This window comes from Silurus meridionalis, chromosome 2, assembly GCF_014805685.1.
Source record: "Silurus meridionalis isolate SWU-2019-XX chromosome 2, ASM1480568v1, whole genome shotgun sequence".
NCBI classification, from domain to species: Eukaryota; Metazoa; Chordata; class Actinopteri; order Siluriformes; family Siluridae; genus Silurus; species Silurus meridionalis.
In genome coordinates this window covers 25,087,784-25,231,962 of record NC_060885.1, presented here as the reverse complement: position 1 = coordinate 25,231,962, position 144,179 = coordinate 25,087,784, and the positions used below count along the sequence as shown (strand labels likewise).

Here is a 144,179-nt window from a genome sequence, read left to right as displayed (position 1 = left end):
CATTTTACTAGTTTGATGTTGATTCACTGAAGTACTTTGTCACCAGACCATTTTACTAGTTTGATGTTGATTCACTGAAGTACTTTGTCACCAGACCATTTTACTAGTTTGATGTTGATTCACTGAAGTACTTTGTCACCAGACCATTTTACTAGTTTGATGTTGATTCACTGAAGTACTTTGTCACCAGACCATTTTACCATTCTGCAGTTATCTTAGCATGTAATCAGTCTTGTGTTTCTCAAAGATACAAAGTAGATAAAAGAATGAAGAAAGATAATACAGTGTATGCCAAAAGTCCATATGAATAGGGAGAATCAAGATCTTTAAGGAAAATGTATTCTAAAATTTCATAATTATTCTATATTATATAACTTTGAAAAAGACTGGAATTGCTGTAGGGCAAGCAAAGGAAGGCATAACAAACATTCTACTATAATGTCCAGTGTATGGAATCATTTGGGACATTCTGCAGTACAAAATACATATTATGTAAAAAAAATAATTCTGGGGCATTCAGTTATATGTTTTGTAACTATATAGCACATTATGTTCATTGCTTGGAGAACATGAGCCATCATACCTCCAAAAAAGCATGTGGCCTGGGGATTGTTTGTTCTTGTTACTCTGGGTGGCATTTCACTGGTTAATGAAAGCTTAGGGTCGAGGGGACCCGGCCGGAGCCGCTGCGGAGCCAGGAACAGCCAGGAAGGGTCAGAGGTGGCGAGACCATCCCTGCGGAGAGCCGGAATAGGACAACGACCCCAGCAGGGTCCCGGAACGGAGCACAGCCCAACTTGAAACCCAGGAGCAGGCGAAGGCCTCAGCGCCGACCGGGCGGAAAGACGACCCCTGGAGACCTGGAGCGGAGCGACGCCTCAGCGGAGACAGGAGGCGGAGAGACGACCCCTGGAGACCTGGAGCGGAGCGACGCCCTCGGCGGAGACAGGAGGCGGAGAGACGACCCCTGGAGACCTGGAGCGGAGCGACGCCTCAGCGGAGACTGGAGGCGGCTTGAGGTCCTCGGCGGAGACCTGGAGCGGAGCGACGCCTCGGCGGAGACAGGAGGCGGAGAGACGACCCCTGGAGACCTGGAGCGGAGCGACGCCTCAGCGGAGACTGGAGGCGGCTTGAGGTCCTCGGCGGAGACAGGAGGCGGAGAGACGACCCCTGGAGACCTGGAGCGGAGCGACGCCTCAACTGACACCAAAGGCGGAGTGCTGCCTCAGTGGAGACCTGGCGGGCGGCGCCCTCAGCGGCGACTGGCGACTGGGCGACGACGTCGGAGGAGGCCGGAGGCGTAGCGATGCTTCCAGCAAACGATCGGAACCCGGCAGCGCCCCTCGTGAGTCCAGAGGCCGAGTGCCTTCTACAGCAGAGAGCAGAGGCCGAGACGCCTCACGGAGACTTGAAGCGGAGCGACGCCTCAACTGACACCAAAGGCGGAGTGCTGCCTCAGCGGAGACTGGCAGCTGAGCGACCTCCCCTGCGGTGGTCTGGAGCTGAGAGGCGGTCCTGGCGATGACCCGAGGCTGGGCGGAGTCCTCAGTGGAGACCCGGACTGGCAAGGCGACCCTGGTGATGACCGGAGGCTGAGCGTTGACCACCCCAGCGGCCTGTAACGGATCGACTTCACCCAGGAAGGTCTGGAATGGAGCACCTTCCCCATGGGGACCTGGAGTGGAGAGACAACCCTGGTCACTACCGAAGGCAGGGCAGAGCGCTCAACGGGCTTACCGGCTGGAAGACCCTCCGGATGGAGACCGGAGATGGAGCGATGCCCCTGACCGAGGACAGCGGTTGAGTGGGGACCCTGTCAGGGTTTGTTGGTGCAACGTCACCCTCCAGGGAGCTCAGGGGCGACTTGTCACCGTCCAGCGAGCTTGGAGGCAGGATGTCGCCGTGAGAGGGGTCCTGAGGTGAGCCGTCACCTCTAGAGAGACTGTGGGGCGGCCTTTGGGTGAAGCCAGGGGCAGCAGTTCGACATCCCTTTCGCAGTCCTGGAGCTGAGGTGAGTGCTCTGGGGAACCCTTCGGTGAAGCGGAGCTCTGAGAGGTGGAGTCGCCTTCAGGAGACTGTGGGCGAACCGTCGCCTTTGGTGGAGCCCGGGGCAACGGGATGACTTCCTTCGCAGTCTCGAGGTGAGTAGTATGCTCCGGGATCCCAGTGGACGAAGAGGTGGTCTCGGGGATGCGTTGACGCGGAACCGAGCTCTTCTTGAGACCCGGGAGCGGAGCTGATCTTTCCCAGAGAGAAGCTCTCATGGAGGTCCTGGGGCCGAACGGAGCTCTCCCTAGGACCCTGAAGCGGAACGGAGCTCTCTTCGGAGACCTGGAGCGGAATGTGGCTCTCCTTGGAGACCTGGAGCGAGGTGGAGATCTCCGGGAAATCCTGGAACGGAGCCAAGCATTCACGGAGGTCCTGGGCTGGAGCCGAGCACTCACGGAGGTCCTGGGGCCGAACGGAGCTCTCCTCGGGACACGGGAACGGGGAGGAGCTCTCGGGGCCGTTCTGGAACGGAGAGGAGCTCTCGGGGCCACTCTGAAACGGAGAGGAGCACTCTGTAGACACCTGGTGCGGAAAGGAGCTCTCCACAGGACCCTGGAGCAGAATGGAGTCATCCCGGAGATTCTGGAGCAGAAGGGAGAGTTCGGAGTACGCCGGAGATCCCCTGGAGAACCTGAGGAGGAGCGGACCTCTCCTGGAGGGCCTGAAGCAGGGCGGAGATCTCCTGGAAGCTCTGGCGCGGAACGGCGTTCTCGGGGCCAGGGGAGAGGAGATGGAGATCAGCCGTGGTCATCCCGAGTTCCTTGGTGAGCAGCTGCAGAAACCGGGCGCATGAGCGGAACTCACCTCCAGTCGCATCCCACAACTCACTGGCAAGAGAGAGTGCTTCCCCAGTCAGTAGAGAGATGTGGAACGTGATCTTAGCTCTCTCCGTAAGGAAGCTGGATGGATACGCCTCCATATAACCTTCTACGCTCTGTAAAAACACGCTCCACTCAGCCCTGTTGCCGGAGAAGCGAGCCGGGAGTCCTATGACGTCATCGAGGGGGTGTGGCGCTGCCGAGCAACAGCTGCGATCTTCCGGGTTTTCCCGGCTTGGCTGCCGTGAGATCGCGGCCGAGCAAACCCGACCTCCGAAGTTCGGTTCGCGCTGTGTCCACGGCGGTAATCCGATCATTTCCCTTTGGTTTTTTTTTTGGTTTTTTTTTTCTTCCCTTTTTTTTTTGTTTTTTTTTTTCCCTTTTTTTTTGTGTCCGTATATTCCTCTTCGGAGGTCGGTTATTCTGTTATGCGGAGAAATGGAGGCGGAAGCCGAAATGCCAGCAAACAGAGTTTTAATTCAAAGAAAAGGCAAAGCCAACTCAAAACACTCACACCGGATACGGAGAGTCACAAACCGAAAGTATATATATCCGCTCGGGACGAGTAATCCACAGATGCGCGTGGGAAAGCGCGGAGCTGGGCAGGAACATAGAAGCTGAATCCAAACTGAGAACGCAAATGCAGCCGTACCGGGAGGATCAGGGTAATCCAGGGTGCGCTCTGGAAGAGCAAGCGCAGCCGTGGAGAGAGAGGAGTCCGAGAACATGGGTACGTAGCGGAAACACATATACGCCGAATAAACACGCACATGAACGTACTATAACCGACCCGGAGTGTGGGTGAATGTGGGGTCTTTAAAGGAGCTGGGAATGAGTGAGTGAAATGAGCCCCAGCTGTTCCCCATGAAGCCTGATTGCGAGCAGATCCGTGTGGGCGGGGCACACACGGAAGAAGGAGCGAGGTGCTTAGGGGAAACCCGAGGTTTGACAGCCGCAGAAGGGGGCGTGGTAGGGGGATTCCTGACAGCAACAGCAACCTGTCTTTGGAAGATTGTGCTGCCTATGACCCCAGAAGGTTTCCAATGTGCCCACTTATTATATATATATTTTTTTATAATATTACAAATATTATTATTTTTAATAATACTATTACTTATATTATTATTAATATTTGCAAATTACACCTATTAAAATTTCATTACTGGCACATAAACTATGCAAAATGCCAGAAGAGGAGTAATCTGGAACCATTTATTACCACTGACTAGTATCTTGTAATCTACATCAGATGTGTAAATTGCATTTACACTGTAACATCATCATAGCATAAGGTTCCAATTGGCTAACAGCTGGTTTGACACTGCTTTAAGGACTCAAAAGGCTCCACACTTGCCTGGGCGACCGTGTCATAAATGGACCACCATTATTGTGAATTTGGAAAAGTGAATGTTAGTTTAACCAGTCTGTTTTATTCTTCTATATGCTGGTAGTGGCTGCTAAAGGAAAACTTCTTACCAGACCATTTTACTAGTTTGATGTTGATTCACTGAAGTACTTTGTCACCAGACCATTTTACCATTCTGCAGTTATCTTAGCATGTAATCAGTCTTGTGTTTCTCAAAGATACAAAGTAGATAAAAGAATGAAGAAAGATAATACAGTGTATGCCAAAAGTCCATATGAATAGGGAGAATCAAGATCTTTAAGGAAAATGTATTCTAAAATTTCATAATTATTCTATATTATATAACTTTGAAAAAAGACTGGAATTGCTGTAGGGCAAGCAAAAGGGAAGGCATAACAAACATTCTACTATAATGTCCAGTGTATGGAATCATTTGGGACATTCTGCAGTACAAAATACATATTATGTAAAAAAAATAATTCTGGGGCATTCAGTTATATGTTTTGTAACTATATAGCACATTATGTTCATTGCTTGGAGAACATGAGCCATCATACCTCCAAAAAAAGCATGTGGCCTGGGGATTGTTTGTTCTTGTTACTCTGGGTGGCATTTCACTGGTTAATGAAAGCTTAAAATTTTGGTTATATCCTCCTGTTTTTTGGGTAGGAAAAATAAAAATACACAGTAAGTAAATAGTTTATTCACAAACAAGTTTTATTCATACACTTTAAATATCCAGTACTGAAAAAAAATGCATGTATCATTTTTATGTTAATAACATACAGCATTTGATTTATCAATTGATTTAATTGTTATATGTTAAAATGAAGAAAATTTTACATACTGAATAATTCTATGCATTGCCTGCTTATCTTCAAAAAAAATGCAAAAGTTTGTGCCTCTATAAGCATAAAATTGAATAAAAGAGGGAGAGAAGGTTACGATAAAGCTGCAACTGTGTGTTTTTGGCCTAGGGGGTACTCTCTTTGGGACTGTAGGTGTAGATAAATGGCAACATTAACAGAGTGGATAGTGTGTTAATACACATCACACTGTATATTTTGCAAAAGTATCTGGCTCAGTGTGTAGCATTTGAGTGAACAAATGTAAAGTCAGGTAGTAGTCAAGACTCGACTACTGCAACTCTCTGCTGGCAGGTCTTCCCCTGAACACTATTCGTCCACTGCAAATGATCCAAAACGCAGCTGCACGACTTGTGTTCAATCAGCCCAAGTTTTCCCATACCACCCCACTGCTGCACTCCCTTCACTGGCTTCCAGTAGTTGCACGTATCAGATTCAAAACACTGATGCATGCATACAAGGCCAAAAATGGACCAGCACCATCTTACCTCAGTGACCTCATCACATCTCGCACTGAGATCCTCCAGCACTGCTCGACTGGTACCACCTTCTCTCAAAATGAGAGGTAAGTACACTTCAAGGCTCTTCTCTGTTCTGGCACCGAGGTGGTGGAATGAACTTCCCCTAGATGTCCGTACAGCAGAGTCCCTGACTATCTTCAAGCAACAACTAAAGACCTACCTCTTCCTGAAATACCTAATTTAGCACTTTTCAAGTTTGTAGAATTCGAGTTATATTTATATTAAGTTTGTAATCTTGCGTACCAGTGTAGATTTATTCATTACTAGAGATTTAAAGCACTTTTGTACGTCGCTTCTGATCACTTAGCATCTCCCTGCAGGTTTAATATAACACTGGTCCTTAATTTAAAGCTTTAAAAAAACACATGCATGTATAATATTAGAGATTCTTTGCAGTTCTGACCTATATGAACAACCAAAAAAACAGCAAGTGCTATTTGTATTTGTAGAAGCCTATATGTAGGGGCTGCCCTTCCAGTAAACAAGGATGATGATTCACCACGTCAGGCTTTTGTAAGGAAAAACCTCTTGTCAGAAGAGATAAGGAGCTTAATTGCAGATATCAATACTTTATACTATTTTTCGCTTCCTCTCTCTTGTATTGAGTAGATGTAAACTCATCAGCAACTGGTTCACATGAATTATGGCTCACTCTGGATCTGGGCTTTATCTCATGCATGCAAGCCTTGTTTTTCAATGCAACTTATTTCTGAATGACAATAGAGGACCTGCAGTGTTATACACCACATTCTGGTCTTGCTTTCGGGATGCTGCAGATTACGTCTCCTTTAATAATTTATGGCCGCCATCAAGCGAGACTTGTGGGGACACTAATGTTTGACTCTACAAACCTCTGCCTGCACAGACATTAGCTCCTGTAAAAGATGGAGGTGGTGGTGTTTGAAGCAGAGGTTTGATGTTTGAATAAAAAAATAAAAAACTCAAGCAGTAATTTGCTAATCTGTACATTTAATGAAAGACATAAAAATATAAGCTAAATTAGGAGCAAAGGGGTTTATACTAAAATCATATTAATCACTGTTTTTTTCTCCCTGCCTATAATTGAATCATTGCCATCTGTATCTCTAGAGAAAAGATATGTTATTTGGGAGACTTATTTAACTTTAAGAAATGTGCTAGCAAATGTAATTAAGCTAAAATGATCACAGCTGCACTGCCTTTTTGGAAAGTCTAATTATGTAATCTAACACATTAAATTATGAAAATTGAGCATCACACTAATAGTGTATCCTCAAACATGCTCTTTCATCTTGTCTAAGCCAGCTGCTTCTGTTTTTTTGTGTGCCATTAATGCAATTTAGAAGCTTAGCACAACATTTAGTGTATCATTCATATAAATTCTGAGCTAAATGTTTGATCAGTCACATTTGTTTTGATTCACCTTGAATTGATTAAACAACTACATTGCTGGAATTGATTTAGAATGATTCTTTTGTATAAACAACAGTCATTTCTCCAAAAAATAAGAGAAGACATTTAAAATCATGTTGAATTCTTAATTATGACATTTTGTATTATACAGTTTATTAGCACCTGAATAAATTGTTCAGAATCTGGATGATGAGTTTGAAAGGGATTTTCACTTTTATCTAGACACTACAAGGGTTGTTATTTAAACTCTTTAAAACCACCCCCTTTCTGTTCAGGCACTGTTTATTTGTAATGTGATGAACATATAGTCAAGTTGCACAAGTTCAGCATTCCCCACTGTTACACTCCCTAGATTTCATGCTAAGTGTGGACCAATCTACTACTCCTCACTGATCTCAGATGTGCTGTGAATGTGTGTGTGTGTGTGTGTGTGTGTGTGTGTGTGTGTGTGTGTGTGTGTGTGTGTGTGTGTGTGTGTGTGTGATTGGGTGGCTGCCCATTCCATGCCGGCTGTGTGTCGATCCCCTGATTCAAGAACTCACCCACAACCGCCGCATGTCCTGGATGGCAGCCGAGACAGTGTCATGGATCCTCATGTCAAATTATAGCAACGTTTGATGCCAGCAACAATAATAACAAAAGCAACAATAATAACAACAACATATGGCCCATATAACAGCTCAGAGAGGGGGTGGAGCAACCCAGAGGGGAAGTAGATAACAGAAGACAAGTGGCTTGTGCCTTGGCAGCTTGGGCCAGCGGAAACAGTAGGAGTATATCACAGGATTAGGGATTGAGTGAACATGGATTAGCCGCCATGAACAAAACAGTGTCCGGAGTGCTAATGTTGCACATGCACACACGTAAGCAGCAACCTGTGGGGACCAAGCAGTAAACCACACCACAGGTGGTTAGTTTTCACTAATTGAACATACATATTAATCAACATAAATATAAACAGTTTTTACAAAAATATAAACCTCTCACAGATTGACAGTGAAAAAAAGTGCAGCACAACTGGTTTTATCTCAAATAAACTAAAATCTAGTCCCACCCATATTAGAAACTGTAGGATGCATTGTGTTTCTTATGCAATCATACTGTTGTGGATGTGCATCATGAGACCATCAAACATATGCAGGACAGGCATGATGACAGTGATTGCAACACTACAGGGATATACCCACAATAGACATCTTATAGTAAATTCCGTCTTAAGTACAAACATGTCCATATACTCCAATTAACTTTTAACACACACACACACACACACACACACACAGTTGATATGATATTTAAATATGCAAAAGTGTTCAAGTGTTTGTTACAAACTCTCTTTTTTTATACTTTTATTCTTAGATATTTTTTTGCTTATTACTAGCATAGGGTTAGTCGGAAATAATAGTCTTTCCTTAAAATTATCAGTCAAGATGTCAAACCACTTATATTTATATAAAAAAAAAGCAGGATGACTCAGGAATATAGCAACAATTTACTCTATTCCCTCTAGTTCTGAGTAGGGGGTGGGTTGTTGATGGGAATGTTTCAGTGATAACCTTATCTAATAACTATTTGAACAATTTAGGTTCTGCTTTATAAGAAAGGTGCTATCTGCTCTGGTGAAAATAATAAATCACAATGCACGATTCCACTCGCAGTCATGTGGTCTGGTTACAATCACTACATGGTTGGTCTCTTAGTAAACATTAATATTTAAAAGTGCAGTATTTCTGATCATTCCTAAACCATGTGATGTAGATTTTAACAATGAGCAATCTGATTATTTTTTTGTAAGAATGATTTGTCAAATGTCACAACAAGAGACAGAAGTAGGACACTGAAATAATGTTACGTTGGCGAAACTATTCTGCTGCTATTTCATTATATGGTGTCAGAATTGTTGTCCTCGGGAAGGAACAAAAGATTGTTAAAAAGTAAAAAAAAGTGGGCAATGATGAAAAGATACACAAGTACATTTGCACAGTTTAATGAAGTAGAATTACACAAAATGTTATACTAGATATTTCATGTGTTTTTGTCTAGTCAATGATGTTGAATAGTCAATGAATGTTCATTGCATTGCATTGCATGTTCATTTGATTTTGTAATTTTTTTGCATATATGTTTTAATACACCAGGTATTTTTTCCCTTGTTTTCTTTATATCTTGTTTAAATTGCCTTTCCTGATTTGTGTCTGAATAGGAAAGATATCATGTCACAAACTCACTGTTTTAAAAGAAAAAATATATAAAAGGGAAGTTGTCCCAAATGAAGATGTCGTCAGTCTCTCTTCTTCAATTAATTTTGATAGCCCTAATTAATATATTAGTACAAAAGAATAAAAAAAATTGGACGTAATGAATGTATCCATGCTAAAAAACACCAAATAGAACACAAGCAGAGAAAAGATGATGACCAGGTGATCAGGAATGAGCTTGTTTTGAAAATGTAAGAAGTAGAAAGTACAGATATTTGTGTAAAAAATGTAATGAGTGAAAGTAAAAAGTTGTCCGAAAAATAAATGGTGAAGTAAAGTACTGATACCAGAAAAGTATTTGTATTTCGTTACTTCCCACCTCTGCTTAGATGTGATGCAATTTACAAAAATGTATGCTAGCACATATTTGCTCAAAAAATTTTATTTAAGTGTTAATTTGATAATTATATATTCATATATACACATAATTAATAATAATAATGATAATATTTTCAGAATCTGAACTGACATAGCAGAAAATCAGACTCAGATTGTTTGCCTGTGCAAACCTATCAAATAGCAGTAGTCCCTTGAAATAAAAAGTCAGACTCTGCTTTGATTTAATGAGACTGAAAGAAGCAATGAGAAGGAAGACATATTTTAACTACTTTAGAAAACGTGTTCAGAGGCCAGTGAAAAGGACACTTTAACTTGGAGTAGATTAAGCCTTACAGCATGACTTGCAGAGTCCTCTTTCCTTTACTATCGAAAGTAGAAGAAGAGCTGCATAAATGCAGTCCCTAGGGATCATTGAGGAGGTCTCAGAGAATGGTGCCAATGTATGAATCTGTGAGGATTTACAATAGAGAGCTTTATCATCCTGTCCCTATTTTGAAAGACATAGCACTGGAGCTGTCAGAGGCCACTGCTTTTGTCAACTCTTGATGCCTCTAGTGGATTTTGGCAAATTCCCCTCCTGCTAGAAACCGCATTCATTACTCCAGCAAGGCAATTTTGTTTTCAGAGATCACATTTTGGAATCACTTCTGCCACAGAAATTTTCTAGAAGAAAATGATCATGCGGTAGAGAGATTACAAAGGCAAAGCAAGCAAATTAGATGATGTGCTCATCTCTGGAATATCAAAAGAGGTATATGGCCATGTCTGAATAAAGGCTGAATTGATGCAGTGTAATACAAAAACAGGCAGAGGCCAAGTGATCAACAAATTTGAATAATTGAGTGAAATTCAAAATCACTCAATTATTCAAAAACACTATGTTTTCCCACATTGTTCATCTGGTTTTGACACTGTTTGATAGCAGTGTCAAAACAAGATGAACAATGTGGGAAAACATAGTGTTTTTCAACTTTGTCAACAACTAGGGATGGTGAACAGCTCTGCTTACCTTAATTATCCCGAGTGTTGAACCCAATCATGTAGCTGCTGAGAAAAGGAGAATGGACATGTGTTGTACTCAAAGGGTGATACTTTGACCAGTTGCTCTGACACTGACACTGGGTTGCAGACAATCCAAAACTGAAAAATCAATGCCTAGCAGATTAAAGATAAATCAGATAAAATATCATTGTTATCTACAGACAATGAAACTGTTCACAAGACTCTGGTATTCTTAATCAAGCTGTAAGACCTGTATAAAACATCACTAAGATTTTAACATTTAAACAAAATCTAAAACAATTCAACAGCAAAGCATCACATGTTCCTGTGAAACAATGTATGTTCCCTTTCAGGAACTTGAGCTGCGTCAAAAATGCTTTGGGAATGCCTTGCGTTGTTCACGCTCTGAATCACGTGTAAAATCTGGCCAATAGGCAGTCGTGACATCATTGGTGGGCGACGTCGCGCAAACCAGGAAGCTACAAAATGAGTGGAGCATGCTCATTCGGCTCTCGAGAGAAACGATTGTCCATGTTGTAGCTACATGGCTATCTGCACTCTTCACTACTCTTCAAGGAGAGTGATCTCCAGCGCGGCTCTAGCCGAGGTGAAGCGGTGCCGAAGGTCGTAGGGCTCGCAGGCCAACCTAGCAGAAGGCCTGGAGAAGGATGAGTCCTCTCCAGCCTCTTCTGCTAGGCCAAGCTCCCGTTCCCCAGGGAAAGCACTCACTTTGGCAGTCCTTTCTTCCGGCGCATGTGACGAGGAGCTCAGAGACAGAGGGTTCTCCCAAAAGAGCAATACATTACATACTATCAAGGTCTCGTGGCAAGCCCTGCGGGCCTTAGAAGTATGGAGAGAACCTACTTTCCTGTCTCAAGGCCCCATCCTGGGAGCTCCTTCTCATCGCGTAACGCTAACAACTGACATATCCCTCACGGGATGGGGAGCAATCATGAGTGGCTGCTCCACCCATGGTCGGTGGGACAAGTCACATCTTTCATGGCACATAAACTGCCTGGAGATGATGGCCGTGTTATGGCACTGGAACACTTCCACCGAGACCTGAGAGGTCACCATGTGTTGGTCCGTATGGACAAAATGTTGGTGGTCTCGTACCCAGATGGGTCTCCGGTCTCACCCCCTGTACAGGCTGGCGCGGCCGATCCTCCTGTGGTCCCTGGAAAAAACTCCTCTCATTAAAAGCAGTTTACATCCTGGGCCGGTTAAACTGAAGAGCAGATGCCCTTTTGAGGCTCCACCCCGAGGTGGTGGAGAAGATATGGCAGAGATATTACAGAGCTCAGGTGGATCTGTTTGCGACTCGGGAGACTTTGCACTGTCCCCTCTGGTTCTCTCTCTCTCACCCAGCCCCATTGGGGCTGGACACCATGGTGCAGATGTGGCCGAGGCTATGACTGTACGCCTTTCCCTCTATCATGCTGCTCTCGGGAGTTCTGGAGAGAATCTGCCAGGAAGGAGCTCATCTCCTCCTGGTGGCACCTCGTTGGCCATGGTTTACAGACCTGCTGTCCCTCCTTGAGAAATTCCTCCGAGGCATCTCCTCTCACAGGCAGGGGAACCCTGGTTCACCCCTGCCCAGAGTTATGGAAGCTGTGGCCCCTGAGGGGGGGCAGTTCCTAGCAGCTGGTCTCTCTACTGAGGTAGTAGAGACCCTTCTCCATTCCAGAGCTTCCTCCACGAGGAGGTTGTATGCCACTAAATGGCATCTGTTCACCACGTGGTGTGAGCACCACCAGTTGGACCCAGTGCGGGCATTGGACACATACCTCAACAGGACGAGTTCGTGGAGGAAGTCGAAGCAGCTGTTTGTCTTCTATAGCCCTCACAGGAAAGGTTCCTGGCTAATAAGCAGACGCTCAGTAGATGGATTGTGGATGCCATTTGTCTGTGTTATGAGTCCTCTGGTCTTTTCACTTCTTTCAGAGTTAAGGCTCATTCCTTATTCCATCAGAATGTGGAATTTGCAACCAGAGGAGAAAACATGCTGGATGAGTATTTACACAAACATCCATGTCAGGCGAAGCCCTGCCCCCACCTCGGTTACTCAGACTACATCTCTGTTATGCTGACCCCAGCAAACAGACCACTTTGCAGGCGTACAAGACCAGCTCAAAAGCAGTTGAGAACCTGGCCAGCAGGATCCATGTCTGCTCTCCAGGACTGCTTTGAATGCACTGACTGGAACATGTTCAGGAAAGCTACAACCAACAGCGATTTCATCAACTTGGAGGAGTAACAGTGACCAGCTACATTGGCAAGTGCATTGATGACGTGACCATCTCCAAGACCATCACTACACGCTCCAACCAGAAGTCGTGGATGACCACCAAGGTGTTTGCGCTGATAAAAACAAGAGACTCCGCCTTCAGAGCAAGGGACAAGATGGCCTTAAAGACAGCAAGGGCCAAACTGTTCCGTGCCATCAGAGAATTCACGGCCACTTCCAGGACGGTGGAGACACCCGGCGCATGTGGAGGGCATCCAGGCGATCAGGAACTACAAGATGACATCACCTGTTTTTGATCGTGACGCCTTCCTCCCAGATACACTGAACAACTTCTATGCCCAGTTCGAGGTGCAGAATAACATGGTGGCGAGGAAGACTATCCCTCCTCCCAGTGACCAGGTGCTCTGTCTAACCACAGCTGAAGTGAGGAAAATTCTATGCAGAGTTAACCCATGGAAGTCTGCTGGACCAGACAACATTCCTGGCAGAGTGCTCAGGGAATGTGCACAACAGCTAGCGGATGTCTTCAACATGCCCCTAAGCAGCGCCATTGTTTCCACGTGCCTCAAGACGACGACCATCGTTCCCATGCCAAAGAAGTCTACTGTCTCCTGCCTCAATGACTATCGTCCCATCACGCTCACACCCATTGTGATGAAGTGCTTCGAGAGGCTCGTCAAGAGGCACATCAAGACACAGCTTCCACCTGCACTGGACCCCATGCAGTTCACGTATCGTCCAAACTGCTCCACGGACCATGCCATCTCCATGACCCTTCATCTGGCCCTCACCCACCTAGACAACAAGGACTCTTATGTACGGATGCTGTTCATAGACTTCAGTTCAGCATTCAACATAATCATCCCTCAGCACCTGATTGAGAAGCTGAGCCTACTGGGCCTGAACACCTCCCTTTGTAACTGGATCCTGGACTTCCTGACTGGGAGACCTCAGTCAGTCCGGATCAGAAACAGTATCTCCAGCATCACCACACTGAGCACTGGGGCACTTTAGGGCTGTGTTCTCAGTCCACTGCTGTTCACTCTGCTGACTTGCGACTGTGTAGCAATGCACAGCTCAAATCACATCATCAAGTTCGCCGATGACACCACTGTGGTGGGTCTCATCAGCAAGCACAATGAGTCAGCATACAAAGAGGAGGTGCATTGGTTAACAGCCTGGTGTGGAGCCAACAACCTGTCTTTGAACGTCGACAAAACTAAAGAGATGGTTGTTGACTTCAGGAGAACACAGAGTGACCATTCTCCACTGATCATCGATGGATCCTCAGTGGAGATCGTCAAGAGCACCAAATTCCTTTGTGTTCACTTGGCGGATAACCTCACCTGGTCACTCAACACCAGCTCCATCACCAAAACAAAGCCAGCAGCATCTCTACTTCCTGAGGAAAGCCCATCTCCCTTCCCCCATCCTGACCATGTTCTACAGAGGGACCATTGAGAGCATCTTGAGCAGCTGCATCACTGCCTGGTTTGGGAACTGCACCGTCTCGGATCGCAAAACCCTGTAGAGGATAGTGAGGACAGCTGAGAAGATCATTGGAGTCTCTCACATTTACAGCACACACTGCATCCACAAAGCCAACAACATTGTGGACGACCCCACACACCCACGACACACACTCTTCACCCTCCTGCCATCAGGAATGCGGTTCCGAAGCATTCGGGCCACCACATCCAGACTGTGCAACAGTTTCTTCCCTCAAGCCATCAGGCTTCTCAACATAGAACTGAACCAAACTCACACACACACACACACACACACACACACACACACACACACACACACACACACACACACACATGCTCTTTTGCACAATATTTTGTTTACAATATTTTGTTTACATTTTTGCTACTGTTCCCTGTCTCGTTACAACATGTTTACTGGCAGAGCTATTTTGTGTTCTGTGTATTGTCTTGCACTGTTTGCACAAGGTTGCACACATGCACTTTATGTGGCGAGGACACTTACTAGTCCTTGGCCCTGTGTTTTTCTGTTTCTGTGATTGTTGTTTTATGTTGTTTTATGTAGCATCAGGGTTCTGGAAGAACGTTGTTTCATTTCACTGTGTACTGCGTCAGATATATATGGTTAAAATGAAAATAAAAGACTTGACTTGACTTGACTCATTACACCTGGGGTATGGCGGCCTGTATAGCCTGGTCCACTGGAGTGTTGCTCCAGGACATTTGTACAGTAAGGCTGGTCCACCCCTTTGACCTTTTATCAGGTTCTATGACCTCAACCTCAGAGCCATCCCGGCTCCTCTGTCCTGCATGCAGGTTGTGCTCAGACACACTAGGCAGGGACTGGTCAGTATGGTGTGATTGGACACTCGTTCCCAAAGCGTTTTCGACGCAGCACCTTTTCCTGGATTGTTGTTTTATTTAACAATGTACTTTACCACTGCATATGGTGGAAACAGTTACAGTTTTTCTCAGTTGCTTTGGAGCATTTCTTAAATCAGAATTGAAATTCTCAAAACTGCTTGTTCAACCTCCACATCATGGAGTCACTTGTGCACATCATAAAAGCATTTCTCATTGCTTTGATCAAATTGTGAATGCATTTGTACATTCATTGATTCTGTATAATTGTCTGCTGTTTCCTTCATTATTAATTGTTTGTCATGTTGATCAAAATATATTATACTGGTTTCACCTGAATAGTTTTAACCTCCAAAACATCTAGGCATCAGTTTATTGAATAAATCATTGTATGCAAAATTGTTAAACCAGTTGTCGTCATCTTTTAAGCTTAAATTTCTACTACAGTTTTTCTCTATTGCCTTGGAGCATTTCTTTATGTCACTATTGAAGGTGAGTGAACGACATCAGATCAACCAATAATCAACTAGTTCTCTATAATAGGTCAAAGGTGAATCTCGTGAACCTTCAATTGGCAACAGAGCAAAACACAAAATTATAATTTCTATAAATGGATGACAACCAAGAAATGAACGAACATTTGTACAGTACAGTAAAAGTGTGAATCCTGTCCAGTTTAAGCAATCAATATGAATTAAATATGCAATCAAATGAATACATTTGTGCTGGTGAAATTCATATATAACATACAGAAGAAATTTAGCCTTGTGCATTTTCAATCATTGTAATCCAAATCATAGTTTACATCAGGAAATACTGAAACTATGCTCCATCATACTGACAACATGACAAAACATTTTGACAATCTTGTATGTAAACAATGAGGAAAGGACTTCTTATTCTGGTGGCAATGAGATGTTCATTGACACAAATACTTACTTTTGAAAGATGAACGATTGCATGATTGTGAATGATGAAGTGAATGATTGCATTCACTAACTAATTTTTCTCAGTTTCTTTGGAGCATGTCTCAGATCAGAAATCAAAATTCTTGTTCAACCTCCACGTCATTTAGTCACTTGTGCACATCATAAAAGCAATTTTTGTTGCTTTGCTCAAATTGCAAATTCTTTGGTACATTCATTTAATTGATTGTGTACAATTGTCTGCTGTTTCCTCCATTATCAGTTGTTTATGTCATGTTGATCAAAATATATTATACTAGTTTCACCTGAATAGTCTTAACCCCCAAAACACTTCGGCATCAGTTCATTGCATGTCAATTAATGCAAAATGGTTATACCAGTTGTTAGAATCTGCCAAGCTTAAACTTCTTTTACAGTTTTGCTCAGTTTCTTTGGAGCATTTCTCAGATCAAAAATGTTATTCTCAAAACTTCTTGTTCAACTTCCATGTCATTAGTCACTTGTGCACATAAAACAATACAATTTTCAAAAACAAAACAATCCAGTCAATCAAACCAGTACTTGCATTGTCAAAACAATTTGTACAAACAGAATAAAACATTGAATTTCTTGAAAAAGCCTGTACTTTTCTCAAAATCCTTAATTAATGTCTCAAAATTAAGTATTTGTGTCAATTAACATGTCATTTCCATCAGAATGTAAAGTCCCTTTGTCATTGATCACAAACAAAATCATCAAAATGTTTAGTCATGTTGTCAGTATGATGCGCACAGTTTCAGGATTTCTTGATATAAACTATGGTTTGGATCACAGTGAATAAAAATTATTCACTGTGAATAATTATTGTTTCTTAGTTGTTCATCAGTAGTTTTGAGAATTTAATTTCTGATCTAAAAAATGCTCCAAAGCAAGTAAGAAAAGCTGTAATATGCTCTCTAGTTTAAAGTCCTTAGAATATTTTTAATATTGATGCTACTTCTAATAAAATAACTATAATTAAACCTACTGCAAAATATTAAGATAATTTACACACAATCCACCTGGAAATGAAGAACAATCATATAGTGATGAGGAAGTTTCTATGGTTTGCATCAGTTGCCACATTTTAGATGATGTCTAGGGCATTCTGTTCTATGTAGTAAAGCAAAACATACAACCTTTATGAGGCTTGTTAGACTGTTTTTACATCGGATTTATAACTTTCAACAAAAGATTCCAGTAGCCATGAAGTTTAATTCAGTTCAGAATTCAAATCAGAAAGAAGACAAATAAGCCCTTAACCCTCAACTGTTCACTTGTAAGTCTCTCTAGATAAGGGCATTTGCCAAATGGCATACATGTAAATGGTTCCAGAATCTAGAACTAATCAGCGAACAGTTTAAGATCTTTTTCACAGCCTAGGATTTTATACATGTGAACACCCGGCCAGAGTATTCCTAAACAAATGTATTAGCAGAATGTGCTCTACTCAGTGCAAAATAAGTGATGGAGAAATCTAAGAGAGATAGAGCAGCTGATTTACTCCAACCTAAATTTCCCCTTTAATGGAACTTCACCATCTCTTCCAATCAATATAATATTGATGAATTCATTTTCTGTATCATACAAATTTTTTTATTTTTATTTCTAAGCTATGTGGATATAACCCTGTTATGTGTAACACAACTTCACAATTGGGGTTGACAAGTACTGCATGTCCTGGCTACTTCCTTCAATTATCTATCAATTCCAGGCCACCATACAAAGCTATGTGTCCAAGATCTTTCATTTTCACCATACCTTGGTGGATGTGGGCGAGTGGCTGGCAAGGACTCAACAACAATAAATCTTGATCTGTCCCAAGTTTCAGCACTGGTGTTGAGAGTTTGATAGTTGGAAACTGAAGGCAGCTGTCAAAATAACAAAAAGGCTTTATTGTTTCCAGAATTTTTAGTTTTCTTTTTTTTTTTTTTTATTTTTCAGTTTTAAGTAGATATATGAAACACACACACACACACACACACACACACACACACACACACACACACACACAAGCATGCATGCACACACACATGCACACACATATACACACAAACACAATGACAAATCTCTGCAGTGTGAATGGTCGCAGCTAGCTCGAAGGACTAAGGGGCAAGGAGTGGCACTGAGGTCAAGGTGTGGACCAGCCCTTAGCATTGCAAATGTCCTAGACACCTAGAACCCGATATTAATAAGCTTCGCCCCTGAAAGCAAACCTCAGGAACCTCAGGAAGGATGGGTATATAGAAGTACACATCTTTCAGATGTATTATGATGAGTCCTAATTTTAGACACAACTTGTTTCAGCGTGAGCATCTTGAACCTGAGCTTTATGAATGAGTGGTTCAGCTGAAGCAGATCTCAAATGGGACGCAGTCCCCCATCCTTCTTGGGAACTATGAAGTAGCTGTAGAACTGGTCTGTAGAACCGGACTTTCTGTTGGGGAGGGACCACCTCAATGCCCTTTTGTCTCAAGAGTTCACTTCTTGTTCCATGACCAGAGCCTGCTCAGGACCCACCAGAGTCGGAAACCTGAACTGAATCTAAGTTTGTTTTGAGGACGCAATTCCTGCTTTTCAGCTGGCCCAGCAATGTTAAGCTTAGCAACAGCTCGAGTCACTACTTCCAAAAGTTTCTCAAACTGGGCTGGCTGTGGAGGCACAGGTTCATCCAGTATGGCGCCCCCCTCATCCCCCTCCTCGGAGGAAGAGAGGTGGAGTGCCGCATCCTCTCTGCAGGGGAGGGGGAAAACGCTAAAGAGTGGGCTTCCGAACCCTGAGAGAAAATGCTGGATCTGGCAGGTGAGGAAGGAGAAAGGGACATGCATGTCTCCATTCCCTCTGCCAGATCTATTTGCGTACCCTACGAACTTAACCGCTGCTTTGACTAGGCAGAAGCGGAGCCAGAACCACAAGGAAGAGTGCTCTCTGGGAGCAGAGCGTATGCATAGACATGCATACACAATGTGGACAGTCAGCTTCCTCGAGAGCTGACCAAGCATGCCCGACCCTTAGTCACATGACACACAAACTGTATGTTCAGCTCATTCTCCTCTTTCAACCATTCTCCTGCTCACTGAAACAGAGAACACTAATTAGTCAGAGTAGATACAGAAGAATCCACACACTTCTCCTTGCTCACCTCTATTTGTCAACTAGCACTTCCGGTTCTTCCACTTCCACTGCCATCTTTCCACTGCATAAATGGATGCGGATTCCTCACGTTCACTGCCAGATCGTCTCTTCAGCTTCCTGTTCCTTTTCAGACTTTCCTGCCACTTGTTTTGCTTCCTTTGGTTTCAGTTTTCGATTTTCCAGTTTTCTCAGATTTGCGATTTGCCCCCGGTCGCGGTTTGTTTTTTATCAAGTCAAGTCAAGTCAAGTCAAGTTTATTTGTATAGCGCTTTTCACAACAGACATTGTCTCAAAGCAGCTTTACAGAAATCAACAGTGAAGGTGAATGGTGTGTATTTATCCCTGATGAGCAAGCCATGGCGACTGTGGCAAGGAAAAACTCCCTTTAGATGTAATGAGGAAGAAACCTTGAGAGGAACCAGACTCAAAAGGGGAACCCATCCTCATTTGGGTGACATCAAGAGTTTGATCATAAATCTTTCAACACTACAGAATACTGGAGAGTGAGAACTAACATGAGCACTGGAGTATAAGATTATAAGTAAATGTTCTTTCAACAGTCTTTGGTATAAATGTAGGAGCTACTGAGCTCAACACTTGTGATCATCACAGATCCAGGACCAGCTTCTCCATGCCAAAGCCTTTAAACACTTCAGGAGGTCCAATGTCAAACTCCACACATGCAGTGGGATCCAATTGGCACTGGTACGTCTCTAGATGGTTCAGGATGTTTGCGAGTTTGGCATCTACTTCTTTAAAGTCCATAATCTTTATGAGGTGGGGCATGACTGGAGCTGGCCAAACCTCAGGAAGCCTCAGGATGGGGAGAGAAAGAGAAGCAGTGGAGAGGAATTAGCGTAGCTGCTGTTCATAATATGAACAGGACAAGTTGATAATGTGCATGTGATCAGATGTTCTGGAGCACAAGGTTATGATGTGATGTGTGTTATGTGTAGGCTTTGCTAAAAAGATATGTTTTTAATCTACACTTAAACTGGGTGAGTGTGTCTGAGCCCCGAACACTGTCAGGAAGACTATTCCAGAGTTTAGGAGCTAAATGTGAAAATGAACTACCACCTTTAGTGGACTTTGCTATTCTAGGAACTACTAGAATCCCAGAGTTTTGAGATCTCAGGGAGCGTGACGGATTGTAGCGTGTTAAAACACTGGAGAGATACATGGGAGCCAATCCATTTAGTGCTTTATAAGTGAGTAGCAGTAGTTTGTAGTCTATTCGAAACTTAACCGGAAGCCAATGTAGGGACGATAAGATTGGGGTTATGTGGTCATATTTTCTTGACCTAGTAAGAACTCTTGCTGCCGCATTCTGGACTAACTGAAGCTTGTTTATTAATGACGCAGGACATCCACCTAGTAACGCATTACAGTAGTCTAATCTGGAGCTCATGAACGCATGGACGAGCTTCTCTGCATCGGATATAGACAACATATTTCTTAGCTTAGAAATATTTCTAAGGTGAAAAAAGTCTGTTTTTATAACTTGGTTGATATGATTTTTAAAAGATAAGTTGCTGTCTAAAATAACTCCCAGGTCTTTTACTGTTAAACTAGTGGTTACAGAACATCCGTCTAAATGCAGGTTGAGATGCTGGTGCTTCTGTATACTAGTTTTTGGGCCGATGAGCAAAATCTCCGTCTTATCAGAATTTAAAAGTAGAAAGTTATGGGTCATCCAATCTCTTATTTCCTTAACACACTCAGTTATCCGGGTTAATTGAGCTATATCGCCTGGTTTAGATGAGACATATAGTTGGGTATCATCAGCATGACAATGGAAGCTAATTCCATGCCTTCTAATAATATTTCCTAAGGAAAGCATGTACATTGTGAAGAGCAGGGGTCACAGAACTGAACCTTGTGGCACGCCATAGTTCACTAGCATTAGCCTGGATAGCTCTCTATTTAAATCTACGAAATGGTAACGATCAGACAGGTAGGATTTAAACCAGCTTAATGCCTGTCCCTGAATGCCAATGTAATTCTGTAAGCGATCTAGAAGAAGATCATGATCTATAGTGTCGAACGCAGCACTAAGATCTAGTAAAACTAACAGCGAGATGAAGCCCTGGTCTGAAGCTAAAAACAGGTCATTTATGATTTAACTAGGGCAGTTTCTGTACTATGATGGGGCCTAAAACCTGACTGAAACTCCTCAAAGATATTGTTCTCTTGCAAGTGGAAACATAACTGGGCAGCGACAATTTTTTCTAAAATCTTAGACATAAATGGCAGATTTGAAATTGGTCTGTAATTCGATAGTGTGTTTGGATCCAGATTAGGTTTTTTAATGAGGGGCTTAATAACTGCTAACTTGAGGGATTTAGGGACGTGACCTAACGATAGTGAGGAGTTAATAATATTCAGAGGAGACTCACCAGCTGTATATAACACTTCCTTTAGTAGATTTGTTGGAATTGGATCTAACTGACATGTTGATTTAGCTTTGAAAATAACATCATACAGCTCTTCCTGTCCTATACATGTAAAATAGTGGAGTTGTGGAGTTGAAGGTAACACTGTCTCAAGAGATGGTCTCAGAGGTTGAACTGCCACAATTGTTTTTCTAATGTTATCTATTTTTTCAGTGAAGAAATTCATAAAGTCCTCACTACTAAACTGTGATGGAACACATTTTTCAGATCCCTGATTTGTAGTTAGTTTAGCTACTGTAGAAAATAGGAACCTGGGATTGTTTTTGTTGTTTTCTATGAGTTCGCTCAGATGTTCAGCTCTAGCAGCTTTTAGCGCCTGTCTGTAGCTGAGCATACTGTCTTTATACACAATTCTAAATACCTTCAATTTAGTTTTCCTTCATTTTCTCTCCAGATTACGGGCTGTTCTATTGAGGGCATGCGTATGACTATTATACCAAGGTGCAGGTGCTTGTTCTCTAACCTTTTTTAACCGGATGGGGGCAACGGTGTCTAATGTGCTAGTGAGGATAAGGTCTATGTTGTTAGCCATTTTATCAAGATCATTAGTAGTTATGGGTTTAGTGTGAAATTAAATCAGACAGGTTATTTATGAATCTGTCCTTAGTGGTCGGAACAATAGTCCTACCAGGTCGATAGCGTGGTGCAGCACGGCTAATCTGCTCTACCAGTAGTGTGTACAATATAAGATAATCGTCTGTGATGTCATCACTTTGAGGTAAAATATCTATATCAGTGACGTCTGCGCCGTGGGATATTATTAAGTCTAATGTGTGGTTAAAGCGATGAGTTGGTCTGGTGACGTTTTGTTTAACCCCAAAAGAATTTAATAAATCGACAAATGATAATCCTAAAGCATTGTTTACATCATCTACATGAATATTAAAATCTCCTACAAGCAGCACTTTATCAAAATTGATCAAGAGGTCTAAAAGAAAACAAGCAAACTCTTGAAGAAAATCAGTGTAGGGTCCTGGGGGTCTGTACACAGTGACCAGAGCGAGTTTTCTATGTATGTCTGAAAGTACAATTTTAAGAACAAGCACTTCAAATCATTTAAAGCTGAATCCTAATATCTGACTAACATTAAGAGAGGCACTATAAATGGTTCCTACACCCGACCACGACCAGTCTGACGGGGCTCATGCTTATAAACATATCCTGACGGTGTCGACACTGGTTTAATCCAGGTCTCAGTGAGACAGAGTGCTGAGAGATTATTCTCTGTGATCATCTCATTTATAATCAGTGCTTTGGGTGCAAGTGATCTAATGTTTAATAGACCAAACTTTAGAACTTTGTTGTGTTTGTTTATCTGGCATTTTTCAGTTTTAACTGTAATAAGATTATTTCTGGATCTTGTGTATTTAATTCTTGGTTTTACTACACGAGGAGAAGATATGGTTTCTATAAACTGGGCTGTGTGTGAACTTGTAACTATTTGGTCTGTTGTATACATGTTCTCATAGTTGAAGATTTCCTGATGTCTTACCAGTCAGATGGTGTGAAGTATCCTAGAGATGTTATCTGATAGCACTGCTGCTCCAACTCTGCTGGGGTGCAGGCCATCAGGGCAGAAGAACCTAGAAAGCTCCCAGAAACAGTTCCAGTTATTAATAAAGAGAAGTTTGTGCTCTCAACACCATGACTGTAACCATTCATTTAGTGCAAGGAGTCTACTAAACTTCTCAGCCCCTCGCTGGTAAGTGGGAAGAAGTCCTGACACTATGATCTTCATTGTGGGTGATGTGCTGCGTACCATCTCCGCCAGGATCCTAAAATCCCTCTTTAAGATCTCCGTTTGCCTCAGCCTGGTGTCGTTCGTTCCGGCATGGAGAACAACAGCTCCGAAGTTCTCGTTCAGGATCGCGGGTACCTGTGCAGCGACATCGAGAACACGGGCACCAGGAAAACAGAGAGTGTGCACCTTACCTTTAGCTCCGGTAGCGCGGACATGCTGGACGATGGAATCTCCAAGAATCACGGTATCGCATTTCGTCTCGCGGAGAGGGGCGATGCGGTTCTCGGTCAAGATCTTGAAGGCCGGTGGTGGCGGGGGAGACGTCCTCGACCAGGGCTTGGCTCGCGGCTTCCGCTGCTGCCGCATCCAAGGTCCGTGGTGCACTGGTGCCGGAGTGAACGATACCTGGGTGGGCTGCGTTGTAGGTGCGCAGTTGGCCGGATTACACACGTGATTCAGAGCATGGACAACATGGATGCGTTCCCAAAGCGTTGTTGACACAGCTCGAGTTCCTGAAAGGGAACTGACATTAACACATTGTGCCATAATACAAAACTGATGGATGTCACAAGCTAATGAACCTGAAAGCTTTACACATGAACCTTTAATTGTTTTCTGATATTTTATGTATTTTAAGACTTGCGTTGTCTTCTTTTGGGTCTTTCAAAAACAGTAGTTTTAAAAAGTGTTTTTTTTTTTTTTTACGTTGTTACTGGTATAAGTAGTAAAAAATGTCACTAGGTTACATATGTGACCCTAATTCCCTGAGGAAACAAGACGCTGTGTCGAAACGATTTGGGAATGCCTCGCTCTGAATCACGCTCTGACTCACGTGTGAAATCTGGCCAATAGGCAAGTCGTGATGTTATCATTGGGCGATGTCACGTAAACCAGGAAGCTACAACATGGGTGAACCATAGCAGCGACATTAGCTTCTGTAAAAGGAGAAGGTAAGCGCTGCAGGGATGCAGGGACAATGGCCTGTTGACCTAGTGACGTTCCCTTTCGGGAACTCAAGCTGCATCAAAACGCTTTGGGAATGAGTGTCCAATCACGCCATACTGACCAATCCCTGCCTAGTGTGTCTGAGCACAACCAGCATATTGGCCAATATCTGCTTATTGGCCAGAAAACCTTTCTTATGAAGGCCATAGCAGACAAACAGCTGCTCCAACTTCCTCCATGTACTCATCCTGTGGAGATATGTGTCCAGTGCTCGCAGTTTATGTGCCATGAGAGATGTCGCTTGTCCCACCGACCTTGGGCGGAGTGGCCACTCATGCCCACCCGTGAGGGATGTGTCCATCATTAGCGTTACCCGGCAAATAGGAGCTCCCGGATGGGGCCTTGAGACAGGAAAGTAGGTTCTTTCCATATTTCTAAGGCTCGAAGGGCTTGCCGTGAGACCTTGAATATACGGAGTGGATTGCCCTTCCGGGTGAATCCTTTGCCTCTGAGCTACCACGGGAGGGGTCTCAAATGGAGGAGGCCAAGTGGGATCACGTTGGATGCTGCTGCCATGAGACCTAGCAGCCTCTGGAACTGCTTCACATTAAGTGACTGGCCTTCTTTTACTCTATTGACTGCCATGAGGATGACATCGATCCGGGCAGGAGATAATTGTGTCCGCAACATGGTTGAGTCCCACACTACGCCCAAGAACGTGGTTTTCTGCAAAGGAGAAAGCACACTCTTCTTTGCGTTTAGTTGTAACCCGAAATCTTTCATATGGGCGAGAACGACATCTCGATGCCGGACCACCTGAAGCTCTGATCGAGCTAATATCAACCAATTGTCGATATAATTTAGAATGCGGATTTACCTGAAGCCGTAGTGGGGCTAAAACCGCATTCATGCACTTGGTGAAGGTGCGGGATGAGAGTGCTAGGCCGAATGGAAGGACCCGATATTGATAAGCTTCGCCCCGAAAGCAAACGACAGGGACCTTCTGTGAGTGGGAAGGATAGCTATGTGGAAATACGAGTTCCTTAGATCTATCGTGACAAACCAGTCCTCGGACTTGATCTGAGACACAACCTCCTTAAGAGTGATAATTCTGAACCGGAGCTGTTCAAGGAGTGCGGATCTAGGATCAATTCAATTCACTTCAATTCATTTTTATTTGTATAGCACTTTTAACAATAAACATTGTTTTAAAGCAGCTTTACACAGATAATGTGGTGATTAAAAGTGAATATGTTCTTCATAAGTAAGTTTGTCCCTGATGAGCAAGCCGGTGGCGACTGTGGCAAGGAAAACCTCCCCGAGATGGCGATAGGAAGAAAGAGGAACCAGACTCAAGAGGGAACCCATCCTCATCTGGGTTGCACCATTGTCCATTTGTAGCAGATATACAATGTTGCGGGGTACAGTGATGATGATCAGAAGCGAAAAGTAGTCCTGAGTCAGTGTAGGAGACTCACATGCTGTCGTCCCCTCACATTCACACATTCACTAAGGTTCGTTAATGGTGGTGTGGTGGGTCGTCTCTTATCCCAGAGATCCCTCATGTCTGTGTTACCTTCTGGTTCTCCCTTGTAGTTATGCTGCCATAGTGAGTCTTGCCAGAGTCCAAACTGCACAGTGATATTGACAACAAGGACACTTAATAATCCATATCCTTCTCTTCCTGTCACCCTCTTCTCTCTCTCTCTCTCTCTCTCTCTCTCTCTCTCTCTCTCTCTCTCTCTCTCTCTCTCTCTCTCGGTCGAGTTAAACATGCTCCTGAGGCTCCAGTGACCACTGTTCCTGCCCCTCTCCCCTCCGTGGATCTTCCCACTTCGTCCAGGCCTGCCTCTGGATAGTGTTCTCTTCGACTGGAGGCCACTCTGTGCAGCTTGGACTCGGGCAAAGCTCGCTATGGCAGCATAACTACAAGGGAGAACCAGAAGGTAACACAACCATGAGGGATCTCTCGGATAAGGGACGACCCACCACACCATCGTCAACAAACCTGAGTGAACGTGTGAATGTGAGGGGACGACAGCATACAAATATCCCAGTTCACCAAACATTCTATATTCATGTTCCCTCCAGATCTGCGCCTTTGCCTAAGAAAAAATCTACTGATCAAAGGCTTGACTAAATAAATGTGTTTTCAGCCTCGACTTGAACACTGAGACTGTGTCTGAGTCCCGAACACTGATTGGATCAGGGATCCTTCTTCGGAACAACGAAGTACTAGCTGTAGTAGCCTGATTCTCCTACTAAGGGAGGAACCACTTCGATGGCCCCTTTCCTTAGGAGGGTGCGCACTTCCTGTTCCAGGACCAGAGCCTGCTTGGGTCCCACCAGGGTGGGACACAACCCATTAAACCAGGGAGTAGAGGACCCGAACTAAATCAAGTAGCCCTCTCTATTGTGTGCAGGACCCACAGAGATACGCCTGGCAGGCCTTCCCAACCTGCCAGGAAATCTCTTAGGGGAATCAGCCTCTCAAGGCTGGTCTCTGACCCTCCCAGAGCGGCTGGAGCGATGTCCTGCAGCTGTTGGGGCCTCCTGAGATGCGGCGGGTCTCCTCCATCCTCAGCAATCTCTCGGGCGGAAATGGAGGGAAAACAGCTGGGGCGATTCCCTGCAGCCGTGAATTCTCCCCAGTGGAGATGAAAGGAGTCACCCGGTGGATGGAGACTGCGCTCTGAAGCACATCCTGCTGGGGATGCAACCACTGAGCAGACCCCAGAGAGCTGAAATGCTGCTGACTGCATTTTCAACTCCTGAAACCTGTCGACTACCGCCCCTACTGCATCGCCGAATAGGCCAGAAGTAGCTATCAGTGCATTTAGCAGGAAAACTCTGTCCCTGTCAGTAATCTTTGACAGGGTGAGCCACAGATGCCTTTCTGTGGCTACTAAAGCTGACAAAGAGCAACCAACTGCCCGCGCCATTTCCTTGGTGGCTCTAAGGGATACCCTACCCTACTATATTTGCATATAGCGAGTGCAGGGCAAAGGTACAGGCGTATTTGGGGTCTCCCAGGACCTGGACACCTCAGTGTGCAGGTCAGAAAAAAACGGTAGACCCCAGGGCGGAGGCTGTGCCACAGGGCGCTGGAAACGCTTATCCAGCTTGATGCATTGCTTCCGCTTCTCATCGGGAAGATCTATCTTTAGCTTGGCAAAGGCCCAAGTCACTACCTCCAGGAGCTCCTCGAACAGCACAGGCTGTGAGCAGTCCGTGGGCTCGATAGCATCCAAAAATTGTCCCTCCTCGGAGGAAGAAATATGGAGCCCTGTGTTGCACGTGCCGGAAAAAGGAACCGCTGAAGCGAGTGGAGGCTGGAGGGTGTGTGTGTGTGTGTGTGTGTGAAACCTGAAACCTCAGCACAGGTACCTTGTGAAATACACATAAAAAAAATAAATAAAGGCTTTTACCATATTTAATATTGTATACTAGAATTTCTAGAAATGAAATAAAACTAAAAGCAATGATTTTCCAAAGATAACAAAAAAATTTAAATAAAACTAAAATTTTAAATCAAAATACAAAATGACTTAAAATACAAATAGTAATATTTTTAAAACTATAATAACTGTGTACATTGCATGCAATGTAAAATATGTGTGACAATGTATAATAAATGTACATGGCATATAATGTATCTAGGTCTAATTTCTCTCGGGTGTATTTGAGAATCTGGTTGCGAATGCAATAGGGCACTCCAGCCCATCTGGACATGCATGGGACAATACTACACTGATCCCAAAAGACCATACATTACACGCAGGCTTGAGAAGTAAGTTAGGGTCATAGGGTGTAGAAGCATTGTCTGAGGTCATCAATCTTTTTGCTTCTTGGAAAAGTCTTTCATACTCTTTGGACAAATGCCACATCCTTCCAGTCTGTTGATAAAAATATTGGATACAAAAGATTGGAAAAAAATTTGTGGAGATTATAAGATACCAGACACAAGAAAGAACATAATTGGGAGATATTCTGGAGATTTACTGACCACAGTATTAAAATGTGTTCTGAGTCCTGAAGGAATGCAAATGTGTCATTCTCTGTTCTTGATCCCAAATCTGGGGATTTTCCTAGGCCAAAAATCTAAGAACAACCCTGACAATTTGTCAGATTGCATTTGTCATAATTCTTTAAGGTAATTTATAGCTTCAATGTGTGGTAATGTAATGTATAAACAGGTTTCTCTGTTACTTTGAAGTCTCTGTATATGCATACAGCACCATTCCCTTTTCATAACTGTACCAATGGGGGTAAACCAATTTTAACCTGCATTCTTATGCTGACAATGCACATTTGTATGTTTCAACTAAGCCAGATGAGAGATGCTTCCTTAATAATGTTGAAGAATGTGCAAAGAACATTAGATAGATGATGATTAACTTTCTTCTACTAAAGTCTGATAAGATATAAGTATTTTTACTAGGACCTCATGCAGCTAGAAATATGGTTTCTAATTACAGAGTATTTCTGGACTGTCTTTCAGTCTTATTATGTGTCGCAATAAAATACCTTGTTGTGATTATTGACTATGGTTTTTGCTTTAAAGCTCATGTAGATAATATTACTAGGGTAGTCTTCTTTCATCTAAAAATATTTCTAAAATAAGAAATATGATGGTGTTCCATAAAGGAAAAAAACCTAGTTCTGATTTTGTTACATCTAGATTAGACTGTAATGCCTTATTGTCTGGATGTTCTAAAAAGTTTATAAACAAGCTCTAGTTGTGCTGCTCCAGAATGCAGCAGCAAGAGTTCTTACCAGAATCTGATGATATCAAAACTGTTTTATCCACTTTGCATTGGTAGACAATATAAAATACTACTTCTGAAGTATTAAACATTAAATGGTCTCATGCAACAGCACCTGAACAATCTTTTGGTAGAGCATTACTATTTTTTATTTTATTTACTAATTATCAAAGTTATAAGCTATAAGCACATGGAGTGAAGCCGGCACTGTGGCAAGAAGATGCAGCGTCTCGTTCCCTCAGGGAACTAGGGTTACAAACGTAACCTAGAGACGTTCTGTTTTAGAACCTTGAGCTGCGTCGCAAAGCTTTAGGAACAAGAGTCCAATACTGACAAGTCCCTGATTAGTCAGCTATGTCGAAGGACAGAGGAGCCAGGAGTGGCACAGAGGTCAAGGTTATAGAACCTGACAAAGATCAGTGGGGTGGACCAGCCAGCAGGGTCGCAGAGGTCTTGGAGGAACACTACAGAGGACTAAGTCTTAGAGGCTGCCACACTCCTGGTCGAGTGCGCTCTGACCCCGAACGGAACGAGGAGACCAAAGGACTCGTAGGAGGATGTGATAGCATCGATAGTCCATCTGCTGAGAGTCTGCTTATTAGCAAGGAGGCCTCTCCTTAGAGAGCCGTAGCAGATGAACAGTTGTTCCGACTTCCTCTAAGGACTTGCCCTATGGACTTAAGTGTCCAGTGCTTGCACCGGACACAGCTGGTTCAGCTTCTCCTGGTCCTGGTCTCCCGGGCCTGAAATGGAGGAGGACAGAATGCCTGGCGCCTAACAGGTTGTGGGACGACCAAGGGCACCTTGGAGACATAACCCGCTCTAGAGTGCAGAAAGGCACTGGCCTGGAGTAAACTTCAGAAAAGAGGGGGCCACATAGAGGGCCTGTATATCACTCACTCTTGTAAGAAAAAATGATGAGGACAACGAAGATTGTAATGAAGAAGTTTATAACAGCATAGCAGTGACAAAATACACTTTGAAGTCATCAGAGTCAGAAAGAACCCAGAGCAAACTCCACCCAGATATTTTATATTGTTCTTCCCTGTGAAGTATAGACCGGAGTTATCCTTTAAATGTAAATCAAATTTAGGATATGCATCAAAGAACAAAAGGCTGGGTGATACAAATCTCGAGGTGGAGGTCAGCAGGTGGTAATCACCGGCATTTACACCTTTGCTGGTGCCGGCCCCCAAGCAGGTCAGGATAGAGTATTGTTTAAATGATAATCATGGTCTCAGATACCTTTTGGTTAGAGATGGTCCTTGATGGCTTGCTGTCTCTCCCAGACTGATTCAATTATGACTATGATTAGGATTGATACAACTGAAATTCTATGTCAAACTACATAACTACTTTTGTGAAATTTAGGCTGTTTTGCGGATGAGCTTAATTTGATATAGCTTGGAGTGGAATCTGGATTGAGGCAGTCTGTAATTCTTACACTCTCCTCAGAGAGCAGATAGCCAGCAGAAGCACAGTCTCGACTGTGAGAAGCCTCCATAAAGCCTCAGACAGGGGCTCGAAGGGGGGCTCGGATAGAGCCTCCAGCACAATGGTCAGGTCCCACCCAGGCACTCTAGGTCACACTGGAGGCCTCAGCCTCTGGGTGCCATCATCAGAAGCGAGTCTCTGCCCAAAGATTGACCTGCTGTGGGGGAATGATATACAGCATATGACCTCCTCATAGAGGGAGCTCTGGAAGGTAGAATGGCCTGACCCTTCAGGGGGCACAGCCACAACCTCCATAACTCTGGGAGGGGGTGGACAATCCAGGTCCATGAACCACGGTCTGCCCGGTCACCTTGGGGCCATCATGAGGAGATGGACTCCATCCCGGCAAACTCTCTCAGAGGGAAAGGCATACAAGCTGTGCCTGTGCATACAGGCCTCGCCTGTGCATGCCATCCAGTCCTGTAGATCTTTCGAGCAGCCCAGCTAACCCGGGATTTCTCCAAAAATCTAAAGCATTTAGGCATCGCCGTGTGACCTTCATAGTATAGAGGGGATTCCCCTTTGTGAGAACCCTTGGGTCCTGAGCCACCACTGAAGGGGTCTCATGTGCAGGAGGCCAAGTGGAATCACATTGGACGCTGCTGCCATAAGTTCTCTGGATTGCTTGACAGTGAGTGACTGCCCTTCTCTAAACTTCCTGATGGCAGTAAGGATGCAATGCGGGCAGGAGAAAGCTGTGCACGCATAGCAGTCGAATTCCATATTAAACCTAGATAAGTGGTTCTTTGTGATGGAGAAAGCACACAGAACTACATGCTCCTGTCGCTCCTGTTTCCGAAGCCTGCAAACTTTTGTTTAATTATGATCCACCATACCTACTCCTATCAAAAGGTGCAGGCTATTTGTTGGTACCTCAAATAATGAAGACTACAGCAGGTGCAGAGCTTTCTTTTACAAAGCCACACAGCTTTGGAACAGCCTTCTACTTAGTGATTGGAAAATGTTTGTTTAGTCAAGCCTTTTGTCAGTAGATTATTTATTAGTTGAAGGAGCAGATCATGAGGGATCATAGATACAGAGTGTTTTGGTGAACTGGGATATCTGGATGCTGTCATCCCCTCACTCTCATGCGTTCACTCCGGTTTGTTAACAGTGGTGTGGAGGTCCATCTCTTTTCCCAGAGATCCCTCATGTGTGTATTAGCCTCTGGCTTTTTCCTTTGGTTATGCTGCCAGAGCTAGTATTGCCGGAGTACCTACTTACACCCTGAGCACACTGTACAGTGTCTTTAATTTTTACATAACAATAATGAAATTTAATAATCCTTATTTCTCCATCCCTTTCTGTCACTTTTCTTCTCTCCCTCGACTACGGTGCTTTGGTGAACTGCTTGTATGCTTTTGTTCTTCCACTTTTATGCATTTATCTTAGTTTGTTGATAGTCCCTCCCTCTTACATGTGTTACATTTTGGCTTTTGATTTTATAGTTTTGCTGTCATATCTAGTTTTGCTGGAATCCCTAGTTACACTCTAATAACAAACACAGTGTCTTTATTTTTATATGCAACAGTAAGGGTGCCTAATAATCCACTTTTCTCTATCTCACTGTCTCCCCCCTCTGTCCCTTTGTGTTTCTCTGTTGAGTTACATTTACATTTACATTTGCGGCATTTAGTAGACGCCGTTATCCAGAGCGACGTACAAAAGTGCTTTGAGTCTCTAGCAATGAATAAATCTACACTGGTACGCCAGATTACAAACTTAATCTAAATATAACTCTTGAATTCTACAAAGTAAACTTGGAAAGTGCAAATTTAAGGGTTTCAGGAAGAGGTAGGTCTTCAATCGTCGCTTGAAGATAGTCAGGGATACTGTACATACATCTAGGGGAAGTTCATTCCACCACCTCGGTGCCAGAAAAGAGAAGAGCCTTGAGGTATACTTACCTCTCATTCTGAGAGAAGGTGGTACCAGTCGAGCAGTGCTGGAGGATCTCAGACAGATTGGTGCAGTGCGAGGTAGAGGTCTATGAGGTAAGATGGTGCTCATCCATTTTTGGCCTTGTAGGTAAGCATCAGTGTTTTGAATCTGATACGTGCAGCTACTGGAAGCCAGTGAAGGGAGCGCAGCAGTGGGGTGGTGTGGGAGAACTTGGGCAGATTGAACACAAGTCGTGCAGCTGCGTTTTGGATCATTTGCAGTGGATGAATAGTGTTCAGGGAAGACCTGCCAGCAGAGAGCTGCAGTCTCATTGTCCAGTCTCGAAATGACAAGAGACTTAACAAGCACCTGGGCAGCCTGTGGATGCAGAAATGGTTGAATCCTTTCAGATATTGTAGAGACGAAATCAACAAGAATGAGCCACATTAGCAACATGTGAGGAGAAGGACAGTTGATTGTCTATAGTTACCCCAAGGTTACGAGCAGTGGCTGAAAGGGGAGCAGAAAGTCAAGAAGTGTTATTTGGAGATCTTGACCTGGAGATGAATCACCTGGGATGACCAGCAGTTCTGTTTTGCTGGGGTTGAGTTTTAATTGATGAGCACTCATCCATGAAGATATGTCTGTCAAGCATGCAGAGATATGAGCAGAAGCTGTGGTATCTGAGGGAGGGAAAGAAAAGATAAGTTGAGTGTCATCAGCATAGCAGTGGTAAGAAAACCCATGTAAGTATATGACCTCACCAATGGAGTGGGTATAGAGGAGAAAGGAGGGACCAAGTACCGAGCCTTGTGAGACACCAGTGGTGAGTCTTCATGGGGCAAATGTGGATCCTCCATGTTACCTGGTATGAGTGACCTTCCAAAGCAAACCATTTCCATGCTGTTCCGCTGATGGTAGACAAGAGAGTCTTGGGGTTGACTGTGTCAAATGCTGCTGAAAGGTCCAGGAAGATAAGTACAGATGACAGCTTGGATGACTGAGCAGCATGCAGTTTCTCACAAACAGCCAAAAGGGCCGTCTCTGTGGAATGTGCCGATTTGAACCCAGACTGGTTCGGATCATTGAGGTTGTTCTGTGAAAGATAGACAGACAGTTGGTTAAAACAGTGCGTTCCACAGTTTTAGAAAGAAAGGAGTGAAGTGATACTGGTTGTATGCTTTTGTTCTTCCACTTTTATGCATTTATCTTAGTTTGTTGATAGTCCCTCCCTCTTACATGTGTTACATTTTGGCTTTTGATTTTATAGTTTTGCTGTCATATCTAGTTTTGCTGGAATCCCTAGTTACACTCTAATAACAAACACAGTGTCTTTATTTTTATATGCAACAGTAAGGGTGCCTAATAATCCACTTTTCTCTATCTCACTGTCTCCCCCCTCTGTCCCTTTGTGTTTCTCTGTTGAGTTACATTTACATTTACATTTGCGGCATTTAGTAGACGCCGTTATCCAGAGCGACGTACAAAAGTGCTTTGAGTCTCTAGCAATGAATAAATCTACACTGGTACGCCAGATTACAAACTTAATCTAAATATAACTCTTGAATTCTACAAAGTAAACTTGGAAAGTGCAAATTTAAGGGTTTCAGGAAGAGGTAGGTCTTCAATCGTCGCTTGAAGATAGTCAGGGATACTGTACATACATCTAGGGGAAGTTCATTCCACCACCTCGGTGCCAGAAAAGAGAAGAGCCTTGAGGTATACTTACCTCTCATTCTGAGAGAAGGTGGTACCAGTCGAGCAGTGCTGGAGGATCTCAGACAGATTGGTGCAGTGCGAGGTAGAGGTCTATGAGGTAAGATGGTGCTCATCCATTTTTGGCCTTGTAGGTAAGCATCAGTGTTTGGAATCTGATACGTGCAGCTACTGGAAGCCAGTGAAGGGAGCGCAGCAGTGGGGTGGTGTGGGAGAACTTGGGCAGATTGAACACAAGCCGTGCAGCTGCGTTTTGGATCATTTGCAGTGGATGAATAGTGTTCAGGGGAAGACCTGCCAACAGAGAGCTGCAGTTGTCAAGTCTTGAAATGACAAGAGACTGAACAAGCACCTGGGCAGCCCGTGTGGACAGAAATGGTTGAATCCTTCAGATGTTGTAGAGAAGAAATCGACAGGAATGAGCCACATTAGCGACATGTGGGAAGAAGGACAGTTCATTGTCCATAGTTACCCCAAGGTAACGGGCAGTGGCTGAAGGGGAGAGCAGAGAGTCATGAAGTGTTATTTGGAGATCTTGACCTGTAGATGAATCACCTGGGATGACCAGCAGTTCTTTTTTGCTGGGGTTGAGTTTTAGTTGATGAGCACTCATCCATGAAGATATGTCTGTCAAGCATGCCGAGATCTGAGCGGAAGCTGTGGTATCTAATGAAGTGAAAGAAAAGATTAGTTGAGTGTCATCTGCATAGCAGTGGTAAGAAAACCCATGTAAGTATATGACCTCACCAATGGAGTGGGTATAGAGGGAGAAAAGGAGGGGACCAAGTACCGAGCCTTGTGAGACACCAGTGGTGAGTCTTCATGGGGCAAATGTGGATCCCCTCCATGTTACCTGGTATGAGTGACCTTCCAAAGCAAACCATTTCCATGCTGTTCCGCGTATATCGAGGCCCTTGATGGTAGACAAGAGAGTCTTGGGGTTGACTGTGTCAAATGCTGCTGAAAGGTCCAGGAAGATAAGTACAGATGACAGCTTGGATGACTGAGCAGCATGCAGTTTCTCACAAACAGCCAAAAGGGCCGTCTCTGTGGAATGTGCCGATTTGAACCCAGACTGGTTCGGATCATTGAGGTTGTTCTGTGAAAGATAGACAGACAGTTGGTTAAAAACAGTGCGTTCCACAGTTTTAGAAAGAAAGGAGTGAAGTGATACTGGTCTATAGTTGTTGATGTCTGATGGATCCAGAGCAGGTTTCCTCAAGATGGGAATGACCCTTGCTTGCTTGAGTAATCATGCTCCTGAGGTACTTGTGATCCTTTCCCTAACTTCTTACTAATTTAAAGATCTATAAAGCATGAATATAGATTGGAACTGAAATTAATACTACAACAATGGCTTGGGGGCTACAATTGCCACAAACAGTTTTGCATGAACCACAACAATGAAAAAAATGTTTAAAGAATGGACATTTGTTGTCACACAGAAGAGGATGCGTACCCTTTTAGGCTTGGTTTCTTTCTCTTATTATTTAAGGGAGTTGTGTCACTATTTCCACTGGTTTGCTCACTAGGGGTACTATAAGTGTCACGGATAGACCAGGCTCCAGAAACCGGAAGTAAAACAGATTTATTGGTCTAAACATGCAAACACAAGGGAGCTTGAGATAAGACTGTAGCAAATAGTAAACATAACTGAGTGCTTCCTTTGAAGCATAGCCAGGAGCATGGAAGCACAGGGAAAAAGAGCGGTAGGTAGTCTGGGTGATCTACGGTCATAACTAGTCGATCAGACCTTGAGTGAAGGGAAAGAAGGACCTTATAAAGGGGACGGATAAATGGAGGACAGGTGTAGGTGATTAGTAGGAGGGAGAGGTTGAGCGAGAGTGTTGAGCTTTGGAGGGAGGCGTGACTGTTGGCTAACAGAAATAAGAATAAAATAAGAGGGACTAAATGAAAAATAAAAAATATATTTTTATCTATTTATTCTGTAAAGCTGCTTTTGCACAATGTCCATTGTTAAAAGTGCTATTAAAATTAAATAAAATTGAATTGAATTGGACTGAATATTGTAATACATTTCTTCCTGCTTGGTAAATATCACCTCTGACAAACAAAAGGCATGCAGCATGTTTCTAAATGTCCTGCAGGCTGAACCATCAACTTGGGATTATTATTGTTTATGTCTGTGGTCGGCTTGGACCTGCCGGGGCTCCCCGCTTAACACAGGCTGGGCCTTGCCTTGCCTTTACTTCGCCTTGCATGCCTCTATGATGGATAGCCATTAAGGCAGCTTATTGGAAATGGTTTGATTTATGACTTTCTGCTGTCTCAGTCTAATGGCTTCATTTCTTTCAGCCAGCCCATGATGTCACAGCCAAGGTCATTTCAGCAATACCCTTCTTCTTTGTTGTGGTTTTCGTGAGTTGATGACCAGTGGAGGGGAGGGGTGGGCAGATGCATGGAGACACCCATCCTCTGTTTGTGTATTGGTTTGTCCAACATTTTTAAATGCAATATGTTACCATGTGTGTTTTGTTAAAGTTAGTTCTTAAAGATTTTGGTGAACTCTATATAAATAAGAATATATTTTTTATATTCTTATTTTTTATACCACACCATTCCGCACAAGGACACTTTACACCACACCTTACTGCACATGGACATGTATATATATATATATATACACACACAGTGAGGAAAATAAGTATTTGAACACCCTGCTATTTTGCAAGTTCTCCCACTTAGAAATCATGGAGGGGTCTGAAATTGTCATTGTAGGTGCATGTCCACTGTGAGAGACATTAATCTAAAAAAAAAAAAAATCCAGAAATCATCTTTATATCCTCATATATTCTTTTTTTATATAGTTTTTATACTTTATTTATCTGCCTTCTTTTTCTTTGTTTTATATATATTTTTTATTCTCCCTTTTCACCCCATTTTATTCCCTAATGCCGGACCGTCGTAAAAAGCATTTCACTGCATGTCGTACCCTGTAGGTATGTGTATGTGACAAATAAAATTTGATTTGATTTGATTTGATTTTGATACAATTGCAGGCACTAATAATAAGAACATTATTAATATTGTAAAAATGCTATTTTTGCACTTTCCAAAACTAAGTATTTGATTTCCAGGGCAAGAAGTTAGTGAGTGATAGGGAATGCATGAAGCATAATTCAGTAATCACAATTATTACACCCTCAAATGGCTATTAGCCAATAATATTAAGAATTCTATTACTATTTGTCATAAAGAATCAGTCAATTGTTGGCAAACTAAAAATGCCTGGCCATTATTACTAAATGCTTGATAATTAGAGAATACATACAGCACAAATGAAGAATCAGATAAAGTTTGATCAACCCTGTAAACCATGTTTACCTGCTATCAATTCATACTACAAAATTCATACAATTGGCTCACCAATCTGCCTGAGGCTCCCCTGCTGTGTCAAATACATTAAATACCACAGAGAGATATTTTCATCCAGTGTCCTTCTAGAGCAGCAAGCTGGTGTTGCCATGGATATTCATTCATGCATACTTATAACTGTTGTGAATCAAATTAGCCAGATCTAATTAAGCACCATTTTAATGATCATCAAATTACTGAACGCCCAATTTGACCTCTTATTTGACCTCTACTCTTAGTATTAATTCTTAATTCATTGTGTGTATTTTACAAACATGGCTATGCACATACAGTACAGACCAAAAGTTTGGACACACCTTCTCATTCAAAGAGCTTTCTTTATTTTCATGACTATGAAAATTGTAGAGTCACACTGAAGGCATCATTTGGCTATTTGACCAAGAAGGAGAGTGATGGGGTGCTGCACCAGATGACCTGGCCTCCACAGTCACCGGACCTGAACCCAATCGAGATGGTTTAGGGGTGAGCTGGACCGCAGAGTGAAGGCAAAAGGGCCAACAAGTGCCAAGCATCTCTCGGGGAACTCCTTCAAGACTGTTGGAAGACCATTTCAGGTGACTACCTCTTGAAGCTCATCAAGAGAATGCCAAGAGTGTGCAAAGCAGTAATCAAAGCAAAAGGTGGCTACTTTAAAGAACCTAGAATATGACATTTTTCAGTTGTTTCACACTTTTTTGTTATGTATATAATTCCATATATAATTCCACATGTGTTAATTCATAGTTTTGATGCCTTCAGTGTGAATCTACAATTTTCATAGTCATGAAAATAAAGAAAACTCTTTGAATGAGAAGGTGTGTCCAAACTTTTGGTCTGTACTGTATGTAACAGTGTATTCAGAAAGCATCTAGACCCCTTTATTTTTTACATTGTGTTTCAGTTTTATGAGAAAATGCTTAAACAATATTTTAAAGTCATCTGTATGTACATCATACTCTATATTAAAATCTAAATTACAAGCAAAATTCTGATTTGTTGTAACAATGTATATTTATTAAAAAGACAAAACTGAAATAATGCTGTGACATAAGTATTCAGACCATATGACATGACACTCTAATTACTCTAAATGATTCCATTAGATTAGACTAATGGCAAATATAGTTAGACATGATTTGGATAGACACACTAGTCTATATTAGTTCTAATAGCTGAAAAAGATAACAAAAAAAATCTTCTGCATAAGAAAACATTTCAGCCATCTCCTAACATGATCTCCAGAGCTCAACTAGAGTGACCATCTTGTTCTTGGTCACTTCTCTTACCAAGGCCTATTCTCCCCAGTTACTTAGTTTGGCTCTATTTCTCCAAACTTCTTCCATTGAAGGAAGCTGATTGCTTCCTTCAATGGAATTCAATTGTTTGGACATTATTTGAAAAGGCAAACAAAATATTTTTTTGCATGAAAGATTCTCAACGACTCAGCCCTTCATAATAATGAAGAATCTTTCATGCAAAAAAATATTTTGTTTGCCTTTTTAAATAATGTCCAAACAATTGAATTTCCACATGCCGAATGTAATCAGTGTTACTGCATCTCAAAGGTGATCCAGAAAAAAGAGATGCACCTGAGCAAAATTGAAACTCTCACAGAAGAGAATCTGAATATCATTGTCTTTTTTCATTTTTAATACATTTTCAAAGATATCACAAATATATTTTTGCTTTGTTGAAATGAGGTATTGAGTGTAGATTGGGAAATATTTACAGCATGTTAGCATAAGAGTACATCATAAATGCTAAAAAACCCAAAGGGTCAGGAGACTGAATGCTTTGTTTAGGGGAAAAACAGAAGCTAAAGGAAGTTACTTATTAACAAGCCTTGATGGTAGCTGTGCTAATTATCATTGAGTCTGGCATGGTTACAAGATTTACCTTGTGGCTTTTAATCAGATTGTAAACATGGAGGCTCTGGGAAGGGCTAATTTTGGGAGAGTGGCATGAGATCAGCGTTCTACATGGTGGGAATGTTTGTCTTCTGTCCTGCACCTGGACATGGACATTCCCTCACTATATCACCCAAACTAGCAACCCTTATTCATATTTTATTCAGGTGTCAAAAGCAACCCCACATCTAAATACACAACATTGACTTGTGTATTTATTCATGTGTGACTGGTGCTGTTTTTATTGCTGAAGGGATGATGCATGTGTGTTTGTTCAAGTTCTTTGGTTAAAATTTTTTTTTCTTTTGCTTTTGTGGGAGATGCTGAAAAAGGCATTACTTTTATGGGACATTATCAAGGTTTTCTACTAGACTACACTAAAGCATGTATAAAACATACATGAGATTTAGTCTGAAGGTCAGATATTTAAATCACCCCATACTGTTTTAAATGTTAATATTTTAATATAAATAAATAAACAAATAAACAAATATCTCCATTCATAGTTGTCCCCTTCTGTAAAGAAGAAGGCGGAAGTAGCATTCAGGTAAAGTACTTTCCCAGGGGGTGGAATAGTAGAGTAGTTCAGCTGTAGCCTGAACAGACTCTTAAATCATGTCTGCTTGCCAGACAATTCCTCTTTAGGCAGCAGAACACAGCATTTGATTTATGAAAACTCTTTCCCTCAATTTGTCACTGACTCACTAAATATATAAAGCAAAACCACGTTTATTTGTGTATTTCAGGTCCAGCTTATACATGTTTGTTTTTAACACACATGTATATTCACGTGAGTGTGAAATTCAGTAATACAGATCCACCCAAATCGTCTTTGAGTAAATAATCATTATCAATATGTTACATGCATTTTAAATACAACTACTAGTTAAGCACCTATAAAGGATGATGTATGCATATTTATATGTTGTATATTCTTTATCAGTACCTAATGTGTGTAAAAATGCATTACCCGCTCACATGAAATGCATAAATGCCTAAATTCAGTTCAACTTCTTATATTCTTAATTTTCTGCAGTTGGTGTAAGTATGTGTGTGCATGATTTGTGAGTGTGTGTTTTATATTTATGTGCTAGCTGAGACCCAAATGCTATGAAGGCAGTGATATTAGTGCAGCCATTCTCCAGTGGCAGAGTAAAGATTGATGTCGTTTATCTGTTGAAATAGGCAGTAAAAAGTCTCTCTCCTAGCGAATGCCTGAACATCATGGTGCTCATCTCGCTGGCTCAATGATGCAGTAAAATCTAGCAAGCACTCGCAGAGATGTGTACTGATCTCGCCTTGCTTTCATTAGCACAATGGCCAAACAAAAAGGCGATAGTGTCTGAGTACTACATTGCATACACCTGTAACCTTTTTACCATAATTTCTCAGCATGCTTCAACAGTACAAACAGTGATATGTTGTACAACCACTTGCATATAAAAACACTTTGTTCTGAAATGCTAACATCCCTAAACATTCAATAAGTTTGTATGTTACTAAAAACTGATCTATAGCATTTATTCATTTATTGTGAGTTCTACTTTTGTTTAGATGTTATTATTAGTGTACTGCATAGTGAAAAAAAAATCTTTGATAGAGAGCAATCTATACTGCATCCACAATCAATATCAGAATAATTCTAATAGAGAAAATGTGTGATATGTCAAACAAAATATTTTATTTTCCCTGCTAATATACTGTATGTACTACAGCCTGGTCTTTTATATTGGATTCAAATCATTTATGGAATAGCCAAGTACCCAGAGGCACACTTTTCTTGGCACATAGTTCAACATGTCAGAGAACGCGCAACTGTTTAATCACTAATCATTAGTATCACATGGTTAATACTTACTTACTTAAATGCAATATTTACCCCCTACCCAGAATATGCCTCTCCAACCCACTTTCCTGTTTATAAGATCTACAGTTTGTTCATATGCAGTAACCATATTTGCTTTTATCTTCTGCTAATATGCTGTAAATCCAAAGCCAGTAGGGAATATCATGCACAGATTACAGTGGACAGATCATTATAAAAACGTGTCAGTGCGATTCAGGTTTAATTAAGATTGTGTGAACATCTAGACCAATGGTTCCAGGGGTGGTCCATTATGCCTTGAGGCGCAGAGGATCAATCAGCCTCCGTGCACCTCCAGCACTGTAGCATTGTTAGCCCGTAATCTCCTCTGAGTTAAACCAGATAGTGGCTAAAGTTGATTGTAGCATCCCACTCTCAGGGATCCATCTTATAGAGACACGATTCAATTATTCCCTTACTTAGCTACCAGAATTAGGTTATGGTAGGACATAATGCAGTTCCAGAGATTGGTCCTGTACTGAAAAAGCCATTGGAATGGCATGTCCCTGTGCCAAAGTTTGTGTAGCAAGGCCCCAATGGCACCAATGGGTTAGAAAACCCCCAAATGGAAAATTAGAGGATCCCTTTTAGTATGGAATGAGATCCGAGTCTAAATGAGGATTTTTTTCTTGCAAGCTGCATTGATTTCTGCATGTCCAGTAAATGGCGCCATGGATCTGAGGGTTTGGGTTCCGCACCAATCAAAAGGAAACATGAGAGGTTTTCTGGCCAGAACATCTATTGGATGTTGGAATGGGACAACAAAAATAGATCTGATGAATTTCAGGAAGTGGGATGAATACAAGGACATTAACTTTTTCATTCTGAAGGTTCACCAAGCAGCTAATGAACACAGTGAAACATTTGAGCAAGGCACATGGAATAGGTCATGAGAAATTAATGGAACACAAAGTTTCATTATAGCATTAGGTTGTTTCGGATTTTACACTTAATTAAAAAATCAGGATAAATACATGATAAAGATAAACAAATGGTCTTTGAGTTTCTTGTGATTTCTTCCTGGGCCCAGGATCAACTCTGTATGGTTCATAGTAAAATACTGTCAGTACACAGACAGTCACTCTGAATAATAGTACTGTGGACCATAAATGTCAGCTCTTTAAATCACTGCTGAAGCGCAATGACTGGGCTCCAAATGCTTCATCACAACTTAAACTATAGCCTTCCATTTATTATGTGTATGTTTATAAATCACTAAGGAGACCCAGCATTCTTCCTGCAAGTCAAACAAGTATGACAGGGAAGGAATGAGTTGGGTGAAAGGGAGGAGAGAAGGGTTGGTGTAAAATTGCAAGGGGATGAAAAGGTTTGAGGGCTGAATGTTATAGGCAATGTGAAAGACTGCAGAAAATGTTTCCATTTTCAATCAGTGTCAATCATCCGTCTCCATATCAGCTAAAATATATAACATAATAGCTGAAGAGTTTTTTAGTTAATTTGCACTTATTAGCTCTTTTTGTCCATTTATGTCAATTCAAATACATTTAGTTATAATTGTGATTTTAACAATAGCTTTGTAGCTTTAACTGAAATATATAAATGACAGATGTGAATTTAAAGTTTATAAATTCATCCTTATTGACCAAGTGATTTTTCTTCTATAACTGTTTAAATAATGCTAATGTGTAAAAAAAGATCTATCTATCTATCTATCTATCTATCTATCTATCTATCTATCTATCTATCTATCTATCTATCTATCTATCTATCTATCTATCTATTAATTTTTTTTAACTGATTAATGATGGAGACTAAAATGCAAATTGCTCTTAGCTGTTGCAGGCCTAATACTACCCAATGGTAGAAAATCAGAACAATCACCACCATCTGTATGGTTTCTTTGTGGTACAACAGTCGCATGGTGATCTCTAGGCTGTCCATGTGAGGCCATCATTAGTAGCAGAAAGTGATTTTTATAATTATATTTTACCCATTTGACATGTTCTTCTTCAACTTTTTATTTATAAGCAATGGTAATAAGCACCATGAAAGCATATCTTAAATATACCAAATTTTTTAAAATCCTGGTTTAATTCCTTTTAACCAGAAATTATTAAGCATGCCGGTTTAACATCCACAGGATTCCCCTTTATTAGGTCTTTATCTTTTTTTAATTCCAAAGGCAGATTAATGTTTGACTCCTTGACTCAAGCCCTACATTTTATGCCCTGTGTCTGACACTTGGGTGTCAGAGTCTAACTGCAAAGCAAATATCTGGTATATTTTGGTTTTGCTGTGAATCAATCTGTTGTTGTCTCTGATCAAAAAATATAATCATATGTCCTAGTGTTTTAAAGTAATAAGTTTGTCCCAGCTGGACAGAAATAGCACTCACACCAGCCAACTTGTCCTTGTCTGTTTTAACTCTCCACATCCTGAGTCTACACGCTGCCAATTTATTTGTGTATACAGTATATGGTTAGAGATAAGTCTGGCATGCTTGGCTGGTGACTCACCCCCAGCAATGCAATCTGCCGGTCATCTTTTCTCTGTTGGTGCCACTGCAAACAAAGTACTCTCTCTGTCAGTGTCTTGGATAGGCACAGAAAGCTTATTGTCAGGCATGGCTTGGGAAAGGTCTGCTTGGAGATATTTATAACAAGTACAATTTCCTTCTTTCCCATTTCCTATTCAAACTTTGGGAATATTTTGAGAACAGATCTACCAAGAGGCAAACAAGAATCAAACGCCATGAATTACAGATCAATAACCCTCACTGAGAAAAGAATAATATCCTATAAGAATAATATCCTATTGAGCTTTAACATAATATGACTATTGCGGTGAAATCATTCAAGTCATTCAGAGATTTTCCACTGAATATTTTGAAGAAATCAAAGTGTATCATATACAATGCCCTTCACTAATATTGGAACTCATATGCAAAAAGAAAATATGCAAAAAGAAGGCTGTAAAAATCTGCTTAAATAAAATAAATAGTTTAAAGTTTTGATCTTTGTTAAAAAAAAATGCAAAAATACTGTTATGTATATTAAACAATTGCAAGCACAACACAGTTATTAAATATATCTTTATCAAATACAGTATATGTGTGGCACCCCATTATTTTAAAAGACTTATTGCAGAAAAAATACAAATGATCATTAGTAGGTCAATGTGGCATTTATTTACTAATTTATGGCAGAAAAGGGTAAATTCAGCCCAAAGTAACAAAAGACAATCTAAACTAGAAAAGAACAAAAAAAATATTAACTAAATATAAAACAATTATACACGCAAAGGAGTATCTACAATATATACATGTTTGTAAAACCTCATGGCACAATTGCATGGCCAATAGACAATATTCCAAAAAACAATTGACACAAAAAAAAACCTTTAATGCAACACAAATGTATTCCCAACATCCTTGCTTTATTTAGATATAAAAAATAATAAGAAACTCCACTGAAAAAAAAATTGTAATCACTAAATATTTGTTTTACCGATGGGTCAAGTCTCAAATCAAGCACCAAAATACACCATGAAGCATGGATCCAGCAATTAAATCTCCTGATCATTTATGCAGTTTATAAACATTAAAACATTTACAATATTTTGTCTTCATGCTCTATGATGAGTATGGTTTTACTAAAAATAAACATACATTTACATTAAGCATTCATATTTGTCCATTCTCTAATGTTGATTAGAGTATTAAAAACTTGAAAAGTATTAGATACAAAGTAAAAGATAAAAATGTGTGAAAGTTGTGATCAATCATCTGTTAACTCATGTTAAATCATGTGATTAATTGCAATTAAATATTTTAATCAATTGACAGCCCTTATATATATATTAGGGTTATAACGGTACACGTATTCGTACCGAAATCTTTTAGTACAGGGCTTTCAGTATGGTGCACATGTGTACTGAATGCAGTCCGCAAGTTCGTTTAGTCTCTTCCTTGGACTTGAGTGCACTTTTACTGTTTTTATTATTATTATTATTATTATTATTATTATTATTATTATGTTTAAAAACATACACAACAATGCCACTGGTATAAAAAGAAACTAGAGTTACCGCAGTGTCACTTTACTCACTTAGTAGAAAAAAATGTTTCACAGAAATTACAGCCTCGAGTCTTTTTGGGTTTGATGCAACAAATTCTTCAGGGCAAATCCTCTCAAAATAGATTAGGCTAGGTTAGGTTGGATCAGAAGCATCAGTGTACAGCCACTTTCAGGGCATCTACAAAGATGTTCAATAAGATTCAAGTCAGGGTTCTGGCTAGGACATTCACAGAGTCGTCCCTGAGCCACTCCTATGTTGTCTTGGCTGTGTGCTTAGGGTAGTTGTCATGTTAGACGGTGAACCTTCTGAGGTACTGATTGCTTTCGCTCAACCCTGAGCAGACTCCCAGGCCCTGCTGCACAAACCACCCCACAGCATGATCCAAGCGGGTTTCCATGGGTTTTGCACTGAGAAGAGGCTTCCATTCTACTATTAAGCCCAGATCAGTTAAGGGCTGCAGTGATGGTTGTGCTTCTAGAATGGTTGTCCTTCTAGAATGGTTGTCTAATTTCCACACAGGATCTCCAAAGCTCAGTCAGAGTGGCCATTGGGTTCTTGGTCTCCTCTCTTACTAAGACGTTTTGGCTGGACAACCGGCTCCTGGAAGAGTCCTGGTTGTGCCACAATTAAACCATTTGAGAATTATGGAGGCTGCTATGCTCTTGGGAATCTTCAGTGCAGCAGAAATGTTTTCTATCCTGCAACAATCCTGTCTCTGAGCTGTGCAGGCAGTTCCTTTGACCTCATGGTTTGGATTTTTCTCTGATATGCAATGTCAATTGTGAGGGCTTCTATAGAGAGGTGTGTGCGGCCATATCATGTCCAAGTAATAAACTTTGTCACATGCAGGCTCAAGAGAAATGTGAGACACCTGAACTAATTTTCAAGTGTTGTTGCAAAGGATCTGAATACTTATGTACATGTGTGATTCCAGGATTTATTTACATATAAATTTACAGACATTTCTAGAATTTTGTTTTCAGTTTGTCATTATGGGGCACTGAGTGTAGCTTAATGAGAAAAAAATAAAAATAAATTTTAGCATTACAGTATCAGGCTGCAACATAAAATTGAAAAAAATGGAAGGGGGGTTGAATATTTTCTAAATGCATTGTATCATAATTTCTTAAATTAAGACATGATGACTTTTGATGTTATGTGGCCTGTGTGTGTGTTTATATCATGCCATGAAGAAACAACATTAGCTGTGATATCAGAGAAGCAATCCCTGTTAATCAATCTTGGAAGAATTGTTTACAATTCAATTTCAATACATTTTTGTTTGTATCGTGCTTTAAACAATAAACATTGTCTCAAAACATATTTAATGAAAGCATCTTCAATCTTTAAGCTTTCTTAATGCAGAATAAATAAAGAATAACTCCATCACTCCCCTTCTTAAGCAAATAATGATGAGCAAAGCACCCCACACCACTACACCTCCTCATCCACGTATAACAGTTGGAACAACACAATCAGGAACAGTCTGTTCCCTCTATGTATGTCTAAAAAAGACAAAGCAGTTAGAATTAAAATGTTCAACTTCAGACCAAAGGACAGTTTTCAAGTATTAAGGTAATTTCTATAGTGCATTGTCTTAAATCAGCTTTACAAAATGTAAGATTTATAGAACAAAAAATGTAAATATAAGTAAATTATGTGTCATTCCTGATAGGTGACTGTGGCAAGGGAAAAACTCCCTAAAATGCTATGAGGAAGAAACCTTGAAAGGAACCAGACTCAAAAGGGGAACCCATCATCATTTGGTTGATATCAAGAGTGCAATTATAAATCATAAAAACAATATAAACCACCAAACAGTGAGAAATACAATGATCAAGTGTGTGATTATGAGTAATGTACTTTATACAGTCTTATACAGTCCTTTGAAGTTGTGGAACCAGGAGCTCCTGAGCAACTCATAAAATACCTTAGAATCTGAGATTGTTACAGATCAAACACCGACTCCACCATACCAGAGACTTTTAATGTTTACTGATGGAGAAACAGCATACGTAGAATTAGTTGTGATTATAATGTCCAAACTCTACATGAAGTGTTCTGTGATGCTTGCGGGGTTGGCATCAACGCTTTTAAGGTACATAATCTTCATGAGGTGTAGAAAAGAGAAGCAGTGGGGCAGAATTAGCGTAGCTGCTGTTTATAATATTAACAAGCACAAGATAATAATGTGCATTTGATCTTGATTTGCATTTTTTGAGGGCAATCACTGGTAGAGGCTTCTATAACTCCCAGCTACTTCACTTTTGTGATTTCCCCTTTAAAAAGAAAAATAAGTCTTTCTGGCACCTGGTAAGGTGACTATCAGGATGAACTAGGGTTGGTAAGATGGATTGTGTGGAATATCATTTCTGTCTGTCATAGCCTATAAATTCACTGTGGCTGGCAGACCCTGTAGTCTCACTTCAGGAGCTGGCTCATCCTCTTCCACTTCCTCCATCTTTCTTATTAGGTGTGCTGTTTGTGGGGTTTTACTGGGTGGCTCTTTCAATTCCTTCAGCAAATTTATGTGGTAAGACATTGTGATCACTGACCAAATACACACTACACAACTTGAATCTTTTGGATTATTGTTGTAGGGCATGCACATGACATTTTACCAATGGCAGGCCGTGCATTTGGTACCTAGGCCTTCAGTGAGGACTTACCCAACTTAATCCACCCCTTAATACCATCACGTCACGATTATAGAGACCATCAATACTATACTAAACGCAATATAACAGTGCGTGGCATTACAGAGAGAGACATTTCACATATGGAGGGTGAATACTATTTTACTTAAGCAAGGAAACCAGTTAAGACAACTCCAAACCTCTACACTACAAACTACAACTGTGCACCTACATCATCTGGAGCAGTTCAGAATCAATATTTGTCTAATAACATGACAAAAACAATAAAATATAAATAAAATACAACCTACTCACCAGAGATGCAGACTCATAATTTGCACCGCTCCTCAGAGGCTGTAATCCAAGTGGCAAACAAACCCTTTTAGGGATGCTGAGACAAGCTAGCTAGCTTCGGGGTTGACCGACCTCTCCTCACGATGTCTAGCTTTTCTGGAAAATTTATTTTTAAGTATGTCCACGACCAAATGAATTTATCTTCCTCTGTAGGCATAAAAAAGTCTAAATCAGATCTATTCATGTGTGCAGCACAAGTGTTTTTCCAGTCGAACTTGGCTGTAACAGTTTCCCTCTGACCAACCAATCAGAGAACAGACAAATGCTGACGCTATTCAGGTGAATATGAAATCTGATTGGTTAAATAAACAGACCCATTGGTAATATTATCAATAGTAAAAGGGACAGGCAGGACAGACTTTGCAGGCCCTGGTCAGATTAGATTGACATGGCAGCACATAGAGGCTGAAATCTGATTGGACAAAAAATCTAACAGCCACATACACGTACTGGAAGCGGTGCAGCCAAGAGAAATGCTATGAAAGAGAATAAACTTTTGGGAATAAATTAATAAACAAAATATTAGAATTTAGGTTGTAAATGTAGGTCAGTGCTTCTGATAGTGTTTAGGCCAGCATAGAAGGCTTTGCTGGCCCTGACCTCCCGCCACTGCATTTTACAGATTAGATACACAGACTTATAACAATAATCAGTGTCACATTATAGAAATAAATCGTAATTAAGAATATATATTGGAAATGTATTTCTATAACTTTATTCCCAATTAGTAAACCAGTGAAAACTGCAGTCCAAGCCTTTTTGCATGGTTAACAAGTGCAACTATCCACTGTCTTTGGGTAAGCATTCTCAGGAGCACAATGTACATTGTTTGTACAGTGCAAGACTAGCTATGACAGGATAACTAAAAAGGCACCCTGAGGCATAAAGCAGACAGCCACCCCACTGTCAATAAGCCTGAGTGAACTTATTAGTTCACCAAAACCCCACAAACCCACCTGATTGTCTCCTTTATCTAAAGATTATTCACAAAAGGCTTGACTAAACAAGCTAGACTGACAGTCTCTGCCCCAATTAGAATTTGGAAGACTATTACATAACTGGAGAAGTAGCTTGGTAATTAAGACATTGGACTTCTGATTAAGCCTGCATCACCAAGCTGACACTGCTGGACCCTTAGCAAGCCTCTTAATCCTGTTTTACCTTCACCCTTAGCTTTGTAAGATAAACTTTTACCTCAAGAGGTCCTGATGAAACAAGGAAATTAGACCAAAAATTAGTCAGCAACTGGGAAATGAAGTAGTGTACATTAGCCTTAATATTGCCCAATGCAATATTGCCCTATTTTTTACTAACAACCAAGCTCTAATTCAATATGTTTTAATTCTTCTCACGTAGAAAGCCCATGACAATACAGGAAGAATATATGATGAATATTCCTCTCTCTGTTTTATACATTTACAGTACATACACATACATGCACAATCAAGAAGACAGATGGTGGGGTTCTTGTCCTTTTACGATCTGCATAGTAGGTGGGGGTGTAAATGAGCCTTTCACATGGTTTGTTTGTCTTTCACATGGTTTGATGTCAGCAGGACTGAAAGACACACATTACACATTAATATTCAGTCACATGATAAGATCTTTCACCCTTCCCTACCCCCTGTCACTATATATATATATATATATATATATATATATATATATATATATATATATATATATATATATATATTCATTCCAACTACTAACATGGCCAAGACCAAAGAGCTGTCCAAAGACACTAGAGACAAAATTGTACACCTCCACAAGGCTGGAAAGGGCTACGGGGAAATTGCCAAGCAGCTTGGTGAAAAAAGGTCCACTGTTGGAGCAATCATTAGAAAATGGAAGAAGCTAAACATGACTGTCAATCTCCCTCGGACTGGGGTTCCATGCAAGATCTCACCTCGTGGGGTCTCAATGATCCTAAGGAAGGTGAAAAATCAGCCCAGAACTACACGGGAGGAGCTGGTCAATGACCTGAAAAGAGGTGGGACCACCGTTTCCAAGGTTACTGTTGGTAATACACTAAGACGTCATGGTTTGAAATCATGCATGGCACGGAAGGTTCCCCTGCTTAAACCAGGCACGTCTTAAGTTTGCCAATGACCATTTGGATGATCCAGAGGAGTCATGGGAGAAAGTCGTGTCGTCAGATGAGACCAAAATAGAACTTTTGGGTCATAATTCCACTAAACGTGTTTGGAGGAAGAAGAATGATGAGTACCATCCCAAGAACACCATCCCTACTGTGAAGCATGGGATGGTAGCATCATGCTTTTGGGGTGTTTTTCTGCACATGGGACAGGGTGACTGCACTGTATTAAGGAGAGGATAACCTGGGCCATGTATTGCGAGATTTTGGGGAACAACCTCCTTCCCTCAGTTAGAGCATTAAAGATGGGTCGAGGCTGGGTCTTCCAACATGACAATGACCCGAAGCACACAGCCAGGATAACTACAGGAAACGTTTGACCTCTGTAATTGCAAACAAAGGCTACTGTACCAAATATTAACATTCTCAGGTGTTCAAATACTTATTTGCAGCTGTATCATACAAATGTCTGGATTTTTTTTTTAGATTATGTCTCTCACAGTGGACATACACCTGCGATGACAATTTTAGACCACTCCATGATTTCTAAGTGGGAGAACTTGCAAAATAGCAGGGTGTTCAAATACTTATTTTCCTCACTGTATATATATATATATATATATATATATATATATATATATATATATATATATATATATATATATACAGTACACACACACACACACACACACACACACACACACACACACACACACACACACACACACACACATATATATATATATATATATATATATATATATATATATATATATATATATATATATATATATATATATTCACGCACACACACACATACACACATATGCAACCCGACATTGTACGTGCCAATGTGCTGGTGACAGATCATTAACTTGTGTATTCTTGTTAATTTAGACAGCTATGTTAACCTTGGCTGTTGTTTCAGTTAGCTTTTGAAGAACTGGTTATTAATGATTCCAATTATCTTTGCATGCTTTATTTCACTATATACAGTGGGGCTCAAATGTTTGAGCTCAATAATGAAAATGCTTCTAGTTTGCATTATTTTCTAATTTAATAACACAATTTTCATTACACTGTTTTATTGAAAATAACTGAGTGAACTGTTCGCATAAATATCACAGTTTCTTAGTATTTGGTTAGTCCTGTATTTCTGCTTTCATAAAAGTGTGTAATCAAACTGGCCTGGACTCCACAAGTTCATGCAAAACCTTATAATTAATTTTAGATAATTTTAGAACAGTGTAAAAAGAGTCTTTTCAGGGTGTTTCTGGGTTGTCCCATTTGCTGCTTGCTCCTTAGGGGATTATGAAGCACCATTCTCTGATCTCAGTGAGTCATCAAAGACATAGTGAAACAGATCAATGAATAAGTCTTATGAAGTTTGACTCCTCTCTGTAATCCCAATAAACCAATGCCCTTGTCAACCCCTTGTCATTGAGGAGCTTCAAATAAGTTTGTGATATTCTGCCACACCAGCACTCATCCAAAGCTTGTAAATACAGAGAACATTGTAGTAATAAACTCTCATCGAGACATGTTCACTGCAAACCTTTCCAGTCACTGCATAGCTGTGCTGGTGATGAGAGTTTGCTCTGGATATTGTAGTCTAGGCAGCCATGTTTGTAGGCCACTGTGTGTTCTTTGCTGAAAGTTGACCTGACAGATGCTCACACAGCCTGGTGATAAATTTTGCTTATTGAATTCTGCATATTCATCAGCAGGAAGTGCTGATATCTGATGCCTATGTATTTATTGAAATTAGTGTATGTTATGATTGGAGCATTTATTACAGCTTGGTCTTATTGCTTATTGCAGGTTGTTTACCAAATTAAAACCAAAATAACAAAACATAAGATCTTTTATACTTCTTATATACCCTTACATGTATTTTGTTTTTATCTATTAATTAGTCAAAAATCCTTTTACACATAAATTACAGTTCTACATTTACAGGTGTGAATCTGGGCAGTTTAGAGTAAACAGTCTTGCTCAACAATGCATCTCTACCAGTTCTGGGATCTCATATTCTCTTGATCACCAACCCAAATTTAATTAAGAATCCACAACTGCCAGCTACCAATATTAAAAGACATAATATTTCATTATATGTTTAATGGTTGACACATAACACTGGACTGTCAGGTTCACTGGTCTTCAGATATATTTCTGCATGGTGTCATGGTTTCACTAATGCCCATCAGGAACAAAGTTCCTAATAAGCACTTCAGTTTTCGTTTCCCTATAATCTGAAGTCAAGTCCACATAGTTAAAGATCAGATTAAGTGTAGTGAAAGCAGATTTTCAGCATTAATAAAGTGGCGCCCTTAGGCATGCTGTGATCATTGTGAGGTGCTGTTTGGTGCCTCAGGGCCATGTGCAGAATGGGCAGCTGCCAAAGAAGGAGGCCACATACATATTCAACAAATTGGACATGCACATGTAAGCTGCTTCTAATAGACCATGACAGCACCGGTATGGGCTGGGCAGAGTGAGGGAAAAAGACCTAGCCACGTATGTTTATGTATGTTTGTGTTTGGCTCTCTGCAAACTACTTTTTCTCTCCATGGGTGACTCATGGACTTGGCAGCGTATTTCACCACTTGCTGCTTTTGCTTAAACATACTTCACTGTAATCTTCACATTTACCAAATTGTTACTACTGCATACAAGCAATAATCTATTAGAATATGTTATTAAATATAGTCCCTGCACAATAATCTAGTGCTACAAAAATTTAAACTGTCTTTTGGCCAAACACATTTGTGCATTCAGCCATGATTTTAACATATATAAAATATTTACCCATATTTTCTGTAATTCTAGGCATTGACTCTATACTTGATTTCAAAACAATCTGCACAAGACTGTAATTAACTGCTAAAAAATGGGTATACACAATCTACATAAATGGATCAGATGTGACAGATAATTAAAGTGTGTTATTTCTGCTCTAAAGCAGTTTGTTGATGGGCTACCTGCCAGAACGTCTGTAAAGAATGGGACCCCTTAACATGATATGTCTTATTCACTGGAGACAGATGTGCCCTAGGGAAGCACATTGTGCCCCTTAATTATAACAATAGCAGGCGATTCATTTGCCCTTCAGATTGTTAATTTGATATTGGTGTTCTTAAACCGGGGCTGGAAAAAGACGTCCTCTTTGGAGGAATAGGAGATTCCATACTGGGCTGAGAGTCAAGAAAAGAAGGTTATTGTTCACAGTGGAGCTTTGCACTGCAAACACTCCCCTCTGCATAACCTGGGTTTGCCACTCACTGTAGGGAGTAGTGCTCAATCACCATAAGAGAGCATTCCAGCACTATCATAATTTAGCTGCCTTTCACATTTGCTGCCTTTTGCTAGGGTGCCTGGAAATAAGTGAGCCAGTGTAATTCTAGTGCTGAACTGGCCTTTGACAATGTAACCAATGTTGTTCTTATAGACCCCCCAACACCCCTTTCCTCAAAAATGATTTAATCATTTTTCTCTTTCTCACTTATTTTCCCAGCATGGGAGTCTAGTAGCATTCCGAAACAGTGAGGACATTAAAGCAGACATTTCCTGAAAGCAGTGGGAGTAAAGCTCTTACAAGGCAGTGCTTAATAGAATCTCAGTGCACCGAGACCTTAAGCAGACTACTCGTATCTAAAGATTTTCAAGCGCTCAGGACAAATAATCTGGTCCATAATTATTTGGACAGCAACCATTTTTGTGATTTTGCTGCTCTTTATACCAGCAAAATTGATTTAAAACAGCGTGAATTAAGTGTAGAATTTCACCTTTAGTTTAACAAACATAATGCATAAACAATACTTTTCACAGGCTCAAAAGTATTTGGACAAACAGACAATTAAAAAATCTACATTTTATGAAATGTATGTTTAATATTTTACTTTGTATCCTTTGCAGTCAGTGACCCATGTACCTCACCAAATGCTGAGTATCCACTCTTGAGACACTTATAATACAATATAATTAATAGCGAGGGTTCGTCATAATTTCATAGCAAAGAAGTTCTCACGTCTGAACTTTTATTCCAGTTGTTACATTTGTATTTAGTAGTTGTTTATAGACACCCCTTAAAAGCTGAAAGCCATACGATTCAATCGTATATTGATTCCTTTATTCCTTCATTCAAATGTATTTTGCTGTTGTATAAAGGGAATATTATGAAAATAATATTTCCAAATACTTACGGAGCTGACTGTAAATTTGTTTAACAAGAGAAGAACATATTTTGAAATGTATGTCCACCTGGGACAAAACAGCAATTTCTATACATTTTTCTGATAAATGAACCAGTTATGAAAACAATATGATTTTGTCCTCAGATTTTTATATATTAAAATATCACTCTATTATGTTTATTTAATGCTTTTCAATGTGTTTCTGTTTTACCAATAAACATTCCTGAAATGTCTGTTCATCTCTCCCTGTTCGCCTCAGTTCTGTTAAGATGATATATGTTGATGTCACTTTGATACTCTCTAGTGGATAAAAAGTGAAGAGTACTTCAGAGAAAGCATTTAAAGGCTCATCATCCCTGAGGACATGGACAGCAATCCTTCAGGTCTCCTCTGCCTGAAACACATATTGTGCTCTAAACCAGTGCACATCAATGGCTCATATCCCTTTGAGATCTTTGAAGTAGTGTGTACATGCAGCATAAGTGGTATTATTGTTACAGCAGATCATCTTTCACCAGTACCCATTACTTATAAGTTTGACTGAGCAACTTTAAGTCAGCATGCAGCCTTTGCCAGAGCTTGAGTGGCATGTTGATGGCAGCCCCTGCATGGGGCTTAATGTATTCAGATGATGACAGAAATAGTTCGGTAATTATACATGCCAAAGAAAAAGAAGATTAGGCTAATGTTTAAACGTGGGATGACTTGCTGGAGAAAATTAATGTAACACTAATTGCATTGCCCTTGTTATAACTGAATCTCTGACCCTTGACATGCAAGAGTTGATGCTGCAAAAGCCCATGCTGATTTAATCACTCCAGCATTAATGAGAACTATATTTGGAGTTCAGTAAGCAACTACCTATGAAGAGTTCACCTGCAGCAGGTAGAAATGAAATCTCTTTGGTATAACATGTGCTTTGCTGTAGATTGATGGACAGCCATGACCACTATAAAGGACAAAATCACAAAAAGTATCCATAGTTTCAATAGTTTTCTCTAACAGTGTAAAAAAAAAACCACACACACAGCTTACTGCATTTGATTATGATACAGGACAACAGATATTATAATGATATGTTTCTTTACTGACAAAATATAAGTTGGGAAAATTCTGGATATATTTATACAAAATGACTAAAATAAACTTGGGCTGCTCTGTAGGTGTAATTAATCATGATAGGTAAAGCATGAAAAGCAGCAGGTTCCTCAAATTCACATTAAGATGAGTACTATTTCACAGCAGTAGCCTTTGTTGCCACAGAATATGTCCCTGTTTGTTTTGTTTTTACATTAGACCCCATTCAAGCTGCATCCATAAAACACGATTTTTGTAAATGCAATTGAGGAACAATGATAAAAGTGAGATGCAGGGTGCCAGTAAAAATGTATTATTTTAAGGGGATCGGTTAAAAACATTAAATTAAAATATTAAGTTGCACCAGATTTAATCTAAATGTACTAAATTATAAAGGGCAAAACGTAATCTATAAAGGGGCTACTGGATGACTCCCCTATCTGAAATCTTTGGAGGAGGAGTCTCTCTAAAAAACATTGGACTCATGCCACTTGGACAGGGGCACATGTCAGGGTAGTAAGCCAACACTCATTGAGGTAGACACAAATGTACGACAGTGGTAAACTCTGGAAGCAAATGAACCTCAAAGGCAAAGCTGAAGCTTAGATTTCACCCATTCCATGGTCGCTGGACCTGGCTCTGTGCTTCCTTGTGTAAAGAGTTGTTTTATGATCTCATCCACCAATAACTAACCAGTGCTTTTCTGTCTTGTTTTGTTTTAAGATTCCTGCAAAGTATTTAAAAACAACTCTACATTTATATTATCATTTTGTGTTTTACACAATAAAATCAAAAAGCACACAGTTACCATTTTTGATTACTATAAATAACAAGAAGAAGAAGAAGCAGGACTCACTCAGCAGACAGTTTTCACATGGTGAATGTGATGCTTGTTATTACTTGACCTTTATTTGGTTGCTTTTCTCTCTAACAAGCAAAATGCACTAAATATATAAGTGGGTCAGCTCAAGTATTTGCATGAACAAAAGGAGACCTGTTTATTTACTATTTTATACATATTTTAACATGTTCTTGATACTTAATGTGCCAGACTTTGTGCTTATGGATGTGTTTCCAAGGTGATAAACTTTTCAATTTGCATGTGACATATGGTTGGAGCTGTGCTTGGGGTATCTGTTCATATTTCTCAGAGGCAAGGACCTGAGAAGGTAGAGGGTATAAAACCACCCCCAATCAATTTAGTGTCACAGCCCAGAGAGAGCTCAGCTATGCCACCTTTTTAATTACAATAGCTGTATTTTCAGAGTATAGATGAAGCAATGCGCTGTCAGGTGATGAAACAAATGCAATGTGAGAAAGAAAAACAATTAACCAAGTTGCCTCCTTGTCATGAGCTTCCATATGTACTTCCATCTACAAGCGCAGCTATGTGTTATATGTTCTAATTACAAAATAGAAAAAAAACATACATTTTTATGTGAAGTATTTTCACATTTAATATTTGTCGTTCTGTCTTTTTATTGCTTTCTTTTTTATTATAATTCTTAACAAGCACAGCAAAGTCTAAAAACAGACGTTTTATGTTGGTTTCCTTCTTAAAATGAATTAAAAAATGCAACTTCTGTAATGGATTAATTACAACTCTAAAACAAACAGCATTGCCTTTTAGAAAGTCAACATTAATTAAATATTCTGATAAAAGAATGTCCTCTGCTGAAGATAAGCATTTTATTCAAGTTTTAAATGTAATTGTTTTTTGTATTTTTATTTATTTATAATAATAATGATAATAATGATAATTCACCCAAAGAGACAAAAGCTTATGGATCATTGTTAGCATTGTTAGCATTGTTAGCTGTATTGGGATGTTTGTTTACCTCCAAATGCCAGATATTTTGTATTCAACTCCTTGTTTTCATCTGTGTAAATCCACTGTTTTGTTTTTAATGACTGGCTCACTGTGGACCATATCCCTGTCTAGTACACAGTAACCAGAGTGCTTCAGACTAACCTTGTACCGAAAATCGCCCAACCTCTGGAATGCCATGACGGACACCTGATCCTCAACAAGCAGTATCTGATAGTGCTGCCATGTTTTATTAATCTCTAATTAACCTTTTTGAGAAACTGACATTATAGGTTATGGTTGTTTTGGTTATAAACATCTAAGGGATGTTTAGCCACTCTTGAGTACTTGCTAGGTTTGGTTAAATAGGCAGGTTTGATTTCTGTCTCTGCAGAGCAAATGGGCTGAGTGCAAATTCTTGTCCAGCTTATGAAGGACGTTTAAAATTACATTAATATATTAATTTTGAAAATTACTATTATTATTATTATTAGTAGTAGTAGTAGTATTTTTTATTATTTGGTTTAAATGCAGAAAATGGTTTATTTCTGCATGAAATAGTATTTATTGCGTATATGTGCTCTGTCTGACTAATTAATGAGGGTCTTTTTTGCTAAATATCAATGTTATGGAATTAAGAATCATCCATCAAAGTCATAGAGGGTGAACTGTCAGTCTGAGAGCATGTGTGGAGCAGCAGGGGGTCTACTGCCCAACTCGATCATGACCCACAGGCTAATTGTTTTGCATCCACTGATTACTAATGCACTAATGTTAATTTTCTTTACACCACTAATCAGCCTAATACAGCCTAATATATATATATATATATATATATATATATATATATATATATATATATATATATATATATATATATATATATACATACATATATATATATATATATATATACATTGTGCAAAAGTGCATATTCCTTACAGCTTGTCTATTTATCTTTATATTCATGTTAGAAAAAAGACCATTTCTTTTGTCTTTCCAAAAGTTTTTTTACCATTAAAGAAGGGAGAATATATAAAATAATAATAATAATAATAATAATAATAATAATAATAATAATAATAATAATATTTTGGGGTAGAAAAATGGTTGATGCTATCTGGGACCCTTAGAAACAGAAACAACTGCAAAAAAAAAACACTAGAATGTTGTTAAGTATGCTTGAAATAGAAAACAATAAATAGAATAAAATGTATTAAATTAAGAAAAAAAATTAGACTTGAGATTTTTATATTGAGAATTGATACAGTTTTAAAACAAATTGATGTGAAATATTAATCTATCAATAACAAATTATTTAAAAATAATTTGGGATATATACAAATTCTTTGTTGTTTTGGTAGTGCTTTATATCCAATGAAATTAAACATTTTCAAGTGTCCAGTCAATCAAGCTAATTCTAATAACAAGTATTATCAGAAGCTAATTGTGATAGTCCACCACTAAATAAATAAATAAATAAATAAATAAATAAATAAATAAATAAATAAATAAATAGTGGGCTGCTATGGGTCTCTGGACAACACTTTGGACAACCAAAGAGAATATTTTCTCAAGTGTTGAGACAGTCTAAAACTGTTCTCTGAGCATACCTGACACACAGAACCCAATTGCCTCCTCTAGGGAAATGTATAAATAGTTAGTCTGGTCAAATTTTTATACATATATAATTTATATATTTATATGTGTGTGTGTGTGTGTGTGTGTGTGTGTGTGTGTGTGTGTGTGTGTGTGTGTGTGACACGTGTAGGCTGGTGTGGGAGAGTGAGTCTGCCATGCGTTAACTGCAGACAGACCTGCCGCTTGTTGTGTCAGCGGTGAGGACACACCATCTTCCTGTTTTAGCAACCTACTTCACAGCACAGAAGGAGAAAGTGCACACACCCTTCATGCAGCACCCTTTCTTCACACACCGCACAACCATAAATCATTAGCAGCCACATTTTTTAATACAGCCTAGGCTGAGAAAGCTTCACATCAATATAAAAGTGCACAAAACACCTTAAATCTGTGTTTTAGCTGTGCATGTTTAAGATACCTTGCACACTTGCTGCCAGAATAAATGAATGAGTAATTGTGTTGTTTGGCATGCCACAGTAGGTCTATGGAAGCGTGGAAATTACAGTACATTGGCATTGCTTTTGCCTGTCATGGCTGTCTTCACCTGCTCAACCTATAGCACACTTCTCCATGTGTCAGTACTACAATGGCAACACTACCACTAATTACTTTCTAAGTAAGTCAATCCCTTTTTCTTGTTTGCTTTTGTTCAGAAGTTTGGCTCTAAGCAAAACCCTTTAAAGTTGAACTTCCTGCTACTTCATCCTTTTATTAAAATTATTTATAAACTCTGCAGATAAAAATCAAGAGTCAGTAATGTTGTCACACACTTTTCATGCAAAATTTCAGTATTAACCTCTTTTGGCTACTAGCCAAATAAGGGCAAGGTGCATCCTTTTGTGTACTTTTGATCTGCAGATGGAGTTACCTGTATCCAATTAATATGTGCTACAACAAATTGGTTCCAAGCCATGCAGCCAGTAAATGACCTGCTGCAGGATTATTAGAGCAGTTCAGCTATAAACAATGCCAGTATTGTTCTGTTTTGCTATTTAGATAATACATATATAAACTGCACGATTGAGCTTTGCAGTGCATTCATTTTTGTTTAGTTGTATGTGCATGTGTGCGTGTGTGTGTGTGTGTGTGTGAGTGCGTGTGTGTGTGTGTGTGTGTGTGTGTGTGTGTGTGTGTGTGTGTGTGTGTGTGTGTTTATTTATAATGTGTCTCGCACATTCTTTTCTATTGAGCCAATGTGAGCAGGGTGACCCGATGCCAAAAGGGCTCCTTGTCCAAGCCAAGAGTGCAAGGATCCTGACAGTTAGATTTCCTTTGGACTTCATTTAGGAATCTGTACAGCTGGCATGAAGTATGGAGCTCTATTCCTGGTAGGAGACAGGGCCAAAATAGCCAGAAATTTACAGAAAAGTCAAGGTTTTAATGCCCTTGTGAATTTAATTCTGTAAAATGTTGATAACAATTGAGAGATGAATGGGAAGTTCGAGACAACCATAGGCAAATTTTCACTGCCAGAGCAGCCCTCAGCACCACAATAACAAACCATGATTACTACAATCCATATGATAAAGGCATTTTCGTTGACCTTTTCCCACTGTGTCGTATTTCACATTTGCTATTTGTATGTCTAAGTTTCTACACATACTATGGTCCACAAAATATGAGACTCTACAGATGTGTGGGAGATGTGAAAAGAAAAGCAAAGCAAAGCCTTTTTCAAACTATGGGCATGTTTGTGTAAACCTGCCTGTCTGTGCGTGTGCATGTGTGTGAAGAGAGAAGTCATGGTAGCAGGCTCATTTAACACTGCAGTTTTTCACTCGTCTCTTCTCCATATTTTCACTCACATCTATGTTATATAGTACTGGCCAGTGCTTGTGCTCTTTCTTTTCAAAAAGACATAAAGGGTTAGAGATCTGTGCCACAAAAACCTATTTAATTTTTCATTCCTATTTTTTAATATGGAAATCATGGAGACCCCAATCACCCCACACACACACACACACACACACACACACACACACGCACACACACACACACACACACACACACACACACACACACAACCCACCCACCCCTGAAATTGAAACACACACAAAACAGCACAGATTTGATTATTATTTTTTGTCATAATCAATTAAAAGCAGTGTGTATTCAGGGAGGACTTTATGAACATACTGGTGAGTCTCGCTGCCTTGCTGCCTAACAACAAAATTGTTAAATTGTACTTTCTTTCTCCATGGGATATTCATTAATCTCAACTTGTCATCTTTGTTTATGCAGGTTATCTTTTGGGGTGGAGTTTTGAAAATGTGTCTAATGTGTGTAAGAGAGAGAGAGAGAGAGAGAGAGAGAGAGAGAGAGCATTTTTAAGCAAATTTACCACCTCTTGTATAAATATGATGTAAGAATTGATTTAACTATTATTATGGCAAAATGCATTAATAGCTTTGGAATTAAAAGCAATACAGTATAAATATTACTGCCTAAAAAAGAATTGTAATTCATATTGAAGCTGTATGTGAGGCTGACTAGGAGTCAGGGTTCTCCTTTACCAGCAAATGATGCCTGAACTGTAGCCTTTCTTTTTTTAAAACCATAATAGTCTCGAATATTAGAGGTCACACTTGAGCCCACACTTGAATTTCAAGTTTTAGTGTTTAAGCAGTCCTGTTGTCCTGAGGCTGGGACATTAGAAGACAATATCTGTATAAGAAGTGACTACATTCTGTTGCCTACTCCCAGAGGCTGCCCTGTAATTACATTGCCATACTACATTGCCATACATCAGCTGTCCTGCAAGTTCCACTCTTATTCACATGCCAGGTAGTCCTCGAATTAATCACCTTCTCCATCCAGCTATGCTATCCATTTTCTTGCTTTTCCAAGATGACTTTTCATGCTAATGGGGGATACTTGTACTCAAAGGACATGCAGACTAGTGGCTCTGACTCTAGAAGTTTGACATGCTGCCGGTGTGTGAAAAGGATCCTCTGTGGTGAGTCTAACAGTAGGAGGCCAGTATTCATCACTGTGTGCCTGCATCCTTGTCAATAATTTCTAAATTGCATACATTATTAATTATTATATATATATATATATATATATATATATATATATATATATATATATATATATAATGAAATTAATATACATAAAAAATAAGTATTATACAAAAAAACTGAATTGAATTATTTCATATACATTACATATACATATGTATTATCAGTGTATATTAACAATATTTTTTACAGGTTTATTTTCCATTCATTTTCGAAGGTTCTAACTGAACACAAACATATACTCCCAATAGCTGTTTCATCACCATGTTTTATAAATATTTTAATAATAAGCAATATCATAAACCTCTGCATTAGGCATTAAGTGTACTTTACTCTCCCTTGATTTTAAAGTGCAGGTTCTATAACATATTCTGTTTTCTGAGTTGTGTGTCATTCTGCCAGTGTGTGAGAAGGATCTTCTGCACTGACCCTCGCAGCAGGAGAGGAGCATTTGTCACTGCGACGCGACACATCGCTCCAGGGCTGCTGCATGCTAATTTTGGCCATTGTTTCAGGGTGACTGCTTTCTCGGTGCTCCTGAACAAAAGGCCTTGGCATGAGGCTCTGATTTGCCATGTTTAATGTTTACATTTGAATATTAACCCTCGTCCAATACTTTGACATACAGGCTCTATGTAGAAAGGGATTTTTTTTGTGTGGATTGTTAAAGAATGTGCATCCCCAGGTTCCATTCTATAGCTATGTTTGGTCCTATTAAGAATTGGTTATAGTAACATTTAAGAAATGTTAGAACAATAATCAATATTTTAAATAATATTCAGTGTTTTCCTGGTGAGCAGACCTATGATTTATAGCAAGGGTCTTACTTATTTTTAATAGTATTTCCATACAATATGCTTTAATGATGTTTGATATTTTAAAATTAACTTAAATCTTTTACAGTAAAGGAGTATAGGCATGTGTTTTAAAGTGTATTTTTATGTGTGTGTGTGTGTGTGTGTGTGTGTGTGTGTGTGTGTGAGCACGCGTGCAATCGTGCATGCGTACGTGTGTGTGTTTGTGTGTGTGTCTGCATGAGAGAGTTTGGCTTCACTGAAGCCACTTTGTCATTTCTGGTATGAGTCCTGAGCAGACAGATTCACGGCGGGTAGCAGCTCAGAAATTGGAGATTCCCAAAGTGATTAAAATTCATTTTTAAGCCTCCTCTCTCATCTGCATAGCCACAGGAGAACCCTGGAGCCATGAGGCGCTGCAAGTTTGTGTCGCCGATAAAGGATGGGTCACTAGATAACTCCTCCTTCACCCCCCCCTCCCCCTTTTCTTTGACGTCTGAAAGAGTGGATTGAGACCAGGCTAGCCATTTTACCCCAGGGTGGCAGCAGGGTCAAAGGTCACTTGTAATATCTTGAACCTGCAGAAGTGCAAAGTTACACTAGGTGCCGATCCACTCGACTAAACTCTCAGTTCTTCAGCCAATTACATATAAATTACCCACACAGACCGATGAGTGTAATGAGTATTCATTTGGTGAGTTTGTTTACTCTCATTCTTTGCTTTATTATTGTTGGCACAATTTCCAGAAATATTTGTTATTGTATTTGTTGAGCCATATAATGTAATGCTTTATAATGTAATGATTTTAAATTATATTTTCATTCAAAACCTCCTGACTAGCAAATACTGGAACACTACATTTCTGAGCATGCTGTTATAGGAAAAAAATCACTGACAGGTGTTTTGACCCTATACATAACTATATAAAAGTTAGATTTTTCTAAAGTCTAAAGCTGATTAACATCTAATAATGGCACAGTCCAAAGTGTTTTATTCTGATTTTACAATAGCAATTTGTAAACTAGTATTTTTATTTATTTAACTTTTTAAATATGTTATTACTGTTATCACTTGCTTATTAATGTATTCTGTCATCAGCCTCGCTTTTTTTCTCTAAAGAAATAAAAGGATGCATGTTTTCATGCCAAAGAGAAACCTTACTGACTGCTAGACATGTTTCTAAACATGTAGATCATAAATGCAAGATGTGTTTATAGTTATTTATTATTAGGTTTAGATTATTTAAAAAAATACAGAAAGTCTCAACTTTCTCAGCTAATGTAATTTAGCTCTTTTGTTTCAGTATCAGATGCATAACAGAACAGATGCAGAGCTTCTTGTAATTAATCAAGCAATGTATGACTTACACTACTAAATCTCTCATGGTTTCTGGTGACTTGGTAGCTGGTGGTATGCAGGGCAATTGTCAGAGTACAGCAGTGTGGGGTTTGTGTGTGTGTGTGTGTGTGTGTGTGTGTGTGTGTGTGTGTGTGTGTGTGTTGCCACATACGGATGTATGGGCTGTCATGGAGTAGGGCTGTGGTGTGTTGTGACCGTTGCTGGGTCTTTCCTCTGCGGAAGCAGCAACTCCTCCAATTCTCAGAGCAGACAACAAGCTCATGGCCCAGCCTGAGAAATAGCCTCCCAGATCTGTCACACACATCCAGCACAATTTATTCCACTGGAAGTTCTGCTGAAAAAAGTGACCTGAATTTTGTGTATTTTTTTTTTACAGAAAAATCATTAGGCTGAAATTTATTTGTATTATTAGAACTAAACATGGTACAGATATGTGTTCTATTAGCTGTGTAATATACACACTGTATTAAAGAAACCTGAAATGTATTATATTGTTTTATGTAGTTATATTGTTTTATTATATTGTAGGTTTTTTTTAACTCTTTTATATTTTGGAACAAACAAAATCATATCATGCGCATAATGTTTGAGTGAAAAATGTTAATGTATAAATATTTTATCTAGTGATTCAGTGTTAGACAGGTAGGGAATAAATTACAAACTGTTGAAATATACGTTCTGTTGCATATAGAAAAACATATTAGTACTATATATATATATATATATATATATATATATATATATATATATATATATATATATATATATATATATATATATGCTTAATGTGCAATCAGTAAATCCAGTAAATTATATATGTATGTATATACCATTTTGTGTAATTGGGTTCAGAACAGGCAGAGATGAAAGTGATCCATTCAGTTTTATTTCTTTCAGCAGACAATAGCTGCAGCTTGGATGCACATACCTTCTGTCTCTCAGACAGGAGCAGACTTCAACTCTGAATGTGACACCAAGCCCTCTGGAAAAAAGGAAATTTAAATCTACAGTTACATGCAAATCCTTTGAAATCTACTTTGAGTTCAGGGGCACTGAAAACATTGAGATTTACTAATGCCTCTTTTTGTCCTACTCAGGTTATAAGTGGCTTATTTGTATAATTTAGTTACATTCTTATTGTACATTATCCCCGGTGCTTATGGATTATTTTAAATTATCTTAGAGCATACAGTATGTTTGTGAAAAGGATTTAACTTTAAAAAAAAGATTTAAACTAAGATTTAACCTTCTGAAATAAGACATTAATAATTTCTTGTAGCTAAAGAATATATTTATTTCACCGAGAACTAGCAGGTAGATTTAAGAAATACAGAACACATAATTATAACATTACATAAATGTATCCACTCTAATATAGACTTTCCAAATGAAATAAGATTTATCACCTTCATCTACACAGTCTCACCCCACATCGTCACATATCAACGTTGCCTCGAATGGCGTAGACATCCGAAGCAGAAGGGAGCCCCTTTGCGTCGCTTTTCAACGTAGATGGCCGTCCTATACACTTCAGTGCAAATCCAGCGTCGCTTTTCAACGTAGATGCCCGTCCTATACACTTAATTGCAAATCATCTTCGGATTAGGGTTAGGGTTTGGGTTACGGTTAGGGTTAGGGTTAGGGTTTGGGTTAGGGTTAGGGTTAGGGTTCAGGTCATCTTCGGATTTGGACGCGGCCGGGGGACAACCAACGAATCGGTCGTATGTAGTGGACATTTCGTAACATTATTATTTATTAAATATAGTATAAATAATCCAATACACTTATTATTATAAATAATAAGTGTTTATTAATATAAATAATATTTATTATAAATAATAAGTGATTAAGTGTATAGGCCATCTACGTTGAAAAGCGACGCAAAGGGGCTCCCTTCTGCGTCGGATGTCTACGCCATCCGAGGCAACGTCGATATGTGACGATGTGGGGTGAGACTGGCCTGCCTTCATCGCCTGTGCATGACACAATCCAAGCAGTTCCTTTTGACTGAATTCTCTTTTCCAGGCTTGTTTACCAACACTTTATACAGAACAGTAGGCCTAAATTCATATCAAATCAAATCGTCAGTTCAGTGTTGGTTCATTTACACCAGTTAACTGTAACATTATAACCACTGTCAGTTGAAGTGAATAATAATGATTATCAGTCAGTTTTCCAAGTTAAAGTATTGGAAGCAGGAAGATTCGGTAAGCATAAGGATCTCAGCAACTTTAACAAGGTCCAAATTGCGATCGCTCAACCACTGTGTCAGAGCTTCTTTAAAACCACAGGTCTTATGGGGTGTTCCCAATAATTCAGTGGTTATTACCTACCAAAAATGCAAGGCTTGTAAAAGAAGGCTAGCCCTTCAGGGCCAAATCACACAGAAGAGCTACTATACCACTAGACCATTGAGCAATAGAAGAAGGCCTGATGAGCTACAAAAGGAGGTCTGATTCACATTTTCTTTTATATATGTCTACAGTTGAGTGTGCATGTCACTCGGAGTAGGGAACAGATGTGCTATGGATAGAAAACAAGCTGGCAGAGGCAATGTGATGTTCTGGATAATGTTTAGCTAAGAAACTTAAGGTCCTGACATTAATGTGGATTTTTCTGATGTGTACCACCTTCCTAAACATTGTTGCAGACCAAGTACACCACTTTATAGCAACAGTATTCTATAATAGCAGTGGTCTCTTTCAGCAGAATAATGCACCCTGCCACACTGTAAAAATGATATGACAGAACACTATTAGAGATTTTGTGGATTCCATGCTTCGATGGGACAGAACTATTTTGGTGGCACAGAGTGAACCTGACAACAATATTAGACAATTGTTTTTAAAGTTATAGCTGATTAGTGTACACTGCTATGTGACATATTTCAGTTTCAATGCTACATTATATATTAAGATTGAGGATTGACATTTAACTTGTTTTAAAAGAATGCTTTATAAGCATATTATATAAATATAGTCTTCTATGACACAATTCTGTAAATAAGCACACAACATATCATCTAGTGAGCTGATAGTTGTGATTCTGTAGGGGGCAGCAGGAGTCCAGTCTCATATCCTAACAGCAGCAGCTCTCAGAGGAAATGGTTCACCAGCTTTTGTTCTTTCCTTATGTCCCAAACATTAAACATTCAAGGAGAGGGACTGCAAAATAGCAGTCATGTATCCAAATAGTGCATCCACAATTTTCATGCTATGAGGAAAACTTTATAAGATTGGTTCAACTTAATATTGGCTCCAGACAGGAGAGAGGTACATATTAAATATATAATTTAATTTGCAAAAATAAAAATCATCAATGAAATGAAATTTTTCTATCATTTTAATAACAATATGTTTATTTAGAAAAATTCATAAAAAAAAAAGATAGAAGTGAAATATTTTGTTAATTGCAATATTTCGTCTAAACATTTAGTTTAAAAAATAAAAATATTAAAAATGAAAGATGCTTACTAGCATAAAAGCTTTTACAAAATGAAATAATATTGTGGTCAGCATTATTATCAAATTTTAGCTATCATAATTGTAGCAGATTATATTTATTTTAAAATGTATTGTGTTTTATATAAATTTGGCGGTTTTGCAAAGCCTGCAACTGGAATTGATAAAACATGTTTTAGATTGTGAATGCTGCTAAAATCTCTGTAAAACACATTATTAATTATGACAAAATGGTTTTCCTTCTATTCAGTTCAGCCCATGTGCCTTTGAGGAAAACCAGTGTTTTGGGGGTTTTGTGTGACTGATAAATATATAAAAATAAAATACAAATGGCTGGCTGAAAATCCATTGTAAATTCAATGTGGGTGGAAAAATAGCTTGTGGCTAAAGCACAATAAATTTCACACCCTACAAAAACAGAGATATAGTAGGTAGTATGCCCTATGTAGGAAAACAGTGTAACTCAATAGCTTCTGGTTTATCTGAAATCCAGAGAAACCAGAGACTGGCGTTGTTTGCAAACTCACATGTCATTCCAGGCATGACTGATTTCTCTGTTAAAAGAGGACAAGTAAAACAGTGTTTGAATGAAGAGTAGACCATGATCTGTGGTCTGAGAGAGAGTGTGTGTTGTGTGTGTAGTAATGGCAGTGTGGTGGGACAGCAGGATCTGCTCAGGAAGATTTATCGCTTCAGGTCTTTGCTTGTATATTTACAGTCTCATGACCTGAGTACAGAGCCCATGGTTAAGGAAAAGGGTTTCAGTATTCCACAAACATTTGCACATGATTTATTCTTTCACATAACAACTTGTAGATTAAATGTTTTAGAGTATTTGATCTGATCTGATAGAAAATACAGATTATTCGTTATTTTTATGTATTTAGAATTGATTTTAGCATGAATTTAGCTACAATAAATTAAGCCTCCAAAATAGAGGCAAAGACAGTGCTGTGGAGGTTTCTCGAACTGTTATGAACAATGCCTATAGGGCTGAATGTGAAGTTGACTGTGACCGTGTGGCTCAGTGATCCCCTACAATACACACTCTAACAAAGAAGTTTGTTCAGGGATCCAGTTAAATGCCATGTTACACCTCTCTTTCTGAATGATAAAGTGTGTGTATGTTCTACTAAATGGACTTGTCTTGTGAAGCCCTGCGACCCCCAGCCCACCATGCAAGAAAGAGAACTATGAGATGAAGTAAGCATTAAATAAAACAACAGATGCCTGTTTATTTATCTAGCCCCGAGGCCAAGCTCGACTGGTGAGTGAATCAACATCAGGGCCATTTTCACAGGAGCAAATGGCGCATGTCATGGGTGGAGCAAACAAGAATATGGCTGAGAGGGTTTTAATCAAGAGACAATGCTGGACCTTTTATCTGAACCCCATTTCCATTCACGCGGGGCTTATGACTGTGTGCTTTGCATGTGAAAGGCTTGGAGTGACATTTTTTTACAGTGTGTCTGAGCATCTATGCGTGTGTAAAAAAAGAGAGAGCCTCTCTCTTCTCACCAATCATGCCACTACATTCATGGCTCGCCCCATTTTCTACTCTTCTCTCTGGTCCTGATGGAGTTTCAGCAGAGGCCATGGTGAAAAGCTTTTCAGCCATCATGAAAAAAAGAGTCTTTAGGAATAATGCAGTTACAAAAAACTTCACTGAGTGGAATCAATGTGTTTTATGAGCTATTAAAATTTGTATTCATCTCTCCACTGAACCAGGTTTTGGTCAGTGGTTGTCATGCATTTAGTAAAGTGTAATGGAGATTACATCTCATTGTTATTCACCTCCTCTTTGTGTTTCATACCTAAAGTTTAAAAATAACCCAGTCCTGACTTGCACAGAGACACTGCCCTCTGCCAAATCAGCGTCCAAGTCTGAAGCTTGACTCTCATGCAGTGTTAATTCTGACCTCCAGTTCAACTTTGACCCATGACCTGCTGAGGGATCCATCATGACAGAAGGCTGATTAACTACAAAATGGTGTCTGATTCCACAAGAGATCCTGAAATACAAAAAGACAGAAAAAGACATTTCCTACCACCTCTGCATATTCTCTCCACCTCCATGTTTGTCATTGTGTAAAAGGTTACCCATTTCACACCTGCTCCTTCTCTTCTTGCTTTTTGGCCTTCTTTTTCTGTTCTTGTTCTTCAAATCTTCTTTTTCTTTACTCTTTTCCCTTTTGCCTAGTGTGAGAGGCAGGTAGTCCAAGAGAACCATGGAATTATGGGAAATCGTCAAAGGATGTCGTTAATGAACTGAAGGCCTTCTCAGCCTGGGAATAATGAGATGCAAATATGATGCACAAGGCAAAAACAAGGAATGCGGGTCGCAGCAGCTGATTGACAGAGAGAAGCCCCGCCCATTGTCTCGAGACCCCCTCCATCTCTCTCTCTCTCTCTCATTCTCTCTCTCACTTTTTCTAACGACGGTAAAAAAAAAAAAATGAGTGTCTCCTCCTGCACAACGCGCTAAACGGCTATTGTTCTCTTCTACCCACTGGGAATTGTACTTAACTAGGCACATCTACCTGGAGTTAAGTCTACTAATGTGTTCTTCTTTAATGATTTCCAACATAGAAAGACTGTTGAATAAAAGAACAGAAACGTCAGTGCTGTTTTTAATCGATTATCGTTAAGATGGTATAAAAATAAAAAGTTACATTTTTAATCCCATTGTTTGTGGATGCATTAACCTCACACTCTTCACACAACTGACCGAGTTTTGATGAAAAATGATTGTTTAATATATGACTTTTACAAAACCCTGGTAAAAAGGCTTCCTGTTTTTAATCTTTATAGTTTCGCAGGCAACGTTATTTAAACACCAATAAACATGAGTAATTATTATCTATATTTAACAACGTTATAATAAAATCATACTAATTTCCTTATGCAATGCCTATTTTTGTTTTCTTATATTATTACAGTGAATGAAGAACATTATTAAATGTGATTTACATGAAATGCTGCCATTTGTAAAAAATAAATAAATAAATAAATAAATAAATAAATAAATAAATAACAGAAAACACGATGAAACATTTATTATTGGTTAGACTAATAACGAAATATAAACTAATCTAAAAATCGGTGTTAGGTCTAATCCTAAAAATAGACATTCAATCGCAGCTGTTCATATCTAATTCAGCTCCGATTGTTTTTATCTCTGATGTATTTTATTATTGTTATTGTTATTATTATTATTATTATTATTATTATTATTATTATTATTATCATCGTTATTATTAATAATAACGATGATGATGATAATAATAATAATAATAATAATAATTATTATTATTATTATTATAATAACGATGATGATGATAATAATAATAATTATTATTATTATTATTAATAATAACGATGATGATGATGATAATAATAATAATAATAATAATAATAATAATAATAATAATAATGATAATGATAATAATGGTTGTTGTAACTGTATATAAAATTTCCACTTCCAATATTTTTTGAACAAAAGCGACCAAAATATGTTCAGTTCTTACATTATAAACAGTCGCTCACTGATATCGTTTCTCCCGCTGTGAGATTGTGTGTGTGTGTGTGTGTGTGTGTGTGTGTGTGTGTGAGAGAGAGAGAGAGAGAGAGAGAGAGAGAGAGAGAGATGGATGTCGCCTCGATTGTTATCCTGCTCTGTTCACTGGTTTGGGTTGATTTGGCTGTCGGTAACAAAGCACGCACGGCGGACCGGGAGCTCGTGTAGCTTGCGCTAAAAGACGGGAGTCCGTTCCAGCCTGCGGGTTTCAGAGAAACTCCGAAAGAAAGAGAAAAAGAAAAAAATCTCTTGTAGTGATGAAATTAGAGCGGCACCTGATGATGTCGACTGTGACACGTGTTAATTGCTCCGCAGCTCTCCTAATTAGGGATTTTCAGATGGTGGTGCGGCTGGAGAGAGTGGAGAGAGGCGCTGGCTGGGTTACTGCACAAGTCTCCAATTAGTGTAAATCAAACCGATATCGATATATCACTCATCGACACATGATAGCTAGGAAATAACGATGTTGATTAATTTAATATTTAGTTAGTTCTGTGCTTTCGGATATAGCGCAAGGTTTTATTAATATATCTGCCCCTTGTGAATTTAAATATGAAACGGTGCATTTCACGTTTTAAAATATAATTCTATTTATTCATAGTTTAATTTAAGATGGTTTAATTTACATGGCGCGTACAATAATAACAAAAATTATTAACTGTATTTTAGAAACAAGCATTTGAATATAAATTTTATCTTCATTGGGTTAATGTGGTATTTATATCAGTTTTATTTTCTTTTTATTTAATCTTATTTCCACTGCAATGGCTATCAGAAATGATAGCATGAGTTTGGATCGATATCCATATTTAATTTGGTAATAATAATGATAATAATGTCAAACTACAAATGTAAAATAAATCATAAAATACACATGCTTTTTGAGGTTCAGGTTAATGGTACAGTCCTTTAAAGTGCTGGATATTTTCTGTCCCGAGCTTGTTTCTTTTTTAAAGAGTATAGTCACATGCATCATATTGCATTTGTCTTTTTGCAAATGACTTGTTACCTACTGGCATTTGTTTATATTGAATATAAATATATGGAATATAACGCTTTGTTATTGCGCTACCTCGGAGGGATTGTTTATGACACGGCTAATGGAAGTAATTGTTATTGTTACAATTGCATGTCAGGAGAGTGACAGCGGAGATTCTGAGGCGCTTTACCTCTGATCGGCCTCCTCCGCCGGGTAATGAGCAGCGCCACCGCCCTATAATGCGCCTGTCAATGCCGCATGTAGCATCTCGTTGATGACGACCAAAAACAACGAGATGAGTTGCGAGCAGGTGGGATGAGAAGATAGAGAGAGAGAGAGCGAGAGGTGACCAAAATAGAGGCTTTCATTCCCGTGTGTTCTCCTGGCCGAGCTTTGTTTGATTCGTAAATGGCTCTGTGTGTGTGTGTGTATGTGTGGCGTAGACGTCGGCGTTCAGTACACTTATTCAAATGTTTTTTGACTGCTTTCAATTTTTACAATAAAAGTCACATCTCTTCACGTTCTCATCGTTAGAGCTTATGGGCGTTTTGCGGTTCCGTCTGTTCAAATATATTATATAAAACCGCACAATGTACTGTAACTGTAGTTATAGTGTACAGAGTCGGTGTGAAACTCAGTATTTGAAAATCTCAACATGACAATGTCGAAATGTACAGGAATAACTCTGCTTCCAGTCTGAGGAATCAGTCCGATCCAAGCGAACAGCATTTCTGGAGAGACTCAATTACTCAATTGAACACGGCATAGCTTGGTGATTTCGACTGATTTGTAGGTTTGCTCTATAGACTGAGCGTAAAGAGATACCGTGATTCAGAAATAATGTCAGATTTTACAGCTCATTGCAAAACTCCACGGTTATATTAAATGGCTTGTAGGCATTAAATTACAGGTAGGCGTAACACACAGTAGCCTGTACGGCAGACTAGAAAAACATAATCAGGCTAAACTGAATTTAAATGCAATTACCTGAGTCAGAGCAATAATTCTAGCAGTGTGCATACTGGTATGTAATTAGCAAATAAATAAATAAATAAAATAAAATGACGATTATTATAGTTGCCTGAAAGCATCTCGGTGAGTTGTATGATTATATTCATACTCCATTTTTAGTCTTTCGGTTAAACCTTTACGTGATATATGGTCTTATTTGCACAGCAGACGGCGGAGGATATCGTACCCAGAGCAGTACAAAGGGAAAAAAACCAGCATCCTCTCTCTTTAATCATATCAATCAATTTCTGCTTTCACTTTTATTCAAATAATACCATTAGACTGTATATTCATTTATCATGTATGAAAACGTAGATGCCATTAATTATCGTTTCCAGCATGCAGCAAAGTTGATTATGGTGATTTGAATATAAAACAAAACTACACAGATGGGTGGACATTAGGAAGGAGAGGCTCATTTGAATAGGTTAACAGACATTAATGGCAAAGATGATTTATTTTTCTGGCCTGCGCTTTAATGATATTGTTATTTCATGGAGTTATGTACGTCCTCATGGGCCCCGTACGGCAAAAAAAAAAGGAAAAAAAAAGAAAAACTCATGCACATTAGACTATTGGATCTCCAGGCGTTGAAATTATTTGTAAAATTATTATTATGCCACGCACGTGTAGATTTTAGAGATAAAGAGTAATTGATTTCACCTGTGGGCCATTAACCTTTAAAGGTACTGTAAATTGACTTGTTAAATAAAATATAATAAAATATGAAGGGGGAAACTATCAATTTATTGCATAAAGTAGAGAATTCTATATATTGATGAAGATACTTGTTTTCTAGAATCTAAAACTTTCTAAAAAAAAAAGTTATAAAAATTAATCATTGATTTATTAAGTTCTGATCGGAATAAAACTTGAAAGATATTTGTTAAGATTTTTAAGACTTTTGATGTTCTTTTCTTTTTTTTTAAGTGATTAGTAATGCTTCCTATTGATGAAACACTTAAGAGGAAAGCTTTCTAAGAGGCAAGCGTTGATGTATATATATAAGCATATATAATCTTTACACCGTCAGGCACGAAAACCCACATACACATAGGGTATATACATATAAAGTGTATACATACTTCCCATTTTCACATTATGCTTGAGCCTCTTGAGATTTTATTGCCCTCTTTCTGTCCCCTCTTTCTTTCTCGCTATATACACACATGCACACACACAGAGTACACCCACAGCTACAGGCATTGACCTGTGGAAGAAGGCCTTTATGTATGAAAGTGCTTCCACTGCCGTGTTGCAATATATTAGATAATACATTCAAAAATGACTTCTTGGCCTCACCATTAAGGCTTTCCTTTTTAATAAATGTGAGCCATGTGGTGAGACGAGTTTGGGGCAATCTCTAGCCTTATGGTCATTTTCTCTTTGTTTTGGGGGGGGTCGCCCAGAGCAAGTTCCCCAGGTGCTCCAGATGAGCCGTTGCACTCAGGAACACTTGTTTCATGATATCATAATGCTGCAATAGATATCCAAATGAACAACTTGTGCCTTTCATTGACCCCTGCACAGAAGATCACTAGCGACAATAGGTTTGCTGGGAGAGAAATAGAAGCTGAAAGGGAGGTGGGGGTAGTGACAATGTTGGCAAGCTCTGTATGGGAGCAGGTGCCAGCAGAGAGGATAATAAACACGATACACACAACAGGATGGCTACTCACTCCAACTAATGCATTTTGGTCGTGGTCAGGTCATTGGTCACAATATTCCACATCAATATAATGAGCATTTATTTCTTTGCTGTCTAATTTTCTGCTTTTCTTTAATACTCATTTATTTCCTATCATTGATAATCCTGTACTCCTTCCCTTTCACCCTACTGTCTTTTTCTTCTCCTGACTTGCATCTCTCTCTCTCTCTCTCTCTCTCTCTCTCTCTCTCTCTCTCTCACACACACCAGTCAGGATCTTAATCAGCACCAGATGGACACAGTGTCGAAATTGTCCAAAAGGCTCGGAGAACGCAGGGAGCTGTCAGGCCTGTGGAGAGAGTGGAATTCTTCTGCAATAAAACTGGGATTTATTGCCTCTCTAGACCCTGCTCTGATAAAATGTTCCTTTTCTGATAGAGGGAGGCCACTGTCCATTCCACTCACCCAACTCCACTACCAACCTAACAACAAGCTGCTGTCAGCAACTGAAAGCCTTCACGTCCCCTACCGAGCCAAATGAACCTGCTAAAATAGCCGCTTTCCACAATAGGCCAGGTAATTGAAACCAGAATGTGGAGGATTTGATAAATTGCTTGACCCTGAAGGAATGCTCAAGTCATAAATTTTAAGTGCATTTTGGCTGCGTGTTTTGAGTAGATGCATGTCTGTGCATGTGTCTTAGTGTGTGCATGCATGTTTGCACGTGTGTGCTGATCTGCGTTTTTACTATTTGCAATAATGAATATTTTCACCATCATTTTGTATTTCAACACCTTGGTGTGTTTTAAAACACCTACCCAGCCTAAGATCAAATGCACGATAAACACCTTTAGCTTATGGAGTTCTTTCACGTACTAGCTGGTTTAGATTAAAGCATGTTACTGTGCAAACCATGTGAAGTTTCAAAGATCTGACAGATGGTGTGCCATTTATATTTAACAAAACATGTAATAGCATCTATACAGTTGATATTAAAAACTATGACTAATGCAAAATAAAAAAAGACATTCTTGTATATTTGCAAATAAAGTAGAATTACTGGCATGTGTGTCAGCCATGTAAAGTAAACATAAAAAAAAATTATAATTCAATTTTGTGTCAATTTATAATTTGCCAATTAAAATAATTTACACAAATGATTCGCTAGAAAAACATGAATTTAAAAAATAATAATTTAGAATGGCTTTGGAAGACTTAGTGTTGGTCCAGCACTGTGTAAACAGAGCCACATTCTCAATTTATGATTGTCCCTTCTAAACCAGGGGTTGGTATATTTTTAGCGGGATAATTTTTTTTTGCAGCTCTTCTTTTACTAAGGATATGTGTATTGTTGTTCTAGGAGCGAACGCACATACAGAAGTGCTGGGTCTTAACTCTGTTTTGTTGTTTTGTCCCTCTGTGACTTTCTTTAGGGTACTAAATTATACAGTCATGCTAAAAAAACCTGCCACACATGAGAGACTGCCACAGGGTTCCTGACTTGATGACAGTTACCTGTGCATCCTTCTGGTGCAGGAATAAAACGAACTTTATTATGGACCAGACGCATAAATATTTCCCTTCGTATTTTCCAAAATAGCTTTTAATTTTACAAGTTTTATAGCTCTAACATTAAGTGCATGTGTTTTACAAGACTTTGTGTCCTCTGAGTCACCTCCCAGCCCCCACTGGCCTCATAAAAAAAAAAAAAAAAAAAAGATTTGCACAGTTTTTCTACTTTGAGGAAGGGGAATTCATGGGCCCTTGTCAGACTCACTCCTCCACATCCGTTAACCTCATGGCCTTCTTTTTTGCATGAACAACAGGTAACTCCTGTGTCTCCCTGCTGACATACTGGCCTGAGTCTAAAAATAATTTTCTTCATGACAATTATGTCTATGCAATCAGTATTTCATGTATAATGCAAATGCTCTGTTAAATATGTTTAGTCAAATTCAATATAAAATGGCCTTATGAAACAGTCTACCTTGGGTTGAAGTCTTAAGTTTCTTCTGGCAGATCCCTAAGTTTTGACAAACCACATACCTGCTTCACTTTGAATTTATCACTGTGGAATGTAATGTTTTGAATGAATCAGGAAAGTGGCTCTGTGCATATGTTTGTGTCTATTTATTTGAGGGGAGGGGACTCAATGTATGCGCCAATCCACAAATACACCATTTTTCCCCCAAGGGGAAAACTGATGTTGAGTTGTGCTGTCTGTCAGGATTAAGTGTCTATTTGCTTTCTGTTCACATGTGGCTAGAGCACAAAATAGTTAGGGTCACCTCACTTCTTTGCCACATACTGCCTTGGCTATTAAAGACATGGCTGAATTAGGGCATGCTTGTCATCTTTACAAGGACCAGATCCAGCAGCTTTGTTTTCCAGACTGAGTGTTTGTTTTGTTTTCATTCAGACTGTGTTCTCAGTGTATAACCACATCATGCAAACCTGATACTGTGGTAACATGCCCATGATCACTCCTTTGATTCTGTTCTCTTAATTTATATAAGCAGGAAAAATTACTGGAAAATGGTTATTAAATATATCTATCGTTGAAGAAAATTTAGTTTACATTACTTTATAGTTGTTTGCAAATATTATTAGAACTACTGAATCTTTTAAGAAGTATAAAAAATCTATAATTATAACTGAGAGAAATTCACAAAATAAATATTAGGCAATTGATCCGTTCATGATTAGGGAAAGTGCATTACTGACCTGCATCTTGACCAAAAGCTGGGAAATAAACAATAAATAGTACATGTATTATTTACAGGAGTCACTATCTTGCACATACATCTCCAGCATTTTTTAACATGCCATAAATCTGGCTCTCTGAACAGTCGTAGTGTGTCTTAAGGTTACCATGTCCATAATACCATATAACATAAGCACATTGCAGTTGATTGGTAGACATAAATATTGATGGCAGCTCAGACTCAGTTTAGCACCCAGCTACAATTCATCTGTAAACTGAACTGCTGCTCTATTGTTGGGGGGAGGGGTAGGGGGATTCAAGGCCTGGTGTTCCAAGAGATGCATGGCCTTGAGAAGTATGTCAATACAACTGACCAACACAGAAAGACATGGTCTCTGCTTTGGAACATAGCCTGTCACATCAAATTTATTAACTTCAGTGATAAAAACAAAAAAACAAAAAAGCAAGTAATTTAGTAAACATAAAGAAAATGCAAGAAACATCTGATTACCAGTATAATCTTATTTCCAAAGTCTCTCCTATCCACTTACATATACTGCATACACACACACAGTCTCAACAGGGGTTATACATTAGAGTTAGCATAAATCAAATGTGAACATGAAATCTTTGTTTTACAAGTGTATGGTGGGCTAGTGGTTAGGATGCGGCGCTCTCACCGCTGTGGCCTGGGTTCGATTCCCGGTCAGGGAATCTTCCCCAGCCATCAGGGTTAGGTCTTAGTGCTGGTACCAAGCCCGGATAATGGGGAGGGTTGCATTAGGAAGGGCATACAGCGTAAAAACGTGCCAAATCAAACATGTGAATATGATCCTAGGATCATGAATACGAATGATCTGCTGTGGCGACCCCTAATGGGAGAAGCCGAAAGAAAGTTTATTGTATTAGAAGGGAATTTCAGCTCTCCTCTGTGTGGTCTATACACAAGTACATATTATTTACCTTAAAACTGTGTTTCCGTCACTGACATTCCATTTAGCAGCAGTGACCCTTCTTACACAAACCCCAATAAATTGTGAGTAGAGTTAAAACTTTATAGTAGCTAAAGCTAACATCCTTTAACTTAATCCATTATGTGGAACTAACAATATCTCTCCAAATCTGGTCCCCTGCTAGCTAATGGTGTTTCATGTGACGTGGAAAAGGGGCATTTGACTAGCTTAGATCTCTTTGTTACCTTTATGCATAAGAGGACCGGAAGAGTAATCAGAAGAGAGTGCAGAAGAGAGATTACAAAACTTATATCCTAAAATATGTGGCCACTCTGTTTCAAGCTCTTTCAATCAAGAATTGTGATGATTTTTTCTTTTTGTATACCATGATTGAGTAGGTCACTACTACAGCCCTAACATGTAGGCAGATAAATCTAGACTGACTGAATGTGATAAAAATGGGTTCATGTACAAATATGGGTATTAAAGACTTTAATTAATTCACGGCTCCTCTTGAGGTTCATACAAGACTCCAGTGGGGCCTTTCTGGTAAAAATAAATCCAAAAATTTGTGTTCAGAGTTTCAGTGCACAGAGATTGATATATGTTAAAGGGTAAAATAAATTAGATGCTATAGTTTGAGAGTATGTGGATTTTGCTTTTTATTGACTTATAGACTATAGTGAGACTATTTAAATTTTGAAGTAAATTATCTATACCTTATGATCAGAATCATCAAAAACTTGAATGAAGGAATGGACAAACATTGTGGAAGAATATAAGCTAATTTAATAATAAAAAATTAAAATGTATGTTAGCAATCTAATGGAACAAGTTGGGCAAAAGTTTTACTCCAACACTACAGTGCTTTCTATGTCTGACAATATAACATCTCCCAATGTGCTAGTGCTGGGTATAAATTATAGTTTTGGTGATACGTGTCTGGTGATCCCTGCACTAAAATGGGAAAATATATCAGCTGAGCTCTTGTTTACAGTTTATTAAAAAATCTGAACATAGTGGCCAGTTCGACTTTGTTTCTGTAATAAATGGACATTCCGGGCAACCCAGATAAGGATGGGTTCCTTCTTGAGTCTGGTTCCTCTCAAGGTTTCTTGGGGAGTTTTTCCTTGCCACAGTCGCCAGCTTGCTCATCAGGGACAAACTTACACTATAGTCACAATGAACATCTTATTCATTTTTTATCACCACATTATCTGTGTAAAGCTGCTTAGAGACAATGTTTATCGTTAAAACCGCTATACAAACAAAAATTCATTGAATTGAATTGAATTGAATTGAATTGAATTGAATTGAATTGTTTCTTGCCATTGGATAAAGACTTCTTGGGTAATAATTTCAAATGTATTAAATTACTAACTGGGTGCCTGAAAAAAATACTCTAGCCATTACGTAATGCAGATTTTATTTTAAAACATCATATCAATAATGACCTAAAATCACATATTACAGTAAGAATTCAGAGCTGCATCATCTAAATCGGACGTAAATAAAAACTGCTTATATACTTCATAAAAGAGTTAACTTGTTAATTGCGTCCGCTGATTGAAAGTATGAAACAAACGGTCTACGTTTAAATAATAAGCTATAATAAAGTATGAATTCTGCAACTATTTTGGTGCGTTTACGTTGGCAATTATAATAAGCAGCAGTAAACAACAACAAATGCACAGAAATAAAGTCGTTTGATTAACAAGCTTCCACTTGGGGTGTGAAACCGAAAACACCACTTGGGAACCTGACAAGGCGAGAGCGCGTCGCCCCGACACACACACACAAACAGACACACACACACACACACACACACACACAAACACACACGTTGGGGGGCGTTTTGGTGTTAGACCGCTTTAACACAGCTTCGCCACTATCTATTGGCCTTTTTTTAAAAGCGGATTTCACAGCTGGGTTGGTTTAGTGTGAACCACACACACGCACGCACGCACGCACGCACTTCAATATGCGGTATAAAGTTGTCAGTCATCTCTATCTTCTGAATTACAGAACCGAGAAGTGAACCCTGTCAGCAGTTAGGAATGTTGATGTTGTCCTGCAGAGGGACACTGGAGACCTGCGCTGTTACTGAGGTTGGACATTTAATAATAATAATAAAATTTGTTTTGCCAGGTACATCAAACAGGTTACTAACTTGTACTGTACAGTTAGTAATTTGTAACTATTACTATCTCGATTAGATTTGTTTAGAAATATTTGTGCTCTGTTTTAAAAAGGCAGAATGGACATGAGTATCTTGCAACAACCACTGAGTGATTCACAGGTAAGCAAATGTCTGGTAAAACAAAGTCGTCTAAAAAGTGGGGCATTTGTACTGTATCTCTCTCTCTCTCTCTCTCTCTCTCTCTCTCTCTCTCTCTCTAGCTCTGAAGGTCATCTCGCTCTCTCGCGGCGGGTAAAGCAGCTTCGGATGTCACCGTGCTGAGATCCGATCCACTCGTAGCCTTTAATGAGCACCTGCTCTCCATGATAAAACCAGCCAAAAACGCACTCACAACCTCCCTCCCATCCTCTCGTACGGTTCGCTATGAAGTATTGTGTTTCGGTGAGACAATAACCCCTCATGTTCTCGCCCTGCTTTGATCGGGGAAACCATCGAACGCACGACTGTTATCTGGGGCAAAAAAAAATGCTCAGCGCATAATATGGGAGCAAAAAAAGCTCAGCGCATAACAGCACTTCCATCGCAGCCAGTGTAAAGGACGTGCGTTTGCTATGTTACTCATTCTGTCCGGGGATGCTAAGAAACGCGCACACACAAACACACACACACACACACACACACACACACACACACACACACACACACACACACACACACACGCAAAATACATAAAATCCTGAAACATGCAAAATTAGATTTATTAAACTATTTTTTTTTATCTGTTGAAATGCACAATTCGCTTCATGTGCATGTATTCGTTTTATTATTTTTTATTTAATCTAAAAAAATCGTTAAACTCTTTAGATTTCATGAATTATAAACATACTAAAACGATTCTACAAATTAAAAAAAAATCATCATAAATTGACCCACAAACGAGCTGGGGAAAAAAATAAAACGCGACTCCAAACCGACCTCACGGTTTACTTTATTTTATTTCCTAATAAATTCTCCGTTAAACAAATTAGCAAGTCTAGGCGCGTTCAAATAAAAGGCTATTGGAGTTATTGCAAACTAAAGTCGCTTGGTTGCGTTACATGCTGCTGTGGAGTTTGAACAGTAGGTGAAAAGGTCGTGACTCTTGAAGGTAAATATGTGAGTTGCAAGCTGAGACAAGACAGACAGCCCGAATTCCGCGCGCATAACATCGCAGTGATAAACCTGTGACCCACAACCACGTGACCGCTCGTCTTTTATTCACGCTCAAGGGCTTGTGCTGTAACCGAGACCCACGAAACAGTAAAAACCTGAATATGGTGATACATGACAACAGGTATCTTCCACAATTTATTACATATGTATTAATCACATATTCATGTAGAGCGGTGCTAGGAAGGGGTGGGTGGGTGGGGGGGGTGGGTGGGGGAGTGGAGTGGAGTGGAGTGTTGCCATGTTTGTGTACAATTTATCCCTACAATAAATACATATCTTATTATATCTAAAATTAAATAGATTTAATGATCAAATGTATAATTACCAAAATAACCTCTACATTTTTTACATGTAAATTGTTCTATTTATTTTTATTTTTTATAGCAACTCCACAGAAAACCCTGAGCTATGACAGGACAGTGTAAATTTCTACCCATAGTGGTGTTTGGAGACCACGACCCTCCATAACAGCTTTATTCTGCAGGTGTCTAAAACTGTACAGCATGGATTAACACAGTTCTTCAAAGAGATATTCCTTCAATTGGTGTTTTGCAATACTTTAGTATTGATCTGCTTTAGTATCGATTAGCACAGGTTTATGTTTTAATGTATCACGTGTATGCACAACTTCAGATTAGGCCATAAGTGTTTTCTGTTGTAGAAATAGCATTCACAGGTGAGCAAAGCGACAACAAAGAGAACGGGATCAGAGCCCAAGAAGGCTAAAATGTTTAACCTCAAAGGGAGTATGTATTTTATTTCTGTAGATAAATGAGGCTTTTCAAATCTAACGTGTGGGTTATTTCCATATGTTCAAAGATACAACGTGTGTAATCATCTATCGACCGTGTGTGTGTGTGTGTGTGTGTGGCTTGAGGGTGCGCACCACAGCTGGGTGCTGGCAGTTTGTAGGCTTAACATCACATTATAACTTGACTTCGTTGCCAAAACGCCGTCTGTGTTATGATTACACCTTAGATAAAGAAAAGAGCGCAGTTTTACATAACTCAAAAAAATAAACGAAAGAAAGAAAGGACGGCCCAAATTCACCACAGCACTGCATACTTAAACATTTGTACCTAGCGTGTGATGTCCTTTTACGATTTATATACTCATCCCAGTGAAGTTAAAGTTTCTCCTCACTGTAATTTGTAGATCTGTAATTTGTAATTTTGTCGATCATATAGGTATACTATTTCATTATACTTTTATTTAAGAGGTTTTGTCCCCAAATTGAACTCTTATTTAAAGATCCATTCTGTTGTTTCTCTGTCAATAAAAATGAGAAAGATGGTGACTAAATAAAATACTATTAAACGGACAAACAGTAAAGGAGCGGCTCCTGACCCCCGGATGCAGCGCCATTGTACCATTGATTACTGGCCTTATGAGATAATGCAATTACAAACATCAATACGGTGCTGCGGAGTGAATCATTAAGTGGTGACAGTGATAAATGGCAGCACAGAAAATAGCGCGGTCTTCTCCTAAGGGAGCTCAGTGAGCAGGGCTTATAGTCACAAAAGATGATATCCAAAATACCCTGAATGTGGTAATAATTCAGGGGCCCTCATGCCAGAGTTATGGAACCGAACTGCCATGGACTGTTTTAAGTTCTCCCTACGACTGACACACCTGATCCACTCCTGTTTTGAGTATGTGCTTGCTGAATCAGGTGTGCAAGGGTGACAGAAGGTCCCCACATTGTAGGTAATTAAATGTTGATTTAAATGTTGATTTTATATATATATATATATATATATATATATATATATATATATATATATATATATATATATATATATATATATATATATCCTGTATTATATTTACATATTGAGTACTAAATCAGTTTACATCTAATCTAGTAGACTATTTCATTTTGCTGTATGATAAAGACATCCATGCCAGCTAATAAAAAGTAAAATTCTACTTTTTATGTTTTTTAATAACTTACCTTAAGTCATCAGAGTTGGCGTATATTTATAATAAAAACAATTTGAATAATATTTTTAACTAATAACAAACGGAACTGTGTCGTTTTGGACGTGGTCGGTTTGCAGACATTTTGCATTATTACCTTATACTCAACTATTATTACAACGATTCCTAAATGTTTTTCGCTTGTACAGGAAACTTTCTCGACATGCTCGATTTAGTGGCTTAAAATGTTTGTGTTAAAAAAAAAAAGAATCGAACACGTCTTATGTAGACATTTATTTAATTACAGGACAAAAATTACATTAAAAAAAGTTTGCAAATGTTTTTGGTTAAGATGTTTTTCGGGACTAATTGAATTGAGTTATTTTGAACCGGTCTGTGTTAAACCCGTGTGCCTGCAAAACAATGTCGACTTTGTATAAACATTATCCTTTTCCTCATCACTGCGCTGCCCGGCCAAACTGAACTGAATGGATCAGAAGATAACAGCTGAACTGCTCACATAGGTATCATTGCTGAACTGCTCTATGTGCCGTACAGCATGAGCTAACATAGATGTAGCCCTAAACATTTGCCATTAAAAACACATTACTTTGTCCGCAATTAATCTCAGATAAATGAGTGTGTGTGTGTGTGTGTGTGTGTGTGTGTGTGTGTGTGTGTGTGTGTGTGTGTGTGTGTGTGTGTGTGTGTGTGTCTGCTGGATACTTTTTCACACTGTAAAATGTATGTTTAATCATAAGATTTCAGTGAGTTACATAGTGTAGTAATAATAATAATAATAATAATAAGAAGAAGAAGAAGAAGAAGGAGAAGGAGGAGAAAAATGATGACCATGATGATGATGATGATTATAATGATGATGATTAGTCTTAGTCTTAGTCTTAGTGCTAGTATTTCTCGTGCTAAATTATGCTATGCTGTTCAATAAACCTATTAGAATATACTAGTATTAGTAACAGTTTCTATATACTGGACAGCAACCGAGGGTTTGATTTATATAAATGGGGCTTCATTTACTCCAAGAGATTTACTAACGGGTTCAGAGTTTGCACAAACATGTTTAAACTTCATTTCTTTTCTTTATTCGAATAAGTAAAAGCGCAGCAAATAAACCTGTTATAAATCGCCTGTTTTATCAATGATCTCTCTGGGCCAGACCCAATACTTCACGTATGGCCATGTCTACATTACACAAGGCTGGTCTAGAAATGAGAACACCGATGACAGAAGACTGTCGTTCTTTTTTCCTGTAGCATAAAGTAGTTCCATAACCAGAAGAAATCGGACCAGCCCACTACATACGATCACAAATACTACTTAATACGATCAATAAATACATCTTTGCACGCCCTTGAATATGTATCCCAAGTCCTATTCCATAAAATCACTAAAGCCGTATAATAATAGGTAGGAGAGAGTTGACACATTAAAAACACACTAAAACTCACATAGTGACAGAGCCAAGCGTGCAATGTATTTATTGCAGTGCTATCACCATTTCTTTTCTTTTTTTTATGTTGTTAAGTTTTATCAAGGGGAATCTACATATGTTACATAGCCTAGGTGTTCTGAATGCAGTTCTACAGAACTCAGTTTGGTAACGCAGGCTCTACACTCACTTCTCTCTCAACTCTCTCCCTCTTTTTATTTTCTTCACTTTGCTGCCAAATGCTGCCGCCGCCACCACCACCACCACCATCATCATCAGCCACGGCAGTTGATGAAGGTCCTGCTGCGGCAGAAAACATGTCTGTTATTTTGACAGATTTAGCAGCGTCTGTCTGAAGGGCCTGTTTCTTTTATTTGCGCGCAATCTCTCTGCGCCTCTCTCCATCTCTGATTATTTTGACAGATACACGCTGCTCGCACAGAGCCCAAAAGGGCAGTTGTTTAAAAATGTGATTGGGTCAGCCCAATGTCAATTAAGAAAATAACCAATGGTTGTTTATTAAATGTCTCATGGGCCTGTCAGTCTGGGGGGAAAAAAACCTCGCCGACTTTTTTGGCAAGTACATTAAACCGCCGCAAAGACCCCAGCGCCATCAACTAATTAACCAGGAAAAGAAAAGAGGATAAAAGTTTTATGGGCCGATCAGACAAAAACAGTATGATATGTATCGGCCCATAAAGTACGGAGGCCCAGCGGGAAAATGCCCTGTCTGCCAGATGACCAGTCCGCCCCTGTCCATGACTAGTAGTTTGGTACCATTTGAATACATTGGTTACAATCGCTGTGCATTTTTATATGAAAGAAATATGCTTGCAAAAAAAGATTTTGTGTGTGTGTGTGTGTGTGTGTGTGTGTGTGTGTGTGTGTGTGTGTGTGTGTGAGAGAGAGAGAGAGAGAGAGAGAGAGAGAGAGAGAGAGAAAGAAGCATTAATTATTTCAAGCACCTTCGATGCAATAAATGGGCTAAGTGTGTCCCCCTAAAGGACAGTTTTCCAGCTCCCCTAAAGAGGGCAGTCAAACATGGGATTTATCTCTCTGGTCTCCGGAGCGGCCGATGGCGAACAGCGCAGGAATTCGGAGGCGAGCAGCTCTGAGCTTCTGTAATTAAAAACGCCCATTGGATTCTGCACAAAGAGCTCTTAACAGGGAAAAAGAAAAACAATACTCCCCGACAAAAGCAAGTAAAGCTACTGTTAGGTGTTAGCAGCAAGACAAAAGTAATGTATTGATTTAGTATGAGAATGTGGCTCAAAACAACTCTTTTACCAGTTGTAGGCGACGCAGGGCAGTTTGTTGCTGTAATATTATACGCTGATTTTGACTTTGTTTTGGTTTAATGTTAAACACGCGTTTATTCAAACATTATTGTAGGGAACCGAAATGTACACTAATATACCAGGGAGTGTGCAGCCGCTTTGCTCTTGCTGACTATCAACCGCCTTTGCATTGAACATTGAAATTGTGCAGTAAGGCATAGACGGAGTGGGTTCGTTTAGCAAATTTAAGGCAAATTTATCTGAATGAGCTTTTATGCTAAAGGGGGCAAAATATTCCCTGATCCACTCTAAGTTCTATGTCAGAATTCCAGAGACACAAATTCCTGCTTCAGCTGAATTTGGTTTTGGTCAAAAACACAAAAAGAAGTCACAATATGTGTGTGTATGTATGTATGTATGTATGTGTGTGTGTGTGTGTGTGTGTGTGTGTGTGTGTGTGTGTGTGTGTGTATGTATGTATAAATCAAGTGTCAAGAAAGGAAAACTCTCATTTTCTCTCAATTACCATACTAAAAGCAAAAGAATTTCTAACACCTAACTAAAATGCTTCATACATATATGCAAATATTAGCCCATATGGTCTGTCATTTCGCTATTGCATTAGTGATTGTACTGGCATTTGTCCTAATCATCAGCTTAGAGCATGCAACAGTACAACCTAAACAAAACAGTAACCATTTGCTCTGTTCTGTATATGCAAAAATGTCACAGTTTTGTCTTTCTTAAACTCATAATATAAAAAAAATATTATGTAAAATACTGTATAATAATATTGTCCCAATAACCACACGTATACCATGTTTTGTACTTTTCCCAAATCTTGGTAAAGAAAACAATGATTCATTTACCACTTATGTAATGCAGTGGTAATGCAGTGGTAAACATGGCACAGGAAAAAAAAAAACTGTCCCAATGGTTTGATACCACTCCACACACACAAGCGCACGCACACACACACACACACACACACACACAAGCGCACGCACACACACACACACACACACACACACACACACACACACACACACAGAGAAAATGCTACTTTTTTTAAAAAGGAATTTCCCAGTGTCGTGCTGTTTATCTCTTAAAAACAATTATAATGGATGTCTAAGGACAGTTGTTGGGGAAATCAAACATTTGTACATTTATACTATAAATATTATATCATGATCTCTTTAGTCTTTGTTAATTTAGTTGTAAATGTGTAATTTGCTTTCTTAGAGAGGGAGCTTTTTGATCTGAATGGAAGTATTTGTGTTTACTATTGTGGCCAGTAAAACCCAAAGTATAGAAGTGTATCAGTTAGGTGCTCTGCATTAAGTACAGGTAATATATGAAGAGGTAATCAGAATAGCCTTTTACTGTATATCCTTAAATCATTACTTCCACTAGAAGTTAATTTCCAGTCAATTGGTTTAAAGCATTTTTACCTATGGAAAATGTGTCGAAATTATTATTAACTGTGTTAATTGTCTATGCTGCAGATGTGGAAGACATAGATTATGTTGCAAATTGTTTCATGATAATAGAGCGTGTTTCTGTGAATCATCAGTATTTTTCATTCTGCTTAAAAGGAAAGGGAATTGCTGGAGCATTTTCTTAAAAGGGTAGTGCTATCTCAATAAACCACCATCAGAAGAAAAGGGGCTGGTAAATAATCAATGCAACCAATTGATTTATTCACATACTTATTTCTTTTTTAAAGATTTAAGGAGGAGGTCAAACGTCTATGGAGATGGCACACACATAGTGTGGAAAGAAAAAAGTTCACATCCTTTTTCTTTTTTTTTTTAAAAATCTATTAGAAACAACATAATATGCAGAACATTACCATTGCATTTACAATACTTAATTCCCAGTTCTTGCATGAGTCCAAATGTAATTTTACAACAGTATACAGAATCTTTGCCTCCCTCTCCTTTAGGAGCTGATATAGCAATAAGTTCAAACTTTCTTTTTGTCTCAGCTTGATTCTTTGCAAAAGAGCACACACATCCCATGGTGTGCACGCTGGCTTGTTTCGCATGTCCAGTCTCACCTAAAAAGAACTTTTCAGTTTTTGGAGCAAGTCATATTTGCTGTGTGAACCCCCTAAGAAAACCAATCGCAGATCCCTGTCCCGATCACAGCTGTTTTTAAAGAATCCGTTTTTGTAGCAACTTTAGGTAACTACTGAGTGTGGATGTCCAAGACTTGTCCGTCCATGGTGGGGTCTCCTGGGAGATATATAAAGGAGCTGGAGGCTGACTTGGGCATGACAGGGTGGGTTGGTCCTCCTTGCATCAACGTTGCTGAGTTCAGGGGATGTCCAGGAATGTAGGAACACATCGGATGCCCGAGCCATAGCTGGTGAGGGAGCTGTGATCCGCTGTAGGCAGGCTGGCACATGCCCGTGGCCATCGGACCGCTATGAGGCAGGAAGTCCCCTGGCATGCCCTGCAATCCTGTGGGTGGAGAAAAATAGAAGTGCTTAGTAAAACTGCTTTTCAAACATACTGTCATTCTCGCAAAGCATCATATTTACACATTTACAGCAAATGTATAGTCTTCAAAATTATAGCAGAGTCATTATACCATTTTCGCTAAAACTAAAATGTTGTCTTTAAATAAAATGACATGCAGTTGGTGTGCACCTGTCGGTAATAGCTTCCTGAATGTAGTGCATCACTCTAAGAACAATATTAATCCAGCCTGGCCACAATCACATTAATACAATTAATACATTAATACAAGTCTAGTGAACTAGAAGGCTCCCCTTCACTAAGTTTAAACAAAAAAAAACATGTATCCTTTTGTGTTTATGGTAAAGATGAATATATAGGCTAAATTCACCATCAGTCAGCACGTTTTAGGGGGAGTGGTATCTCAGTGATTAAAGCACTGGGATACTAATCGGAAAGTCAGGGGTTCATGCCCGGTATAGCCAAGTTGCCACTTTTGGGCCCTTGAGCAAGGCCCCTAACCATCTGTGCCCCAGGGGTGCTGTATCATTGCTGACCCTGTTTTCTGAACAAGCTGGGATATATATATATATATATATATATATATATATATATATATATATATATATATATATATATATAAAGAAAATAAAAGGCTATTCTATTTGATGAATGATTGATTTAATCCTGAGATGCATATTGCATATTAGCAAAGAAAAAAAAATTTAAAACAGGTTTCTCGGGTTTCATAGTACACTTTGCTCCAGAAGAAGAGTAACAAAACTAAAATATGCCATGCATTTATGCTAGGCAATTGCTCGACTTATCTCTCTTCAAACATATAATAAGTAGAGGTCTGCTATTCACTCTAAAGCTCCCATTGAGAAATAGTACCATTGTGCTCAAATTAAAAAGGAAAGTCGAAAATTGACAATGAGAGTCACTTGAGAGGATTTACCAGGATGTGTGCAAGTGTGCCACGAGCATAAAGGCCACTGGCCCCTTAGCAGCTCTGCAAAACCCACAGGAGCTTGCTGATCATTTCATTAACCAGCACTGCTCGCTTAACAGCTTTTGGATGACCACGTGTTTGCCCTAATTTCTAAATGTGTATGTTAGGCAGTGCTATTTTTGCTGGTAAGGATGTCCTGAGCTCGTCCTGAGGTCATCAGTCATATTTGATTCTAATCTTCAAACATAATCTTCTAATCTTCAAACAAAATATATTGTGGCTGGAATACCTCAGGCTCAGGTTTAACAAAGGGCACATGCCCCAAATTGCAATTTCTTTTTACTTAATAAGCCGGTCAATACATTAAGTGGCTTGTTGTTGCATTTTCAGGACTGAAACTGGGCTGACTCAACAGTTCATTATGACCACTGAAGAAGAAAATTCCCAAAGACCATGTTTTTGTAAAATGAAAGTTCAGACTAGTGAAGGGGGCCAGGAAATTTTGACCTTGTAGAAGGTTAACAAACTTCTTAATGATTGAGAGGAAAGAAATTGCAGACAAAAGGATTCCCCGCAGAGACGAAGTTTCAGTAGAAGCTCTGCAAACCTTACATAGGCTTGAAAAAGGGGCACTCAACATCATGGTTTTATTATTAGCCATAATTAAGGTGTTCAAATCAAGTCAATCAAATCAAATTTTTATTCATCAAATACACATACATACAGGGTACGACATGCAGTGAAATGCTTTATATGACGGTCCGGCAAGAGAATAGGGTGGGGAGAAAGAAAAAAAGCAGATAAATAAAGTATAAAGTATAAAAACTATACAAAATAAAATATAAGATATAAAGGATATATAAAGATATGTATGTGAACAAAGAGAAAAATGTATATACAAAGAAAATCCTTATGGCAGTAGACAGTGAAACAGTAAACAATGTGTACCAAAGTGTAAACAATAGACAATTTTAGTGGTGGGTTGTCCATAAAGTGTCCGTGTGCAGTATGGTGTGGTGTAAGGGTTCGTAAGTGTCCGTGTGCGGTATGGTGTGGTGTAAGGGTCTGTAAGTGTCCGTGTGCGGTATGGTGTAGAGTGTCCGTAAGTGTCCGTGTGCGGTATAGAGTGTCCATAAAGTGTCCGTGTGCAGAATGGTGTGGTATAAAATAAATAAATATAAAGTGCACTTTGCTGTGCAAGTCCAAGTCTGATCACTTGAAAATATATTCTCCAAAACTGGGAGACACATTTTTATATTTGGGGAAATCAGAAGTAATTATGTTGAAGGATAACAAAAGAAGGTTTATTGGGGAATGGACATAAAACAGCCATGTGCTTGGCAATCAGAACCCCCCCGGTCTTCTGCTTGACTACACAGGATCTGAACTGACAGGTACATTGTTTCCAAGACCCATAAGCTCTATAATCGACAGGGGTAGAAAGAATAATCTCGCTAAGATGGGTTAATTGACTATGGTTTTAAGTAATGTTGCAATGTGACTGCTAGGAACACCTTAATTTCAGGTCCTGGGACTCCTTGGCAAATAACTGCTTAATCTTGCCTTAAGGAAAAATCCCCAACTAATGAAAATTGCTTATAAAATATAATGAACCCTTCCTCTCTTAATCAAATAAGATAACGTTTTTTTCTGTAATAACCTATTAATTTAATTGCTCATGAAGTATAAAACACATCAGTTACATTTAATTGACCTAGAAACTAAAGTAACAATATTTAAATTAGATAAGCTAGGAAATTTCAGTGATGAAGCCATAAAGACCAGCCATTCTCACATCGACATATTTCTGTCACGCTCCGGTTCTCTCTCTCTCTCTCACTGTCTCTAACTCACTCACTCACCTTCTCTCCCTTTAACCTATCTCATCTGAGATTCCATACATGGCCCAATTACAGAATTCAGCAAGCAAATTGAGGCTGTTTAAAGCAGGTTGCTCGCCAGTCTTCTGGGAACTATGGCAGCTGCTGAAATGCCAGAATTTGTATATGAGGATAAACTCTCTCTGTTTAGACACACACCTCTCTCTCTCTCTCTCTCTTACACACACACAGATAACAAGCCAAGATGGATGGGAGGCTTTAAATAGCAAGGGTTGCATTATCATAATGTTTCTCTTGGTTTGGAACAGTACAGTCTAAGAAGTAGTTTTTTGACAACAGAAGCATTCTGTGCATGGCTGCATTAATGGTCTCTATTTTTGCATTCTGAATAAGTCAAATCCATTTGTCACAGTGCTTGTGATGGCATATTTAATTTGGATATAGTCAATTAGGCCAGGATAAGCTGCATACCCTGCTGAGCACACCTCCATTTTGCACTCCTTCACTTCCTCTCCCTTTGCCATAAGTAATCCTATTAGGGCAGCCAGACAGGAAAATGGTAGACCAGGTCAGGATTGATGGAAAAATCTCCACAAAAGTATCACACTAAGAACAGGTTTTTAATTTTAAAAACCAGGCTATGATTTTAACCAAGGGGTGCACGAGTAACGGAAGGTGTACTGGTTAGCGTATTAATGGAACGCGTACGTCAGCCACACTGAGACAGATTTATGGCATGTTGGAGTGTGCAGGTTTCTCTTGCTGCACTATTGCTGCATCCCTACATTTTGCCAATCAGTCTGTTGCTATAGTAACGTCCCGCTAGCACACAGTACCCTCCCATCCAAAACCTCAGCCTCAATCCCCCAATCCCCAACTCACCATTCCCTAAACGAGTTTCCGTTCCTCTTCTACACTCTCTTGCTTCTACCCTTTGCCCTTAGACATACTTATTCGACTTATGTGATTTTATGCACCATTTAGTTAAGTGAAAATGTGCAGAGGTGTTTGGCAAATTCACAGTTAACCCTGGTCTTATAATCACCACAAGCAGTTTTGTATTATTTGTATCATTAGTAATGAAGCTAGTTATTGTTTTTGATCATACATTAACCACCAATAAAAATTAATATATAAAGAAAAGATAGAGCTCAGGAAAGAGATTTAGGCTGTCTTTTTGTACTTACTTCCCACACTGCTTTGCGATTGGTTAACTAGAAGGTTACATGTAGTGCCACTGTCCCTCCATGCCCATATTCATGCCCATCCCACTCATAGGCCCTAGAAGAAGAGAAAACAATAGTTAAAGGACGTGAGAGAGTTCATGAAAATAGGAAAAAGCTAGACAAAAATCAGCTACATTTGTGGAAAGGTAAATGAGGATCGAGAAACAAGATCGGCAAGCAAAGGTAAACTAGTTAGCTGTTAGTAGTCTGGCTTTAGCCAAATATTTATGCTTAAATGTAGTAGGAAGTATGAGAACCCCCCAAAAAAATCCCTGGTGATTAACAGGGTTTTAGCAATACAAAGAAAAAAAGATAGAAAGGATTGAGATAATAAAACAAATAGGAATAACAATGGTCTAGTCCTGAGATGCTGGAAAAGTGGCTGAAGCAAAAGAATTAGAATCAGTGGGAAGGTGGGAAATGGCAGGTGAGAGCAAGACATGCCAAGGTCTTACCAGGTGGTCTGATTCCCATGTGCTGCTGGCCGTCCATCACAAAGCCTCCCATGGGCTGGCCATCTGGGTTGTAGGGGGCTCCCTGACTTACTGTGGGAGAATGGGGGAGGGCACAGGACAGTGGTCAATTAGTGCTTTTAATTAAGTTTCTGTTGCTGAGAAAACATCATCTGATCATCAAATGAACACACAGGTTAATGTTTCCTAGCCCATTTTTACTTTCTTACTATTTTATATAATTATGCATCATAAATTCATATAAAATCAGATGTGGCTGCTGCTGCTATAGAAAACTAGAAGGCTCCTTTTCTTTTTACCTGTTAATTATAATGAGTGTATATTTCAGATGGGAACAGGAGAGGAGAGTCTTTTCATCAAAAACAAAAGCACAACCTCAGTGAATTCCTTTGAACCTTCTTGAGTCCCCTAATGCACCTCTGCCCTCTGAACCCCATTACAGCTCATAAACTTTAAAGCAGTCCACAACAAGCCATGCACTAGCGGGACTGCTCATTGTAAAGAGGACTAAAGAAAACCTGGGATGCCAAACAAACTAACTAAAATATACAATTATATAATTCTACTCATTTAATTTGAATTCTTTAGATTTTATTTTCCTCTGCCTGACTCAAACCAGTTTTTGATTAAACAAAAATCATGGTATTTGAGAATTTGACATCACAGCCACTGTTACACTTGCAAAAAATGTAATCGATAATGCCTATTTACTTTGCTTCTATTTTAAGGGGAGTATTAGAGCCCTGAGTCAGCATGATTAGTGCTTTGGGTTAATTGAATGGATTTTAGTGGTCAATCACTTATGACATCCAGGCTGTGTGGTGTACTTGTGCATGGCTGGAGTAGAATGACTTTAATACAGTTTGTAGATAGGACTTGCCTGCTCGGTTGGACTGGTCGATCATTGGCTGGACTATTCTCCTTCGTGCATTAATGAACCTGGAAAAGACAAAAAAGAATAACACAGCTCAGCACCTTGTAGAAATAAGTGTCATTGTTCAGAAATGTAGTTTGTACTCATGACCCCTACAAATACATTGTCAGAGGCCCAGTCTAAAACAGACCAGACCTGCCCAGGCAGCTAATCGAGGAGGTAAAGAAGGAGGGATTATTTTCCTTTTCCCTTAAGACCTCATGTGGGAGGGAAGGGAGTGTCACAGTGAAATCACCACCAACATAGAAATGTATACTGAATTCACAAAGCTTAAAAGCTTGTACAAACATGCACAGCTTCAATATACACCACCTCAAGCAAATACAGCTAAGCCAACAAAATGGCACTTTGCTCGTTCTCTCTGGATGCTTGAGAGACATGTCATGGTGTTTTTAGTCTCTGTTTCGGTTACTATGTTGCACCTTATAGTGGAAGTGATTCACATGTTCAAGACATAGATTTTTTTTACACACTTGTGTCACGGGAATAAATATAGTGAGTGGAAAATGTACTGGTATATTAATGTCAAGAGCAGGCATAAATGTCAAAGACCAGGCATATAGGAAAATGTACTTGTTGGTTTACTTAAGAGTATTTGGAGGGTTTCTGCCAGTGTGAACATTTTTCAAACAAAACTATTCTTGTCACTCTGTACCCAGTTCAACCGAAACCTTCTCTGCTGACCCTGTGACCTTTGTGACCTCTGGGAGAGGAAGCTCAGGGGTTCTGACTTGATTTATGTCCCCCTGCTGTTGCCACAGTCAGACACTTCCATTTCATCCTTTAAGGGGGGAATTAGTAGACTTTAAAGGGAACAATAGCCAGTCTACTCTTTTCAGGAGGGCAAAGAGTACAGGGAGAAAAAAGATGGAGAAGAAAGAACAAAATGAACTTATAGACAAAGAGCATTTCATGTGCTCATCTGCTAATATCCTTTAATTAGAAAATGTTTGGTTTTTAAAATCCTGGTTTTGTGTCCATAAGCAGAGAAGCAACTATTGTCTTATTTTTACAGCTATCACTAGTATCACTCTCCCAGATCAAACATCACTGTATAGCCTATGAAAAAAAGAGTAGGGAAGGAATGTAGCAAAATGGCAATACACCATTAAATGAGGGAACGTCTGGAGTTTTATCACCAACAATGTGGGGAGCAAGGGGAGTCTTGGCCTAGGCATTCCGTTTATTGCCTTCTTCATTCTGCCTCAATCACTGGCTCCAGGGTCAGATGCAGGTCACTCTTGGCTATATGCTGAGCTCTGCCCTTCATGCTTTTCCTGCTTCTCCCACTCTCGCTCTATTCTCCCCCTCACTCTATATATTTTTCCTGAAACTGAGGAAACAATTTAACTTTTTTTGTTGTTTATTTTTGGATGTCTGTTTCTAAAGGTATCTTAAGCTTCCTCTCCCGGACCTCACCATATCTAGGGCCAGATGCACTAGAAGACTGGAACAAAGGACAAGTGCTACACAATACCAGGCAAGGGAGGGAGGGAGGTAGAAAGAAAGAGATAGTCAGAGCAAGATATTGAGGGCGGGAATGAGTAGTAAGGGAAGGGGGAGCTGTAGTAGTTGTGAGGAAAATGAATGAATGATCATGCTTTACCCTGTGTGCCAGTGATACAGTTGAAGAAGTTAGTGAAAATGGGGCTAAGAGTATGAGAGAGAAAGTCAATGCAGTAGTCCGTGGCTAAAGCCAACTTCACTTTGATTATGAGTAAAAAAGTTTACCTCTGCGCAAACCAGCCTCACCACAGGGCTGCATTTACGGTCCATTCAGTTTCAACTTCCCATCGCCACACAATGAAAGCGGCTATTCAACCCAGCCTCGGACAATGGGGACCTATTTTGGAGCAAAACGCCACTGGTGGTACCTCTGAAGTTGGGTGAAATGAGTAGGGGGCAAAGGGAAAACACAGGGCTTAAAAAAAAATGGATGAATAAAAGCCACTTATGAGTCAAATGAGGCAAAAAGAAGGCTGGCCTTTTTCTCCCCCATCACCTCTGGACCCACTTCTCCAAAAGTGTGTGTTTGTTCATAGTTTTTTTGCAGAGTAAGAGTGGAACTGATTGCTGTCTCGTCTGCAGGGGCCCTTATAATATCCTATTCTCATTACAAAAACCCAGGTGTAGCCCAATCGGCACGTGAAATGGCCAATTAAAAGCAAGAAATTGTCTTTTTCATCAGCTGCTTTTGTTGCGTGACCAATTAGGGGAAGATCCAGATTGGAGATACAAAAGGTTATATCGCAGCCTGTCTATCTAAATGCATATGAAGTAGGCCGTTTTCCTCAGCAAGCCTTCTTTATTCAGCCTGCTCTACTCTCAAATCTAACCTGAGCACAGTGACAGTATGTGTGCATGGCCACAGACAACCAAATTCACTCATGAAATCACATTTCAACCCACTCAGCTACATTTACATGTATATTAAAATTCCACACAAGGGCACATTGGTTATGCCGGGAAGAGGAATGGTGACTCTTCCATACATCTGTTATCATAGCAAAAACCTTCACAGTGAAACAAATGATAGTGGGTACAGTTTGCATTTGGAATGTAATTATCATCAAGTTGATCTTTTTTCGACCAAAGTGTGGAGATGTTCTAATGAGACTATGCCATGAGATCACTGGCAGTTGATCTCATATACACATCAAAAAATGTATTCTACCCATTCAGCCACTATTCACACCCACACACACCTCCCCCACATCACACCTCTCTTCATTATCCAAGTCTCAACCAAAGATCCATTTACTTAAGTAATTAGCTAGATTAGTCTTCAGTCACATATTGGCATGCCCAGAGGTATATAAGAGCATCACTCCTTTCATTTTCATCTGCAGATCAAAGTCATATAATTCTGCATCTGAGCCCCCCCCCCAACTTCGTGTCAAACTGGGGTCAGTCTCTCAGCCTGGTCTATGTTTAAATAAACCTGTCCAGCTGTTTGCTGCACAGATTTCATTTACACTCCTGACACTCGTGCTCTCTTTCTATTCTGCTCTTGTTTACTCCCACAAATTCCTGCCTTCTCTGCACATACAACTATGTATATTTAAACACAGGCATGTTTTATCTCACAAAGACTTTAAACAGGCTAGAATGCTAACAAATACATAATTAGAAGAAGGAGGCCATGAATCGAGCAGCATCATTCATACATCTTTTACAGCAACCACGTTAACAGCATGCGCACACTTCTATACAATTTCCATTGACTGGAGTTAATTGTGTAGAAGTCACTACTTTGTTTTGCATTGTGCCATGTAATTACTTAAAAAAATTTTATCCAATTATTTGATCCTTTCTGTCTTTATAGTGCTATTAATACCTGCATTTATAGTGAAAAACAACAAGACCTATAACCAGTATATCTAGACCTGTATATCTCATGTCTATTTTTGACCTCATTCCCCACCAGAGATTTGACAAGCTCTTGCACATGAAAGCAAGTTTATGATTGGAGAGTCCAGCTCCAATGCACCTTAGGGAACACCACCTAACTCAGCCCTAATTCCTACAAACAATACAAGGATTACCTGGCTCTGCTCTGCGGCAGGTCTCCCCTGCCCAAAGAAAACAGTGGTGATGTAGAAGGGGCTTTCAGGGAAGGGGTGTGCCTAATCCTCCAGCGCCCGAGTGGCTAGGTTGTTATTACTCCATCAACTTACTCCCTCTCTCCCCTCTATCCTCTAGTACATGCTGCCCTGGCCCAACTCCTCACACCAAAGAGAGTTAAAACCTTTCCATTAACAGAGCTGTGAAGTTGGCTTTTACAGCACAGTGGCGGCTGCCTAGTTCCCCTGGGACTCACTTTATAAACACATGGCTAGTCAGGAAGATGGAAAGAGAGAAAGGAAAGGTGAGGGATGGAGAGAGATGCATAGGCAAAATGGTAGCATGGCTGAGGAGTGTTTCTGCCTATATATTGACCTCTATGCAATTAAAAAATTAGACAGGTATATATATATATATATATATATATATATATATATATATATATATATATATATAGAGAGAGAGAGAGAGAGAGAGAGAGAGAGAGAGAGAGAAAGATAGAGAAATGGTCTTGCACTCCCTTGGAGCAGGGCAATATAAGGTCATTTTTGGCAGCCTGTAGTCGGTTTACTCTTTGCACCCCAGCCTAGAGAGTGCACGAGAGGAAGAGACAGAGAGAGAAAGACCACAGAAAGAACCCATCACATCTCACTTCACATGCTTATTTTCACAATGTACATTGGTTCTGTTCATTTCTAGCGTTGGAGGCCTTGTATCGGTTGACCTGAATCACCAATTCGGTGCATTTCCTCTCTGCCTGGACAAAACATCTATAAGCTAGCAGCCAGATCAATAATCTAAACTGTATAGAGCTTAATTGATATTTACTTAACAAGCGAAATAAAAATGAAATTGCATTCTTTTAGCAGTTTTTTGGTCTGGACCCACAAACAGAAGTAAAAACCCAGCCAGTGTTTTCAAACATGGCACCGCATATCCACCCTCAAACTTTCAAATGTTGTAGAAATAGATAAACAGAAAAATACAGCAATAATGGAAAAATAGGCAGTGCCTAGGGCTCACTGTGATGTAAGATGGGTGGAAGGAGGGCTGAACCATGGTATGGTTCACAGAGTCTGTTTAAATGCGCACACACACACACACACACACACACACACACACACACACACACACACACACACACACACACACACACACACACACACAGTGAGACAGAGCTGCCACATACAGTACATACTCAAGCTGGGAAACAAAGGAACAGTTACAATGCACACACTAACAACTAACTCTTCCCCATACATTCTTACACACGATCAAATATGGCTTCATGAGGAGTATACACTTTTTTCACAAGCAACATAAAAGACACATGCAAACTCTAGGATGATTTTAAACACATCCACGGAAACATGCAAACACAATCTCGTACACAAAAAACCACTCCAACTTGTCTGTTGTTGACATAATGCTGATAGAGATCAGGTCTGAGCAAGTGCTGAAATTCCAGTATGGCACAATTGTTAGCAAACACTCAAGAACTGATTGAGGCCAAATGCAGAGAAGGACAAACAATAAAAATATAGAGCCTCATCAATCTGCACTGGCTGACGTTCCTGCATTTTCATGGGGGTGAGGCAGGACAAGAGGTGTGTAGCAGTGTGTTTATGTAGAGAGAAGGGGAGAATATGGTCTTTGTTCAGCAGGGTAACCCCAGTCTGAGCTGGTGTTTCAGTGAAAAGCCACAGATATTCATGGTAAAGCACCTTGACAGCATGGTGCTAGGAAAGCCTTGTAAATTCTCCTGTGGGTTACACACGTACATGCAAAGAGCACACAATCAGTGTCTAATGTGTTTAAAACAAACACCTGATGTAGAATCAAATGAAAACTTTAAACCCACATAAACAATCACTACCGCAGTGTATCAATCATTAGAGATACACACTAGGTCAATGGTCAATGCCAATGAATACACATTCTGAGCATGGAGCAATCAGTGATAGCTTATTCCAAACAAGTTTCAACTGCTTTTATCATAAGCAGGCCTGGCTGTTAGCAAGGTAAAGCATGCCAATCATGCAACTATTTTCTCTCTCTCTCTCTCTCTCTCTCTCTCTCTCTCTCTCTCTGGCAGAGAAACCGGATCACAGGACGCTATTTCTCTAAAGTAGCGCCGCCACACTTCTCGCCATGCTTTTAAGACTTTCATAAAAGCCGTCTTATTGACAAAACAATCCATCCCTGAGGTTTAAACACCATCTTTAAGGGCATTATTAAATTCCGCCAGGAAGGGAGGACTGGACATGCGAAACCCGATGACCCGCCCATTGATTTCACATCAGCGCTCTTTATAGAGCATTCTGAGAACACACACTTGCTCTGTTATCATCAGAGACTAAAACTGCTTTCCCCCTTCTCTCTGCTTTTTTTGTCCCTCCCTTTCTCTCTTCTCTTCGCGGTGGATCTACAAGTCTTTTTTACAGTACATTCTACAAAATAACAGAATATCTTTGTAAATCAACCTGAGCACAGTTGCCAAAAATAGATTTTGTAGTCAATCCACATTCTCCACCCACTGTTTGTCTGTTTCAGCTTAACAATGTGCGCTCACGCATGTGTCTCTGTTTCAGTGCTCATGTGAGCATAACACTGTGTGCATGGGTGTGAGAAAGAAAACTACGTCTAACCTATTTGTTTTGATCTATTTGCTTTTTTTTATTTATTCTTTCATTCCACGCAGATTTATATCTAAAGTGCCTTATTGGGAGCAAAAAAATATATATAAATATCCAGTTAGAAATCACCCAGAAATCCACTTTTTGAACCAATGATTCCTAAATGCATGCCTTCAACTGCTTTAGCATTTTTATTTTAATTGTGCCTGCCAATCAACAGGAGCCTCATCAATAATGAAGAACTATGTGTTTTAACAAGTCTAAGACAGAACAGCTGATCTTTACCAACCATATAGTCACAACTGGATTAAATATAAACATAGCACTGAATACGCTGATTGGGAACAGGAATCACTGTCTCACTATTTTTTAAAATAAAACATGCTGAAATATGTCAATAAAATGTGCATGTTTGTGAGGTGAGATAATTGTTGCTTGAGTGGCTGCTGTTGCTTGCACCGTTTGATGAATTTCATCAGTCTGGATTTGGACTGCTCCGTGCTGTGTTAGCCCTATGTTTTGACTTGCCTGATAAATAGAATCCCAGCTCAGGATGTTGCCTTTAAAATCTGTGGGTTAGGAGGTAACATCACCAGGGGTTGCCATGGAGACGCCCAATGGTGAGATTCCCACCACTCACTACAAACCTATGGAACTGCAGATCCCACATACTACCCCATGGAGTGTGTGTATATGTAGCTCTCCTTCATTCTCTCTCCTTCCCTCGCTTTTTCCTAAAATACTTTTCAGGTAGCTTAGACACAGATCAGCACACATTTAAACACACAAATTAATTGTAAAACTGAATGTGCGTAGAGCATAAATATGTCAGCATGCAGGATTTCGGATTAGACCCTCGACTTTAATCACCTTGTCATTAATACACAAATTTAACACAGTAACACCTACAGAAGCACAATTTGTCCTGCTGTACAGTCATGTGACAACCTGTTCCCCAGGGCATAATTTGGCCAAAAGAATTTCCAATGAGAAGGTCACAGAAATTGATAACCTCAACAATATTCCCTAGTGTTAGTGAGACTGTGCATTACCAATACAGTATTTGTGAAAATGAATCCTCTAAAGGCATATATTGTGAGTAGGCTGTTGTCTCCAAGGTACCAAAATGAACAATGGCATTATGTTGTCAGAAATTACATTTGCCATAATGGGCTTTAATATGTCTCCCATATTTCCAGTCTAGGCTAATGCCCATATCCAAAGATGGTCTGTTACACACAGGCTCTGCCTGCATCAATTCCAATTGATTCAACAAAAGAGATTAGAGGCATATTAATCTCTTAGCTTTATAGAATATGTAATAAAAGCTTTCACACAGGGTTGGTAGCACTTTCATGTTGTGACCTGCAACCTTGTGGAAAATAAATGTGTGGTGTTTGTTTTTACAAGACTGCTATCAAAAGTGCCAGCCTGAACTCGGTTTCAGTGGCTTACCCCCACCTTTCCCAGGCCATTTGTTATACATGGCTAATAATGGTAAGTATGTGCTGATGGCCATCTCCAATGAAATGTGACCTGGGATGAAATCTCACTCCATTTTTACTGGGGCTCCAGCAGTGGGGACTAAGAAATCAAAGGAACTAGATAACTGTGTGTCCAGTGAAAGTGTGCAGTATAGACTAGGTTTTAGACAATTATTTAAAAGATATGCAAGGCTCATTTTCACGAGAATTGCTATTAGCTTCACACTCAGAACCCTGGCATGTTGTTCAGAAATACTGAACTTTGGGAGTGGGAGTGGTATTAATACAAATAATTACACACTGCTTCCCAAAGGCAAATCCATTGTTTGCATGTAAACAAAATTACAATTGACTTACCAATTGTTCACTTGTAGTATGGTAAGGCCAGTGTCTTGGGCCAGCTGTTTTTTCTGTTCTTCTGAAGGGTAGGGGTGCTGCAAAAAACACATACACAAAAGCACAGTGTGTAAATAAATAAATTAATGAATGTGTTCGCTAGTGCTGCTGCAATGCAGGAGGGAGATGCGACTCACACATTGAGAGCAAAAAGTGGCAAAGCATTTGTTAATTAGTGCAAGAAAGCAAGGTATGTCTCTCTTAGAGCCATTAATGGAATATGAAATAATGTAATTAATGGCAGTGAAAAAGGCATGCCAATTATAAAGTTTAGTGAAGTGTAGAAACAAAAACATTAATTAGGAGTGCCATGTTGTACAACACCACTCTCATTTATTTCAGTGCAGTGCCCCTTGGCTGTGCTGCCATGAATACAAAATATGAAATTTCTAAACACATCTTCCCTGTGGAATAAAGAGTATTCAAATCTAACTGTTTCAGTACCATCAGTAACACCTGTATGTACATCTGTACTAAATTTGATGGGCTTATATAATAAATGTTTCCCTTTTATAACAGTTGGCAGAGGCATGCAATTAAATATGTTTACTGTAGAATTCAGAGGTCGGAAGGCAAGTCCCAATAATGCTGCAGCAATGTGTGGCATAAAAATGGTAAGTCTCAACCATGTCGTGGAAACATTAGCCAATTATAAGCTCATGCATCCATATTCTATATAGAATATGGAACTCAGAGTTTTCCTCCAAGTGTGTTACATTGCATTATGAAGTTGTTTGCAAGGGGAACGTTAACTAGTGGGTGGGAATTAACAACCAATTAAAGATGGAGAAATTAAAGACAAATTAGGCAGAAAATGGAGGAGTATATTTCATCCCTAAATTTTTTTTTAATCTTACTTAGGGTGAACCTGAGTGGAATCTGCTAACCAGAACACTAATATCTATAGGGCTTTTAAAATGGAAAGTGTACACGAGAGAATGGTGTACAGCATCCTTTAAAATAGATTATTATCCTATATTTATGTGCCCATAATACCTCTAGCTTCAGACCAGTGACTTATAGGATGTTCATAGGCTATAATCTCAATCATAAGTAGCTTTATAAATGAGTTAGCTAGTGTCCATTCCCATACATTTTAGTATGTCTAAACCCATTACTAGGGCCTGTATCATATCCTTAAACTGGGCCAAGGTGTGGACTCAACACAACTTGTGGTCTCCAGTATAACAATAAACATTCCATGACATGTTAGTGACTAGTAGAAGCTTTTATTTAGTAATATTTTATTTGTTATATTGCAAATACAAAAAAACAATATATAACAACAAAAATAATTTGTCTATAAACTTGTTTTTTTGCATTTGATAAACTGAAATGTTTTTAATGTTACTTTTTATGTAAATTTATTTGCTGTGATTAACAGAGAAAGGGGGTTGTTTTTATATTGCTCAGTCGTCTCCATGTGATCTGACTGTCAGTAATTGGAACAAACTGTGGCTAATTTCATGCAGAAATTTATAATTGCAACGTTGCCTCCAGCCTCTTTTTTTCCTTCCCTTCCTTGCTTTCATCCATTCTTATTTGCCACTATTGTCCAGAGTTAAGTTTATATCCTGCCTAATTTTATGTGGCCAAAAGAGCAGGATCTGTTTTTTGGCAGAGACTATCATAAAGTCATCTGAACCTAGATATTACCAGATCACAATAACTTATGATTTAATTTTATGTAGTATCACAGTTTATACTGTGATTTATAGCGAGTAAAAAATGATAGCATCATAATGTGTGTGAGGATTTGCATGAACCATTCTGTAGGCTGTGGGACAGACATGGGAACATAGGTCTTGTGACTGAGCTTAGGAAAAGCCATGCCAGAGGCTACAAGACAACACAAATGTGGCCTGTTCTACAGCTGGCTGGCCCACACACACACACACACACACACACACACACACACACACACTCCTACTCCAAAGATGGCTCTGGATGGTCCAGATTGTAGACTGAGAGACGACATGTTGCTTTTGGGAGTCTTTGAATCATCTCTATATCTCACTGTCATTCAAATAGTAATACTAAATCCTAACCCTATGCAATAATTTAAGTTCTGCCATGTTATGCCTGCCAACTGTGTATGGTGCAAAGGAGCTCTAGTTGGTGAACTAAATGTTATAATTGTTTTTATGTTTATTGTACTTGCCTAAATTAAGCTTATACTTTCATTATAGTCCACCTCTGGAGTTATATCATCTAATCTGAGCACATATACATGAACAATACCTTTTATGCATAATTTCCTTTCCTTTGTAGAAAACAGCAAATGCTTCGTTTTTGTTGTTAGAGTAAATCCTACAACACTTCTGCTTCCAATCGAAAAGGTTTCACAGAGAGTAAGGCCGAAGGGAGGGGAGGTACATATCACAAAACTCAATAATAGCGCTATTAGGGCCTGATTACCCATGTTTCCCATGGTGCTTAAAGCCTGTTTTGACAGTCTCTCCTCGAATTCATTCCTCCATTAGATTTCCCCACATTTACTACTTCCTACTGCCCACATGACATGACCACTCTCTTCTGACCTATTCCATTATATCAAAGCATTCCTTTAGTATGGGTACATAAGAAAAAGCCACACAAATATTTGTATCTGGATTTTACCTGGTCAAGACATTAAAAAAATCAAGCTCAGGAAATCATAATGTGCACACACATATTTACACTTTGTACACATTTATTTAATTTCAGGAACCACTTTATAGTTGGAGTGAATCTGGAGGTAATACTGGATACACTGGGCTTAAGGGCACCCTGGACAGGAGGCCAATTCGTCATAGGAGACCATGTACGTTTACATACTCCTTTACATCAAAGTGAAATCAAGTTAGCATATCCAGTTTATATATAACAGTTAATACTTATTTACAATAACAATATTTGTCATATATACATAAGTATCTGTCATGGAGGGACACATTATTTGTAAGAGTATGGTCCTTAATGTATGGGTTAAGAAAGCCTGGATATTTTAATCGACTAGTCAAGATGGCCTGGGTAAGTTTTCTCAGGCTCATTTGCTGTTTTTTTCTTCCAAAAATGCAAAAACAACATTCAAAGAACAGATGGAAAATATCGACGCATCCTCCCTGACTTTCCTCCGCCTATCTTAATGATATGTCTTGTCTAAATATACTACTCCTTTCATCAGAATTTCCAGCCTGTCTGCAACCAAGCATGCCAGGAGAGCTGTGTCCTCCCTGTGCATTTTTTTGTACCATCATGAATCTTATCGGAAGAGGGAGAAAGAGGGAGAGAGAGAGAGACAGAGAGAATATGTTTTCAAGTACCAATAGGTCTAAAAAAGCTTGTTTCCTTTGTGGCCTCCTTGGCCCAAGCCTGTAAGGGCTGAGTGTAGAGTCCAAGCTCTAACAGGGAGATAAGAGCCTGGGACTAACCCCTCCTTTCTCTGTGAAAAGCACCAGTCCCAGTACAGACAACACCCCCCCACCACCACCACCCCCTCTCACACACACACACACACACACACACACACACACACACACACACACACACACTTACTCATGTCCCCTTATACTAAATGACTTCAGATTAGGGTACTATATACAAGGGGGCAGCACTGCAGGGCTACTCGAAAATAATTTCTCCATAAATCAGATCGTAGCGGCAGTATTATTGAAAGTGATGTAATATAAGTTACTGCTTGATGTTTTTGTGGGCAAATTCAGGCCCAGCTGTGGATTCTCTATTGAGGAGGGGGTGTCAGGATCAGCTCCAATAGTGCATTGTATCACACCACCAAATGTAATCCTTCAGTTCACTCAGTGCTGAGATTTATTTCAGAAGTTGCTTTAATCTTTGTGATTCTCCTTCAACTCATGTTCTCCTCCAACTCGAGCTTTGGACATATTTCTTAATTAGTCAACATTTGGCACTGGCTAGGCCGGGTGGAATGAACACACCCTCCCTAGAGCTGATGGTGGACATCTCTTTATGTGATCTATCTATCCAGTTAATTACAATTAGCCAAAACCATCCAGCTCTTCCCCAGCCCTGATTGGTCTTTATTAGCCACATTAGTGTTATTATCATTTTTCTATTTAAAGCAACGTTTCTCCTCTTCTAGTGTGATTCGGATTAAAGAGGCTTTTTGCACAAGATTAACGTATAATATCGAGCCTGTGATAAAATTGTGGCTTATGATTTCCCCAAGGGTGCTAAACAGAGGACAGGAGGTGCAATTCTTAAACTACAGCTAGAGAAAAATTAGCAAATATCTCCACGCCTAAGAACACTAAGCTTGATATGAATGGGTGTTCCCAGATTCAGTGTCTAGTCATAACCTCCAAATATCTGCTCTGCCAACAAAACTGCATAGCAGGCACTACAGAATTGTTTTCCTGTCAGGCAGTTTCCACACATCCAAAATCACCAGGGAACTATTTTCAGGTGCATGGGTCTTTTTTTTAGTTGAATCTTTTCTGCTGTCTCACCTATGTATTCGATGGACCTAATCCCCATGGAAACTGAGCTGCCCCTCAGGAATGCCTGGGGCTGCATCCGGGGGCCTTTTTGGCCGAAGTGTCCTCAGAGTATCACATCAACAGCCCATCTCAGATGCGCTCTCTCTCTAGGAAAAAAAGCCTAGGCTTCTACCTCTCTCCATGCGCTTCTGAATAAACAGATTTGGGCAGAAGTTTACTGTTCCTCTGCCAACAGCTTAGCTAGTGTTAATGTTGAGCTCGCCAGGCCCACAAGCTCCCAGATTACCTTCAACATCTGCATATATACTCATTGTTTCCATGGGAGAATCAAGTGCTTATTGTTGTCTTAGTCATGGAGACAGCATCAAATGGCACCATAAACCTTCGTTTTCAATATCAAATAAGAGATGCAAATCTGAAGATATTACTCTTAAATGTTCCGATATATCCCTCCGAGAAAAGTCACAGCAAATTCCTTTTTGTGTAGGTGGCATAAATTTACAGCACTGACCCTCGTTAGGCAGCAACAACACAGGCTTTGAAGGGGGACAATGAGGGTGCAATAGAGTGAGAGAAAAATAGTAAGGGGGAAAATAACAGCACAAAGCTTTTGCAACCCCATCTCATCCTAAAATCCTAGTATGAATAATAAAAAAATAAATAAAATTGTGTAAGTGTGTGTGTGTGTGTGTGAGTGGGGGTGTGTGTGTGTGTTTTGTGGTCAAATTTTGTGGGGGAGGGGCAGAATAATAGCTCACATTTGGAAAACAACTGGAGGCCAGGGTTTAAAGATGCCTGCTGCCTGACTGGCTTATAGTGGCTGGGAATGCTGAAGAACCTCTTTCATAGGGCAGCGATGCGAAGTTCACAACCAACTAAATGAACACAAAGCCAGCACATGAATAATTCACAGCCCCTGTTTTTAGAAAGTCTTATTCTACAACCAGGAAACACTGGAGAAATTTCACACAATAGAACCCCTTTTTTATCATTTAATCTGTCCTGGAAATTAAAAAAAAAGGAAAGGAAATGTGTCAAAACTCGTCTTAGCAGACTAATTAGTCGTTCCATGTTAAAAACATCATTTGTTGGTTTTGGGGCGAGGGTGTGCTGTAGAGCCTATGGCTAGGGAACAAATCCACTTGATTTGGTTGCACTTGGGAAAAATGTGTGAACAATTAATGCAGGGAAATGGTCTGGATTACAGATCATATTCAAAGTAAACCACTAAGCTTTCTGTAGCTGGATGAGATGCTACATCATTAAATCCAGACCTGCAGTAATGATCCATAGCATAACATGCAAAATTAGCTGGGCAGAGACTAACTAAAGTTTAGGGCCTGAGGAAAAGTAAGGACCACTTTATTTGGAGGAATAGGTGCAAGCATTTGAATGGCTTTACATATTGCAGATGTATGTTTTGCACGAGCAGTAGATCTGGCAATTCTACCACTGGCATTTACAAACACACACACACACACACACACACATACACACACACACACACACACACACACACACACACACACACACACACACGTGTTCATTATACAACTGTACTCAATACTTATTCTCTGCTATGTGAAATTGCTATTTTGTGCAATATGCTTAGTCTTACTGTGCATTTGTTGGAGAGCTAAACTTTGATGCTACTTTTTACAATACACCATGTAAAGGTCTTATGTTGTATTTTGGATTGTTCTTGATCAGTTTTGTGAAGCTGCTACAGTTGGTGGATAAAGACAGGTGGTGGCAGCTAAAGGCTATCACTGACCTGAGAAAAGTGTAAACAATAGGGGGTGCTGAACCAGTTCTTCACTGTCATTACAGACTCCAGCAAAGGGGACAGAAAGCCAGATTTAACATGTTTAAAGGTGATGTGTGTTGCCACACACCTGCTGCTTCACAGTCATGGGGTAATAAGAGAGGGTTGCACAAGCTTTAAGCTTACTGTTAAGTGGCTGGCCTGCACCTGATGACTCGGGGTTAATTCAGGCGAGTGGGGGTGGGGGCGATTACGTAGTTTACTGGACCACTAAACCTCTTTAAGCTTGTAATTACAGCCTATTTGAGTAGGGGGAACATTGAAAAGCAAACGAGGCAGGCCACGTGGCATGCCAAACCGCAGCTGGAAGGCACTCAGCAGGAGGCAGCAAATCAGGTAGGTATAACCAAAAGCCGTCTGGTGCCACACATATCTACCTAAACTCTCTCCGGAAAGAATAAGCCACTTTTGCATAAGTATACAAAGATGCACCAGCTAGGCTTGCTTCGCATTATGCCAAAGAAAACAAACTGTTGTGTTGGAAATTGTCAAGTGTAACGAGAGAGAAATGCAAAAAGCTATCAACGTCTACATAGGCACAGCATTTGCTTTCCTCCTCTGTTCTCTCAGCCAAACTCAGGATCAGTGCAGAGGTCAGAGGAGGCCCCCATGGTATGGAAGCTCACGGTGCATTAAATGGGAACAGAATCAGGTTACTATATTACTCCTTGACCATTCCTGCGCCTGTACTTTCAAGGAAATCTTTTAGCTAATAAGGCTGAAATTTGATACTTTAAGGAAGCATATTTGAATGAGGAGGTGGGAATAACCCATGCAATATTATTATTCTATTTATGATAATTAGCCTTTTGCCCTCACTGTTTAAATTTATGTTCACAGGAGAGGCTGCTGGGGAGGAGAAAGCTGGTCACAGATGAAGAAAAGTGAGAACAAACAAGCGTGTAGGGCCTTGACTCTTTGCACTACCTAATCCAAAACTACCAAAATGGAGCAGGGAGAAGAAAGATTGTTTCTCTCTCTCTTTCTCAAACACACACACACACACACACACACACACACACACACACACACACACACACACACACACAACCTGCTGTTTTTAGTGAGTACTGTTAGCTGATGTAGGGATTTAATCAAATGAAATTGAATCGCATCTGGCTTGGAGCATGTACAACACACTCCATCTCAGAGTCAGTGCATGGATGGATAGTTGTGCTGCCATTGAATCTCCATGGGGATGACAAGGATCAGCAGGTACCCTGAATGCAGTACCCATATAGCCATGCATCTCCTATTGCACTGGCATGCAGCTCATCATTTTCCAACTATTGGATAGAGCTAGAATGAATAAGATAAACCTTACAGTTTAAAGTGTCTTAGACACACTCACATGATTTTCTTCTTCACTTGGAAAAAAGTGTCTTCATTTTGATACTATGGACATCCACGACCCATTAATTTATAGCTACAAGTGAATCTAATAGCAAAAATTAATTGTAGCCAATGACCTGTTAAAAACAGCAAACGATTTTGTACACTATTTGTTTCTAAATTTGATAGTGGGTGACACCACTATCAGGTGCCAAGTATGCCTGATTAAGAGCGTATGTTTATTTCACCAATTTTGCCTTTGCTTAAAATTAAGAGACCAGGAAAAGCCGGTAAAAAAAAGTGTTTAAGATGGCAATGGCTTGTGTGGTTTTTCCTAAAGAAGTCCTTACTAAACGACTTCTGCAAGAAGGTTCTCTTGGGGTGGAGCTGAGAGCTGAAGCCACTGTAAGTAAAGGTTTTGAGCTGCTGACTCCAGCAGAAAAATCCTCAAGCACTGCAGGGTGTTACATAGACAGGACAAAGACCCACACAGAAGTAGATCATCCATGCCTGCACTGGCCTCATACTAAACTCTTCATCATGACCAGATTCAGATACATGCCAGAGTATTGTCACCTCACTCCCTAGGTTTATGCAGCTTTATCTTTAACTGAACTCAAGACATTACTCTTTTTGTCCCTTTTTACACGTTTTGCCTCCATCTGCCCTAGTGGAATCAATCATATCTCAGAATCCTGGAATATCAATGCCCTATAAGACAATATGTTTGCATGCAATTATTGCATATATATGTTGTATTACAGTAACAGCGTACTGACAGATATAACATGACAGACCTCAGGACTTCTAGGACATATTATGCTGACTCCAGTGAGACGCTGCAGCAAGAAACTTCACACCAGGGACAGTCTTTAAGGGGCTATGATGACTAGGCCTTTCATTGCTGCATGGAAACCAAAACTTAACAGGGTTAAGCATGCCAGTTTATTCTAAAACACCCAACCTTCCCTGCTTGCTATGCTTAGAAGAAGCCAGTTGAGATTGCAATCACCCACAAAAGCTAACTTCTCACAAGCTTCTGATAATGAAAAAACCATGTCAAGCCCAGCAGACAAAACATTAAAAGTGCAGACATCGACAGAAGCTGTTAACAAGCTGAAAGTGTAGTATTAAATGAGGTCCACCTGGAAAGTGGTGCATGCCAAATGGATAAACAGTGATTTATATATGATATAGTTTAGGGCTTGAATAAGTCTGAAATGACCATGGATGCCCATTCTCAACAGATCTGAGACTCTATTGCGGATGTTACATGCAGAGATAGTGGACAAGTATGCTGGAGAAAGAAGGGAAAGCCAGGAAGAGAGAAAAATAGATACAGGAAGAGGTCACTGTTAGACTGTTTCTCATTAACAGCATAATGATGTATAATGTTTTGTCAAAGCCAATGTTTGGGACACTGCAGTTACAGAAGAGAAAGTCCTGCCAGTGTCCCACTCATCAATCATGACACAGATGGTCAGAGAAAAGCCACCATCAACAGTGACAGGGAGGCGTCCATCAGCCACTGGCGACCCATGTGGGGTCTGCCAATTCAACCCATTCTTCAAAAGACACACCAGTGTCTTTACCTTGTCAGCCTGGAAGGCTTGCAAATGATTGATACATGTGGTTTTCTCGCTCTCTCTCTCTCCGGGGGACATGGGGGGTGGCTAGAGTGTCCATCCCACAAAGACAAGGCCTGCCCCACATCCCAGGAGCCTGTCACTGGAGTAATTGATGATGTTTTCATTACAAGGTGTGGGAGGTGGGTGACGGGTGGGGGTGCACCATTGCTCAATAGATAGTCCTTGTCCTGATTGACTTGGCAGCTTCTTTTTGCCATTAACCTAGAGTAACAAGCCTCAAGTCATGCTTTACACACGCATATAGCATTTTCATTATCAATGAAAAAAAAGGCTGAAGCAAAAGAAGTGTTGAAAGCAACTGAGGACAGATGCTTAGATGACTGCAAAAGAAAAACAGTTACACACAAGCTATAAAGGAATTTAGGGCAGAAGTGCAGTGGAGATCGAGATAAAAAATCGTTCAGCAGTTCAGACCTGTTGAGACTTGGTATTAGACCACTTGTGGTTGCCTTTCTTCAGTAACAGGGTTGCCAAATCTGACAAAAGCAACCTGGTATCACCTCAAACCCATTACAAAACATATACCCCAATAATTTTAAGGAAGTTCTTATACTATTTTGTTGAAAGTCATTTGTCTGTGAGGTCACACAGACCACACAACCACAATATCAGCACAAAATAAATGTTGTAACATCCCCAGCTAATGTCGTCTACAGTATACAGAAATAGATTTAAAAATATTTTTGTCTTATATTTTTGTCAAAGCCACATAACATTTAACTGAATTTTTCAAATATTAATCTGAATGAATGCTGATTGTGCAAATGCATGCATAATAAATCTAACTATAAAAAAATTCCAGTCATAGATTTTTGCAGTTGTTATGGATTTTTACATTTTAATTTTTCAAGTCTCCAAGAGGTTGTCCATTGCAGAAATAGTGATGAAGCTGCTAGGAGGTGAGGGCTTCTAGCAAGGCCTCCTGCCAGGTAAGAGGCCACACAGCATGCCTAGGGTTGCATTGGGTGACCAGCATGCTGACATCCTAATGCTTCAGCAATAAACAATCCATGACTAATGGCATCACAGGTCTGGTTGAACCCTGATCTTTAATGGCCAGGATACTTTTTTTTTTTTTGGTGTTTTGGTTTTGGCCACTGGGAATAATCCCTAAGTACACAGCTCACATAGACAAACTCGGAGGGCCAACATTTTTGGGGTCTTTAATAGTCCTGAGTAAAAACATAAAGTAGATTCTCACCTCACCTCACCTCCAATTGATGAATATACAGTATGAATTGCTTCACAGATCCTATCAGTCATGAGTGAGTCTGTCATTTGGGCATATCTACTTTGTAACATGACTTAGAAAAGCTAAACTATAATTTTTTTATACAGTGAGGAAAATAAGTATTTGAACACCCTGCTATTTTGCAAGTTCTCCCACTTAGAAATCATTGAGGGGTCTGAAATTGTCATTGTAGGTGCATGTCCACTGTGAGAGACATAATCTAAAAAACAAAATCCAAAAATCACAATGTATGATTTTTAAACTATTTATTTGTATGATACAGCTGCAAATAAGTATTTGAACACCTGAGAAAGTCAATGTTAATATTTGGTACAGTAGCCTTTGTTTGCAATTACAGAGGTCAAATGTTTCCTGTAGTTTTTCACCAGGTTTGCACACACTGCAGGAGGGATTTTGGCCCACTCTTCCACACAGATCTTCTCTAGATCAGTCAGGTTTCTGGCCTGTCGCTGAGAAACATGGAGTTTGAGCTCCCTCCAAAGATTCTCTATTGGGTTTAGGTCTGGAGACTGGCTAGGCCATGCCAGAACCTTGATATGCTTCTTACAGAGCCACTCCTTGGTTATTCTGGCTGTGTGCTTCGGGTCATTGTCATGTTGGAAGACCCAGCCTCGACCCACCTTCAATGCTCTAACTGAGGGAGAAGGTTGTTCCCCAAAATCTCGCAATACATGGCCCCGGTCATCCTCTCCTTAATACAGTGCAGTCGCCCTGTCCCATGTGCAGAAAAACACCCCCAAAGCATGATGCTACCACCCCCATGCTTCACAGTAGGGATGGTGTTCTCGGAATGGTACTCATCATTCTTCTTCCTCCAAACACGTTTAGTGGAGTTATGACCCAGAAGTTCTATTTTGGTCTTATCTGACCACATGACTTTCTCCCATGACTCCTCTGGATCATCCAAATGGTCATTGGCAAACTTAAGACATGCCTGGACATGTGCTGGTTTAAACAGGGGAACCTTTCGTGCCATGCATGATTTCAAACCATGAAGTCTTAGTGTATTACCAACAGTAACCTTGGAAACGGTGATCCCAGCTCTTTTCAGGTCATTGACCAGCTCCTCCCGTGTAGTTCTGGGCTGATTTCTCACCTTCCTTAGGATCATTGAGACCCCACGAGGTGAGATCTTGCAAGGAGCCCCAGTCCGAGGGAGATTGACAATCATGTTTAGCTTCTTCCATTTTCTAATGATTGCTCCAACAGTGGACCTTTTTTCACCTAGCTGCTTGGCAATTTCCCCATAGTCCTTTCCAGCCTTGTGGAGGTGTACAATTTTGTCTCTAGTGTCTTTGGACAGCTCTTTGGTCTTGGCCATGTTAGTAGTTGGATTCTTACTAATTGTATGGGGTGGACAGGTGTCTTTATGCAGCTAACGACCTCAAACAGGTGCATCTAATTTAGGATAATAAATGTAGTGGAGGTGGACATTTTAAAGGCAGACTAACAGGTCTTTGAGGGTCAGAATTCTAGCTGATAGACAGGTGTTCAAATACTTATTTGCAGCTGTATCATACAAATAAATAGTTTAAAAATCATATATTTTGATTTCTGGATTTTTTTTTTAGATGTCTCTCACAGTGGACATGCACCTACGATGACAATTTCAGACCCCTCCAAGTCCTCTTTCTAAGTGGGGAAAACTTGCAAAATAGCAGGGTGTTCAAATACTTATTTTCCTCACTGTATATACATTTAAAGTTTTCTTTCTGATATAAATAATTTCCCATTCTCGTGATAATGCTCATCTCTACTGTCATAACATATCCAGGCATTATTAGTTTTATGGATACAGTTTGGTAACACTGTTGAAGCTGACAGAAAAGCCTGAAAAAACACAATGGATCAAATGCTACTTTCAACTCATTAGGTAAATAAAAAACATAACACTTTCGTGTTTTTTCCCCCATTCATTCTTTATTTAATATGATTTGATTAATGTAATCATGATTCTGCAGAACAAATCCAAATTGAATGCTCTTTTTGAAGTTTACTATCCTGTACAAAAAAAAATGCCTCAACAACTCCAGTGTTGTTCTAGGCTAAAATGGAGAAGTTTGAAAAAACTTCACTGTGCCTTCCAGTGCATTATTAGATTTGCAGGTCATATGCTGAACATCTGTATTTCTGCAGAGTGAATGTAGGAGATCATCACAAGGGCAAGACACAAAATCTTACTGCTATGCACCAACATTTCAAAACTCAAACTGTAGGGGAACAAATTCACCCTCAAATTTCCTGTAGAGGGCATAGCACCTATCACCCCCTGCTGTTTTAGCCTTGAGCTTAAAAAACAACTTATTGCACTTTTCACACCTGGTCTTGGTACAGAAAAAAATGCAGTATTGTTGACAGTGGTGACAGCATGATTTAGCCCAGTTTTAAAATAAATGTCACTAGCATTTGTGCACATTCCAGCGATAATTTAGGGCCCCATTGAATTTGCAGTTTTTTCTAACATGAACAAGTGATAAAAAGAACTGGACGTAGGACATCATGCTGTGATTTGGATTTTTACGAGCTGTGATAGAGCACCCTGCTCTACAGCTCTGTATACAAATAAGAGAAAGCACTAAGTTACAAGCACCGGCTGAACAGTGCTGTTCCATGCCAGGGCTTTGCTGCGGCTGAGTTGCAACCATTTGAAGCCTGAATTTTATCTAATTACTCTATCACATAATTTTGCAAATTGCCTTTTCATTGGAGAGCTAAGTGCAAAACCACATGCATGCCGAGCCAGAGGCTTCGATTTGCTGGACATTTTTGGGCCAGTTAAAGAAGAATGTACACCAAAAGGAGTTAAGCAGTATAGTAACACGTTTCGAGGAGGTGGGAACGAAAGAGTTACAGAAAAATAAGGCAGGATGTAGCGTCTTGCATTTCTCCCCAGGATGTCTGGAACAATTGATAAACAGAACAAACAAACTTTGGAGAAAGAACAACTGCAACAGCAAAGGAGTTTGGATTTCTCCTTTTTGAGATGAAAGGTTTACTGCAATGTTTTACACTGTTGATTTACAGCAAAGTAAAACACTCAAAAGTGGCTATTAATAAATACTTATTAGTTATTAGAAGGATAATTTTTGAACTGAAGAAAATACTTAACAAGAAAATATGCAAACCATTTTGTCTGCTGCCTCTATCCATTATTTATGCACATTCTCATTCACCTCCTCCTTTCCCTGACTCCACAGCCTGGCATAGTAATCTCGCCTAACCACCCACCTCACATTTCCGCTTCTGTACAATGGCTTCACTGGTTCATGTAGCATAGATGCCTCCTCATTTCCCTTGACTTGCGGGTATCTAGAGTGCCAGTGTCTCGCCTTACAATACAACAGCCTGAGACTAACACAGTAAATTAGGGCTTTCATAAGCCTGCACTGTTTTTAAGGCTGGTTGCCACTGCCACTGGGCACTATCTCTAAGAAAAAGACCCATTTACACACTAAACTGGTCGAAGAGTGGGTGCGTTGCTAGAACTCCTCCCAATTACTTTTGTGTATTTTTTCTCCTTTTCTCATGGTGAAACTGTTCATGACTCCTGTCCAGGTCAGTAAACTTGTGTACACATCTAGTTTGCTTCAGAAATTCTACGTTTTCTTCTTTCGGCACTGTGTGGTGCATGTTGTGCTGTATAGAGGGTACAGTAAAATACTGTTGGTTCTTCTTCCTGCATCCCCCCAACACCACTCCTAGCTCTCTCTGCATAGTCACCATTTTGGCAAGCATGATATTTCAACTTATTGTGTTCTCTTTCTTTTCCTCCACTGCTCCCATTCTTTCTCTTTCTTTTTTTTCCTCTCTCAATATTTCAGTTCTGGGTGCTCTGGAGGCCTCCTGTGGTTGAGGGGGCTGCTGTTGGCAGAAACTCAGCCTCCCTGCCAGCGGCTCCACATTTAGCTGCACTGTCTGTCCGCCAAAGAGTGTGCTCAAACACTCACAACACACACACACACACACACACACACACACACACACAAAGCAATAATCCAGCACTTTCCTCACGGCCAGTAAACCAGGTCAAAGCAGACAGTGTGCTCTCACCAATCACTCCTAGCTCTAGTGCAAGTGAGTGCAATGTGTGTGAACTAGCAAATGGCTTTCTTTTCACACACCTATCTCATGGGGCCCCTAAAGGTGATGGTTAGCAGCAGTGACTCTATATGTTTTAATGTGTGTGTGTCAGGGTAAAGGGGGGGCCAGGGGCAGATGAAGGTTTCAGGGGCCCCTGAGGTAGTTTTCTGTGGCACAGATGTGAGCAGTGAGGGTGACCACATGGGCAGGCTTTGGAAATGATCAAATGGGTTCTCTTTGACTCTGCTGTGGTTGGAAACACATTGCCTTTCAACACCTTGAAACAATGACTGGTGGCCATAATAGGTGTGCACTCTACAAATCATAAAGTCATCTGTTTAGCATTTATATTCACAAAGGGACCCACTTTTACTGTTTAAGTGAGACCTGGGGTTACGCAAAAGTCGCCGCCAGGCCTGCGAGCGCCTTGTGTAATTTAACAGTGTGCTCAGTCAGTGGTGATAATGTGAGAAGATAAGATGTATGAAGACGACTTTGCCATGCTCAGATTAGTTTGTGGTGAACAAAACAGAGGAACTAAAGTTCATCAACAGTGAGAGGAAGCGCCAACCACATCAACACAGTGTGCTTCCCTAACACCTCTATTGCAGGTGGAGATGCCCGCAGACAGCTAACCGCGGTGTCTGTGTCTCTCTCTCTCTCTCTCTCTCGCTCTTACACACACACACACACACACACACACAAACACACACACACGTACACACATGCACACACACACATGCACTCGTTGCCAATAGCTTCATACTGAACTGTCATAGCCACCTCCATGCTAAATAATGGCCACACACATTCGCCAAAACACACTCATTCGAAAAATCTATCATGTGCAGCAATTCATTTTTTAAACTCCCTCATGCTCCAGCAATAAGAGCAAATTGGGGAGAGCAACAGACTACTCTCTTAATAATGCTGATCTATTCAATCTTTTCTGCTTAACCTTAAAGCATAAACAGACATGATGCAGTTTAATGGTTTTGGATTCATTTGGTTTTGAAGGTTTTAGCAGACAGAGAAAGCTGAAGGAAGAACGATAGACAGATCACTAATTTCTACTTACTGTCAAGTGCTGGAAGAGCCATGCTCGCATGATGTTCGTTGCTACTTTGGGGAAAATGCCACGCTTTTTATTCCTCTTCTTCTCCTTGTCGGGGTCATCGTCATCACCCGTACTGGGGGAGGCCACACTGTTGTCCAGTCCATCACCTGTGAAAACAAACACGCAATATGAGTGTTATAATCACAACCTGTTTACGTCACATTACATTTATAAACACGGTGATGACTTTCCACTCAACAAAATAGGGCAAGATTTTCACTAGTAGGCCAAAATTTGTTGAGTTTGAATACTTTTAGAAAAAAACCTCTTTCAATCACAAAAGAAAAGCTTCGTGAGTAAGCGAGAGCAAACGCAGTCACTCCAAGGACTTGTAGTGTCGCATTTGTTTACTGCCATCAGAGTCTGAGAGGGATCTGCATTGACAAAGAGATTTAGTCTTTATCAGTGGAACTGGGGGAAATATTTACCCAGAGCTTTCTTTTTACCTTAGGTGGAGAAGTTACAATGCAGCACAAAAGAAGGGCATGGAAATATGAATCTCCTGCACATACAGTGGCTTTTTCAAAAGAACCCAATTTTCATAACAAAGCCCCATGAGTGCCAACAGTAACCTGTGGGTTCTTGATAAGGCTCCATTAAGCAAAGTTACACCGCAGCCAGACCCAGGTGGAAACACATGAGAGGGCTAGAGCATGGCGATACTTTGTATTTGATGAATATGGAGCTTGTGCGAGTTCTATTCTTTAGGTCTATTCACAAACCCAATTATGGTGTGAGTTCCAAATTTTTGAGAAGCCCACTTCTATATGTGCATTTTTTATAATTATTATTACTCAAAAGGAAAAGCAGCTGATTAAAATGATTTAAATAACAAATCATAAAAGAATCATTAGAAAGGTAAACTACTTAACAGAGCTGTGAATTTCAACAGCTGAGCTCTCTATTGTGCACTGTCCTCGACAGGGCCAACTAAAGTGAGCACAGAGTTAGATAGTTATTTATTAATTACTCGAGAAGTGCTCCCAACATGCTGTTCAAATATCCCTGGAGATGTTGTGGCTTAACTCTTTCCCTACCAGCACCTTTAAGTACTTGCATGAGGCTTGCTCATTGATAATTAATGAAAATGTCTGTGGTAATCTGGCTGGAGATTTTTTTTTTTTCCAGCTTCAGGAAAATAATGAAGGGCCTAAAATGGCCTTTGCTCCCCATTACCTCAGGCAAAAGAATTCCTGAAAGCATGCCTTGAGGGCATCTGAATTATATACACCATTAGGAGAGTGGCGGCTTTCTGCGTTTCATATAAATCACCTGGCCATGCTGCACAAGAGCAGGTCCAGAAAAAGGCTACGATAAGTAAAGACTTATGTAGATACAATGGTTCTGCTTTGCACAAGGGCACATTGCCCCCGCTTTAAACACCAGAGCTTCCAGTACACCCAAACAGAGAAAAAACACACTAAAAGTCACATCACATACACAAAATGTGAGCTTTGATTACATCATTAACAAATGCCAAAACAGTTGGGCTTAAACAGCAGTTTGTCCTTCCTACTGTTTTTAGGCAAATAAGACTTCCTCGCTCCCGCCTGTGAAGGGAAGCGGCACCGCTGGTTTGTAATCTAAGACCAGATTTTCATTGGAAGCAAATGCTCTCAAATCGGCGTAAAGACCAGTTCATGTTCAGCAAAGCTTAAATAATAAACCCTAGGCTTGTCCCATGCGACTAAGCAAAACAGAAGCAAAGGCTAGATATCAGGATAGATGATGGAAAGTAAATGGGGATGGAAAGAAAGTAAGAGTAAAAGGAAAAGAAGAGAGAGAGAGAGAGAGAGAGAGAGAGAGAGAGAGAAAGGGGGATGGCATAAGAGGGAAACAGATTGTGTGATCTCTCAAGTACCTCTGTTGAGTCTACTCTCTTGAGCCACTCTTCCTCCTCCGATTCCCTGTATTATGAATTGTTTAACCTCTTTCCCCCCAGTATTTTTATTTAACCCTGACCTCCAAGTGCTGGTGCCTTCGAGGCAGAATGTATGGAAAAAAAGTAGCCGAAGACGTCAATTTTATTGGCATTTCCATTTTCACTGCAATTTGATACTGATGCACCTTGGCAAGGTCTGAGGCTAATTTTGAATCCATTCTCTTCAACATCAACAGAAGCCAGCCATATGGCAGTGGCTATAAGCCACTTTTTTCACAAAATGTCATCATTGGCCACACTAAGCCGAAGCTTCCTTCCTCCCCGGCCAAAGAAAGGCGAGTGGCAAGTCTGAAAAGGTGGAAATAATCATAAAAATGATGCCGGTCCATAAACAAGCTCACAGCCTCATTAGACCAGCAGCAGGCCCCAGTGGCAGATTTATTCGCCTTTTTGCTGATGCTGTGAGGAAATGCCATGGGCTAACTTTGGCCAACTGCTAATGGGTTATGACAGCATCTTAGCAGCTAGTGGAGGGGTGTGTGGGGGCGGTGTGCAGGCTGGCCTGCCTCTGACAATACGGGGAAAAATGTCATCTCATCTGCCCATGTGAGCTGGAGTCTGTGTGGCAATTAGAGAGCAGGCCGGTGACTGGAGCAGGCCAGAGGCTGAGGAGGATGCCCCTCGGCAAACCAGAGAGAGAATTTTTATGATCTGCTCTCACACACACATACACACTCGCACAACTGACATTGCTCTCCCTGCTTCCCTGCCACACAAATCAGGTTAACACTTCCCCCTCTCCATGCTTTTGTCAGCCAGCTCCCCTGGATGGCTCACTCCCTGTTTTTGCTCACCTCTTTCCTGTCTCGCTCAACCCCTTTCTCTCCCTCAGTGTTGATAACCACCCAGCACCACCACCATCACCACCACCACCACCACCACCACCACCCTCTCTCCCTCACTCTCTCTGCTACCCTCTTACCCACTCAAGGCATTTCCTGACCTTATCAGCAGAATCTAGGGTAATCTGTTATGATCTGATTACTCAAAAGGACACTTTAATTGGCACTACCTGTTCCTTTTGTTGGCTCGCACACAACCCTAAGGTGTCAGACATTTTTCTCATGATTTACAAATTAGCAACGTGGTGCCTTACGACTGTCAAGCGAATTAACATTATACAATACAAGACATCCGCTTACACAGATGCATTGCACATGCACACTTTTTTCATTGCGGAGTGTTCATCGAGGAAAAGAATGCTAGAAATTTGCAAGCTCTTTTCAAGCCAAGGGTTATAAGTCAGTGTGTCAAAGTACAAAGCACAGCTGTTTGCCCCTTTCAATTTCTTAAAGAAATGTCACAGAGACAGTTTTTGAGTTTTTATGTTGTTTTACTCTACCCTAAATTTAGTCGAATGGGTGATTTCCTGATCATCTCTGGCTCATAAAGCAACAGTGACGTGTATAAACACACACACAAAACAATCTAACTCAGGATTCCCCAGCACTGCAAAACCCAAGCCTATGGGTCACTTTCCACATCCTTTCAGACACATTCACACACCCCTGCCTTTCTCTTGAACTCACATAGACAAACCCAGAGAGAGAGAGAGAGAGAGAGAGAGAGAGAGAGAGAGGGAAGGGTAGGGTGGTGTTGGAGAAGACAAAGCAGCACTTATTTTATTCAGCCCATTCATATGGTCAGAATGGGCTAGGCAATGATCGGGGGTTGGGGGCGGGTGGTGTAGTGGCTTAGGGGGAGGGCGGTTAGGGTTGTTGGGGCCTTTGCATGGGTCACAAGCACCTCCCGCCTAAAAATATTCAGAACATGCAGGAATTCCTCGTGCAGACTTCTTAACAAGAGACACTCAGAGTCTCAAAGTGGCTGCTGCACTCTTCGGGCCTCAGCATGCTTTTTTTCAGCAGCGAGCCACCAATTTCTCTATTCCTCTTCACCAAGATTCCTATATTACCTATATCCTTCTCACTGTTCTCTCTTAACAAAAAGTGAATAGTCAACACAGTGTTGATACTGCTACAAACTATTAACATTATTTAGCACTTTGTTGTAATTCAGAAGCAATGCTTTTCAATTATTTTAATAAACAGTATTTCTGCCTGATACGTGCTAAAATACCACAATTACCTTTTATATCTGTTCATTAGAGGTTTAGGACACTCTCTTAGACCTATGCATAATATAATGCACAAATGCATAAAAAGTAGAAAAAATATATAAATAATAATGATCAATGATAAATAGTAATGCTAACGCTTCAATGTATTTACATTAAATAATTCACATTAGGAATTACTTTAAATGTATTCTGAGATTATAACATTGTGTTTGATCAAAAAGACGTTAGAGGTCATGGCGTCATATTGCCATGTCTGGGTGTGTGTTATTTGCATGTGGGTGCAAAACATACAGTTGTTGGAAATAGGTAAACATACATCTTTTTTTGCCTTTTATAATTACAAGAGCTGAATGGCAGCGTAAACACTAATCTGCAGGGTTTCATGATTAGAATCCACAATTAAAGGTGATTTTGTTTCGAATAACAAGGTAAATGATGACAGTTGAAAGACCTGAAGAGCCTTGAATAATGCTGACAGACGCCGGCTTGGTAAAACCATAATTCGATACATGAAAACAAATGTAATTACTAACCCTTTTATCATCGCTCGTGTCTCTTTGCCCACCTTTACTGTGCTGGAACCCAGGCTGTAATGTGTGTTTAATGTATTCCATATTTAGCATTGTTCCATCTCTCATTACACGCTGGTGCCCATGCCAAGGCCTTGCTGTGAGCCCTTCATGCATTTTCCCAGGTCTTGGGGATCAGGCGCTTGACATACCCATAGGTAATGGCAAAAATGTCATTGCAAATGTTACGGCGCTCTTTCGAACTGCATCTGTGTAAGGGTCACTTCCACTGAAGCCCTTGACACATTGGAAAAACGCACCAGGGCCCAAGGGCAGAAAACACAGCATTAACTCACTAAGCCACCCTCTTACTGTTCCTTTCACTTTATACCTTTCTCACCCTTTCTCTTCCTGCTTCTGTTGACCATCTCCTCGCTCTTTCTTTTCTCCTCCAGTCCTTGTGTTGAGGTGGAAGAAACTGTCGAATGGCAGTGCAGGCCAGCGAGTTTACCCTTTCATGTTGAGCACTTTTACTGTGCAACTATTGATTTTTCCTCTTTTGAAATTTTTTTTTTTATCTGAAGATATAAGACAGGAGAAAAGGCAGGGCACTGAGGTTCAAATGGGAACACATTCAGAGTCCTTCAATTCCACTGAGACTCTTATACACACACACACACACACACACACACACACACACACACACACACACACACACACATTATACATTCTTTTTTTTTCTCGCATTCTGTATCAGACAGCTTTTGACACCTTCTTCAGACCAGCTTTGCTCGATAACAATCCAGGCCAACTGACCAGGAAGAGAGTGTTTAAAAAAACATGCCTCACAACAAAAAGAGCCTTCAACTGCTTACTTGCAAAACAATACTAGAACAATCTGGCCCGAATCAAGCTAAACTCCTAAAAGCAAATTCTGAACTACATTATCAGGTGTTGCATGTTGAGAAATACACACATGGTACAATAAATAGAAGAAAGCTATGTTCAGTGAATGATAAGACCAAACAGTTAACTTCACGCATTTAATTTGATTGCAGTCCTGTAATTTGACAATATCAGAACCAGACAAGGCTTTTTGACTGAAATCACTTGTGCACCATGGGTACACCAAGTCACTAAACAGGACTGATTGCCCTGTGGTGGAGTTAAGAAGCCTTTATTATTGCCTTCTTGCAGAAAATTTTCCACGTGGTGGCTATCTAAATAATGCACTCAAAATGAATGTTTTCATAGGGATTCCTCTTTTTACGGAGTACAGTTGATAATAAAGGAACATTTTGCTGTCAATAATAGCCCCTCGGCTCTCCCAGAATGGTGGGGCCAGTGGAAGACAAAATGATTAGCTGCTCTTTATAAACAAGGAGCAAGAATAACCTTGGGGGTGGTAGTGTTTGGGGGTGTAGAAGTGTTAACAGGGACAGAACAAAAAATTGGATAACATTAAAAGATTTTTTAAAACATAAACACTGGCAAATGTAACCTCAGCCTTGCTAAATGGCATGTCAAAGCCTGTTTCTTAAACCTGTAAAACCCATATAAACTTCAGTAAAAGCCCCCAATTCTACACATAGGGTCACAGCATGCTTTCTGAGGTTACAGGAAGTGGTATAGATGGGATGTGGGGGAATTGTAGTCCTATCAGCTGGGGGTGAGGTAAGGAGATAAAGCTCAGTGCTGGAAAAGAAAAGGCCTGCCCGAGTGTCTACTTCCTGATTACAGCAGCACAGGACTGCTGGACACTTGCGATACCATTCCAGCACACACCTCCTCACACATCCCATGTGCAGCACACACACACACACTTGGCACAAAGAGCAAAGGGAGCTCTAGGGGCTAGTGTGCCTTTACTGGTCACAACCTTTACATTTAGGTTATCGACTTGGAATCTGTCCCTTTCTTTCACTCATTCAGACTCTAAGAACCAGCCAGATATCAGATGACTACTCAAAGTGTGTTTTGTAAACACCACCAACTAAAAGCCCTGACTCTCTCTTTTACAAACATTAAAGTAAACACACACCCCTCAGATCACACACCCATGACCACGGACTATTTTTTGTTTGTTTGTTAGTTTTCATTCACTCCTTAACTCTTTAGCAAGAGCCTTGAAGAGCTCTTTTTTCCTCTCTTCCAACTAAATATTTCAACAGGTATCCATGTCAAAAAGCTGGCCCTCAGCTCTAGAGGGGGCAATTATTATGGAAGGGTCAGCCCCAGGTCAAGCTTTTGACCAATTGTTAATGCAGCTCTTCCCCTCAAAGAAGACCCTATTCTGCCAGTCTTCAGCTTTTCATTTGCTCAGGCCTCTATCTTCTGCCATTGCACCCCAAACAACACACAGCAAATAAATATATTATTACACATGGCTTCCAGTGGAATGTATGCAAGTTTCAAAACTTTAAAATGGGGTTTAAAACTTTAAAATTGTCTGTTTATGGGATTTCTGCATTAGGGTTAAATGGAAAAGAGAATACCAAACAATAAAAAAAAGGTAGAATCGGACTCACACTAGAGAAAATAAAGACTGGTCTAAGCATTCTGTAAACATCTCAGTCCTCCTGCTTTTCTATCATTAAATGCTCGTCATTTTTAAATAGGCCCAGGACCTTACACGCAACTCACGCTTCAGCCACTATCTAGGAAGGAAAATATTCCTCATGCAGCATTATCGACAGGGCAGCATATGGCAAACTAGCAGCAGGCCATTCATCCTCATCCTCTTTGGAAGCTAAAATTAGCACAATGCTGTTTGTGGCTTTCAGCTGGATTTCAACCACTGTGATACTGCTAAGATAAAAAGCCAGATGACCTCTGCCTTAAAGAGAGAGAGAGAGAGAGAGAGAGAGAGAGAGAGAGAGAGAGAGAGAAATATAGTCAGAAAAAAGGGAAAAGAAAAAGATAGAGATGGATAGAGAGATAGATATTCTTCATAAAATCATATCAGTATTGTCCTGTTAATGTCAAATTTTTTGCCCCTTTGTTTTTTTTTCCGAGAGACTATTACATTTGAATCTTGTTTTATTTGGAAATAATTTCACACCTGTTCGTCCTGCATGCAGTTTGGTGTAAATGCAATGTATTTAAAAGTAGCAGATTAGCGGAAAGGCATCCCTCTTTGGCAGGCAAGGTCTTTGCTAATCTCTTTATCAAAGACTTAAAATAAACTATACACCACACAGTCAAATAAAAATGCCTTCCTAAAGAAGTGCTAATGCTTGTTTGTTGACTGTACCTGCTACCTTTTCATCCCTTTCTTTTCAGTTACTCCACCATTGTAACACTGATACGTTATCTCTTGGGTGTTACCCGTGTTGATTCTGTAGATCTAGGCAGTGACTACTGTGGTCCAGGTCATTAAAAAGCCTCGATACAAAATGTTGGTACTTATTTGGGCACCACATCAACTGTACTGAAAGTGTACTCATAGAAATGGCTAGAAATATAACTTTTTCTGTGGCCCAAATGACCACTAATGACCAATTGTGTGTCCACTGCCTGCACATTATTTTACAGTCAACAGCAAATAGGTTTTAGACCAATAAAAAAATCACTTAAAAAATACTTCTAAACCCTGAGATCGATGAGCAAGTATTGGCATTATCACACCTAAGTTACAGCATATAGACTATATACAGCATTTGCTCTTCTTCAGCTGAATATTTGATAGCACATTTCTTCAATGCAGAATTTGGTTTTAGTTAAAACTTAACTAACTTTAGTTAAGACATCAAAGTGGGGTAAAGCATCTCAAACAGAGATACAGCATACAAAATTACTGAAAATATGTGACCAGTGAGAAGCAAATTTAGAGAATGGAGAATAATTGGAGCTCTCTAAGCTCCATGGCTAGGGTTCACATGTCAAACTCAGGCCAAACAGAGCAGAAGGAAGTGTCCCAGTGGCCACTAAATCCCAGAGCAAACACCACACTGACACCGTATCACTGCAGCTTTATGATCATTATCTACTGTGAGACAAGGTGCTTAAGCAACCCTGTAATTGCCAGTTAAATAGAGAACAAAAAAGCATAAGAGAGATTTAATATATAGTGAGTAAAAAAGGGAAGGGTTTGTTTGCTTGTCTTCTTTGCACTTTTCCCTTTCTCTTTTTTTATTTGTTCCCACACAACAGAGAACCTAGACCTAATCCCAAATTCCTACAGCACAGCACTGTGGGAACCCACACTGTTTCCCCTTTTTCTAGCATGAGAACTTTGATGCTGCTCCTGGCCTTATCAATGACATTACCATAAAGCCATCAACAGCAATAACTCTTAGCAGAGCTCAACAGTTTATGCATTGATACTGCAATTTGCCGGGGTTGATGGTTTAACACACAGGTATGAGGTTGTGGCATTTCCTCTCCAGGTAATCAAACAAGCATGCTGAAGGAGTCCTGGTTCAAGGCAACGATATGAAAAACACAAAATAAACAGTGACTTCGCTGTTGGTGCCTGATATCACCTTGCATCATCCATCACTGAGCTATTGAAGTTACATTTAGCCCTTTTGCAAGAAAGTTTCATGAAATCATCAGAAGACTAGTAGCCTAGAGGAGAATGTGCTCTCCTCTACATGCTGAGAGAAACATACACACTGCTCTTTCATCTTCCTGTTTATGTCATTCTTGTTTATGCATTTATTCCCAAACAATAAAGGCTTCACCATCACTGCCTCCACACACTCTTCTCTGTACTTTCTCTCCCTGTTTTTCTGTTCTGCTATTCTGTGCATGTGTGTGTTTGAAATATAACTATTCTGTCCACCTGCCTGCCTGCATTTAGATCCCCTTAAAGTTAAAGTCAAACTACTTTTGATCAGTTCACTATTTGTTCTCTCACTGACAATAGCAAGCTTCTGAGGCATTTTTGTAACATACATGCACACAGTTGAAGTGAAAAAGGCAGTGGGAGGAGAGAAAGAGAAAAAGACATACTTAATGGTCTTTATAGACTTTAAACCCCAAACTTGTGTTTGCATTCCAATTGTTACACATTAGTAATGTTACATATTCTGTAATTTAAAAAAGCTTGAACATGCTGCTTCAGAGAGCAGAGGGAAAAAGCAAGAGACAAAGAAGGAAGCAAGCTCTTCCGGTCTGTTAGACAATTGTTTCAATTAATGATTGAGTTTGACGAGTGTGAGCAGCAAAGGCTGTGTGGGCAAGACCAAAAGCACACAACTACTGACTGACATGAAATCTCAGGCACTGTATGCTGACCTGCTCTGAAATCTGACCAGTCTCTGCACAGAGGCGGTAACTGGGGGCCAGCGAGCCAATGGGGACTCCTGCTCAAGCTGACCTTCATAAAGGCCTGTGGCAAAATGAGTCAATGTGATGTTAAGAACAGCACTCTAATTCAGATCAATGCAACAAAATAATGACCATGATGTTTATTTTCTTCACCTTTATCAGAAGTAAATGGAATGGAATTCTTTTTGGAATAGAGATTTTTAAAGATATTTTTATTTTTGGAATTTTTTGCAACACCCTAGACAACTGGACAGCATGTTTATTTGTGTGTACAACACCAAATTGCTGCATTTGTCAAATAATCCTGGTAGTGTATGTTTGGTGTGTGTTTATGAACTTGGTGGTGTTTTGAAAGCAGACTATGCAAGTCTTTTTCTATCCTTAGCCCTTATGCATGCAAATTAATGCAGACAATAACAAGAGCCTTCAAGGTACTATTTGACTTGGCACACTTGTTGAAGGATGGGGGGGCTCTTCTGCAAATGGGTCCTGGTAATTGCTCATACGTATCAAACTAGTCATCACATTAGCTGTGGACTCTTTGTAGACATGAATGAAACCCTAAGCTTCTCAAAACACTCAGCATGCTTTCTGTGTCCTCACAAATGCCCGGTCCATTTGTGGTAGAGTTAAAATTCTCCTCTGTGTGGGCCAGGGGTGTTCTTTTTAATCTGCACTTGCCTAGAACCCTTGCTGCTCCATGGTAAGAAACTAAAAGAGGCTCATAATAATGACTTTTTTTCTTTCGCCCTCTTAAACTAAACACATTAATTAAAATGAGTGTGATTTTAAATACAATGCCACAACAAGTCCTCTGAGAGGGCAGCAGTCAAACAATGACAGGCATGTTTGTGCTACTCTGAGCCAACCTCACTAATAGACCTGCTAAATAAAGAAAGGCTAGACTGGCTCTCAGCTTGACCCCTTTACGCAGATGAGACCCTCACTAGAGAATTTTTTTTTTTTATAATATTTTTACATACTTCTGAATAGGCTAAAATATGTACCTAAGAGAAAAGCTTGTGTATTGGCTTTCAAATCGATATTTATTAGCTGCCAGGCAGCAGATAAAAGGAGAGGAACTTGTCAACATGTGTGCAGTGAAAGGAAGTGGTAGAGCATGGAAAGATGGAAAAGGTCAGTAAGAAAACAATCTATGAGAGAGTGAGTGAGGGGGAGGAAGCCACTTGGGACAAGGGAAAGTGGTCATGAGTGTCTCAGCCAAAAGGATAATAATGCACTTATTGGGATTATAAAGCGACTCTGCAAAGCATGCTAAAATGGTTAATACTACTAGTTTAAACACCCGCATTAACTACATTAGCATAATGCCCTCCCACATCACATATAATGCCTTAAGATACATTGGCGGTGGCTAGTCTCCTTCATTAATACAGCACATGAAACAAATCACACATACAACATGGAACTGTAGTTGGAATATAGGCATACTTTTCAACATTAGAAAGATAACAGCAAGCGCATGGCCACAAATTGAAGCTAGATAGAGGTGGAGGGGTGGACGACATTAAAAGCCAGCTTATAATTGGATGTATGTGAAAAATAAAGTGTCAGTTTGGTCAATAAAGTGCAAAGGTCAGCAGCAAGTGGTAGATCCAAACCCTCACAATATGTGCTCATTAAGGCCCTGGGATTGCCATCCTGATGTTGTCTTCAATAATAAATGAAGTTGCTTTTTGCCTACAGTTTGTTTGAAACCAGCTTGTCTGCTCCTCACTCTGATCCCCCTCTCAGGACAATAGGGTGCTCAGTGCCTATTACAGACTTAGATGTACTACATAGATTCACAGTGGGGAAACTTAATGTTCCGCTTTAGTTTTCCACTGGTGTGTCACCATGAGACTTTTTTAGAGGATTCTGTATATTGGAGATGCTCAGAAAGGAACATTCTGATCTCTGACCACTGGATAAAATAATAGGGTAAATAAAATTGAGATATTCTTTCCCTGGACTGTCATCGCCAGCAGCTTCACAAATGCCGTGTCTAGCCAAAGAAGCCTCATTAGCGCATAGACACTTTTCACAACCAAGCTCATGTTCTGGTCTATTGCCAGTAAAATGCCTTTAGAACAGACATAAAAATATAGAACACTTTCAGAATGCACCATATATGTACATACACTCATAAAAACCGACCTTGTTCACTGCTGTTGTCGCCACTGTGTGATGTGTGTCCACCACTGGAGGGTCCTGGCGTACCTCCGGAGCGTGTTGAAGCTGTGTCATCATGGTCTCTGTTCCATGAGGTCTACACGGAGACGAAGACAGAAAGAACACACAGTCAGGCATCAGACCACAGGGAAAACTTGCAAGATAAGAGCTTGGTATACTCCCACATCACGAAAAACATCCAATGCTATCAGATATTCTATATACTTATAGCTGTTTTTTAAGTTAGTAAATACTTCCCATGTGTTGCACTCTTCACTCTGATGCTCACACGCTATCATACCTAATAGCTCATTCTCAGTTCACAAAACAGCAAAAGGTGAAACCTATTTCAAAGGGAATATCAGCCTATTTTGATTGACAGAGCAGATGCAATGAACCTTACAAATAACAGTCAGATGCTACCAATCCATAGTTTTGTAGATGTAATGTGGCTAGACCTGTGAGATTCAAGCTAGATTCAGTCTAGGAGCACAGCAGAGAAGAGACAGCAAACCTTTTCCCTTAAATCTCAGAAAGAAGGCATTTATGTTACTGTCTCTGCACAAGCCTATTCAAGTTGAATCAAATTAAATAAGAGCCCAACTCCAACTCTACTTGTAGCGTAGCGAAAATTGACAATTCAGTTTATGTATATAATGGCTTAGGAGTGTCAGCTGTTGGGCGGACGCATGTGGCAAATGGAAAAGACACAAGGATAAAGGAACAATGGAGAACTACAGCATGGGAGCCCTCAGCCCCGTGCAGGGTCTGCTCACTCTATACAACACACAACAGATGTTGCCTCCTATCAGAGGGTGCCTCAGCAAAAAGTAACGCCTGCGCAAGAATATAAGTTAGAACAAAACAGGATAACTCATCTTCCTCTGAACATAACAAAGCACTATATAAGATATACTGATTTTTCCAATGGGTCTTGTCTAATAATGACTAAAATGAGTCACATTCAGGCATAAAGAAAACAACACCTTACCAATAACACAATAACAGAACTGCTGAACAAGCAACACGGTCAACTGTGGTCATTTCACAGTTTCTGCACTGATCCTTGTAAGACTTCCTGTAGAAATAATGTTCATCCTTCTAAAAAACATGTTGTTTAGAATGTATAAGTGTGAAAAGCAAATGCTATTACGATCAAAGTTTCAAAAAAATGTATTCAGCGGCATACCAAGTGTATGCTGTAAGAGGTAATTTAGAACATATGCGCAGTGAGAAATCTGTTAAATCAGCTTCAACTCCAGTTATTCCAAAAGAAAAAGGGAACAAGAGGGAGAGTGGAAACGGATGAAAGTTGTGTATTTATGGAAAAGAATTGTTCAGCACTCTGTCAATGGAGAATGGCAAGCTTATGACCACCGCTACACCGGGATGTTTTAAGTACAACAAATCTCAAATAAAAATATAATTAAAAGAAAAATAGCAAACTATAGCATTAACTGTAATTGAACAAAAGAGCAGGCTTGTGGGAAGTTTGCTGCAGAGGCCCCTGGGAATGGGGGAGGGTCTTACTGAGGGTAAGTGACATCTCCAGGGTACACACCTATTTATAACCGGGGCCGGCCACTCCTGGCTACTGCGGATCTGACAGCTAATTAATAGAAAACGGTCGGATCACAGACCAGCCAAATGCACAGTAGCACTTCATCCTTTCAACTAGCCAACCAGAACGAACACACAGGAGCTGGAGGTAAAGTGTGGAGTCTATTAAAACATCACAGACAGAGGACTTAAAATGTGTGTGTGTGTGTGTGTGTGTGTGTGTGTGTGTGTGTGTAGATGGCCGATTATGGGAGACCTGGTTGCAATAGATGCACTCCCTCTGCATACAACACCACATTTGATATAGTTCACTGTCCTTCTAATGAGTTGGCTGGAATTTCTTCAGTCTTTTTCTTTCTTCCCCTCCCCCTACATTTTTCTCTCTCTTTTTCTCTTCCCTATTCTCTCTCAGTCCTCCACCCGTGCAGGATGGATTAATTCAATGCTTAATTGTTTAGTAAATTCAATTTTCCACATTCTATTCTGTGTAGCTTTAGCTAAAGTTCTTAAACATGTAGCGCACAGCCCAGGGAGCACCGTTTGTCATCTGTGCCTGCTTCTCTCTCCTTTTCATTACCATTTTCTTCCTTCACCACTTAATTCACCATGAACAGATTTTCCTTGCTGGAAATTCTGATTCTCCTATGATCGGTGAGGCATTCCAATCCATTGCATTTGCATTGTGTTTGGGTCTTTCTCACAGAGCACCCCCACATGACACCACCACTCATGCAAAGAATGCTGAATACCAAACCATTTATAATCATTAAAAATTGTACGCTTAAAACTACCTTGATTATATATTCGGTTACATAGAATTGTTTTCAATGAGCTACAGAGAAAAGTTCACATGGACAATGTTTACATTTACATTATGCATTTTTGATAAGGCTTCCTCAGAACACTGCACACTGTTTTCCTTTCACCAGCTTTTATCCAGACATCACAACAGATGCAACAAATAAAGTTAGCTTTTTTCCTCCCTACAAGATGGCACCAAACAAGATTTGCAAGGGTACTTGAGCAAACTGACTAACTCCTACTCCCCTGAGAGTCGCTGCTGCTGCAGCTCAGGATTCACACATGAGTTTCACTGAATGGACGCAGACACCAAAAAGCAAATCTGTTATCGATGCTTGCTTATTTGTTTACATGTTTACTGTTAGGTGTTGATGAGAGTGAGATCCTGAGAGGCAGTAAGAATAGGGCTTTTAGCTCAGACCCAGTACTGCCTCACTCAATGCTGATATATATAAGAATTTTGAAAATGAAAGGATTTTGATAATGGTATGCGTGGGGAGGAAAAAAGAGAGAGAGAGAGAAAGCTAGAACAATCCCCTCCCCCGTTACACCTACTCAAACCCCAATTCTCACAATGCAATGAGGAGAAAAAAGGAGCAAAGGGGGAAACTTTATAATTGCTAAAGAAATCGGGTTGGTCTCAGTCTCTGGAGAGAGAAAAGTATATCTGCATGGCCTCTGGGTAATACTAGTTTTGTTTAATTTTAGAATAAGTAAAACAACTGTTAATGGTAGCAGAAAACAAGCATATATACATACACGTGTGTGTGTACACACACACACACACACACACACACACACACACACACACATATATATACACACACACACATACAAATACATGTGTGTGTGTGTGTGTGTGTGTGTGTGTGTGTGTGTGAGTGTGTTTATGTGTGTTTATGTGTGTGTGTTTATGTACAGAGAGAGAGAGAGAGAGAGAGAGAGAGAGAGAGAGAGAGAGAGAGCAGATGTAGGCAAAGATGGGAGTCTATTGAAGTTCAGAGTAAAACAACACAAATAAATGAACATATATTAAATAAGAAGTAATAGCAATGGCGGAAAAAAGAGGAATGCTATTGTATTCACCCTGTTCATTGCCTCCTGCAATTATATAAATCAGCTCAGAGTTAGAAGATGATGTCAAAGGAACTCTTTAGATCGGGAAGAACACACATTACTAACATAAGATTATATGCATGCGTCACGAGCAAAAGGAGTTTAGCAAAGAGCAAAGGAACCTATATTGTGTATTATGCCCAATTATAAAAAATCTATATACTTAAATACTAACATATATAGTGATTTGGGAAAAAAAATTATTGAGAGGATGTATATTGACCTTATAGTAGGCATATAAACATTTACATTTGCATTTTAACTTGATTGCAGCTTTAATCTCTATATTATCCAGGTTTTAAAAACATGTCTGTTCTTTTACTACTTAAAGCATTTCAGAGTACCATGCAACACTCCAGTCTAAAGACAAAGGGAGCAAATCAAACAGCAGAATCAGGACATGGAAAGAGTCAGTGATGAACAGGACAAATGTTCTGGGCTGAATGTGCTAAAACACATCAACTCACCCAAATGAGTTTAAGCATTCTCTCTAAATATGGATGCATGTTACAATGCAAGATAAGATCCACATGATTGCATGGTTTTAGCAACATACAGTCCCTACAACTCCATACAACAAGTGTCCTGCCAAAGATGTCCCATTCTGCATGTGTATAATGAGCAACCTGCAGCAAAACTGTGGCATGATAACAAAATACATACACATTTAAAGAAGGGCATCACTAAATAGTTGATAAGTTTAATCATTTTAATCCCTCTTCATCCTGCCTGTAAAAAATTTTAGACAAAAAAAAAAAAAAAGAAGCCATTGGAGCTGTAAGCACTACTGTCCAGACTGGTTTTAAACCTGAATTTCATTAGCAAACTCGTGGTGCTGGCACTCCTACTGTAAGCTGACTTTAGAGGCAACTGCGCAAATGCTGCACATGCAAATGTCCTCACGCCCTTTTGCGCAACTTTTCAAAATTGAGCATGAAATACAACAAAAGGCTGGATGTAGACAAGTCTCCACCACAAAAAAAAAAAAAAAAAAGTTTCATGATATATAACAACAGACAATAGGCTTACAACCTGCACTACGTTCTGGTAAGTTCCCAAATGTTGTCTTATAGAGTTGTATGAATATTTCCCAGCAAATGTTTCTCTCCAAAACAAATATTTCCTAATTAGCAAATTCGATGCATTTCTCAAGAATTAACGATCCGGCTGTCATAAATTAGCCTGTATAATGGTGCTGAACAGGGTATGAGCTGTATTGCACTGAGATAATCGGAACCACGACTGTGAACTCTGTGCACTGGCGTTTGCAAATTGCTGAAGCGCACAGGAGCAGCGTGGGGAAAGGGTTAACGTGTCTTCGCTAGGCACCTGGGGGGAAAAGGTAGCCTCGCGTTTATCAGCGAGCTCTGAACGACAAACCGTCCAAAACTTTCCAAACTGGCTTGGCTGCATTCACACCAGTCGAGATCTGCTGACTTTTTAACCCCCTGCTCCTTTTGTGTTGCTGGGAGGCGCCATTCTTCTTTCACTGCTCGCAGTCCGTGCAAAACAACGGCAGCCTGGAGCTCCGACGTTACTGACACGACGCATGGGCGCACAACGAGCGAAAAGCCAGAGTCTCATCAATTCTGTGTATACTCCGCCCTTCTGCATGAGTCTTCTTGGCGGAATAAATTGGTTTATGAATAAACGAGCACCCTTGCTCCCTCTTGTGCAGAATTTGCACGAAGAAAATTTTCTCTAGTCCGACTCAACTATATGCCCGAGGGCATATATTAAAAATACATATGACGCGAGAGAATGCGCACGCAACGCAAATTTGTTAAGGGTGTCACTGTGTAACAATCGCAAAGTGAAAATATAAAATATATGGAGAATATGAAAAATATATTCAACTAACTGAATGCGTAGAAACTTACTTAAAAAAATCTAAACTTTTGGTAGTGTTTTTGATTTTAATAATTTGTTCCATCTCAAACCCCTAGTCTATGTCTATATAGAATAATAGAAGCCTGTAAATCCTTTCACAGAATTGGCTCTCTCTATTTCTGGGGTTAAAAAAAAACCTCAAGCGCCAATTAACGTTTGATGTATAAAAACTTGATCACGTCGTCGTTGACATTTTCACAAAGAAGTGTAAACACAATCCTTGCCTCGATATTTAGTTCAGAATCATTATCAAGAAATATATAGGCCACATGTATAATTCTAAAGTCAATTAAAGATCTGAATTCGTGCCCTCAAGCACAGCATAAATTGCTCTTGTCAAGTTATATACCTAGATACCCCTGGGTCTTCTTATGGGCCTCAGCTATTTCTATCACTAAAAGTCATCTGCTCGAAAAGAAATCTGTCTACTTGGAAATCTTTGCGAATGGCTCCTCTCCTCTGGGGTAACAAAAGAGAGAGAGAGAGAGAGAGAGAGAGAGAGAGAGAGAGAGAGAGAAACAATAAAATAAAACACAACAGTGGAAATGTATAATATTTAATCTGGACTTCAGTTTCATGAAGGCTGTGTGTGAATCTGTTCATTAACATTAATAGAAGTGAGATGGCGGCCAGAGGCCGTTTCATTTGGTAATGAATTGAGCAGCACGCCAGAGTTTTCACTCATCGCACAGCTACAACTGGTCAGGGCCTTATCCGATCACTCGACCATATGGATCCAAATGATTTAGCCTAACCGCCTCGTTACTTTTTATGTTGGCGAATCTGTCTCTTCCCCTTAATATGAGCACTTATCTTTCCTTATCTATAGCAGCCCTCAATGGACCCGTACATCTTATTAAAATTGCACGTACCGTATGTTAGATTTTTATAGAGCTAATGCCCCATCGTCAGAATCAAAGTTTGGGAAAAGGCAATACATTTCGCCAAACATCCACACAGCTTTCCTGCTATCTTAATACATCAGTTTGCACTAACATATTGCACTAACACTCAACATAACATATAGTAGACTATAGTTCTGTTCAATCAATTAAACTTTCAGGAAATGGCCCCGCGGATCATTCAACACCAAACAGATCAGAAAGAGAAAATAATATTTTTTAAGTTTCTAAAAATAAATAGAAAAATAACAATGACATGATCCTTACTCTTCTGTTAACACGGTCACTCAACAATTAACTATTGTTTTACATTACCTACATTCCAACCTCATTTTTATCACATCTACCTCCTATGTATCGCACCTTAACTCTGCTATGTCTAATGTTTACTCTTTATTCATGTTTAATGTTACTCTGCTGTTTCACTCTCTATGCACCTTGGTCAGTATTAACCGCATTTCGTCCTGTGTATGTAGAAGAATGGCAATAAAGCTTGAGTTGAGTTGAGCTGAGTTGAGTAAAGAAACATAGACTAAACCCCGTCACAATATCTCATGCATTACTGACTGTTCTTAGGGGATTTTTCTACCTACACAAAACACCCGTCTTGTATTCGAGTTTGCGATCAAATTCAGCCTCTCGAAATATGATTTGTTTCGTTAAAAATGAGAAACGGTTTTTAAAAAAACGCGACGGGAGAAGGATAAATTAAAATCGACACGAAGCAGGTCAAGTTTGTGGCAATGCTTTCACAAGTTAATCCCCTCAGGTCGGATCCGGGATCAAACCCTAATGAAGCGATAATGGCTACATTATTCAAATGTTCTCTCTTCATTCCGACGCAATCCAAAAATCCTTAATCGCATGCAAATAAGCGCGAGCAAGCAGAGTGACCCCAGGAAACGCAGAGAGGCGCCACTGTACCTGATCCAGCGGCCCCGACGATCTCGTTATTTCCTCGCTATCAGACTTAGATCCTCCTTCTCTCTCGTCTATTACCAGGTCTATGGGCATCTTGCCCTTCAGACAGCTGATATACCGGTGGCAGAAGTTGTCACACAGCTCGTGCACCTAGAGGAAAGTGGAGGGGGTGGAAGGAAAATCAGTGATTTTGAGCAAAATCCAGCAAATCCACAATCCCGAATAATTGTAGCTCTGCTTTAACCGACAGAATATAGATATCACATGACAATTGACAGTGACACAGCATACTCAACACCCGTATTAAATTCATCTGCTCCCTGGTCATTACGGACAGAACCTACTGGAGTGGCGTTTAAGGTGAAGACTTTAATTGCGTCTAATTATTTCATTACTGCATCCTGTCATTAGAATACCGCCTCTCTGCCCACTGAACCATGCACTCACAATGAAATCTGCATATTCGTGAATACAACCATTGCGCTTGAAGCATCGGACCATATAAACCATAGTTTACTATAAGCGGCCTTGCATTCAAAATTCTCCAAAAAGTTCAATTTCTCCAGACATGTTCTGACACTTAAAACATATCTGCGCCTTACTGAAAATGTATTATTGTGCTGTATTGCACAAATTCGTCTAACACCACATAAGGAACAAACATGTATTTTGATCTATTGTGAACTTTTTGAATAAAATATAGAAATGGCAAAAAGAAATTTCGCATTACCTTCTCCAGTTCCAAAAGATGAAAACGTAATACTTGTATGGCTTGTATCATCTAAAAAAAGAAATAATAAAAAAACCCGATATAATGACTTTCTTCCAATTGAGCGATGGCATATGTGCAAAATATTACAAGGGCAGAAAATCCTTGAAAACGAATGGCTCTTGTCTTATTTGCAATGCACGGCTAATAAAATAAAAAGTATAGTCTAGTATGTAATATAAAATACAATTTATAAGTGAATGAACACTTAAGTCCGACTGAGAAAATCTCATGTGTATTTAAATGTATAGTGGGTATATTAAAAAAAATCAGCCAATTTGCATAAACATTTTATTTAAAGAAACCTTAAATAAATCAATTAACACAAGAAACATTTCCTTCAATTATGAACCTAATACATTTATGTGACATTATTCATATGACATATTAAAAGGAAATGGTTGATACTTACCAAATTATCAAGCTCAGGATTTGACGAAAATAATGGCTTTTCTGCTCTGATCTGGAATGAAATGTTATCCGATAAATAAAAAAATACTTAAAAAATAAATCCACAAGCACTTCATTATTTAAAACTCCGTCGTGTTCAGGTTGGACACAATCACACAACAAATTACTGACAGTTAACATTTTGCGAACCTGTTTGGCGAACACGGCGATGTCTTCGTTGAAAGACTCAGAAGAACAAACATCTCCTCCGGCCACGCCGGGCTCCCGAGGCGTGCACGTCGCTAACTCACACTTTTCAAAAATCAGTGCTAGCAATGGGAAAAGGGGGTGCCTAAATAAATAAAAATCAGGTTGTCACCACAGGGGGAAAAAGCTTGCCATCAACAGAAAAAAGTTCCAATCAATAAGTGCACTGCAGTCTAAATGATGCTTGTATTTTATAAGCTATGTGAAGAAAACAAATAGGATGTGATGCATTATAAGTGTTGAGGTGCAATTATTATAAGAGGTCAGATCTGATGAACCCGGTTTAGACCTAGCACGCTAGTAATTAGACTACATTTGGGATATTTTGTCTGGCCGTGATAGTGTTTCACTCATTATCTTTTTTTCATAATAAATAAATAAATAAAAATAACAATAATAACAATACTTGTAAATACATGTTAATATAATTAATAATCTTAATGATTTTATAGCAATAATTTCGATGGTTGTCTAAAATAATTAGTAAAATACCGCAGCGCGCAAGTTAACCAAAACTTCGACAGAGGTTTCAACTGATATTATTTATCAAATTAATTATTGTTGCAACTCAACTCCTCGACCTAACTGTACAAACTACATCCGGCGAAGCTTATTTCATTAAATAGCACTAGACTGTTCTCGTCTATTCTATTTGCTTCTATTAAAAATAAAAAACGAGTGGACTGAAGAAAGCTTGATATTCAGCTTGAATTAGTAAACTGCACCTCCGGGCGGAATTTAATGATAGAGTGGCAAGTGCTTTTTTGTGCTATAGGCAGGTCAGATAATGAAATGCGTGTTTATGTGTGTGTGTGTATCTGAGTGTGTGTGTGTGTGTGTGTGTGTGTGTGTTTTGGGGCCGTAGGGCCGTACCCGTAAATGGCGTCCTTGTCTCTCTTGAGCGCGTCGTTGACGGACGCTCCCATTGCGGGGGCCATGGCGTTGGCGTGTGCAGTGTGCGGGTACTGGTGTGCGTGCAGCGGCGGCGCGTGGTTCAGGTGCACCGCCTGCATAGGCCGCGCGCCGCCGTGCGGGTCCCCGTACATGGTGCTCGGGATCCCGACGCCGTCCATGCCGTAGTGGGGCAAGTCTTCGTACTGCACACGACACAAACATTTAGCTCCTAGGTCATGTGCGCTCAGTTTTACCCCTACCTCATAAAATACACACATTCGAAAATAGGCCTAAAATATCTCTAAAAACTGTTTATAAAATCATAATTATAGAGAGACTGTAGTAGAGTGTATTGTCAGTGCGCGCTGTCTATCTCTCACTGATGGAAAATAGCTCTTATTAAGATGAACAGACTGGTGTTTTTTGAGGCGCAAAGTGTGAATATGTTGTTTTTAGTAATAAATAGCGGTAATGCTGTTGCTTGGGTTATTTGAAGAAAGATAAACTAGAGTAACATGCACTCAGCGTGTCTATTTAGTTGCATTTAACCTGCCATGTGTTGTTTTAATTGACAAATGCAAATAAAAGTGTATACTATATTTTATACAGTTAATCTTATATGAATAGATTTTGTATTGCATGCATGCAAACACTTATTTTAGACCTACTAGCGTTGTCACAAAATCAGTGAATGATTTAGGATTATTTAAAATCAAATTTAAAAAATGCATATTTTTGTGTGCTTATGGGGGTTAAATTTGGCCTGTTCCTTTTAACGGATTTATGTGAAAGCCAAAAGTTAATTATTCATCGTGATAACAGAGAGTGACAGGACGATAGCAGGGAAAGTGTTCACAATGGGAATTAACACATGCACAAACCCGTAAAGGTGTAAACATGCTTAAAATTCGAATGGAAGCAAAAGGTCAGTGGCTTTCAATAGTGTACGAGGTCTGCTTTCAGACTGTTTACAAGCTGAATTTTAACATTTACACGGAGCTTGGTATAATTTAATAACAAAAATTACAGCTAATGTTAACAGAAGGTCATTGACATTCAAATGCTGAAACACATTGGGGTATTTCTCAATATATAATTGTTGTTTCTTGTCTTTGATTACGTTCGACAATTGCAAAAACAAGTGTTCAGCGAATTGAAGTGGTGAATATATAAAGTAACAGAAAAAAACAAAGCTGGTCTCATCGTTCCCTGCTTCAGCTTTATTTAAATCGGCTACAGGTCGTGACTATTTTGACGAAGCTGAAGAACACTGGAGCTGGATGTGTTTTAATCGAGTAAATAAACCAAAATCCATACGTGAGGAAAAAAACACGGAAAGAGCGAAAGTAAACCTAAAAATATAAGTTGCCTATGAGGACAGGAGAGGGAGAGACAGAGCTGAGCAGAGCGCCTGTCATCGGCCACGTTTCAAGGCTCGGACCGGTTTACCAAGTTGGAAAAACTTTTGCGGCTCGGCTGTACATACCCTCTGCGCCATCGCCCTCCACACTCAGCTTCTTTCAACGCAAAATGTATTCCCTAAGAGGCCAGGATGAAAAAGGGATGAAAACGCAATTTCCGAAAGATAATCTGGTTTTTATGTTTGTTTCTTTGGTTGTTCAAAAACAAAAAATCCAGACCCCTTTCTATGACACGGTCCTTCGCATCGACTTCAGCCAAACACGACAAACACAGCCAGGGTTCTCCGCCTTTCCCCGCCGGACAGCGACGAAAAAGCCGAAAATAATCTTCTTTCCCAGACCTTTTTTTTTAATGAAAATACCCCTCAGACCCAGCTAGCAAGTCCCATGGCTTTTTGCCACTCGGCCTGTCAATCAAAGGCAAGCTTGTCAAAGTGTCGAATGAATGATGATCCTCCGCCGCGCTTCCTCCGGTTAGCACACCTCGCGACACCGCCGCTCGTAAAAACGCGCGCAAAGGAGAAAAAAAATCAAGCTCTTGCGCATCTCTTTTGGTCGCTCGCTTCTCCCGAGTTGATTTTTTATGCAAAACCTTCTAAATAAGCTGGAGAGGAGGTGTGGTGAGGATTCTGGCTTTAGTTCTTCTTAAAGGAGCCACGATCGATGCTGCGAGCCGCCTTTGCCGCTCGTGCACAGCTAATGTATGTAAGTGTGAGTGTGTGTGCGCGTACGTGTGTTTGTGTGTATGTGTGTGAAACGCGGCAGCGCTCTGAATCTGGACCATACTGCCGAAACCCGGAAGTAGTGGTGGCCATAACAGGTCGCGCCTTCCACAACGCAGTGGGCTACAGCAAGTGGCTCGCGGAGAAGGGGGTGGTTGTGTGTGTGTGTGTGTGTGTGTGTGTGTGTGTGTGTGTGTCGTACCTGACCACGCGAATATAGAAGTACTAAACAATGTACCAGGGGTTTATTTGGACACCACGTTCTGATCTTATTCTCTGTTCAATACTACAAATGCATATAATTTATTCTAATATGACATATAATTAAATGCTATAATCTAACTTATTTAATTAAACGTAGTTTAAAAAAAAAAAAAATATATATATATATATATATATATATATATATATATATATATATATATATATATATATATATAGTACACGCGTACAAAGCAGCACTTCCGAACGTAGTAGCGCACACACGCGATCGATAGGTGTAAAACCAATAAGTCTGCGATTTCGCATGGCTGTTTTGTACCGTCATATTTCTCAAATCATCCAAACTGCTACATGACCTGCCTGTAGTTTATGTTGGCTACAGTGTCAGAAGAGATTTCAGCATGAATGCGTACTGACATGTTTATAGCTCAATACAACACATGAACTTACGCGGGTATGTACCATGTCTCTGCTCGAAACCCTGATGGACTGATTCGGGTAGGACTTTAACGCAGCTCACAAAAACATCATAAAGGCAGAAATGTAAGTAGTGTGCTTTTGCACATAATTTATATAGTTGGAAACTAATAGCTTCTCGTCCGGTCTGTCCTTCTAACTACCAATACCCCCCCTCCCCCCGGGGGGACTGTAAATGGGCTGGTCCAGCTCTGTAGGATATTACAGTTTGGTGCGGTTACCAGTGTCAGTGAGGACAGAGACACAAGTCATGGGCCAGAGCTGATCTATTATTAATTAATAGGTTTACTGGAGGCTGAATATAACGAAAAAGTCAATGAAAATATAATTCATAATATCCTAGATATTATTAGAATTATGCACCTACACAATAAACTAGTTAATACTGTCAGTATCTGGCACACTGCACTGCTCCATAACACTGCATGTTCACTAATAATTATCAAGCAGGAGCATAAACTAGGAGTTAAATAGACACTATAAAGATTAATGCTGCTCTAGATTTTAGATACTTATGATTTACTGTAAATGGTAAGCAAATGTAATGTCATAATATACCAAGGGTGACTACATTATTGTAAAAAGTGTGTGGCTAGGCTCCCGTATGGATGGTAATATATGTGAATAAGGTTTCTATCACGTTGTTCTAGTACTTCGGGCGAAAAGTACACGTGTAACACAAGTAACTTTTGTTGTGCTTCTGTTGTATGACGCCTTGGTGTCGGGTTGATCGCGAAGGTGTGGGAAAAGATGATCCAATGTGCATCTGTCATCATTGTGAGCCCAGGAACATTTTCATAAACCAGCACTGAAAGTCGGCACACGTGAGAGATGAGAGAACTATTATAAATAAGAACAAAACCAGTGGCCAGTCGCGAAATATTGATTCATCTGCAATACTGTGGACAAGGTGAGAAACTGCGTCTCAAACCGCACACTAAAGAGTGAAGCGAAAAGAGTAATCCAGGGGAGATTTTGGATGCAGCCACAAAGTGCGCGATGTTACGCACCTCTCTCTCTCTCTCTCTCTCTCTCTCTCTCTCTCTCTCTCTCTCAATGTGTGTGTGTGTATGTGTGTGTGTGTGTGTGTGTGTGTGTGTGCTCGCGTGCGTGCGTGCGTGTGCGCGCGCGTGTGTGTACGGCGTTCGGGTAAGAAATGAGGATTCCTGTGACCGCTACACTGAACGACACTCAATAGATTACATCAGTTCGGGACGTGAGTAAATTTTCCTTTTACGAACTGTTTAATGTGTTGAGTGAGATGATTTAGTATGTCAAAGTATTACAGTTTATGAGGCTTTAAAATGGAGATGTTGAAGTTTCGAATTGGATCCGAGAGTGCGGCTATTAGCCTATTTCTCCTTCTTCTTCTTCTTCTTCTTCTTC

General features: G+C 39.8%; 1 protein-coding gene and 2 long non-coding RNA genes across 6 annotated transcripts; 1 reads left to right on the top strand and 2 right to left on the bottom strand.

Moving 5' to 3' along the window:
- Window positions 1-64,372: 64,372 nt before the first annotated feature.
- Window positions 64,373-69,833, bottom strand: LOC124395863. Its single transcript, XR_006927690.1, has 3 exons — window positions 69,426-69,833; window positions 65,375-65,428; window positions 64,373-64,737 (listed from the first exon to the last, which is right to left on the bottom strand). It is a non-coding gene; the product is annotated as an uncharacterized LOC124395863 (long non-coding RNA).
- A 5,738-nt stretch (window positions 69,834-75,571) lies between these two features.
- On the top strand, window positions 75,572-83,225 carry LOC124403601. Of its 2 annotated transcripts, none has more exons than XR_006928917.1 (4): window positions 75,572-75,698; window positions 80,805-80,887; window positions 81,032-81,078; window positions 82,516-83,225. It is a non-coding gene; the product is annotated as an uncharacterized LOC124403601 (long non-coding RNA). The 2 variants fall into 2 exon arrangements; XR_006928915.1 differs by lacking the exon at window positions 82,516-83,225 and adding an exon at window positions 81,180-81,589.
- A 5,232-nt stretch (window positions 83,226-88,457) lies between these two features.
- meis1b (Meis homeobox 1 b) lies at window positions 88,458-142,179 on the bottom strand. 3 transcript variants are annotated; one of them, XM_046864930.1, is made up of 14 exons: window positions 141,592-142,178; window positions 141,438-141,490; window positions 139,931-140,154; window positions 139,001-139,142; window positions 138,813-138,863; window positions 138,362-138,412; window positions 137,635-137,781; window positions 130,427-130,538; window positions 118,426-118,571; window positions 102,711-102,787; window positions 94,616-94,674; window positions 93,718-93,807; window positions 93,224-93,317; window positions 89,108-89,246 (listed from the first exon to the last, which is right to left on the bottom strand). In XM_046864930.1, the coding sequence occupies exons 2-13, from the start codon at window positions 141,447-141,449 to the stop codon at window positions 93,259-93,261; spliced, it is 1,170 nt and encodes a 389-aa protein (XP_046720886.1). In that variant the 5' UTR covers window positions 141,450-141,490; window positions 141,592-142,178; the 3' UTR covers window positions 89,108-89,246; window positions 93,224-93,258. The 3 variants fall into 3 exon arrangements, with proteins under 3 accessions (XP_046720895.1, XP_046720886.1, XP_046720880.1); XM_046864924.1 differs by having other exon boundaries at window positions 141,438-142,178; XM_046864939.1 differs by lacking the exon at window positions 93,224-93,317 and having other exon boundaries at window positions 88,458-89,246; window positions 141,438-142,179.
- Between the last annotated feature and the right edge of the window lie 2,000 nt (window positions 142,180-144,179).

Excerpts from the sequence above, each read along its gene's own strand:
- meis1b (XM_046864939.1), bottom strand. Across the intron at positions 139,143-139,930 it reads GACAAGGACGCCATTTACGG|GCACCCCCTTTTCCCATTGC; the intron begins GTACGGCCCTAC and ends TTATTTATTTAG. Across the intron at positions 94,675-102,710 it reads ATACTACAAGTGAACAATTG|GTTCATTAATGCACGAAGGA; the intron begins GTAAGTCAATTG and ends TGTCTTTTCCAG.